This window comes from Siphateles boraxobius, unplaced genomic scaffold (genome assembly GCF_051911475.1).
Source record: "Siphateles boraxobius isolate OS27281-9 unplaced genomic scaffold, OSU_SipBor_1 35, whole genome shotgun sequence".
NCBI lineage: Eukaryota > Metazoa > Chordata > Actinopteri > Cypriniformes > Leuciscidae > Siphateles > Siphateles boraxobius.
In genome coordinates this window covers 11,908,458-12,052,636 of record NW_027508975.1, presented here as the reverse complement: position 1 = coordinate 12,052,636, position 144,179 = coordinate 11,908,458, and the positions used below count along the sequence as shown (strand labels likewise).

General features: G+C 38.9%; 4 protein-coding genes and 1 long non-coding RNA gene across 5 annotated transcripts; 3 read left to right on the top strand and 2 right to left on the bottom strand.

Moving 5' to 3' along the window:
• Positions 1 to 38,708: 38,708 nt before the first annotated feature.
• On the top strand, positions 38,709 to 42,736 carry irx4b (iroquois homeobox 4b). Its single transcript, XM_077196395.1, has 5 exons — positions 38,709 to 39,191; positions 40,457 to 40,696; positions 40,811 to 40,923; positions 41,056 to 41,372; positions 41,717 to 42,736. Exons 1-5 carry the CDS (start codon positions 39,147 to 39,149, stop codon positions 42,310 to 42,312), a joined length of 1,311 nt encoding a protein of 436 aa, XP_077052510.1. The 5' UTR covers positions 38,709 to 39,146; the 3' UTR covers positions 42,313 to 42,736.
• Positions 42,737 to 53,007: 10,271 nt separating this feature from the next.
• Positions 53,008 to 54,526, bottom strand: ndufs6 (NADH:ubiquinone oxidoreductase subunit S6). The gene is made up of 4 exons (XM_077196691.1): positions 54,329 to 54,526; positions 54,051 to 54,104; positions 53,814 to 53,936; positions 53,008 to 53,177 (listed from the first exon to the last, which is right to left on the bottom strand). Exons 1-4 carry the CDS (start codon positions 54,470 to 54,472, stop codon positions 53,109 to 53,111), a joined length of 390 nt encoding a protein of 129 aa, XP_077052806.1. The 5' UTR covers positions 54,473 to 54,526; the 3' UTR covers positions 53,008 to 53,108.
• A 263-nt stretch (positions 54,527 to 54,789) lies between these two features.
• Positions 54,790 to 56,045, top strand: LOC143702639 (uncharacterized). The gene is made up of 2 exons (XR_013190482.1): positions 54,790 to 54,893; positions 55,537 to 56,045. It is a non-coding gene; the product is annotated as an uncharacterized LOC143702639 (long non-coding RNA).
• Positions 56,046 to 56,987: 942 nt separating this feature from the next.
• On the top strand, positions 56,988 to 93,355 carry lpcat1 (lysophosphatidylcholine acyltransferase 1). Its single transcript, XM_077196419.1, has 15 exons — positions 56,988 to 57,148; positions 57,260 to 57,380; positions 73,847 to 73,986; positions 79,452 to 79,666; positions 81,891 to 82,003; positions 82,165 to 82,225; positions 85,178 to 85,236; positions 85,749 to 85,783; positions 86,249 to 86,303; positions 86,732 to 86,814; positions 88,073 to 88,198; positions 91,035 to 91,188; positions 91,327 to 91,419; positions 91,573 to 91,714; positions 92,620 to 93,355. The coding sequence occupies exons 2-15, from the start codon at positions 57,261 to 57,263 to the stop codon at positions 92,814 to 92,816; spliced, it is 1,593 nt and encodes a 530-aa protein (XP_077052534.1). The 5' UTR covers positions 56,988 to 57,148; position 57,260; the 3' UTR covers positions 92,817 to 93,355.
• Positions 93,356 to 101,764: 8,409 nt separating this feature from the next.
• On the bottom strand, positions 101,765 to 108,163 carry nrsn1l (neurensin 1-like). Its single transcript, XM_077196690.1, has 3 exons — positions 108,078 to 108,163; positions 106,200 to 106,386; positions 101,765 to 103,482 (listed from the first exon to the last, which is right to left on the bottom strand). The coding sequence occupies exons 1-3, from the start codon at positions 108,137 to 108,139 to the stop codon at positions 103,081 to 103,083; spliced, it is 651 nt and encodes a 216-aa protein (XP_077052805.1). The 5' UTR covers positions 108,140 to 108,163; the 3' UTR covers positions 101,765 to 103,080.
• Positions 108,164 to 144,179: the final 36,016 nt, after the last annotated feature.

Below are 144,179 nucleotides of genomic sequence, written 5' to 3'. Positions count from 1 at the left end.
AGATTAGAAGGAGAATGTTTCGCCTTTAATTTTGAGAATTGTAACTAGCGTCCTTTACTCCACCCCGTTCACAATGGATGGGATGTAGAATCACAGAAGTAATGATTACACGGCTATAAGCAAACGTTTCAGCCGTTTAGTCTATGCTTGACTCATAGGTTTGCAGAATCAGGGTGGTTATTATAAAGGAAGCCATGGTAATCTGCACACATTCAGTATGGGGTATCGGTTTCAGAAACACACAACCTGTGGGGTTGTGCATCAGTATATGACAGCATATTTTGGTTGTGGTCATTATGCGAGATGGTTGTGGTGCAGTCCATAATACAGAAAAAAAAAATCTAGTTTAAAACACGTGCTGTTTTTAATTTTAAATGTACTCTTTCTCTGTCACATGGTTTTGAAAATATTTATACCATATAAACGTATTTCCCTTACACCTTGAATACATTGTATACATCTTAATCATGATTTTCAAAGGTTTATATGATATACTTAATCAAATATAATGAATTCATACTCATCATTACATTTTTGGAGAGTAAATACCCATGATATTTTACAACCTAAACTAACATCACCTTGTCATAAAAGGTCAAATTATATATAATATAAATCCTGTTTCTGCATGTTGGATGCACCAGTTTTCAAACATTAATGAACATTTTTTTCTAAAAATAATCATTAAAGAGTATGACAAACTACTTAAAAGTTTCCTTTTAATTTGTTATTGATTTTAAAAAACATATATTTTCTTCTCTTTAATATCAGGACAGTTGTATCAACCTGACATTTTTGTACTTAATATAAAAGGAATCATAAGAGGTGTTTTCAAGACACTGAACTGTATGTATTAATTGTATGTTTAATATATTTTGAACAAATCAACACAGGACAAAATAAGCTCTTGTAAAATATTTCTGTGCTCTGAATATTTTTTGTATTTGAGCAAACATTTTGGAATCACTGTATGCCCTCTGTTTCTTGCACACACATACAATATGATTCATAGTTCATGGTATAAGGTTTCTTATTTGATTTTACTTGAGTATCTTGTTCAGAGCCCCAAGGCTACCTCTGCTCCTAATAGTAAATTGGCTCTGCAGAGAGCAAGTAATAATGATCATACAGCTGAAAACAATTGTATTGTTTAACTGGTGGGCATTACTCATTCTGGGCATATCTGTTCATTTATTTTGAGGCTACTTTACTTTTACAATTATTTGTTTTTATTTTTGCATGCTACACACTGCCAGCATGCTTGCAGCATTTCCTGTTTCTTAAACTTCTTTTTAATATCTTTTTACTCTGCAAGCAAAAGAAACATTCCCTAAACAAAAACTGTTATATTTTTATAGACTGTGCATAATATTAACAACACATGCATAAGCATGCATTAAAAATAAGTGTTACTGCACATCACAGTAGTCTAGATAAGCAGCCTTGGCATCATCTGCGGCGTTATGCTTGAACAGAAAGGTAAACGGCTGTGCTATGCGGATAGTCTCCGAGGAAGAATTCCACCTGGAAACAAACAGGTTGCTCGTGGCTCGGATGGGGGGAATGTTTCCCCATCTGTGCCCAATGGAAAAGTGTGTGTGAGAGGAGCACTCGATGGGGCTCTCGGCTTTCTGTCCCGCCGCTAATGATGTGGAAACGCCTCCATCTCTGTCGGAAAGAATGCTCTGAAGGATTTATACTGAGCCTGTGGCTTAGCTAGAGCCTGTAAGCTCGCTAAATTACTAATGTATCATTTGATGAATTGACATTTCTGCCGTTCACTTTAAGAAATTTGATTTCCTGTTTTTTATTCCCCCTCCAGGAGTGCTGCACTTCAGTGGCAATCAGTTTACTAAAACGTCCACCAGTCAAAGCTGCACGCAATCTTTTGTTTTTTTTGTGCTTTGTACTGAAACTAAAAGGCCCCCTGTCAGCAGCAGCTCCGTTGCAAAGTAAGACCTTGACTGAGAGACCCATACAAGTTGCTTATACTGTTTATTTTTAAAGGAGGAAGGCAACAGCATTTTTTTGCCCTGCGGGTAGCGATGCATTCTGAGCTTGGGCTAAAGCTCTGAATGATGGTAAATCCATTCAGTGTGTGTTTGTTCTCCTCAAAGCAGCGCTTTATCAGATATTCCAGAGAACTCAATCTATTGCCTGCCCTTAGGTGATTTGTAATGGCTGATCATTGTCTATAATGCATAATACATTACTGCGGGTCCCCCGCTCCTATCAATTCAGCTCACTTCAAATGCCTCTGTCAGCCTATCTCACCCTTGAGCCAGTCCGGATGTATGAATAATGTGTTTAAAAAATCAATTGAAGGGATTGGGTCTTCCCTGTAGCGTCTGTTTATCAACAGCGTCTTTAGAGGTACCAGATTCCCCCTGCCGTCCTGAGGGAAAAGTGTGTGAAATAAGTTGTGAGTAAACAAAATGCATACAATTTCCCTCGGTCGCTAAAAATTTTAGCAGGCTGATAATGGAGTGAGAAAATGTGATGCATATGATTGAAGGATGAACTGAATGAGAGAGAGAGAGAGAGAGAGAGAGAGAGAGAGAGAGAGAGAGAGAGAGAGAGAGAGAGAGAGAGAGAGAGAGAGAGAGAGATGCTTCTCAGCCTTCAGAGTCGCTCCATCTGGCCCCTCCTCTCTCTCTGTGAGGGGATTTGAGTTTTATTTACATTTCACAGGGGCTATTATCCCCTCATTAGTGTAGCTCTGGAGGGGTCTGAATTACCCCAAGAGCCGGTTAAGAGCTCGGCGCATTTAGCAGCTGGACTAAAACAACCCAATCTTTTTTAATAAAGCAAACCTAGCATGCTGAAGGTACGGTTACATTAGTGAGGTTTCTGGATGTGTGAAGCACGACTCACATGGAAGTCTTTTTCAAAATAAACAGCTATCTGATGCGGATCGCGTGGATTCCTATTTAAATTAATGGACTTCGCCTCGGAAAATTTGCTCATCAATTGTATTAGCGCATCTTAAAGTCATCATAAAATCAAAATTGACAATTCTTTTTTTCATGGAATATTGCAGTATTTATTATATATTATTTATCGGCGCACATCATTATTTTTTAAAAATTCATGTGCCCTCATAATCTTTCTTCAAAATAACTTCCCCTCTATCTTGCAATGATATTTCTTCTCTTCCCGGATGATGTGTTTACTGGTGTGAGGGTGGAACAACCTGTCACTCACATGACATCACAGCAATAGCAAACCACAAAGCCTATCCAATCACCAATGGACAAAATCAAGCCCCGCCTTCATTTTTCTTAGACATTTCACTCGTCACATTAGGGGGAAACAAATCTGAAGTGCCGTTTCATGTTGACTTTAACACCATTAAAAGCGCACCTCATGCAGACTCTGTCCTAATCACCACTGACAAGATTCCAGGTTCACCTGAATTTGCCATTTCGGAAATATTTACCTACTGTAATTAGTCCAAATAAAAAAATGGTTGATACACCATCTGAGTCTATTTGAACGCTTGTGTGTTATTGTTAAATGTGCGACTTCAAAAAAACACATCCAGACGACACAGACAAAGCTAACAGCGAGTCATTCGGTGGCATTCGATTCATTTCCCCATTCCTAACTCTCTCCCGCGCAGACACAGGGCCTCTTATAAACGCACAAGCGCCTTTGTTCTTCCTTTGAAAAAAAAAATGTGGCGAGAAAAAGGGGAAATATTTATAAAGCCCGGAACGATTGTGTGTGTGTACCACCGCTCGTCCCTGAAGATCGCCACGGAGATGAGGGTGATTATAGGAAATAAAAACAGCGGCGGCAGGCTCATTAGCATAATGATTTCCCCTCGCGCTCCAGCGCGCCAGAGAGGGGAGGAGGGGGTGGGAGAGAGCGCGAGAGTATGAGAGAGACTCCCAACGCTCCTTAAGCATTTGAAGCATGTTAATAATCATTAAGTGTTTGGAGTAGAGAGGAGGAGAAAGAGAAATCTGTGAGGGTTGACTGGTTGGTTCACCTGGGCAGGACCAAATTAACCTCTCCCCTCTTTTTCCGCCTTGTTGCCGTCCCGCTGCCGTAAGGGACCTATTAGCGCAGGCTTTTAGCCGGGAGAGTGCTCGCGCTACCCTTCTATTGGCTGTGGCCATCAATAGCGCGCTATTGCGTTTAATATAGCAAGAGTTCTCTCTCTCTCTCTCTCTCTCTCTCTCTCTCTCTCTCTCTCTCTCTCTCTCTCTCTCTCTCTCTCTCTCTCTCTCTCTCTCTCTCTCTCTCTCTCTCTCTCTCTCTCTCTCTCTCTCTCTCTCTCTCTCTCTCTCTCTCTCTCTCTCTCTCTCTCTTTAGAGATGCTAATGGCCTATCCTGGGAGATTAGATAAAACAGTACAGAAATCAGCTCATTAGCGGACACAGATGCTAAAGAGTGTGGTGTGGCATATCAACACTGTGCCTGATGCCTATGGCCCGTTACTAGTCCTGCCAACCTTGCATTTGCCTACCTGTCTTTGTCAGCTTTCACAATGTGACACTCAGACGTTGCACCCAAGATTTAGGTTATTAGCAGGTAAATAGATTTTTATGTAATTGCATTTAACAGTGTTCTGTTTAATTTAGCGTCTGACCCTTTTTATCAAGTTGTGGACTGATATAAAGATGTGTATCATCCAGTTGTGTCAGGCTCAAATCAATTTGACTTTGATAATCGGATAAGATTTTCCATCCCCAGCAATTACGTTGGGTTTCATTTTGCATTATGGAAGAGCAGCTGTTCATAATTTCCATGGCAACGACCCTGCTGGTTACCATTTGACCTTCATGTCTCTGGGCCAATTTTAATTGGCTCTTGTATCAAATTAAAAGACTGTGACAAACTAACCGTGGCCAAACAAATCAACACATGAAATATTTGTGTATACTATAAACCGGAAGCTCAAACCATTCATGAGAGCAATTTTTATCTATCCAGGCTAATGTATTCGCCTTTTGAAGTGTTAAAACACAGTAAGGAAATAGCTTGACTTAAAATAGGTATTTTGTATTTAGGCAAATGTTGTATTTAGAGTAGGCACTGACTTCTCAGACTCAACATTGCCACAGATATGATTATTTTTATGTGTGTATGTGTGTATTAGCTTCCCTCTTTGTCAAAAACTCAAGGTTCAGGCCTCAGGAGTTAAAAAAAATAATAATAAGAGAAAAGCCCCATACCTAATGTGCTTTTTCCCCTCAGTGCATAACCAATCACATTCAAATGATGGAGTCGGACCCACATGAGGTTTTCTGTGACGGTAATGAAAAATCTCACTCTCATTTCCAAGTCAAACTCCTTTCAATCTGTCTACCCTGATATTCATTTCCATATCTGTATAGTAAATATGGATGCAGATATGAACTCCATTTTGCAGTATTTGTCCGTGGAAAGGCAATGATCGGTCTTATTCATCCTAGCAGGCAGGGAAATACTCCGTTTTTAGTGCAAATTCCCGCTGCGACAGTTTTAATTTAGTTCAAATCTAGGGTGTAAAGCACAGACCATACCTTATGTGTTAATTTCATAAAAATATGAGCAGGTAATATTTCATTATATATATATATATATATATATATATATATATATATATATATATATATATATATATATATAATGTTAATTTTAATAGTAACATTATTTTGTCATTTTTAAACAATTAATTTTATTTGTATTATTTTTAATTTCATGCATTACAGTGAAAAGGGGGTGCTTAATCTAAAATTGAAAGAAAAAAAATGCAGCATTAATGGTTCCAAAAATAGCAAAGCATTCTCATCCCAAGGCGTCATTTTATTCACACTTTTGACCATGCTTCCAAATCCGACGCGCATGGCACCCTTTAGCGTCGGGTAGATGACGCTTATCCTCGCGCGTCATCTAACGCCTTTAGCGTCAGTTAGATGACGCTTCCGTTTTTAGCGTCAGTTACATGACGCTTCCGTAATGGGTAGGTTTAGGTCTGGGGTAGGGTTAGCATCTCATATTGACGCTAAAGGGTGCCTTGTGCGTCGGATGTTGAAGCATGGTCAACAGCGTCAAGCAACATGTATTTCCTTCAGTAACACTTTACAATAAGGGTTCAGTAGTTAACATTAGTTTTCAACAATGAAAAATACTTCTAAAGCATTCATTAATCTTAGTTAATGTTATTCTTAAAATGTACTAATACATTGGAATTTAATGTACATTAAGAAAATTGTATCTGTTATCTTTAGTTGATGCAGTGTGAACTAACATGAAGATTTTATTAACACGCTTTAATAAATGCTGTAAAAATGCTGTATTGCTCATTGCTAGTTCATGTTAGTTAAAGGGGTTACATTGTGCTTTTCCACTTTTTCAACTTTAGCTAGTGTGAAATGTTGCTGTTTGAGCAGTTACAAAGATTAAAATCTTTAACAGTTTCCACTTTTCAAGTACTACAACGAATGACTCGTTTGGACTACAACATGCTTTGTCCGGGCTTTTATGAAGTCATAATGTTCCTCATTTAAATAATCTCCACCCACATAATAAAAAAGCTGGCTGAGCTTAGCTGCATTAGAGAAAACAGTGTTGTCGCTATGTCAATGAGACTTTTTTCCACAACGTTTTTAAAACTCATTTGTTTGTCCTTCCTTAGGTGGACGATCTTAAGGTGATGATACATGGGGCCACTTTTTGAGCAACGTTGCTGTCAGGGTACGTGTAGTGGCAGGAAGCACGAGGAGACGAGAAATCACAGGAAACAGGAATATTTAAGGAAAACACTCAGGAACCATATCACATGCAGTGCAAGGACGAGAACGGACACTGAATAAGGGAGAACACAGGGTATAAATGCTATGGATAACAAGGGAACATGATGGGTACACAGGTGAGAGACATAATGAACATTGGGAACAGGTGTTTTAACTGAGGAATGACGAGGAGCGGGAAAACTGAGAACAGGACTGTACCAAACATACTAGGAAGGGGAAAACTGAGGAAAACAGACTCAAGACAAAACATAGTCCTGACAGTACACCCCCTCTCAAAAAAGGCGTGTCCTCACACCGTATCACATCAATGAAATGGGGGGGCGGGTGCCCTGGAGGCTGACGAGGGCATGGCCTACCCGGAGCAGGAAGCCTCCAGGGCGCAGTAGACTGTGCAGGCAACTTATCGGGCCTTTGTCACACAAGGCTCTGGGACACAAGGCTTCTGGCTGGACGGGACCAGCGGCGAATGCTCTGGGCTGGACGGGACCGGCGGCGAAGGCTCTGTGCTGGACGGGACCAGCGGCTCTGGCGGCTCTGGGCTGGACGGGACCAGCGGTTCTGGCGGCTCTGGGCTGGACGGGACCAGCGGTTCTGGCGGCTCTGGGCTGGACGGGACCAGCGCCAGCGGCTCTGGGCTGGACGGGACCAGCGGCTCTGGGCTGGACGGGACCAGCGGCGGCGGCCCTGGGCTGGACGGGACCAGCGGCGGCGGCTCTGGGTTGGACGGGACCAGCGGTGGCGGCTCTGGGCTGGACGGGATCAGCGGCGGCGGCCCTGGGCTGGACGGGACCAGCGGGGAAGGCTCCAGCGGCGAAGGCTCTGGGCTGGACGGCGCCAGCGGTGAAGGCTCTGGGCTGGACGGCGCCAGCGGTGAAGGCTCTGAGCAGAAGGTTGGAGTAAAACCTGGGACTGAGGACCGGAGAAGGGAAGCTGATTTCAGTGCTGATCGGACTGATGGATGCGCCATTTTAGGATCCGCCATTTTAGCCCCTAGGTCCATGCTGTTTGAAACCTTCTTCCGGGCTCAGGGTGACATGGGAGGCTCTGGCTGGATGGTCTCGGCGGGACGAGACTCGAGAATGCGTTGAGGGGTGCTGGCAGGCTCTAGATTCGTTATTTAGCAACACCCACTCAACACATGCAGCGAAATCGTAGCGAGGACCGCTTCCTGGGAGGCGTGCCCGGGACCACTCGCTGAGGCTGGCGGTCTGGATAGTGGGTCAAGTACACCAACTCCAGAAAATCCCTGGTGTGAGATTCCAGGGACCTGTCTTTTTGTTCCAGGCAGAGGAGGGCCATGGCAGGAATGTTCATTCTGTTTTCTGTTGGGTCCGTTCTTCTGTCAGGGTACGTGTAGTGGCAGCAAGCACAAGGAGACGAGAAATCACAGGAAACAGGAATATTTACTGAAAACACTTAGGAACCACATCACACGCAGTACAACGACGAGAACGGACACTGAATAAGAGAGGACACAGGGTATGAATGCTAGGGATAACAAGGGAACATGATGGGGACACAGTTGAGAGACATAATGAACATTGGGAAAAGGTGTTTTAACTGAGGAATGACGAGGAGCGGGAAAACTGAGAACAGGACTGTACCAAATATACTAGGAAGGGGGAAACTAAGGAAAACAGACTCGAGACAAAACATAGTCCTGACAGTTGCTGGGCAGTGTTGCCGAGCGATTTTGTTTGGGCACTTTCCCATTGAGAATGGCCAAAAATTTCTATCTGGATACTTTAGACCGGCCGCTGGCCCTGTGTCTCAACTGGTTGCCCGCTGACGGCAATATTGCACAGCAACATTGCTCAAAAAGTTGCCCCATGTATCATCACCTTTAGAGTGGTTTACATTTATTTGAAACACTGTTCCTGAACATTATAACCCCAACATTTATCTTTGCGCTGGACATTTTATGGAGAACCGCTTGTTTTCTCTTGCTTTTGTAAGCTCTCACTTTTTAAGATGGTTCACCGCTCCTTTGGAAAATTATCCATGGTTTTGTGATCGTTTACTGTTTGTATTACCTTAATTTTTCGACAAATATCAAGATTAATGGTGGATAACATCGTATCTAAAATGTATAAGGAAAGTACAAAACACACACCACTCTGAAACGTCCTGTGAAATCCGTTCTTAAACGTCCGTGATTGAAATCCGTTCTGGACGATCCTCGTGCTTGCTAACATTGTCAGAGTCTGAATCAGGCTCAAATTGTTTTTTGAAATTGACTCCATCCTCAATATTTACTCAAGAGAAGAACTCGCAGTTATGGAGGGGCGGGACATTTCCTGAACACGTGCTAAGCGGTGCCAATCACATCACAGTAGGCCAGTTAACCAGTCACAGCACATTTCGTATTTCGGAAGGAGGGGCATCATAGAAATCGACGTTTTCGAGCCAGACTGGGGAGAGAGGTGCTGTAATAATGTAAAATATGTGAAAAATAATGCGTTTTTGAACAATCAAGCATGAAAACATATTCTAGTACACCCCAAAAAACAAAATCAAGACTTTCATTAAAGGAATAATATGACCCCTTTAATGTATGTTTACAAATGAGACCTTATTTTAAAGTGTTACCATCTTCTTCCTCTTTCTTTATTTTGACTGTCACTTAATATGTTTGTTGAATTCCAAAACAAACGTTCAGGCAGTAAATTAAAGATGTTTACTTCATAAGTCATGTCTTTAATTTTCTTTGTTCTTTTGTTCAGCCGTAAACACATTGCCGCACACATTTGCAGTCAGTCCTTAAGAACGGATCATCCGTGCCGTTGGTTCGGATTCATATTCAACCTGAGGTTCTCTATCTGACATTCCCTTTCTCGAGCGCTCCTAAGCATCTCCCCCAGCTCCCTCCCTCTCTCTCTCTCTCCCTCTCTCTCTCTCTCTCTCTCTCTCTCTCTCTCTCTCTCAGAGCTCAGCAGTGGGGACTGAGATTAGCCTAACCAGATTAGAGTGCTCTAATGCATTATTCCTCAACCCTTCCCTCCACTGCAAATCCACTCATGTGAAAATAATACACATCCCTGTGTCAATCACTCTGGCCTGACCCCACTGGGGCCAAAGCAGCCTCAGCACCACTCTACAGTGATTACCAACTATAACAAATGTGACACCTGAAATCCACCAAGAGGGAATCAGGAAACCTACAAGATGACTCCAGGAATGCTGATGTGTTGTGTACAGTCAGTTGGGGTACATTCAGTGGCTTTGTAAATAACTATGCTATCTTAATAAAATCTCTGGATATGACTTAAAGGGATAGTTCACCCAGAAATTTTGTCATCATTTACTCAGCCTCAAATTGTTCCAAACCTGTATGAGCACAAAAGAAGATATTTTGGAGAATGTTGGTAACAGGGCAGTTGATGAGCCCCATTGACTTCCATAGTAATTTCCCCCATATGCAAGTCAATGGGGTCAATCAACTGTTTGGTTAGCCATATTCTAGAAAATATCTTCTTTTGTGTTCAGCAGAAGAAAGAAACTCATACAGGTTTGGAACAACTTGAGGGTGAGTGAATGATGACACAATTTTCATGTGTGGGTGAACTATTCCTGGTTGCCAGAGTTGTACGTATCAAAATAAATGCCTTGAAAACTTGTTGGGTCTACTCAAATTTATTTGTCATGGTACCAAATGTTGTTATTCAGATCCTCTTACTTTTTTTACTTGCATCAATTCCTAATGTATATTTCATTCATTTCACAGCTTTAAAATGTACTCAATAATGTAAAAATGTTTTACCCAAAACACATTGCTTCAAAGTTTTTAGAGAGTAATGAAATTGGCTCTATGTTTAATGCCAAGGGATGTTAAAATTCTGCCATGCAACTCAGAGATCTACTGACATGAGGTTGCCATGGAAATTAAGTGATGCCATATTTTGACATGATAATGTCCTGCACTGTCTGTCTGACTTGGTGGGGTTCAGCAAGGGGGATAATCTATTCCTTCCCTTTGAGATTCTGGCCTGGGGGGTGGGGGAGAGGAGCGCCAGGAGAGCTCTTCTGTCTTCAATCATATCAGAGGAAAGCTCCTCCATTAGAGGCACAAAGACATCTGAAGTCCGAGAGAGAGCAGAGGTCTCCTCTTATTTCCTGTGTAATGTATTCTGGGAAATTGTCTGGATTTATTCCTCCTGCAGAAGTCAGGAACGTGTGCGGGTCTGCTGGAGTCACCCTGCGAACATCGATATTGACACATTTGGCCACATAACCTGGTGGTTTGTTATACTGAAGCGCACACACACACACACACACACACACACACACACACACACACACACACACACACACACACACACACACACACACGCACACACACACACACACACACACACACACACACACACACACACACACACACACACACACGTATGGACCCCACAACCGACCGCTGTGTAAAGGCATTAATTATAGATAAGAGGCAGATGAAAGATTGATGACTGGTTGATAAAGTGTGTGCCGATCCCGTCGGCTCTGTAAAGACATCAGGAAGGAGTCTTGACTGCTTGACAAGGTGGTCCAGAGGGAGCAACAGCCATAGGTGATGACATTTTGCACACATCTTCTGCTCTCCTGTCCGCACGAATCAACTTAAATGATAAATATAATAGCTTATAAAATACAGGATAATAAAGCTTTTAAAATTTCTGTAGATTCAATTGCTTCATTAAAAAAAATCGATGTGAAGTCAAAATTGACCCTATGCAAAACAAATTAGGACTTGTAGATACAAATACAGAACTGTCTTTTAAAGGGATAGTGTACAATCATTTATTTCCTCTCATGTTGTTCCAAATCTGCTTCATAAAATGGAAGTCAATGGTAATCAAAACTGTTGGATTAACAAAAAATCTTGATTTATATATTCCACAGAAAGTCATACAGGTTTGGAATGACACAGTGAGTAAATTATGATAGAATAAAACGTTTTTGCTGAACTATACCTTTAGGAAAAAAAACATGGATATTGTCATAAACCAAAAGTTAAATATAATCAAGGAGTTAAATGTTTGACTAAACATAAGACAAAAGGTCTAGGCAACACAATCGCATTTTTCCAGTTTAATGTCCAGCTCCGCTCATCTCATGTTGACTTTAAATTCTGTACTTTTGATAGGACACTTTAGAACAAGAAATGTAATTAACTGAATAAAAAATTATTAAATACCTTTTTTGTAGCATAATTAAACCCCATGACGGTTCTCACAGACGGGAGAAACTGTCACCTGTTCACAAAATGTGCTTTTGTTTTAAAGAGACAATCACTTAACTTTAACAGTTTTTTACTCATCCAAAATTTTGTCTTACTCAAGAGATCCTTCTTTTCTCAGCATGACACATGGGAATCATCTAAACTTACTTTGTGTGTGTGTGTGTGTGTGTGTGTGTGTGTGTGTGTGTGTGTGTGTGTGTGTGTGTGTGTGTGTGTGTGTGTGTGTGTGTGTGTGTGTGTGTGTGTGTGTGTATGGGGGCATTTTTTGGTTAAAGAGGAAGAGGAAAACAGCTTATAAATCAGACAAAGCGATGTGTTTAAAATGTAAGTTTTTTTTGTGATGTGCAGATTTGCAGAGTATAGTTTCTTTCCATGTAAACTAGGTATATGTGAAAATACCCCATCCTACTACAGGCGGGGAAAAGCTCTCTGAAGTCTTCACACATTAAATTACAAAACCTGTTAACTCTGAGCCTTCCAAAGTCCCACACCTTTGACGTACCTATTCACACAATATTTCTTCTTCATAATGGGCAGGCATGTCATGAAAATGCTTTAACATATTGAGCCCCCATCCCCCCACCCACCCCGCAGACACATTAATTTGTTGTGGTAATGAAGAGCAGTAAACAGCACTCATTGATTATTCCACAGGATTGAGACTCAACAATGAGGATCATGGGAAGGGAAGTTATTTCACGCAAGCATAGGTGAGCAGCTTTCTTGGACAAACATCTGTATAAGGCTCGTTTGTTCGTGACAAAATCTGAAAATTCAGAGCTTTATTGCAAATCTGATTAAATGAAAACAGGCCCTAATCCTGCGGCGTCTGCTGTATCGGTTTGCCCACACGTCTCTGTTAGACATATGTAACCTAATTCTGTTTTGTTTCAACTGCAAGCTTAGCTGCAGGGTGTCTTGGAAAGGTTAAGCTAACATGACGTAGTGCCAGGAAAAGCTGCAAGGTGTGATATGTTGAAATGGACTCTACTGACATGAAGTTTTAATTAACTTGCGGCAAAAACAAGTCAGGATGTTTGAACACTTTTCAAACTGTTTATTTCACTTTTTACATCATAAACTCAATAATAATAATAAAAAAAGAATTAGGCCTATTATTGGCTACTTTTAATTGATGCGTTTTATTGTTAAAATGATAACATTTCATAGGCTACATCTATTCTCTATTATCTAAATAGCCTAATCTGTCAATAATGTAATAATGTCATTCGCAGTTTTTCATGGTAGTGCATACTCATTTTACTCTCAGGATGTATTTAAAAGGAGTCCATATTGTAAACAGCTTGAAAAGGTGCAGTCATTGACTTCTCCATCGATTAGCTAGTGAGGAGAGCTCAGTGTGTTACGACATCAGACTCCTCCTCTCAAAGGAAAGATCTGATGCTCTTTTATAGACACATCTCATGTGGGGGATGACGGCAAATGCTATTCCTCAATTATTTACACCGCTTAAATGGCAGCCACTGCATGGTGTCAATGACATGTGTGTGTTTGAATTATATATATATAGGCATTATATTTTTATATTTGAGATTTTATTTTTCCTTTTGCTGAAATTCTACTCGCTACAGAGATACTTAAAGATGCATTAGTCGCCAATGTTTCAAAAATATATAGGCTACAGAAGCTTTTGTCATGCTTTGCTGTGGTTGCTAATTGTTGATGTAAGAAAGTGACTGAGATTTGTCAGTGAATATATTCTTATTATATTAAACGTATACAGGTATGCATTTATAAATTTAATGTAGCCTACATTCATTGTATTTAATCAGGCTATCTATTGCATATTTTACGTTGACTATGGGCAGTTTGATAGGTTGCACACTACCTGACTGTTCTTGTCACAAGGCTGCCCTCTATCTTTCAACTGAGAGAATGCATAGTGTTTGACTTTAAATGTGGCTTCGAGAATTGTACCCATACAATTAAAAACTTTTACTCAGTTTAGCTATATTTTGAATGTTAGAAAAATGAAGAGTGAATTGAATTAAATGAAACCATACCACAACACTGTAAAAAGTGGTAAACATGCAATTGTTACTTTATACCAACATCTGAGTCTTGTTGGTATAAATTAATGTATTTTGGTTGATTCAGCGATATTAAATTTTTGACTTGGATAAAACCAGTTATATTAGATGTTACCATTGTTTTTTTCACTGTGGAACTAACTGATTTGACAGTTATTTGAAAGACATTGGACTGTGCTGTTTGAAGGTGTGGGTTTTCTAAGCGTGTATTTACATACAAACATTGTCATTATGAATATGGACTGAAATTCCAAAGCTCTAATGCAATTTAAGGTTTAAGAAATTGTTATGAGCGTAGAGGGTGTTATCTGAGTGAGATATCAACAGAAAAGCTTTCAGGATGTAACCACGCGGTGGAGGTCTGGTGCTTAATTATTGTAATAAAGACAGAATTTAGAAATGAAGTGTAGCTGAAAATGATTGGATTCATTGAAACCCAATGAAAGATGTCCATTGTGTATTAATGTAATCTAAAACAAGAATCAATAATGAATTATATTGAACATAAAACACTGAGTGTTCTTTATATCTTCATGGTTGGCTAAAGAGAATGTAATTAGGCAAGGCAAGGCAAGTTTATTTTTAATTAGTTCAAATATGCAGCATTATGTAATAACAATTTAATGCCTGAATTGTGTTTTACATGTAAAGCTGCCAGTGCCACTGATTGATTACTCCACATCTAATTTCTCTTGCTGGGAGCAACTACATCTGGAGCTGAGTGCACACACTTCGGAGGCCGTCACCTGTCAATCATTCCTATAATTGATGATTCGGCCAATCTTGTGTCTGCTCAACCCCCTGCAAAGAAAACTTGTACTGTATCCACTCAGAACAGCCAGCTGCCAGTCAAAGCTATAGTCACACACAATCGTTTCCCATGCTTGGACAAAATCAGTCAATCCTTGTCTCACACTTCGTCCATATGGAATCAACCCAGCTGTCAATCAGACCGCAGGTCAGTACAGCCCAAAGATCTAAGCAGATGGAACCAGCCAATCCCTGTTGTTTTTCCTTTTCTCTCCAAGATGACTGAATCTATAAGGTTGTCCCCCCCCCCCCCCCCCCCTGCACCTCCAGGCTGTTGAAGCCGTTTGAAGAGGGTCAAATCAAATCACAATAGTGATGATACTCATGTAATGTTACAGAATGAAGGCTGAGGTTGCCAGCGCAGCAAGACGGACGCGTCCCTGAAGATCCCGGACTCTTAATTATGGTGAAATAATCGGTGCATGCAGCATAGCCTCGGGCTGCCAGCCCCAGAGGTGAGCTCTACACAAGCACATAGAGAACACAGAGCAGAGAAGATACTGGTACTGCTTTGAAAACGCTGTGTAGTCCGGCCAAAGTGAACAGGTTTAGATTCATCTGTGACAAAGGTAGCGATGGTCCGGTTTTAAAGTGTCATTATAAAGCAATAGATATAATTGGCTATTTAATACAGATATATTCGCTTTCTTTTTGGTTAGTGGAACACGTTCATGGTTAAAGTGATGAACTACGTCTGTGGTTACTTTGTAGGACAACTGTGAAAACTTAAGGAGAACTGACTTCACCTTGGCACCAGTTGCTTCAAAGTCGTTGAATTTTATATTATGTTTGCCAGTCCCATGTGGGTCAATATTTCACATCTAATGCAATAACATTGAATTGTTTGTAATGTTATTGGATATTAGCAATCAAACATGAATGGCTTACTAATTCTGCATATAAACCTTTTAAAGGGATAGTTCACTCAAAAATGCTGTCATCATTTTCTCACCCTCATGTCATTCCAAACTTTCTTCTGCGAAACACAAAAGAAAACATTTGGAAGAATGTTGCTCAAACAGTTTTGGTTGCCATTGACTTTTATTGAGTGGAAAAACATTGAAACATTTTTCAAAATATCTTCTTTTGTGTTTCATACAAGGCAGAAAATCATACAGGTTTGGAATGACATGAGGGTGAGTAAATGACGACAGGTTTTTCAATTTTGGGTGAACTGTCCCTTTAAAAAAAGCATGTTACATTTAAAACAACTTTCAAGCCATTGTCTTCGTTAACACCCACTTATGACATTCTAAACTAAACTAGGCTTCCTTTATTTCTTCTTTACAAAACAAGATATTTTTAAGAGTGTTTAATAATGAAAATGGATTGCGACCAGGAGCTGTCAAACTCCAAAAATGACCAAAAAAGTTAGCTAATTTGAAGACTTCAGAACTCGTATGACTGTCATTCACTTCAATTGTTTTGAAATGAGCAGCTTAGACATTTTGCTTTATGACGCTCTTCTGTGGAACAGAGAAAAAACAACAACAACGTGAGTGTGTTTGTACAATATTGATATCAATCGCAATTTAGAATGGGAAGTGAATCGAATGCTGTTGTGTAAACCTCTTCATTTTAATCAGCACTGAGATGGTCTTTCCCGTTCACCACCAAGAAGATCACACACACACACACACACACACACAGACACACGCACACACACACACGCACACACACATTATCTTTTGCTTATTGTGTTCCAGCCCGTGTCTTGAGATTAGGATTTTGTGATAACAGATCTCACCCTTTGAAAGTATGTGAAAAGCAGCCTAAACATCCAATCTACATGCATTCATCCCCATGACTAATCTGCAGGCCTCTAATACTGTATGTCTGCCCTGGAAACAGAGGTGCAATGAGGACAAACATCTACTGCTGCTCTCAAAGCCCAAATGAAAGCAGATTAGTGGGGGCTTTATCTGAGATGGGGCTCTCCTGTTGCTCTTTTCTGTCCCAGCTCCCTTCCTTCACATTCTCCAGTAGGCACATAAAGGGGAGATTTCGGGGCTTTCGGCTGCGGGGGTGTCTTTCGATGCATTTAAGGAAGTTTCGTTCGTCGAGGCATCCAGAGCTTTTCAGCGCTTGCGCCGAACAATGGCGACGTCCTCCATCCCCCAACTTAACTGAACCGCAGCGGACGGAGAGTCGCCCCTGCTCGTATGAATGGGTTTGGTAAAGGCCCCTGCTGGATGGGAGAGGGCAAGGCCTGACAGCCTGGTCCTCGTGTTCCACGATAGCCCAATTGGAGGTGCCTGGCGGGGGGCCCACTTCCCCCCGGCCTCCGTCACGCTGAGATAATCAGGTTTGTGTGAGGAGTATGTGCTCTTTTGACAGTCATCATCCCCTCATTGATCCATTACACCCAAGCCTTCATTGTTCCCCAAAGTGTTTGAAATGCCTATTGGAGGAGAGGGGAGGGGCCGGCTTTTCTCAGTCCTGTCAATCAAGACGGACATTTTTCTCACTGTTGCCATAGCCCAAGGTGAGAGGTCAGGAAAACACTGAATGAGAGTTGACGAAGCGATAATAATAGCGTATTTGGGAGGTTCTTTTCAACGGGGAATTCTGCGAACACACTAACACACAGTGAGTAAATGAAGACATGTTTGGATACCACAGCCCCGCTGTGAGACTGAGGGGGAGACAGCGGTGTTTGAAAACTAAATAGGCTTAGGAGATTTTTTACCCATGAGTCTTAAGGAGAAACCCCCTTTGAATTTGTGACCCTGCGGAGGCTCTTTATTTCTGCTCTCCTGAGCTCTGCCGAGGAGCTGAAGTGACCGGGCTGAATTGACTCCGGACGAGAGCTTGTTGTCTTTAGCTGTGATTCAACTCAAGACTGCATTGCTTATTTGAGAAAGGTGAAAAGGATGTTAGTCTAAAGGGCAAAAAAAGAAAAGAAAAGAAAACTCTTGAAATGAGAAAGTCAGTCAGTTACTCTTTGCAGAACTGGTAAAATCCGATCTCACTGATGTTGTCCACGCCATCAGAGGTTTTTTTCTTTCTGTCATGTTGGAACATAATATATTGTAGTATTTCCTTTTGTCAGAGAAACAACTTGAAATAACTAAATTAGTAATATGTATTTATTTATATCATTTTATGTACTTATTTATTAATTATTTTTATAATTGAGGCAACACTTTATTTTACAGTGTCTTTGTTACATATGTTACATGTACTTACTGTATAACAACAGTAAATTATGCATTATTACATGCAACTAACCCTTTACCAAACCCTGTAGTAAGTATATGTTTTTCATTAATACTCACTAATTAAATGTATAATACTGTAACAAGGACACCTTAAAATAAAGGGTTACACTTCATTTTAAGGTGTCATTGTTACAGTGTAATAATACATTTGTGTGCTGAGTAATAATTACCAACATACTGTACTTACTATAGAGTTAGGGTAGGAATAGGATTTGGTTGAGGGTTAGTTGCATGTAATTATGCATAATTTACTGTTATTATTATTATTATTATTATTATTATTATTATTATTATTATTATGGTAAATACATATGTAACAAGGACACTCTAAAATAAAGTGTTACGAAATAAAGTATAACCCTAAATTAGGCCTATAAAATTGCATTGCTGAAATGAATGAACTTTTTGTCCTGTAGGAAACAATATGTCAAAATGAATAATCATCTGTCACCAACCAGGGTTCTTAACACTGGCGCCCCACAAGGGTGTGTCCTGTCTCCTCTTTTATTTTCTCTTTATACCAACAACTGTAAGTCCAATTCAACATCAATCAAACTGCTAAAATTCGCAGATGATGCAACTGTAGTAGGTCTGATCTCTGATGGGGATGAATCTGGTTATCGGGGTGAAGTGGAACAGCTGGTGAGGTGGTTTAAGGACAATAACTTAATCCTTAATACATCTAAAACGAAAGAGATGATAGTGGACTTTAGGAAGAAGGCAGTCCGGCACCTTCCCCTCTCCATCAATGATCAAGTTGTTGAGAGGGTCTCCTCCTTCTGCCTCTTGGGCACCATCATACATCAGTCCCTCTCATGGGACCTGAACATTAGTCGCATGGTAAAAAAAAAGCCCATCAGAGACTCTATTTTCTCTGTCAGTTGAGGAAATTTGGGGTTAGCCAGAAAGGCATGACTCATTTCTACCGAGCCGTCATAGAAAGCGTGCCGACCTTCTCTATCCTGTCCTGGTCAGGATAAGCAACAGCTAGAGAAAGTTGTGCGCAGTGCCTCCAAGATCACTGGCTGCTGTCTGCCTACCATTGCCTCACACTATGACACCAGGATTATCAGGAAGGCGAGATACATCACTACCGACCCTTATCATCCAGCACATTACCTGTTCACTCTGCTGCCATCAGGGAAGAGGTACAGAAGCATTATCAGCAGGACATCACGCATCAGAGACAGCATACCTCCAAGCAATACGGTTTTAAAATCGTACGTTTGAACGTTGAATGTTTAAATTAAGCTTCATGAACTAGTTGGAACTAGTGTTGTCTGTGTATTTGATGTCATTGGGGGGTATTTGTGATGTATATGTGTGGTATATGTGTGGCATGTGTTGTTGTGCCAGTGTATTGTTGTCAATTAAGTGGTATATGTGGGCATGACACATTTCTATCAACTGTATTGTTGAAATGGCTAAATTAAATCTTTGACTTTGACTTGACTTTGTCTTTGAATAAGAATTAAAATACATTTATAATTTATTTACTAATTTATTTATTTATATTTATTAATATACCTATAACATTTTATTACTGAAATTAATGATTATTAAGTATCACAATTTATTTTTTTAATTTATTTATTTACTTACTTACTTACTACTTCTTTGTAGGTCTATAACACTGGATAGCTGAAATGATTGATTATGCATTAATGTGTATTTATTTATAGGCCTATAACATTTTATAGTTGAAATGAATGATTAAGCATTTTTAATATTTTATAGGCCTATAACATTTTATTGCTGAAATGAATGATTAAGCAATAGTATTCGTTTGTTTATAATCTTATATGATTTTATTGCTAAAATAATTAAGCAGTAATATTTGTTAATTTACTTGTAGGCCTATAATATTTTATTTAAAAAAATGGTTAAGCATTATTATTTATTTATTTATCTATAACATTTTATTGCTGGAATGAATGAATATTTATTTATTTGTTTCATTTATTTATAGGCATTATAGGCTGAAATCAATAAAATAAGCATTAATATTCACTTTATCTTTTTGTTTATGTGTAGCCTTATAACATTTTATTGTTGAAATGAATGCTAAAGAATTAATAATCACTTATCAGAATATCTGGAATCATTTAGCAGGAAATAAGGCTGAAAGGCTGAGTGATGCTCTACAGTCCAAACTGGATTGATAAGCCCAACTTTAGCCATTGTTTTACATTTCACCATTGTAAACCAAGACAACACATTGTCCCATTGAAGATAATGACTCCGTTGACTTATTTAGAGTACAGAGGATCCCCTTGATAGCGGTGTCAAAAAGAGGCCGGTAGTTGATTTATGACCCCAAAACATGGCCCTGGATGAAGGATGACAAAGGGATAGAAGGATGATACAATTACCCCAATATGAGCCATGTTACTTTCAGCTAAGTGTCATGCTTGAGATGGAGGCTCTGTGTTTGTCTGGGCTATTTAACCGAGCGTTTATTACTCCTCCCCTTATAAATCAGTGTAGACAGTCCTGCTGAGGCCAGAGAGTCCCACCAAGCACTTTTCATATGGCTTCAGTTGTTGGTTTGCTCGCGTTGTCCATCCATCTTGGCTGCGACACACGGACCAAACAAGTTGCAACTAGGTGGCAAAGAAAGTAAAAAAAAAAAACAACAAACAAAAGATTTACATTCAATGCTAACAAGGCCGGTGAGATCCTAATCCTCGTCCACTGTGTTTGCAACATGTGCTTGAGTTTCTGCATCCTTCTAGGGTTTCTCTTGTAATGTTGAGTCCTTTTACTGGTGCCGAACCGGAAGATCTTTCCCTTAATGCCGTGAGGCTGAGACTGAGCTGCCACCTCGAGACTCAATTTGAAGACACCACTGAAGTGTTTCTTACAGAGTAAAGGAAAAATATTGCTCTGAAAAAGTTTACAGTCTTACTGTAGAAGCATATAGTGGTCCTAACTATTTAGCAGTAATATTGTAATGTAGATTCATTGCAAATTATAAAATGGATAATTCAGTTTCTAAATTCTAACTAGATTAGACATGTTTCAAACTGTTTCAAAAATACAAATAAACACACACCTTTAGTAATACATATAAATGTCAAATTGCTATTGCTTAGCTGTCATAAACAGCATATAGTTAGAGCTGTAGAATTTAAATATATTTATTTAATTAATTTACAAATATTTTTATTCAAAATATATTTGTTTTACTATATTTTGATCCTCTTTCTAAAGTTTAAAAGTAACCATATATTTTCAAGAGGTGGGAACTTTTAAATAAAATTTTACACCAGGCTTTTACATTGTCACAGTTAATATTATCTGGTATTTATTGACTTTAAGTTTGTAATCTGTTTTTGTTTTAACCCACTAGTAATGTGTGATGATATAGATGTACTAACATTTTTAATTGAATTCGAATTTATATGCACAGCTCTTTTAACAATAAATATCATTCCAAAGCACTTTTAACTTTGATTACTGGAGACATTTTGGTGCATATTCATTGTCATGTTTATCATTAGATGGTTAAGTCATTAATGTGTGAATTAAGTGGAAAAAATAAATGTCTGTTGGACATAAAGTGTTAAAGATTAATGTACCTCCAGTTTCATGCATCTGAAATGCAGTATGGATTTTTCCCTGAGGCTGCAACTCCTCACCGTGTGGTAATTGCAATTGCACGAAACAAGGTTGGTAGAGACAAGTCAATGCTAGAGAGGACTTAGTGTGTGTGTGTGTGTGTGTGTGTGTGTGTGTGTGTGTGTGTGTGTGTGTGTGTGTGTGTGTGTGTGTGTGTGTGTGTGTGTGTGTGTGTGTGTGTGTGTGTGTGTGTGTGTGTGTGTGTGTGTGTGTGAGTGTGTGTGTGTGTGTGTGTGTGTGTGTGTGTTTAGGAGTAAGTGTTTGCATATGCATGTTTCATGCTTCAGGAGGCAAAAAGAAAATTAACCACCAATTGACCTTCTGTGTCTTCCACTGTAGAAATGGAGACTTCCCCTTAGCATAATTACTAGGCTTTTACCTAGTGTGTGTGTGTGTGTGAGTGCGTGTGTGTGCGTGTGTGTGTGCGTGTGTGTGTGTGTGTGTGTGTGTGTGTGTGTTTGTTTGTTTGTGAGTGTGTGCGTGTGTGTGTGTGTGTGTGTCTCTGTGTGTGTGTGTGTGTGTGTGTGTGTGTGTGTGTGTGTGTGTGTGTGTGTGTGTGTGTGTGTGTGTGTGTGTGTGTGTGTGTGTGTGTGTGTCTGTGTGTGTGTGTGTGTGTGTGTCTGTGTGTTTGTGCGTGTGCGTGTGTGCGTGTGGTGCAATTCAAGTCTGTGTATATATAAATATATGTTTTGGTGTGATTTTAAAGTGTGGGAGGTGTTTGTGTGTATATGTTATCATGTCGGGCAATATTACACCTCATTACCAGCTTGACTGCAAAATGATTACACTTGATAATGGGATACACACACACACACACATTATATTTTCTCTCTCAGTCTCTCTCACACACACACACACACACACACACACACACACACACACACACACACACACACACACACACACACACACACACACACACACACACACACACACACACACACACACAGAGAGAGAGTCTGGCGGGGGTCTCGGTAATGGAGTCATTATAGGCTTCAGTGGTTTGAGGACTTATCACAGGATACAGGAAGTCTGCTGGGAGAAAAAAAAATCAAATGAGTTCAACCAAGCGCACAAAAGACCATTTCATTAAGCTCTGCCCCTATCAGCAGAAGATGGGCGCACCCGAGCCGCCCTCACCGTACAGGAATAGCTCATTTATTAAGGGAGACTAATGGGATTGTGCTTTAATGTAAACGGCACTCATCTGTTTGGGTTCGGTGTTTAAACCAGCCATTATTCTGCTCATTACAAAGAGAGGGTGGGAATTATCTGACGGCTGTCAATATGACCATCTGCGTGAAGCCGTCACAAAAATCACTGACCACAAAGGCTATGATTATTCTTATGGATGTCAGCATGTGTTGTGTGTATTCGTTATCCTTATAAATCAAATGATCTCCTTTGGGATCATAGGCATTTTTATTATGTGAGATACTTTATGTGGATGTGATGAATATAGAGAAAGGGAGAGAAAGGGAGGTCCAAAAAGCTGTGCTTCTCCTTCTCCTTCTAAGGCAGCATTTTCACCAGCAGAGTTTTATGACAACTCCTAGTAATTTGTATGTGACTGTGAAATTATATGATGTCAAAAGACTTCGCCTGTACAAAAGATATTTTATTATCTCTCACAATTTTGCTATGCATCTTGTACAAATATGACTTCTCATGAGACCAGGGGCCGGTTGCATAAACTACTTAGACTAGTCTTAAAAGTTAGTCATCTCATTTTTTTTTCTTCAAGACTGGTGCTAACTTTTTAAAGTCAGTTACATAAAAGGGTAGATCGGTCTAATTTGAATCAGAAAAGTAAGACTGATTACCTCTTGACTAATTTCTAGTTGGTCAAATTATTTCTTAAGACACAGTCTTAACATAGTGGCTAAGTTTATGCAACTGGCGCCAGGTTGTGCATCATGGTTAATTGAAAGTTCAATTAATTTCAATTGTATTGAAATGTGTACTTGTAGAATATTTCTAATCTTAAAATCATATATATTTAAAAAAAAAACTATACTTGCAAATAATATAGTATTAATGAAATAAAGTTTAAAGAACACTTTAAATTAGGGCTGGGAAAAGATTAATCGCGATTAATCTCATTCCAAAATAAAAGTTTGTGTTTACATAATATATGTGTGTGCACTGTGTACAATCATTTTGTATATATAAATACACACACATGCATGTATACATATAAGAACATTTTTTATTTATATATAAAATATTTATATGTATATATAATATAAATTATAAATAAATATATACAGTATATACACGAAAATATTTCTTAAATATATACATGCATGTGTGTGTATTTATATATATATATATATATATATATATATATATATATATATATATATATATATATATATATATATATACTAAATAATTATACACAATGCACACACATATATTATGTAAACACAAACTTTTATTTTGGATGCGATTATCGCGATTAATCTTTTCCCAGCCCTACTTTAAATAATTGTTTTTTGATATTACATTTAAAGTTAATATATTTTAACTGTCCTAAATTGCAACATCATTACAAATGTAATTAAAATTATATATTTTTATAAATGACACAAGTTTGAATAGAAATGACAAAGTATACTTGCAATGCTTGTAATTAGTACACTTAATTATGACATTATATATAAAGATATATGTTAATTAGGTTAAAAAAACACTCCACATTTCAGCAAATTGCATATAATATAACATTTTTATAAAGTATATTAAGTTTTTCCATAGTTAGTACTGCTGTAAAAGTATGCTTGTCACAGATCGCAGATGCTAAAGTGTACAATGTTTTACAAGGGACTTCATACACTTTAAAATGTCATGTTATGTTATGTGATAAAATGTTATGTCAATATTGTGCTTTCTATGGTAAGTGTTATTTTTACTACATAAATACCAACAACAGTAATTTTAATGTTACCACTTTTTTGGGTTTAAGCGACTTTTTTGGTACACATACAGCATCTCTATATGAGAGACTTGACATACAATGGATTTCAAAATAGTTTGGTTTTCAAAATAGCATGTTACTGAGCTAAATACTAAAATGCTAAGCTAAAAATGACACTGTATTGGATAAAATTGTTGATTTTAAATCAAAATTGATATTTATTCACACTTTTACATCTCAAGTAAATTAATAATTCACTGTTACTCTTTGTCCTCCACTTTTATTTTTATATTTTATATTATTTTTACTGAGCTTACATTGTCACCTTTCCTATGGATAAAATGATGCTGCCTTAGAATTTGACCATAAGCAGTAATGTACCTTCTGGAACACGTTTTGCGCCTTAAAATGCTGCCTAGGAAGCTAGGTTTTGGAGTGAAAGAGTGTCATTTGATCATTCTTTCATCCCTTTCCCCAGTCAGTGCTTTATGTAATTGAGTCAAATGGGCCATATTAACCCCGGCCAGCTTGTGACTGGCCAAGCCACTGGTCATATAAACAGTTGGTGGGTGTCCTGTTTCTCTTTCGCCTGACTCTCTATGTGCTCTAAGGCTGCAATTGATAAAGAATACTATATCAGCTCATTCTCAGAGGAACGCTCGCCTGGAATCATAGTGACCCTCCTGGGAAAAGAGAGAAGTGGATCGGTATTGACTGCTGTCTGTCTCTGAGGGAGGTCAATAGGCAAACACCAGGTAATTTATCCACCCATCAATGACTCAGTACTGCGTTAAAAGAGAAAAGGCAGCAGAACGCTTCAGTTATCAACAACCTGCGCTGCTGCTGCTGAAAGGTTACGGGCCATTTTCTTATCACAAGCTAACAGATGTATAACCGGGCGGTCTAAAAGCGATGCTGGGATCAAATGGTGTGCTGACAAGCTGTCTGCTAGTTGGCCAAATAATTCGAGAATCATTAGTGTCATGGGATACCCCATCAGTGAGGAGAAAGATGACCAAATGGAGGTTGAAACATTGAGAGTGTGTGGGACGGATGTCTAGACTTTGGTGGTCTGTGTCTGGGGGGTCTTATATGTGTCATTGTTCACTAGCATCTGTAGAATCACAGTGCTTAAATGTGCTCAGGAAGTTGATTCAATATTTATGCTGAAGATTATGTGTGATTATGTTGAAATTAAAAACAAGGTCAGAAATTAAGCAGGGCTCAGGTCAAAACATCTAAAGTGATAGTTTCATTTATGCGGGCAGTGTAATGGTTTGTAACATTTAATATATCGGTCTGTTCTAGACCCATCGATAGTTGTTGTACACTGTAAAAAATTACATTGCAAAATGTTTTGTTGTTACATTGCTTTAACTAATCAAAATAAGTTTTTGTAAGTAAAAAAATAAGTAACAAAAATAAATGTTTAGCTTAAAAAAAAGTTGTACTAGATTCATCTCATCTTTTTTTTAAAAAAAAGTCAGTTTAATGTAATTTTAGTTGAAATGACTTAAACATCCAAGTTGATTGTACTTAAACATTTAGACAGCAACTTTTACAAATATCCGTATATCGCTGTTTAAATGTGAAGCTTATATTAAGTGGGTTTTGTTGAAAAAAAATCACATTACTTTTATAAAAAAAACATATCTGGAAAATTTTTTGTCTTATGAAATCTTTTCAACTACGTATCTGATGTTTGATTTTATAGGTAACTGCCATAATTTAAAGAGCATTTTGATTTGATGATGAATGATTTACCAATTCTTTTGAAATAGTAACATGAATGGATAACATATTGTGTGATTATATATGCCTAGTTAAAAAAGAAAAGAAAAGAAGATATGCCACCTTAAAGGTATAATATGACCCTGCAAAATATACCAAAATACGGCCTCTTAATAAAAAAGTTGTTTGCATGGCATTTTATTTGTTTGTTCTAATTTCATCAAATAATAAATACAGTTCACAAGGTGCACATCAATGAATGGTTTCTGACAACACTACATAATTCTGTTTGAGAATTTTGTATGCAATATTGCTTTATGTCATTGTGACAGATATTGAGAGTACCTGAGTGTGTGTGTGTGTGTGTGTGTGTGTGTGTGTGTGTGTGTGTGTGTGTGTGTGTGTGTGTGTGTGTGTGTGTGTGTGTGTGTGTGTGTGTGTGTGTGTGTGTGTGTGTGTGTGTGTGTGTGTGTGTGTGTGTGTGTGTGTGTGTGTGTGTGTTGAGAGAGGGAGAAAGAGTATGTGGTTCAAATCCTGATTACAGTAGAATAGATGTAGTCTATTGATCATACACCATGGTTCTTCAATATGGCTGCTGCTCTTAGACAGAGGTTGTGTGTTACTCACACTGACTGAAGATGTCATTACATTGCATGTTCTCTCCAGTACACATGGTAACACACACAAAGCACTTATTTTTGATTTTGTCTGATCAGATTGCATGTGCACTAGACTAGAGCACATACAGAAAACAATGCAGTAGGCTGTATAACTGAAAGTCCATAACTATATTATTTTGTGTTCTTCGCATTAAGATTGTTCTGTTCTGTATCACATCTTTTCTACTAAGGATGCACATTTGATATGTTTAATTGAATAACCTATTTAACATACACATAATCAGAGTCAGGGGCAGGATAGTCAAAGCGTATGGAGTGTTGACTATCATCTCCAAAATTCTGCACTCATACTCAAACTGTCCAGACGGTGGCGCTTGAATTCAGCGTGTCATATTTGACCCTTTCCACCTCTGCACATCCTCTATTAACGAAACTCCATGGCATGGGTGTTTTGAGTGCATTTTAATTGTTTTTAAGTGCAATCATCTTTTAGACGTTTAGACTGAGGCTGATTGGCACAGTTTTCATTTGTTTGTTTAATATCTCTAGTGGACTGAAATTCAGATTGGGGCCTAAAGATCATTGGTAAAAAACAACAAACAAAAGAAAAAAGGAGAAGTATTTAACATCACAAATTATTTCACAAATTATGTTTATTAATGAGGTTTGTTTTACTGTTGTGCCAGCCAACTCCAACACACTGATGGTTGGCACAACCAACATGGTTCTGGCACAAACAGAAAATTCTATTTTAAACCAAACCAACTCCACTCACATTTGTGTGATATAATTAGTTTTATAATATGGTCAGTTTAATCATCTTTAAAATCTTATACAATAACTTTAACACTATTTAACTACTTGAAAAATGTATGAAGACTATTGGAGTATGTATTACAAGAAAATGCTATTTCTGTTTTCTCCACTTCACAATTTCATGTTTAATTCGCTGTCGTTTCTTTCTAATTATTATAAAAATGTACTGCCAATTTCTGAGTGAAAATTTGTTTAAAAGTAAATAGTAGTTGTATGTAAATCAGAGGTTTAATGTTCTGACAGGTAAAATGTTATATAGTAACACTTCATTTGACGGTGTCTTTCTTACCCATGCTACATGTACTAACTATAGTAACAGTAAATTATGCAGAATTACATGCAACTAAACCAAAACCAAACCCTAATCCTAAAATTATAGTAAGTACATTATGTTAATTAATATTAGTACTTAAATGTATAATTACACTGTAACAAGAACGACTTGAAATGAAGTGTAACCATATCTATCAACATATTAAAATAATGTTATCTTAATAGAGTCAATGAGACCAAGAGTCAGAAGTTAACCCTTTACCAACCAACACCTAATACATTCCAAACCATAAACCACATTTTTTTTGTGGTTTACTTTAGCTTTTATCACATCTATCTTGAACCTAACAAGAAAATGTTATTATACGGTTTTATGACTGGCCAAAAGATAAAGAAATACAGGTAAAAGCAAGCGAGAGAGAGAGAGAGAGAGAGAGAGAGAGAGAGAGAGAGAGAGAGAGAGAGAGAGAGAGAGAGAGAGACAGAGAAGGAGATAGAGAGATAGAGAGAGAGAGAGAGAGAGGGAGAGAGAGAGAGAGAGAGAGAGAGAGAGAGAGAGAGAGAGAGAGAGAGAGAGAGAGAGAGAGAGAGACAGAGAGCAAGATGGAGCAAGGGCAGACTTTAGATAGTAAAGGAGGCTAAAACGTTTTTCAGCTAACATTGGTCCCAGTGGAGGATGGATTGACTGTGGGTGAATAATACATGGCTGGTGAGGGAGTAATGAAGTGGAAGTGATGGGGAGGAATACGCTGCTCTCAGTGGGATGGGGAAATGCGTACTTTAAAGAGCTCTCGCTCTCTCTGTGGCGCTGGCCTGGAAAACAAGCCAAGCAGACGCACATACACTTCCCACAGCCATTCCTCTGGAACTCCACACAGCTGTCGAGATTGCGTTCGTAACTTTGCTCAGACGTTCACTGCTCGTATGGTTTCACCATCGGGTTTGACACTGCTGTGCTAGTCTTCAGCATTTAGTGAGCATTGCCTTGACACTGAACTCTTAATGAAACTAAGCAACAGTGATGTATATTCAGGCATTGACAAATATATAGAGCTAGACATGTAGCAGATTTCTGTTGAGTGCACTTGAGTGCATTACCAATTCACCTGGTCGATTCCGCTTCAGATCACACTATCTGTGAATTTAATGCTCTTTTTAAACAGTAAATGAGTAATGAATATTGGTTGACTTTTTGGAGACCTTTAACTTTATGGTAATACCTATGGAATATGTGAAAACTTATGAGTAGTACTAAACCATAGTACTGAATGATTAACATATTCATATAGTATCTACGCTCTTAAAAATAAAGGTTGTTTATTGGCATCTATATTGACATTCCATGAAAAACCTTTAATGTCCATAGAACCTTCCATTTCACAAAATGTTATTTATTGTGGAAAAAAATTTCTTTAGCTAAAATGTTCTTCACACTAAGAAAAAAAAGGTTCTTCTTGTGGAACCTTATTTTTTAGAGTGTACTCCAAGGTACTTCAAAGAATATCATTGTACTTTTGGAGATATCTGAACTATAAACCTGGCATAGACTAGTGTTAAATACACCGAATATATTCCATAGTCTTCAGTAAAGCACTTATACGACATCCTCACCACTCCCCTTCTAAATAAAATCCACTAGACAATGGTCTACAGTCCCTAGACTACATGTGTGCGAGGATAACCGTCTCCAGACCCCCTCTAGAGAAGACTTAAAGCTTTTTCCATACTTTTGCATGCTCCACATTAAACTTCCTGTAGTGGAAACAACATGATTCCATGATTATTCATAATTTGCTATTAATAGTATAAGCACTTCTTGTGATAAAGGAGTATGCTTAATTAGATTTAATTTGCAATTATAGTGTACTTCAAATCTTAAATTATAAGTATTTTTTAAAAACTGTACATGCAGATAATATATTATTAACTAAATAAAGGACACTTAACTTAAAAAGAGTACACTTTCATAACTGTTCCTTAACACGCTTAAGTACACTTTTAAAATGTTAAAATGCCAATGAATAGTTTTAAAGTACATTTTGAACATGTACATTTTAATTTTCTTTTGATCTTTATAGAAGTACTTATTCTGATGTATAATATATATATATATATATATATATATATATATATATATATATATATATATATATATATATATATATATCATACAATCATGTTGTAACCAGTAAGCAACACGCACGGAAAATTAATACTACAGTCTTTTATTATAATTGCAGTAGATCGTTAGAACAACGCAAGAGTAAACAACACATTATGCATAGACTGCAATAACCAACATAGGACTAAATTGAACAGGGAGTATACGCAGAGAATAACAAGAAACTAAATAAGAAACAGCTGATAATTAACCATAGAAATAGTCAGGGAACCAATGAAACCTATACTAAACAAAGTATGGAAACTAAGGGAAACACAACAGAATATCAAAATAAGAGTCCAACACCGTGACAGTAGTTCCCCCTCCAGGAAGGCATGTCCTCGCGCCGTAACTGTGGCTTTGGAGGAGGTCGCGGAGAATGTGATGACAGGGATGAGGAGGAGTCGGTGGAGAGAGACACCACGGTGGAGCTGATGGCAGGAGGAGCCAGGGTGGAGTTTTGGCTGAATGAGACATCCAGATACTCACAGTGACGTGAGTATCTGGTAGAAAACATCCTTAAAGGCAGAGGTTTAAAGTCCAGGGGTCAGAAAGTAAAAGTCCTGTCATATCGTCACTGTCCGATGAAAACCGCGTATGTCCATTTTGCCGATTTTGAGATTTTTCGACGGATTGAATGTCCAGGTTCATTTCCGTATACATTATACTTCACATTATCTAAATGACCAATGAAAAGTTGTGAAATCATGTCATCTGATTTTCACGTATATCCATTTGGTGTCAAAGCTGTCAATCACGCCGCTTATCTCCCACCCTGTGGAGGCATCTCGCCGGTCTCGTTAAGTTTCATCTTAAGCTTCTCTGGAAGCTCAGCATTGGATAGCCAAATAACACTGTGAGGTAAAGTACCAGCAAATGTTTGTTTTTGACAACTGTTCTCAAGTTTATTATATATTCACAAAATTATGGTAGGACTGTGCAAACAAAGTATCAGTCTAGCATTGCCATGTCAGTGTATTGATTCATTGTCCCTTCATAGTTTGCAAGAGACATTTAATAAACTGAGCGTATTTAATAAACTGAGACGTAGGCTATTTAATAAACTGAGCGTATTTAATAAACTGAGACGTAGGCTATTTAATAAACTGAGCGTAGCCTATTCATCTGTCAATATGAAACGCGACTTGGTCATTCTAATTAATGATCGGAAGAATGCGCATCGACCACCGTTACTGTAAAATGCACGTATGTCCATTTAAACTCGATTTTGGTCAAATGTGTATTATATCATTACACTGGCAAGAATATGGTTACATTTAAAGATGCCGTACCAAGTATGCAACGCTACGTTCAACTGCTTTTGAAATTACGCTGGTTTTTTTTCTTCCTGAAAAGTAACCGTTTTGGACATACGTGAGTTTCATCGGGCAGCGACGATATGTTTATTCCACCCATGAACTCAGCCAGCTGATTTCACTAATTAGTTCTATCTCCTGGCTGAAAAACTGTGCTAATTAGCAAATCCAGGTGATTGGAACAAAATACTGCGGAGGACTTTTACTTTCTGAACCTGGACTTTACACCTCTGCTTATAGGGGATATTGCAGTTTTTATTTTTTAATTTTTTTAATTAATATATAACCGTGTATGAAAATACCATAGGAAAAGTTAAGTCAGGATTTAAAATTGTTTTGCGAGACATAAGGGCACAAATTTATTAGAAAACGTGACAGTTTCCTTGACCGTGTTGAAAAACCGCCTTTTTTTGTCCGACATCACGTCATATTACGTAATTGGAGGGAGTCGTTTGCTGGGCTCTGTGTTTGCTCAGTGCAGACTAGGTTGGTATTCAGTTGGAGCGGTCATGATTCAATGTTGTTTTTGGTGGTTATTGTATTTCAATTAATCATTAATTGAAATTATGTAAATGTAAATTATTGTGAATCCAGGCTATCTTCCGTGCCTTGTGACTTTTTTTGCAGGTGAAGAGACAGGACTTCACTTCCGCATCTTGTTTGAAAAATGTGGTAGTGTGTAGCGTTCACTTTAGGCCAGATGATTATAATCCCGGTGATATGATGTAGTTCAAGACAGTTGTGATTGTGATTATTTTTTTATTCGTTGTCACCAAAATGGGGCCATTCAAAACCTTTATACAGTCCCTCTTCCTCTGGAAACTATCTCCTAATGGCTGACATACACAACACATACAGGTAAGATTCTAAATACTAGCTTTGCTATTCCCTGATACATGATAATAATCTGTGCAATATTGTTATCTGTGCATAGTGTTATACATAGGCTATCGTTGGCTAACGTGGATATAAGCTATAAGCTAACACTGGTATCTCACCAAGACACCTGCCCTGTTCTCCTCACACAACAACTCAATTTGTCTCCTCTGACAATTTTTTTGTCTAATCCTGGCCCGTCTCTGCTCTCTTGGTCGCATAGCAGGCTCATAATTATATGGCTGAGGTCCGTCATACGAGTAAACATTTAGGCTACAATTTCCTCAGCGTCCAAAAAATCTTAGCGATCCATTGCTTTCATATTGTTTACTTTGACAGCACTCCCTCCCGTTACGTCACTTCCGGTTTGGTGGTTTTCAAATGCATAAGTAATACTTTCTCACAAAAAACGACTCCAGAAGGCTAAATAGCATTTTATAGGAATATCTTTATATTTAGATCTAGTTCCTACATTATTTTTCTTTCCATTGGATCACTGGGTACTTTAAGCCCTTTAAGATCCTGGAGCGAAACCTTCATCCCGCCAGCCCAGTGGAGGATTTTTAGTGACACCACCAAAAAAACAATGGATTTGACATGGTAATGCACTGAAGGATTCAAAAAGAAGAAGAGCACAAGCACTTATCTGGTGGTTCAAGATAAAAATAAAAATAAAATATTTATAAAAATATATATAAAAATTGATGCCTAAACTAAGTGTTTTATATAGTTTTTTATAGGCAGAACCTGGGGACAGACTGACTGAGGCGGAACAAGGGTGCATGGAGAAACTGGCGGAGCAGCAACATCCATGGCCCAGAAACCCAAGGTAGAGCTGTTGGCTTGCGGGACCAAGGTGAATATGGGGGTTTGGCAGACCAGGGCAACAAGAGGGAGTGAGGACGACGCGGAAGCCAGAGGGAAGGAGAGGCCAGGTGGATCCAAAGGGCTGGTGGGTTGAGGCGCAGCCAGATACCCTGAAATCCGTGGTGGAGGCAGAACGATGACTAGCAGAGGTTGAGCCAGAGGGACGAGGAAGCCCAGAGGAGTCCCAGGTCTGATGGTCCACGGTGGAGACAAGGGAAGGCAGAGCTAAGGCGGAGTCGACGAACTAACAGGTCAAGGTGGAGACATGGACCTGGAAGCCAGAGGTGAAGCCGGTGACTCAACCTCATGCCAATCTGGTGGTCGGGAAGCCCGAGACGGAGCTGAAGAGGCTCAAGGAGATAGCGGTGACGGCAAAGCCGAGTAGTTGCACGACACCAGTGGAGCCGAGCGGGGGAGATGGGACCAGAAAGTTGGGTAGGAACAAGGGAGGAGGAAGATCTCCGCATGGGAATGGAGCATCCAGATAGACGGACAGGACCGGTGGAGAAGGCGTTGATTCGAGGGTGGGTACTCAGGAGGGAACTAGATATGCGAATCACAGGTCTATAAGGCAGTGGTCTGCTCCTGGCTCTGGGATGGACTAGACGACTGGCTCTCCAACTCTGTTATGACTCAGGTGGGAGGATCTATCGCTAGGCCTGAGGTAGACGCAGGCTAGGCATTCCCTCTCTGACTTGCAGATGGTTATTAAGGATTCGCTGTACAGGAGCATCCACCCCTGGTATTCCACCAAAGTCCTTCGCTCATGGTGGAGAAGATGCAGTGCTGGTAAGTCCAGTTCTCTTTCTCTTTTTAGGTTGGTTATTCTGTAATGAGTAAGCAACATGCACAAACCAGGAATACTACAGTCTTTTACTATAAACGCAGGAGATCGTTAGAACAACACAAGTGTAAACAACACTTTACACATAGACAATAAATGACAAATTCCATATTTTTATATTAATTAACATTGATTAATTAATAATAATTCCGTGTTTCCATATTTGGAATGCAAGGGTAAATAAATAACTGACCATCTATAAAGTCACAATATAAACTTTGACGACGCAGTGTTTAATTATTTAAAAATAATAATGTTTTTTCCCATTTCTTGAAAAGCTGTGTTTTTGGAGATAAAAGATTTCAGCCTGGCAGTGACGATATTAGAGAAAGAGCCATTTAGAATCATTCTAACCAATTCAATGAATCAAACTACTACTGTAACATGAGAGAGAGAAGTTCTGGATGAGCTGATTCAGTAGAATTAATCAAACTTTCCAACTTAACATAATAGAGAGAGAGAATAGTTCAAGACGAGCCCATTCATTAAGATGAATCCGATTTTCCAGCACTAGATATGAAAGAGACTTTTATGATGAAACAATTGACAAATGAATCAGACTTTCGAGTGTTACCAGAGAGCCTTTTAAAAAAAAAAACTGATTCACTAGAATGAATCAAACTTTCAAGCGCTACTTCTAAGAGAGAAGAGCCATTCAAGATGAACTGATTCAGTAGAATGAATTAAAATTTCCAGCCCAACACCATACAGAGAAAAAGATGTTTATGATGAACTGATTCACTAGAACAAATCAGGCTTCCGCGCACTACATAATAGAGAGAGAGAGAGAGAAAGAGAGATGGTTTATAATTTATAATTGGTTTATAATGAACCAGTTCATTAAAATTATTATAATTTTCCATTCCTACATATAATAGAGAGACCGAGATGACAGGTTCACTAAAATCAAACTTTTCAGATTCAACAGAATGAATCTAACCTTCCAGCATTATATACGAGAGAGTCTTTTATGATGAACTGATTCACTAGAATGATTTTCCTATGTGTTGCATATCTAAAAGAGTTGTTTATGGCAAAATGATTGGTTTGTTACTGGAAAAGCTACACTGCAAACTTTTAGTATCTAAACTATACTATACGGCACTGATGTCCATATAATAGCTTGAGAGTCAGACCCTGACATTTAATATATTGACCTTAACTAAGAATTTTAGGAATGCATGTTGATCTCACCAAAGACATTTGACATGTTACAGCACTTGCAGCTCTATCAGGTCTTTTCTTCAAGCACTGTTTCTGTGCTGAACTGTGCTTAGACTCCAGGAATAAGCTGCAGTTGAGTTCTTCCCTGCTTGTGTCTGTCAGAGAGGGTTCTTGTGTAGAGAGGGAATGAAGTGTCAGAGATCACTTGACAGTGGTCCCCAAGGTGCAGCTCTTCAGGGCTAAAGTGTGTGAGAAGAGAGTCAACTCCCATTCCATTTCCTGCCCCCAGCCCCCGCCCCCCATCCCCCCATCCCCCCCATCCCTCCATTTTCTGCCTGGATGAACCAATAGTCTGCCTGAGAGCATGCAGCAGGTCCCACCTGGACCATCCGGACCAAAAAAAAAAACCCACAAGAGCAAGCAGGATAGAGATTGAGAGGGAAAGGTTTTGGAAACTGCTAAGTGTTATAAAAATTGAAAGATGGAGAGTGGAAGGAAGTGGCCGGAGGTTGAAGGTCAATCGTGTGGAGATTCATACCGTTCTTGTTTTGAAGGTAAGTCAGTTTCAGACAGCAAAGCCCCACTGTCACCGTCCCTGGAGACTGAAGAAAGAGTGTTCACTCACATGAATGACATTTAATTTGTTTCATGAAAAGAATGCTCATATATTGAACAAGCACTGTTGTCTGTGTTTGGAGTTTGGAATGGAAATAAAGCTTTTCCTCATGTGCTGCTTCTCCAGTCTAACAAAAAACCTGTCAGTCAAAGGACTGGCAATTTGTATTTGCCTGTAACAGTGAATGATGGTCTCTTCATCTATGTAAACACACCCGTTTCCACACATTCATCTTCCACTGCCTCAGTCATTGAGACAAACATTTCAGTAGATTATGATGTAACTCTATCAAGCAGCTGTCCATCCAGGAGCTCCATTTAAACGGCTGCAGAGCTTGGACGTCCCACAGTCTGCCGGTTTCATTCTGATCTACATCAGATGAGGGGCATCGGAGATATACAAACATGTTTTGTCAATTCAATATACCTAAGCCATGATGGAATAAAAGCTTTTTATAATTTTCCATAGACTCTCTAGTGCCTTGGCTTTATATGCTTTTATGAGTTAAACTATCCCTATACCCAAAGAGGATAGGAGCTTCTCACACTTTTGGTTGTGGAACATGATGATTTTCTTGAAGTTGAGAGTATATACCTGAGGTAAATATCTCAGCTATATTTCAAGATAATTTTTGTATATAGTACGCTCTTAAAAATGAAGTTTAAAAAAAAAAATATTGGCATATAATTCAATGAATAACCAGAAAATTATTATTTTAATAAGCTGCTCACTGGTTCTTCTGTGAAACCCCCCTTTTGGAACCTTTATTCTTAAAAGTGTAATATTTCTTGAATAAATAATCAATTCTAAATAATAATTTCTTAGTAATATTTCTGTAATTTATTTTGTATATGGTTTATAATAATTCATTACCAATTTTTCATTTGCAGATTCTAAAATGGGTATTTGTCATGTTTTTTTAATACATTATACTTTCTAAAGGTGTTTTTAATGATTAGATAAGTATTATAGTGTATTATAACTGTGGTTACAATTATTCATGAGACCATAAAATGCATTATAAGATGCATTACAAGCCATAATTACTGCATTAAAATACTTTTATAATGCATTATACATAAAAGCTTTGTTATACCGATATTTACTATAATGACGAAAGTACTGTAAGTGATGCCATCACTGCAAATTTAAATAAATTTGCCAAATGCTGCTATTGGCTAATGGTTTATTTGTTGTTTGCTTTTTGTTCTCGGGTTAGTGAAATGTTTTATATATTTATTTATTTGTACATACTGATAAATGTATTCTCTCTGTTCATTATATTGTGATTATCTCCCAGGTTTGTCCTTCAAGAGGTCTTCTGCACATCAACTATTCATTAATATACACCGCACAAACAAAAGTATTTTTCTGCAATCCAATTTTAATTACTGTCTTTTGCACTTTTAGTCTCAATAGCAAAAGAGGTTGTGTTGATGATGCTAAAAACCCTAACTGGGTTTAAGCTTTTTTTTTTTTTTTTGGATAAAAGGCTATACATTAATATACAACATTTATTAATTTCTAAATAGAAAAGACAGAAGATAAAAAAAAAAGTTGTGTCAATCATGCATTACATAAATAAACCGTATCACTGCATGCATAAACAAATAAGATCTTCTGGCTTCTTTACACAGGTGCGGCACCTCAACATTGTAATGAATTGTGTTACATGTTGTGACCTACAGGCAAAAGAAAAGAAAAGAAAAAAAGCCTGAACACTGAATTAGGAGGTTACAGTGCTTTCAAATGGGAGATGTCTATCACTGTTTCAATCTCTAATGAAAAGACTTCTGGACCTCAGGAACAAAGTGTTAAGTAAATGCACTGAAGTGCCCTCATGCATTATACATATTAAATGAACTCTGGCAAGCCAAACCTCTTAGCCACAATGAAGAAAGAGTCAGAGGTGGCTGAGAGACACATTTAAGGTACTGTATGTGATAAAGGATTGATTAATGTCCAAAAAAATGTATATATACGGACCGAAATGTGACTGCTGCAGCTGCACAGTGTCACTTTTGGGTTTTAAAAGAGTTATTAAATGAAAAAGATCTTCACGGAAAGAAAATAAATTCATCCCCCAGGACAGACCTTCACAGAACTGTCCAGTTAGAAACCATTTCTATATGATCTGACCCTTAAAATTACTTTTATTGGTGTTTTTTAAAAAACAACAACAATGTTGTTAGGTTGATTTAGTCATATTAAATAATAGTTTTTAAGGTTACAAGACAAAACATGATTTACATAGTTTTAATCCTCAAAGTTCAATAGAAGTCACTTAGTCACAATAGAAGAAATAAACTATTGTTTTAGGTAACAATGCTTCGAAGATGATAAAGGTAATGATAAAGACATTTAATTTTAATGCCACTTCTGTAGATTACTTACGAAATAATCTTTTGTAGATAACTTATAGGCTACTTCTAACATTTCATTTGTGTGTTTTTCTTTCAGGTAGCCTACTTTTGAGAGAACTTAGTGAACGTGAAGTTTTTTTAAAATCATGTTTTCTCGCCTGCAGTTAACATAATTTAAAAAATTACCAGTCTGTTTTTGTTGATGTAAGACATGTTTTTCTCAGCACTGTAGCTAGCCTACTAAGGCCCTGTATTTTGATAGTATATCGATCTTAGACTGTTATTTTTTGTATGTTTTTGTAATTCAGAGATAATTTTTTCAACAAATCCAATGTTATTTAATGGTACAAAGGTGTTTGATAACTACATAGAAAGGCAATTATGGTAATCGTTCCTGGGCGGTCATCAATCATGTGCGATCGAGCTGTCTGTGCACTGAGTCAGATGTGTGATTGGCTGCTGGCGGGCAGGGAAACTGAACACGTCCTCATTAATGTGAGCGAGACCCCGCGGGCTCCTCAGGATGACACAAGCGCATCGTTTGACTCTCAAGTTATACAGTGGCTGTAAAGTGTTCCGCTGTGTGAACAACAACTTTTTCCGTGATTCGCGTTTGTTATCTGGACCTTTAAATCTGATCCTGTGACGTCAGCGTCACCGGTGTTTAAAACAACGTGCAACTGAGCCAACATTTATTATGATTTTTTCAACTACAGCCACACCGCTGCACCACATTGAATCCGTGACATACTGCACTTTCTGATATTTTTATTGTTGTTTGTATGAAAGATAAGCAGTAACCAGAAAGGGACGTTTACCTGCAGTTAATGGACGATTTTCGTGATGAACTGATGACCCGCAGCGGGACTACAGCTTTCTCTGTGCTGGACACTCATCATGTCATTTACACAGTTCGGGTATTCATATTCTGCAGCACCACAGGTAACTTTTTTTTAGCAGTTCCACTACTCACTTTAGTGTGCAAAAAATGTGTCACACGTGTTGGATGTTAATATTATGATTAATTGTGAATGGTCTCAATTAATTAAATGTATTTGTGTGATCCTTCAGTTAGGGGAAATTGATGAACATACTTAAGTAGGTATACTATGTATTATTAAACCTTTAAACTTTTTATTGTGTACATTAATTACTTAAAAAAACGTTCTACTTATTTTTAAGAGTGTTGAAAGGTTACACCTGTCATAATGTCTCTATTTTGGGCTTGTCCCTCACGAGGATACTTTGCCTTTCTAATGCATTTATAAAAACCGCAAATAAAAATATCAGGGCAATTCAGATATCCTTTTCCTTTGAACTATTTATTTAATTTAATGTTTTTGTTGAATTTATATTTCATGATGTTTCAAATGTGAAAATAAGAAGTAGCAGGAAGGCATAGTTGCCAAAAACAGCACAATGATAGATTTGAAGATCATAAATGTAATTAATTTTAAGATTGAAGATCTGAAAGTAGTTTTAGTAGACATCATTGCTAATCACTCTTAAAAATAAAGGTTCCAAAAGAGGGTTTCGAAGTGATGCCATAAAATAACTGTTTTTGGTTCTCCAAAGTACCTTACAGTAAACCCTTTTTAAAATTACCACTTTTTTTAGTATGAAGAACATAATGTTATAATCTAAACAACCTTTTTCATTATGTTCAATGGAAAAGTTCCATGGATATTTAAGGTTCTTCATGGAACCATGCCAATAAAGAACCTTTATTTTTTTTAATCTTCATTATATTTATTTTTTTAAATATACATTTATTAAGTAATTTACTGCTGGCTAACATGTTGTATTAACAAGTCTAATATTTGTTTTTTGTCCATAAAGAGAAATAATTCATTATTATTCAACATCATTGCCCTAAATATCAAAATGATTGGAAAAAAAATGACACAATCTAACATTATTCAAAATCCATAAGGCCATGATCATATGTATACCAGCACTTGTGTTAAATGTTTGAAGATAAATAAACGTATATTGCAGAAGTGTTCTTTTCCAAGATATCATGTAGTCATAAGTGAAGAATCTCTTGATTGCAATGTAACAGTAACAGTATTGTTTTCTAACACCGATGTATGTAGATGGCACTAGTTATTTTAACTAATTTAAAGTCATTAATAATCTAAAAGCTGTGTAACGTGTTTCATAGTTTTCAAGGACATGCTTTAGCCTGTTCACCCTTTCGTTGACAGCTTTTAATGTCTTCTAACGCTCTGAGCGCCTGCTATGAGTCTAATGGTTCTCTGCTGGACACTGGAGTGGCAACTTCTCCTCAAAACTCACTTTACTGCCCGGTATATGAAAGTAGGCTTATGGCCTCCAGCCGGCATGACCTGATCCCTACTGCTGTCTATGGAAACTCCTGTTCAAAGAGTCACAGTTATGATAGCTACAGCACTTACGGTCCAGATTCAACCTCATGCTATCCTCTGGTACGCATTTCATTTTTTCATTTCAATAACAATAGATGTGCATGTTACCTGCACTGTCCAGAATGGTTTTAGAATCATCACTGACCTCTTTTGTGATTATTTGCATTATATTAGGGTAAACTCAGTGAGAAAGATGGAGTGGCAACGGGACATCCAAGAGTTACCCAAAGCGCTGCATATTACCACTACGACTACCCAATTGGACAGTACCCGCATGACAGATATGGGTAAGAATTATCACCTCCTTTTTGTTATTCAAGAGAAATTTAGTTGCATCAATTACCTTTTTGCAGAATTTTCAAATACAGCTATTGTGCGTACAACTTTAAAACAAATGGACTAATTGTTATCTTATTTAGATATGGGTCTGTAGATGTGAGCACGAGAAGAAAAAATGCTACCAGAGAGACCACCAGCACGCTGAAAGCATGGCTGCAGGAACATAAAAAGAACCCGTACCCCACCAAGGGTGAGAAGATCATGCTGGCCATCATCACTAAGATGACCCTTACACAGGTTTCCACCTGGTTCGCCAACGCGCGCCGGAGACTCAAGAAGGAAAATAAAATGACGTGGTCGCCGCGCAACAAGACCTCAGATGAGAAGGAGTGTGACGACCAAGAAGATATGGACGAATCACTGGGCGAACCACTAAAAACCAAAAGAGATTTCAATGGTTTGTTGAAAGCTTTTTTGATGTCATTCTTGGTTTGTAAAGCAAATATTGTTCATATAGCCTATTCAGCGTAGCAATACAGTTAGGTAATGTTCGGTAGCTGTTTAAAAAAAAAAAAAAAAAACGTATTTGTAATTCTATCAGTGATATGTAGTGATCTAGATCAATGAATTGGTTACCACCTTCAGTGAGTGTCTTTTCAGCAACAACCTTTGCTACTAATATGTCAAAATAATAGACCTAGACATACACCTACCACCCAGAATTTACATGCTCCAGTTACAGTTTAACATTTAACGTTATATTCAGTGATTTTATAACCTGCTTAAATATTTGTTATATAGCTCCAGACAACCAAGGAAAGGATGATACAGATCAACTTCACAGCGATCTGGATGATTTTGATCTAGTGGAATCAGATGGCTCTGAGTGCGAATCGAAACCATCCTTTGTCATGCGGGTTTGCTCAGAATCCAGCGAATGTCCAGATAACCGCTTTAAAGAATCCGTTACCGAGCTTCCCAGAGATGTCCATGAATTTAGTGAAGACCGCCTAAGACCAACTGCTGAAGACAACCAAACAGCAAAGTTCTACCTTCAACAAGGCCAAAAGACTATTGAGACCAAGCCAAAAATCTGGTCTCTTGCACAGACTGCTACGTCATTAAACCAAGCCGATTACTCCTCATGCATGCATAAAGGAACGTCGTGCTCTTCTTCAAACTGTGACTCCGACTCCGACATAATAAAGAGGAAACAAGAGTCTCCAGTGGCCACACTGAGAAACTGGGTTGATGGTGTGTTTCATGATCCTTTATTCAGGCACTCAAACTTCAACCAAACTTTCAGCAACTCCACAGAGTTATGGACTGAAGCTATTTCCTCACAGAATTCCTACCATGAACACTCAGAACCTATTACTTCCTCTCAGCAACTGTGACACGTTTTTTTTGTTTTGTTTTCATGCATTTTTTTGCACCATCACTTAGATTCTAATTGTGCTAATGTCTTTTTTATTAGTTTCATTCTGTGAGCTGGTATAATATGAGACCTCCTGAAAGTCTGAACTTTATACATTAGAACTTGCCAACACAGCAATGTAGATTTAGGAGGACCGGCACCTTTTCACTTATAAAAGAAGAAAATCTGATTCTGTCTCTGTAAAAGAAAGTGATCACTGCTGTATAATAGCACAGTACACAATGTCCCCCAATCTGAAGTCTCAGTTGGTCATCTGACTTCCCTCAGTAATAAAGAGTCATTTTGTGAAGAAAAAGAATAAGAAAAAAAAGATGGTCACTGTCCATGGTGCTGAAATGCTCCCAAGCGCATGTTGGTCACTAAAGTTGTTTTATTCGGTTGCATTTATTGTTTGACTGAGTTTTTTTTTCCCTGTGGAAACACAAGATGAGTTTACATGCATTAATAATTTGAACCCCTTCCACACAATAACCTTTAGACCGGGACTTAAGTTAGAACCACTCAGTCATGATAAACATAAATACTCAAGGGTTTAAACTGTTAACTCAATGGTATTTCTAAAATTCATAGTCAGTGAAGCATTGTTTTTTCATTAAGTGACTGATATGGCAAGATGTTTTAACATGTATTAATTATTATACTTAATACTATGATTAGTATTATTTTCAATTGCCACACTGTAAAAAAATCATTGTTGGTTTAACATTTTAAGTTAATTGAAATAAAATACAAAGTATTGACACAGAGTTAATACAAAGAAGGAGATTGGTTTAATCAACAGAAACCCGAAATATTATTTTATCTGAAATCTAAGTTCATTTAAAAATTATGAAATTTCTGTTTTTACAGTGAGTAGTGACTATCATATTTTGTCATATCTGTAGCTATTTATGAGATATCTATAAGCATTAGTAACTATTTGCATACCAGTATGCCTAACTAAAGAATTAGTGTTGTTCTTAAAGAATAATTTGAATGAATGAATGAATGAAGCATTTATATGACACTTTATGTACTATTGTATACCCTTTACAATCATATCAGGGGTCTCTTCTCACCCACCACCAGTTTGCAGCATCCACTTGGATGATGAAGTCACATTGCGCTCACCACACATCAGTTATACGTTGAGGAGATGATAAAGAGTGGTAAACCCAATTCAATGGATGAGGATTATTAGAATGCCATGATTGATAATGAGCCAATGGCGGGTATTTAGCTAGGACACCAGGCTTACAGCCCTACTCTTTTATGCAATGGGATTTTTAATAACCACAGTGAGTTTACAGTATAGTGTACCCATCATTATACTGGGGCTTTAGAACCCACAAAGACCACAGGGTGAGCACCCCCTGCTGGCCTCATTAACACCTCTTCCAGCTGCGACCTAGGGCCAGATTTACTAAACAGGGCAAATTGGCATCAGAGCGCAATTCCATAAAAGCGATGTGATCTACTGACGACACGCACATTAAAGAACACAGATGCAGCCGAATCATTAATGACCAACTTAATCTACCAAGAGCAGCGTAAAGTAGCATCTAGTTTAAGACATGCTCTTTTTTGGCCTTTAAATAATGGCGCAAATACCAGTAAATTGACTAGCGCAAACCTTAGTAAATCTCCTTGCATGATTCATTTAAATGTTCTCCTCCCGTAAATTTTGCGTCCGAAAGGGAAACTACAAAAAATGCATATGCTGTAAGGTCAGCCACAAAAATAACCCTGTCCACGCCTTTTCAGCGCTGCTATTTCACTGTGTGTATTTCGCCTTTTCAGCGATATTATTTCACTGGGTGTCTTTAGTAAATCCTGACAGTAGATTTTTTAACACCAAAAGAGGATTTGCCCTGGGTCAAGCTGTTAGAAAACCTGGCTCCTAGTTTCCCAGGAGGTCTCCCATGCAGGTACTGACCATGATTAACCCTGCTTAGCTTTAGTGGGCAACTTGGGAATAGGTACCAGAAACAACTGGAATATACACCAGAAAGTGAATAGTTGATGTCTGACGCACATATGCCCACACAATTCAAATTTGCAATGTAATAACTACTTGTCACTGCTTGGAAAATGACTATAAAAAGGGAAAAGTAGTATTTAATGAATATCTACAAGTGAGAGTGGAAAGATATGGTCAATACAGGATTACTTGTTAATGATCTACTAGTAGCAGATCAAAATATTTAATAGTTAAAATGGCTTGCTATAATGTTAACCTGTGAATCTAGATGCTAACTTTTTAAAACCAAGAAAGACAAATGGTGTTTGACAGTCTAATCCTAACCCCTCGTGAGAGGAGTGAAGTAACACATGGATATCACTCCACCCACTCCAAGATTTTTCAAATAAAATCAACTTATATATGGACAGTTTCACACAAATATTTATGTGTATATATATATATGTATATATATATATATATATATATATATATATATATATATATATATATATATATATATATATATATATATATATTGTTAAGAAAAATAAACCATCTATCCATATTTCGTAGAAATCCCTGTTTAAAAATACATAAAATTGCATAAAACTTTTGCTGATTGGTCATTGTGTGTTGTTAATTGCAAGCTTGAAGCTTGCCCTTGATTAAAAAAATTTCAATCTTTCCAGTTTAAAGCTTGGGATGATGACAATAAAGTATTCATTAGAACAGAGGAGAAACCTGCCACAACCTTGTATGGGATTAACGATTTTAGACTGAATTATTCAGAATGAATTCATCCGAGAATTCTTTTCTTTTTCGGCTTTATAAATAACTTACATATATGGTAATAAATAATTACATCCAGGCGTTCAGTAAAGAAACTTGGAGCACTAAAGAAATAGGAAATCCCACTTTCGTTTTTAAAGTTAAAACAGAACTCAATTAGTCTGTTGGAAAGATATTAAGATTTTTTTGGTTTATATTCGACATTAAACTCTTCATCCCATACGAATTGTTGTACTTTGTAGTTGTTTTATGATCTCAATCCAATCAAAGTATATATTTTTTCTATAAAAGATATTATTACACTTTTTGAAGGGGGAAAAAATCAAAACCTTAACATTTCTCAGTCCAAGTTAAACTAATAATTTCAGATGCAAATGTTCAAATTTGCTGCATTAATATATATAAATCTTAATATGGTTTAATCTGCCTATACTTCTGATGCATTAGCCTGTCCCAACATGGTCTAACTTCCAGCATATGGGAATCACAACCGAGGTATTTAGTGTGCTAACTCAACAAAGTTTCTCCAATGTAACGTCATTGTGTCCCCTTTGTTCATGATTTGGATTACAAGGTTGGGATGTGTTGAGATTTTGTTCTAAACACATGAGGTCAAATAAAACACAGGCATTGCAGTGTTAAATGCAAGCTGTAAACATCATGGTGTCACAGGTCTGCAGAAGCACTAGATCAACTGAATTGTTAGTGATTTGTCTCATTCAGAGCCATTATGTTGCAACAGCAGAACAATAAAATAACAACATATGCATCACTAAATCTTAACAAAACATTAATTTTTCTTTCATTCCTGGTGGCACTTATAAGTAGCCTACATGCACACACACACACGCACGCACGCACGCACGCACGCACTCACACACACACACACACACATACACACACACACACACACACACACACACACACACACACACACACACACACACACACACACACACACACACACACACACACACACACACATAAACTTTCTTGAAGCAATAGTTGGAGGAGTCTGCGATAGCTTTGAGAAACATGACACAGTCTCATGAGTAAAGGTCATGACTCTAGTACATGTGGCAGAAGGGAATTAGTGCAGACAATTAGGTGAAGTTAGGAGTCATATCACAGAGCACTACAGTTTCTTTGTGACGGTTTGGAAGACTAGACTAATTATAAGAAGCAGCCAATCCATTCATTTGGTGAAAGACTGCCCTATGAAATACATAAAATAATCCAGCAATATTTTAAAGGCCTGTTGTGCCAAGCAGGGTGGGGCTGAGAGCCGTGGGAACAGAGCAAGGCCTGTGGTGCGAGTGTTAATGAAGGTCTCGAGGGTCACCATGATTTTTCCAATTAAGACATGTTCCTGGATCAATATATTTTGTTTATCCCGGAATCAATATTCCTGACCAAAAATGTAGTCATAACCCTACCCCACCCTAGAACCTAGTTATCCCAAAAATCAGAGGGAAGTGATAGTTGAATTACACTGATGTAGAAGCAATTAAGCCTAAAATCTACTGGTTGTAAGCCTAAAATTGACATAAACTCTAAACTTGTCCCTCAAATCTGATTGGTTGATTGGAATATTGATCCAGAAACATGCTCTACTTGTTGAAATCATGTCTCCGGGGTTTATTCCAGAAAGCAGGTTATATGACATACGAATGTTTAAGGGTCAGTAAGCGGATAACCTCAACAGAGGTAATTTTCAGGGTATGCAATAACCATAGCAACCTACTCTCTCTGGCTCCGGAGCAGGTTCTGTTTCAGGGTTAGTTTAATTCAGAGGTGTTTAGCGCATACATGCAACTATTGACGAGGCTCTAGTGGCCGTAACAGATTGCGCACAATATTATATATAGTTATATCGATATATAAAGGGTCGTCCGTGAGGGGCTTTTATTGTTTGATGTTTATTTTTGTGATTAAAGTTACGTTTACTGATTGCCGGTTCCGGCCTCCTTCTTCCCTGAGTCACTCTTTAACATTATTACACTAGTGAGGGGGATTGCAGTGCTGAGGAGGACAGGCAGTACGAAGTAACATTAACCGCCAGTGTCTGCTGAGAGGGGCGGCTGCCGTCCATGTGGGGGAGAGGTCGACGACGTTTGCCAGAGGAGCCTTCGCCATCCACCAGGAACAGAGTCAGAGGCAGTCCACCACGGGGCATCAGCATGGCACTGCGATTGAGGGCCTCTCAGCTGGTTGAGGACTGAGTGGCAGTGTGTACTTAGCCTGGTCCCACCAGACTCTCGTACATTTCATTTTATTTGTACATAGAGTCTGGCTCCACTCCATTGACAAGCGTTAACATCCTTGTAGACGGGCACTCTATTGAAGTTTAAAACTCATTCACCACTAACGGAGCGAGCTGGAAAATCAAACTTTTCCCAAACCCCGTGGGGAGGAGGGCCACAACATCATGGCCACCAACAAAACTAAGCAAAGATTGTTCTTGCTCCGGCTTTAACTTCTTGATATTCGGCAGCGTTGCCACAACGGACCGAATGGCTTCGCTCGCATCTTTATCCGCTGCCATTACTGAACTACAACTCAAAATAACGCACAACATCAACGTAATAGTTCTAAGCCACTCCCTCTGTTCACTGATTGGCCCAGTAAAAAATTGATCGGAGAAAACCAGACTACAGCACAATCCCAGACGTAGTACTGAAGGAAAATGAAAATTGAGCGAAGTACTTAGGAGGGCAGAGCCAGGCTAGTGTGTACTGGGAACCGGAACACAATTTCCTTTTCATTTTCCTCTGTCCCCTCTGTCTCTCCTCATCCATCTGTCGCCTTTTCTCTCGACTTGTCTGTCCTTACCCCCAGGTGCTGCGGCTGTTGTGACGCTCGTGGGTGTCCCACAACCTGTGAAGGATGATGAGGGTAGGCATGCAGGGAGGGGCCGAGAGCCGTGGGAACAGCGCGAGGCCATGGCGCGAGTGTTGATGAGCCGGAAAGAGAAAAGGAGAAGTGACGACAGGTGAAGACGAGTGGCAGTCATCCGTGAGGGGCTGGTGCTTTACTTTCATTTAGTTGTTTGTTTATTTTGTGATTAAAGTCACATTTACTGTTCGCCGGTTCCCACCTCCTTTTTCCCTGAACCTTTAACATTGTTACTCCCATTCACACCAAATATGATAACTATAATGATAACTATATGAGCATCCACACCAATGGACGATAATGTTTTGTTGCCCACTGCAGTTTTGTATTCTTGCGTGCTTAGGTGGATTCTGTTTGACAGCCGTCAATTTATTATTTTATCAGCTGGAAAAAAATGATTCTGAAAGTGATTCCCATTATAGGCCTATCATTCCTCCGTGCCGTTGTCAATATAGAGTTGCTGGGGCGTGGATTTTCCCATTCTCAGGATTAGAACGATTATTAAAACTTTATATAGTTAACTCTGTGAACTGGCCTTAAAGTCACAATGAAATCAAAATTGGCAGTTCTTATTTTCTTTAAAGGGACATTAAGTAAGAATTACTCCCATCTAGCGGTGAAATTGTATTTTGCATTCAAACGAATTGTGCTCTCCAGCGCCTCGCGTTTTCAAATGCGTATTGCATCTACGGTAGCCGTTATGTATCAAAAAGCTATGACAGGATGTCTTCTAATAGCACTTCGTCGAGTTTTCCTTCGGGTGAACAGGTTTGTTATTTCAAACAAACTTCAAATTGACACAACGAACAAACGAATGTTACAGTATGAAGTAATGAGTGTCAAAAACATGAACTATTGTAATTAGTAGTTATGCCTTGTTTACTCGTTATATTTTTTTGAAATATGTGCATTGTTAGATATCATCATCAGATGATTCAAACATAGGGAGAGGAAGAAGTATAGGTAGAGGAAGAGGACAGAGAGGCAGTGGATCAGTGGGATCTAGGCGAGGAGGTGGACGACGAGGAAGAGGAGGAGAGTGAGAGTCAATACAACGATGACAAAGATGCCCAGCAGCTACAAGAGCTACATACAGAATTTATGAGTCTGTATTATTCAATGCGTCTGTTTAACTTTTAACTGTTAATGTTCTTCTGTCTATATAATAAAGTAAACAACCAAGCAATTAAAAAAAACAACTTGTAATTAAGACTGTAACATTGATTTACCTGTCGAGGAGAAAGCAGGACTTCAGCGTCTCTTTTGAATTCTTTCTCCTGCATTAGCTCTTTCCACCGGGAAAAATCAATCAATTACCTAAAAAGTTACTTATAGTCCCTTTAATGGAATATTGAAGTATTTATCATAAATTATTTTTCTGACATTGTTTTTTTTCTTCTCTCCTCTGATTATGTGTTTACTGGCGTGAGGGCGGGACAACCTTTCACTCACATGAGATCACAGCAATAGCAAACCCACAATGATCCAACAATATCAACCCCTGGTGGACAAAATAAAGTCCTGCCCTACATTTTTTCTTGTTTGAGAAGCCGTTTCACTTGGATATGCATATAGGGAACTTTCGTTTCATGCCTGAATTACAATTGAGATCAAATGAAAAGATCTGATCAAAGAATGCAAGATTTGTATCAAGGGTGGAATTTGGATTTAAATGGAATAAAAGAACAGTTCCGTTACTGTGGAAAGAAATGGTGATCATATTGAAATGTCATATACATACACCTACCGCCCACAGGGCAGAACAATTTAAATCTTGAAAGATGGCATTTTCTGCGATCCTGCAACATCCTGCTGTATCTCTGCTGGCTCCATTTTAGCTTCATGAATAATAAAGAGCACTTTCATTTGCAGCACAATTCATATGCTCAGTTTCACCCCAAGATTTTGCTCAAAGCAATGTTTAAACTAGCCAACCACCTGCAATTTAGATGCCTCCTGATAAAGAAAAAAAAAACATAGCCCTTAACAATGAAGCCTTCCCCTTACCTATCACACATATTGGACAGGACAGAGCGCAGATGAGGGTTAATTGGCATCACGCTGTCTCCTGCCTTCTGTCGCTAGCCCCAATTATAGCAGCATGGCTGCCTTTCTCTCAACCTGAGGGGTCTCCAGCCGGAAAACTCAGTTCCAGTGCATGCACCACTAGAGACCGGGCTTCCTCCACACTGCCACAAGGCCAATTTGGCATGGCCGTGCCGGCAGAGAATACTCTTGATGAAATATATATATGATCTTCCTCAAACATGTATTGTTCCGCACTAGTGTTTCTTATCAGACTATACCCCCCTTGACATTCTCCAAATTTAGCAGGAACGAGAGAGGAACGCAGCTCACCAATGCTTAAAGATGCAGGTTGCTCCGTTATTTCACCCTTTGCTTCTTTTCATGTCGTCCTGCCAGGCCCGCATTAAGAACACACAGGGCCCTGGGGCTGTAGCAAACCCATAGGGGGCCCTTTCATAGTAGCCTGTCTTTGGTGCCACAATGTTTTCATACTGCATGAATAATTAAGATTTTTAAAAAAAATCATATCTTTAACACAAAGAGGTACAATGTATTGTATCTCTATCTAAAATATGAAAGATTTTTATATTTTAGATAGATACAATACATTATATCTCTTTGTGTTAAAGATATGATTTTTTAAAATATTAATTATTCATGCGTTTAATGAATTATTCCCACAGGTTTCCCCATTTATGTTTTGCTTTTGCTGTATGAATTGGAATAAATAAAGGACAGAAACAAATAATAATAGATTTTCTTAGTATACTGCAAATGTGTTTAAAAATAATTAAAATTGCAAGGCTCTTCATTTTTTTTTTTATTCATATTTTGCATTTAAAGTTAATTAGAACTGAACTAGAAAGAATGGAAAAAGCATTGTCCTGAAAAGTAAAAAAAAAAAAAAAAATTCTGCACTGTTTAACTAAAATCATGACAGGAAAAAATAGCTCCTATTGGTTTCTATAAAAACAACAATAATACTACTAATACTGATAATAAACATTATTGTACATTAATGAAGAACTTAAGCACTATAAAACAACCTCTATAAAAGTAATTTGTTTACTTTTATATTACCCAATATTTAATGTAAGGCTAATAGGGGTTATGGCAAATTAACTTCCGCATTCTGTCCAACAGATCGCTTCCGGTCCAGGTCTTTTGTGTGCTTCCTGAACAAATAAGCTGTTTTACTCAAGATAGTTTAAAAGGAGCGAGTAAATATGAGGATATGTCCCTCGCATATGCAGATTGATAGGCCTATGCCTATCTAAAAAATATTTATTTTTCACACTAACGTTTAGATATTTAAATAGAATAAAACGCCAATAACAAAGTGATCTAGGTAGGTTAGCTGATTACCTTAAAAGTCCATAGTAGATATTGTGTCAGTTCATTGTGAGCTGTTAACACTTTCTCTGACAAGCGGATGCAATGAGACCAGGGTTCCAATTTGGTCATGCGACGTTGGACATATACCCTATAATAGCAACATTATCAATAAACACCACAATGTCATATTTTTACAGCTTTAGTAACTACAAGGTCATTTCGATTGTAGTGGCGGCGTGTGTATTAAAAAGAGTGTAATTTCCGTTGTGAACAGTTTACCTCAACAATTCAGTTTGCATGGGAGCTATTCAATCTGATTTCAGCTAGGTTCACCAGAGTCTTTAATGTTCACTCCACATAAACACAAATCACGAGACTTCCTCTGCTTGTAAACACAGCCCTGCGTTTCCGGGTCATATGTCAGAACGCCAGCTCCTGCGTCATCACCACACACACACGCGTCACCACGGAGACTGATACGGAAGAGAAGAAGTTGTTGAATAAAGTCGTTATTTTGGGGTTTTTTGGCACACAAAAAGTACTCTCGTCGTTTCATAAAATTTAGGTTAACCACTATAGTCACATGGACTATTTTAACGATGTGTTTCCTGCCTTTCTGGGCCTTCAAAGAGTTAATTAAATAGCTGTCTATGGAGACCCCCCTGAGCCATCGAATTTCATCAAAAATATCTTAATTTGAGTTCCTTCAGGTTTGAAACGACATGAGGGTAATTAATGACAGAATTTTCATTTTTGGGTGAACTATCCCTTTAATCCACGTCTAGCCCTATTGTTAATGCAGCCCTATGTGCTTCAGAAATAACGCTGAGAGTAAAATAAACACCATCTACCCTACAGAGTCTGTCGGAGCAGGAAAATGTCAATTTTTGTTTGTGAACTGGAAGCTGACGGGTCTTATTTCAGTGCTAAAAGACAGAAGGCTATTTGATTATGCACGAGACCTGTCAGATCATTTAGGGCACATTTGTATTACATTCGTATTACATTCATGGTATTGCACATATGCTGTCTGAACTCAGTGAACCAAACCGCAAAGGAACTTTTAATAGAATTACTCACTCAAACGGAAAACATAACTTACAGATATGAATAAATATGATTGAATTTAAATTATCACTGAGGTAAGCTGAACCCGGTAGTGACATCAAAACTAGATATAATAGAAAGATAAGACCCAAAATACACTGAAAACATTTGACTAGAAAGTGCTGAGATTACATTTACATTCTAATTCTTTTAAAGGGATAGTTCAACCAAAAATCAACACAAAATAATGTATTTTGAAGAATGTTGGTAACCAGATGGTTGATGGAAGCCAATGACTTCCATAGTAAGAAAAAAATATATATAGCTACCGTCAACTCTCTGGTTACCAACATTCTTCAAAATATCTTCTTTTGTGTTCAACAGAAGAAAGAAACTCATTCAGGTTTGGAACAACACAAGGGTGAGTAAATGATGACAGCATTTTTTGGGTGAACTACCCCTTTAAGTGATGATAGCATTTTGCAAAGACCATGTGCGCCCTCTGTCCGTGAATGCTGGAATAAATCATGTGCATGATTTGGCGACCTTGAGACGCAAGCTTGGAAAGGAGAAAAAGACACCAAAAAATGTAAATAAGAGGCAATGAAATGCTGCAGCTTCTGTAGTTATATTATACTAATATTTTATTTTACAGAGAAGGGAATATGATATCTTTAAATGTGAATAATGTTTAGCCCACACAAACAAAAGACTGTTCTTCAGTGATGATGCTTCTGCTTAAACTGCAGTCCACAGTATCCACAAGTGCCGACTTTAGTCTCCTTGTCCTGTGAAACGGTTGAATTAATTAATGCATGATACAATAATAAATGTTACATGCAGCATGAAGACAGACTTAGTTTTAATCTCTAAGCATTCAATTAGTTCAACTGAATATGTGACCCTGGATAACAAAACCAGTCATAAGTCGCACAGGTATATTTGTGGCAATAGCCAGCAGTACATTGTATGGGTCAAAATTATCGATTTTTCTTTTATGCCAAAAATAAATAGGATATTAAGTAAATATCACGTCCATGAAGATATTTTGTATGTCCAACCGTAAATATATACAAATGTATTTTTGTATTTAGTGAACGCAGCACAATCACAAAAATAAGTGAACAACCTTAAAGGCGATTTTCTCAATGTTTAGATTTATTTGCATCCTCAGATTCCAGATATTCAAATAGTTGTATCTCTGCGAAGAAAAAAGCCCTATCCTAACGAACCATACATCAATGGAAAGCTTATTTAATCAGTTTTCATATGTTTGATGTATAAATCTCAAAATGACCCATGTGACTGGTTTTGTGTGAGATGTTTCCTGGGAGTACAATTCAAAGGGAAAAATTCAATTTTTTTTTTATTTATTTGCTGCTTTTTTTTATAAGGTAACCTTCTCATTCAAAATACATATTTACCAAGTTGATGTAAACTCTGGGGTGGCCGAGAGCCCCTCCGCCTCCATCACAGGACACCACTCTTGACTCTATGTTTGACACTGGTTCTTCTGCAACCAAGTTGATTGCAAAGTTCTCATTCACCTGCACCAGAGATTAAAAAATGCATGAATGAACAAACTAAGGCAATATTTTACTTTAGAGTAGATTAGTACAGAATGGAAATTGTTAAGAGGGTCTGTAAATAGTTATATTTACCTCTTTTAGTCTACCGATGAATCTAGCTCTTCTCACGTCATTTTCGTCATAGAGCTGCAGCAAAAACAAGCAGCAAAAGGAGTCACTCCAGTACCATCAATACACTGACAAGAGGCAGCAGTATCCTTCATCATTCAATTGCCATTAAATGCACAAACTAACTTACTGCACAACCAATTATTAACAGCAAGATCTGAGAGTTAATTCTCACAACAAATACTAATACTATAAACAAGACGTACATTGAATCCTTTAAAGACTGTGAAACTGTGCCTCACCTGTCCCGTGTGAGTTACTTTTTCTCCATAATTAGAAACCGGTACACTGTATTGCTGGACTGGAACTACAGATAACCTCATGCAATTGAGCAGAGGCTTCGTGTTTTTACCGAAGGACAAAAACCGTGGAAGGGTGGCTGCCATGTTTGCCGCCTGTGATTATTACCCAGCAGCCTTTGCTTTGCTGTGTGTATGAAAACTCTTCATGATTCACTGCTGGCCCCTGCTGGTCGAAAACAACTGAATTAATTTATATTTCTTTGATTTGAGCATTTAAACAATTTACAACCCTTTACAATAAATAATAGAAATTTATTTAGAAAATCCACTCGTTATTTTTAAATAACAAAACAACATTATAACAAAACCTTTATTTCACAATTTTTAGTCCAGGTTCCAATAAGGGTACTGTGCGCATGCGTGCGTTATGACTTTCCTGAAAGTCATTACGTCACAGGAACATGTACACTATACAGTTTCCGCACGCCTGAAGCATGCTACCTTCACATCGATGCATTAAGGAATAAATAGATTAATACACGTTTCAATTGGTATATTCAGACAGGTACGCAATGCTTATGTTTTTGTTTGTATGTCTGACTGTAATCATTGTATTGAAATCAACACATTTTTATATGCCGTTGAAGAGAGAGAGAGAGAGAGTTCAGCCTAACAAGCTAGTTAGCGGTCCATTAAGTGCTCAGTCTATTTTTTATTGCAACTTTGTTGTAATGACGCCCTCTACACAATACTCTCAGTAAATTCATATGTGTGGAATTTAATCAAAAAGTCCGTATTAAATTGTAGCATGCAGCTCTGAATACGAACTAAAAGGACAGAATGAAAATAAATGCCAGTTGTAAGTTAATCTAGCTATTTGTTTTCAAAATACCAAATTAATCAGAGACGACAACTTACTTGAATGTTCTTTACATTTCAATTTCTTTTTCTTCTGTCAAATATATGACAGTCACTCATTTCCTGTCTTTGTTCTCAGACCATAATTCAATACTGTGTATGGGTTCAAATAAGAAAAGAAACGCTACCACTATGTTCAGGCAGTACTTAAAAATATGTAGGCCTACTGTTTGTAATATATGATGCAAAATATGGTAATTTTGGCAGAATTTCTGGACAGAAATTGAGTTTAAAATCTGGAAATCAAGTCAGGGTCACACACCTAAATGTTGTATTTTCTGTTTCACTAGGTGTTGACACCATGGCACCTCTGTTGCTCTCTTGTCTTGTTGGTTCCTTGACTCGGCAGATGTCCCAAGTTGCCAGATGTGCTGCTTCCTGCTCCTTACCTGCAGTAGGTGCACAGAGATGTATCTCCACCATCACAGTTGCAACAATGCGATTTAGGAGATTCTTCAACCCAGTGTGCAAGCCACACACAGCTTTTCTCTCACCCCTGCTTGGACAATGCCAGCAGCTCCTGTGTGTTCAACCATCTGCTGGCATGAAGACAAAAACAGCTCTTAAAAGACGCTGTAAAGACTGCTTTTTCGTTCGCCGCCGTGGAAGGTTGTTTGTTTTTTGCAGATCCCACCCCAGACACAAGCAGCGGCAGGGGTGAATTAAGACCTCAATGTGTGTTTTCATGCCACTGGTTGTTTCTCAAATGAAGACTTGAGAATCACTTGTGTTGAATGATGTATTTGAGCATGTAAAGATCATAGAGTTTCTAATAAATATTGGCATCCACATCTGGAAAGATTCAAAGGTTTTGAGAATTATTCACTTTTTTTTCTCCTTATATTTTCATATATGTTCAGGAGAGTAGCAGTTGCCTAAAGCAGATCCAGACCGTAAATATGCATGCAAACCCACTGAATATTATACAGGTTGCTAATTAAAAATAATTCAAATTCAGACTTGAATCATGCACAGCTATTTGTAAACTGGTTTGGTCTGGCAAGCAAGTTTTAAGGAATATTTGGCTGTTGAAATGTCAAAGTGTATAACTAGAAAAACATGCTTGACTTTTCCAGGTCCAGAATATTAATAATAATAAAAATGAAAGATCTTTTGATATTTCCTGGTTTTTCATAACTGCAAACTGAGGATGAAATATATTATCCCAGTTAGCAGGAATTTATTTGTACAGCAGGGGGCGATGCTACATTTCTGAGGCTGCACGCGATTTGATTCAAATGTTTCTCCCTAACCTAAAGACTTTTATTATTATGTCTTTACTTATTGCAGCCTATATAATAAGTTATAACATGCGCACGTTTATTCTCAGAATTTTATATAAAACGCCTTCAATGGAGAAGCATGAATGGAAACTAGTTTGAAAACATGACACATAAGAAAGGACAACTGTTAAGCTTCAAATTATATGTAGACTGAGTTAAAAAATATGATTCTTGTTTGAGCTCTGAATGCAGTAATGATCCCCATTCTCAACACCCCTCAGCTGTGGCCGATTATGGAAAATTGTTATGTTTACAAGATCCCAACGGGTTAAACACGTGCATGTAAATTATTCTCTAGGCAATAGAGCTGGAACTAAACTGTTATGAAAAGCACCGAAAGTTCCTTGTTGTTTTTATTTGTTTGCTTGTTTTAAGCGGTAGCCCTACTGTAAAGTAAAAAAAGACAAATTAATACCAAAAACAAGGGTGAGTAGACCGGTAACAACCTCCAGTCCATTTCGTTCGAAAAATCCAGTGTTTGGATGATGTCAGAACTTGCGTCTATCACGCATGCGCACCATTAAAACGAGCATGATGCTGCTCGCTCAGTAAATTACAGGAGTTGACAGCGTCTAAGAGAAGCCGAACGCTGGTTGTTTAAAATCGACTTGAAGCGCACGTAAGACCAGGAAAATCAAAAAAGTTATTTAGTATATAAGAGCAGCACCGCGCGGACGCATTTGCTTTTCCTTTTATTATTATTTTTATAGATACATGTTTACTCTTTCAGCATGAGGATCCCTCACAGAAAACTACACACGGCGGTGGACGGAGGAGACTCGGGCGTTTCTGCACACTTCAAAAATCCTTTCGTACACGAGTTGAGGTTTACTCCTCTGCAGAAACTCAAGGTAAAGTAACTGTAAACTATAAACCACGATTTAAAATTGTCCTCCTCACTGAATACATCCGCTGGAGAGAGAGTGAAACGTTTAACGTTAGCAGAAGTTATGGTTGCTATTTTCACGTTACGGCACGCTGGATATGATCTGTTTAGGCTCGTCGTGCGTCATCTGCCAAACATGAAGAAAATCTTCCTGAGTGTCCCCAAATCGACAGACTGTTTAACATCTTTAAGCAGGTGTAGATACTCTGCAGGTTAAATGTCAGAATTCGTTGTTGTTTTACTTGCGTCATTTCTTAGGATACAGTTGAATGTCTGTTTGTTCTTTATAGTTGTGAAATCTATAGCTATTATTGTTTGATTCAAAAGTGCTGATCTACATGGGGTCTACATTGAAGTGAACCGAAAATAATCCGGGTGTACCTTGTTTGAAATACAGATTTACAGATAGCTAAAGGTTTTTCTGTTACTAAGCTTGTCGTTATTTCAAGACTTTCTTTTTTAACTTGACTTAACAAGCCAAATATGCCCGTAGTGCAGAATATCTTTTTCCATTGTATTCCGATATCACTTTCATGAAAAGCGTTATTTATTTCCTGTCACCATTGTCCTAGAGAACCTGGAAATATCAGGCAATTTCAAAAGTGTGATTTTTAGGCTGGGATGATTCATGGAAAAGTCAAGGACATTTCCATAGTAAATACCACCTTTGCATTCCTTCAGCTAGAAATGACTCTTTGTTCATTGAACTTATTTCACAAAATTTATGGAAACTTAGATGGATAAAATCAATTCGTATTAGATGCACAGTGGCACTGAAAAATTATTTCTCCTTAAAGGGTAACTAAACCCTAAACCAACTTTTTTTAGTTAATGATCTGTAAGAATGGGGCTTTATTAGTGCTGTTCATTGATTTGAGTAACTTTTTTGACATTTGGGTATAAAGTGTTTTAATTCTACCATATATGGTGTAAAAACGTCTGAGTGCTGCCCTTTTCAGGTTGAACGGTGGCTACTGCAGTTGAATTTTCCTATTGGTGGTTGCGGTGGTTTGTGACGTAAGGGGTGGTGACGTAAGCAGGTTCCAGCTCACGAGCTACCATGCCCTTGGCAGTATAAAAAACATCTAGTTTCGTCAAAACCACAGTAGCGAGCGAGTCAGGAGTTGGAATTGCGAGTATTGAAAACGATCAGGATGAATTAATGAATTAACTGGACTTAACACTCTGGTCTTGTCATATTTCATAGCTATGGGTATCTCCCTACAACAACGTTTGTGTGCATCTTACGTCATTGCAAACGTGCAGGGCGCATGACAGAAAACACTATGCGGGTCAATAGCCTATATTGTGTTTTTTATTAATTTAGTGCTATTATGCATAGCTGAGTAAACAACACAGGTTTACTGTGTGTGTGTGTGTGTGTCGCATAAGCTGTCTTTCCGCTGCTTGCAAAAGGAGATTTCCATTTCCATTTATTTGTTGCCCTGTGATTGCACTCACTATGCGCGAATACACTGCAGACTCACTCTTGCACGTATCCAAGGTAAATCATCAACACTATCATCACTTACATGTTTTTTATTTAACTAAATACATCATAATCGGCTAGAATGCACGTGCAGGATACTTTTATTCCTGAACGAGTGCTTACCCGAGTCCGTGTTGCTTTCACATACACGCGAACCGCAGCACGGTTCGGGAGCAACCGAACTCAGACAACCTCCTCCAGGCAGTCTCTGGTTCGGTTGCCCAGTGCGCACCTGGGTCCACATGACAGCGTTCACATTAGCGAATTTTCATGCGAACCGTCCCCCGTTCCGAACTAAACTGCCAGTGTGAAAGCCCCCTCAGAGTCTGACAGCAGCTGTCAATTAATCCGTCTCTGCGGGTCTCAGGTGCACGCCCCCCCCGCTCAGCCCCGCCCTCGGTTGGTCCCCTCTATCTCCGCTGGCCCACTTTTCCAGCATTTTTCAAATATTGCCAGTGGGTGGAGTCAGGCTTTGACCAGGGGTTTAGTTACCCTTTAAGCATTTTTTTTTTTGTAGTTGCTTAGTGTTTTGTTGTGGATCTGGACATGCCATGAGACAGGGTGAATGCTTTGGATAAAAGCGTCTGCTAAATGAATAAATGTAAATGCTAAAATTAATTATTCCTCTGCACCTTGATAATATTAATAATATTAATATTCTCATATTTTATTGATATGTTCAAACTTCAAAGGCTTTTGCCCTTTGCTGGGCTTGAAAAGGGAATAAGTTTGTTTTAATTTGTTGTAGCTAAATGTATGAATATCCTGAAGCATGATTATGGGATTTGTATCCATCCAATTCTGAGTGATTATAGGGTTTGTGATGTTTTGTGTTTTTAGTAAGTTTTTTTTTTTTTTTTTTTACTTTTGGGTAGTTTAAAGGGTTAGTTCACCCAAAAATGAAAATTCTGTCAGTAATTACTCACCCTCATGTTGTTCCAAGTTCCAACCCCGTAATACTTTCGTTCATCTTCGGAACACAAATTATGATATTTTGGATAAAATCTGAGAGCTGGCTCACTCCTTCATAGGCTGCTAGGTAATTGCATCTGTCGGTCCAGAAAAGGTAGAAAAGACATCGTTAAAATAGTCCAAGTGACTACAGTGGCTCAACCTTAAGTTTATCAAGCGACGAGAATACTTTTGTGTGCAAAAAAAAGGAAACACAAAAATAACAACTTTATTCATCTATTCATTTTCTTCTGTGTGGGCCTCTGACGTGAGTTCACGAGAGCGTCACGACGCATGCGCAAGGGAAAATTGACGTGTTTCCATTAGGGCATATTTTTAATTCGCAAGCTTAATGTTTTAAAATTTAACGTGTAAATTGCAGGTTAACTACCACAACCAATTAATGTGTAAATTAAATTGCTCAATATATATAAACATTTTTGTCTTAAAATGCGTTAAAATAACATTTATTGGGGTTTCTTCAAAGGTAGCATGTTTTTTACAGTAACTGGGTGATGACGTCATAAGAGGGAGCGCGGGCAGTAATGCACTCACTCTGTGTGTGCGGGTTGAGGCAGAATAAAACAATTCGCGGGACTCCCGCAAACTAGAAATATCTATGAATAAAACATAAAAACTAATACATTTTTATTCATCTGTTGCAGAAAAGCAATAAGAACAACTAAAACAAAATAGAAACGATTTACAGGCCAGAGTTTCTATTTATAACATGTTTGCAGCGTTGAGCGATGTAGCCAATCACAGACATATGTGTTGATTTCTTGAACGCAATGGCCAATCAGAAGCATTTAAGATAGACTCCCCTCACTGCTCAAAACTGACTTTTTGTTCAGTGCTGCTGAATTCTGTATGCTGGCAAATCCTAACAAACAAAGTGTATATATTTACACGCGCTACGCGGTCTAGATTTGATACAGACACCCTATTAGGAAAAAGGGGTGGGCTAATGCTGACCGATTTATTACACATCCAGAAGAATACATTTGAGTCGTTATAGGCTATGGTAATTATGGAGCATAATAGGAATAAAGTTGTGAAAAAAAATTATCAGTGAGGAAAAATCTGAGGGGGCATGTGCACTTTGAATAGGCATGACACCACTGCTTTGTACAGTGCTTGAAGTGGAAAAGAAAGGTGCCGGTACTCTCTTGCATTGGCAAATCATGACATTTGAGATTTCTACAGTGAAAAATCCCCTCTCGACCTGCGAACCGGCTTGATTATGCAGAATAAGCAGGCTCACCCTTCTCATTAATATATATACACAAAACACGCACTCGTTAACTCCATCAGCAATCAGGGCTGGACTGGCCATCGGGCATACCGGGCATTTGCCCGGTGGGCCGACGTGCTTTTTGGGCCGATACAGATCATTCTTTAAAACAAATATAATTTTTTTTTTTTTGTCTAAACGGCCCATAATACTCGTACATCGTCGGCCCATTCGTTTAGTTTTGCTTAATTGGCGGCGCTGGGATCTTTGTGCCGGTGTAATGCATTGGACAAAAAAAGTCTTCGTAGTTTTTTTTTTTTTACAGACCGGCCCATGAAACACATAGATCAGCGGCCCATTGGTTCTTTTCTTGATTGGCACTGGGCTGGTCCAATCACATCTTTAAACTCCTCTCCCTTCGGGCTCTGAGTGCGCGTGCAGTGTGTATCTGTCAAAATAGTCAGAGATGGAGAAGAAACGCAAGGAATGTGCAGAGAAATAGCGTGAAAAAAAAGAAACGGGCCCTTCAAGTGTCTGATGAGGATATTGAGGAGGATCAGGAGAGAATGAGTGAGTGTAGAGAACTGTGGTAAGCAGAACTAGGCAACTTTCAGAAGAACACTGAGGCGATGAGTATGGTATGGAAGCTTGTTTCCGCCACAGAATGAAAAATAAAAAAAGGTAATTGCGACTTTTTATGTCACAATTCTGACTTTATTTCTCAGAATTGCGAGATATAAAGTCAGAATTGCGTGATATAAAGTCGCAATTGCGTGTTATAAAATCAGAATTGTGAGATATAAAGTTAGAATTGCGTGATATAAAGACGCAATTGCGTAGTCTGGCTAACGCCAGACCCAATCTTGTTGAGAATTGGGTCTGGGAACCACATGCGCAATTTCTCGTATTTGAGGCGTGGTTTCAGAATGCCCGTCGCAGTTTATTGGGTGCTAAGAATGTCTATCAAATATGCCTGTACGTAGCTCATAACCAGTCGTTTCGATTATACCAGATGACGTATGTAGAGCGACAGAAATTAGACAAGGAAGAAGTCTACAGACATAATGACAATAAGATATTAATAAATACCACTTACCATTTATATGTTAAATGGACTTCATCTACAACGATGCCTATCAGGTTGGTTCTATAGAACTCCGTGGCTAACATGTCTTGCCACTTTGCGCTCATCCAGGCCTCGGGACTGCCGAACAGAAGTTGGTATCGACCATTTTTAATCGCATTTTCTTTATCAGGACTCAGGTGAGTGGCAGAAATTCCAAGCTTAACAGCCTCCTGTACCTGGTCATCCATTAAGGCGATTAATGGCGAAACAACTATGACGACTGGGGTCTCGCGAAGCCCCATTGCCTTAGCCACTAACGGGGCTAGTTGATATATCAGACTTTTTCCAAAGCCTGTTGGTAGCAGGGCAAAAACATCATTCTTGTTTAAGAAATGGTTTAACGCCGAAAGCTGTTCTTTTTTCAAAATGAACTTGCATTCTAAACTACTTAGACATTGTTCTAAGGCTGCATCAAAGAGTAGCTTCGCGTCTTCAGCCATGTTAAATCGATATAAACAAACTGTTTCCGTGTGTCGCATAGATGTCGTCATCGTCTAGCTGCTCCCTCCCCGTTCTGTGATTGGTTCCCTAAATGAGGCGAAAAATCTGGCCATGGTATCCAGACTGCCTTTCAACGTGAATTGAATCGCGCTGCGGTAAGGCAGTATGGGGAAACCCAGGCTAGCAATTGCGTGTTATAAAGTCAGAATTGTGAGTTATAAAGTCGCAATTGCGTGTTATAAAGTCAGAATTGTGAGGAACAACATGAGGGTGAGTAAATACTGACAGAATTTTCATTTTTGGGTGAACTATCCCTTTAATAGAAAATGCAACTACAAGTAATAAGACATACTTAAAAGATGTGATCCACAAACAACAGATTGTGCCGACAAAATTTTAACTGCCCATTTTACGAGAAGCTTTTGTGCATAGCCTGCATTACTCTCTTAGGTTCTGGAAGCTGTCCTCCAAAAAATGTGCAGCACAGATAAACGTTAGGGTTATAAAGTTCAGGAACAGTGTTTAAAATAAATTGTAACCACTCTAAGTTCGTCAGCCTTAGGAAGGTCAAACAAATACATTTTGGAAAAGGGGTTGAAAAAAGTGTCTCTTTGACACAGCAGTAGCTCAACCAGGCCTTTTTTTGAACTTTTTTTGCCTAGGGGTCAAATTGACCTGGCATGCTGTGATTTAAAAAAAAAAAAATTTGATCAATGATCATGAATTCTTTAAAACAACTTGTTTCCCACCCTCATCAATATATTTTGTATATTTCTTGAAGTTATTTTTTTATCACTACCCCAAGAATGCATAAAGGGGGTCAAATTGACCCTTATTTATTTCCTATGGAATTTTGACTCAATAAAATCCTTCACAACTGACTGCAAACTGGCGAGACCCTTTGAAAGGGGACAAGTACGGTCACATTTCATAAATCTGATGAGGCCAGATAATTGGTTACTAGGAAATAGTCCAGTGTATGATCTATCTCTCTTTTTTTTGGTTCCATTAGTCCACCGTTATTTTCTAATATAACATTCTTAAAAAAAACAGCAGTTTGAAGGATCCAAAATAAGCAGTGATGATTCACCTGATTTCCATATGCATCACTCAAAGATAAATGGAGCTTTGTGGTATTATGAAAGATCTTTTTAATACGCCTTAGGGTTAGAAACTCTATGAAAAAGCACAACATGTATTTATAGCTTTAATTGAATCTACGTGCCATATTGGAAATCGGTGAAAGTAGGTGATACCTTTTTCTTTGGCGGCTTTTGTAAATGAGAGGAAATTTCTTCAGACATCTGTTCTAGAGAGCTATTGGCATTAAAATGTTATGGGCCTTGCTGACAGTCAAGTGGCAAGCTGGTAAAATCAATGAAGACCAATTGAAAGATCACGAGCAGGCTTGGAAAAACATTTGCATGAATACTCCATCACGGAAACCCACTCTTGCTCACTCGGTTTCTTTTTTATTTTTTTTTATGGCATTGCTTCATGCACGTGTCACAACAAGTGTTCCTTTAGTGCTTTTTTACAGTTACGTAATGTGTCTTTGAGCAACTACGGTCAAGACAAGCAGAATTCCTCAGATTCTCTGTAACTCGTCATTTTACGGTGTCTGTAGGCATTGTAAGTCTTAGTGTGTTTCCTGCACTGAGCGTAGAGCTTATGTTGTGGTACAGTGGGATCCAGGCAGACAAGCAATGATTATATCAAAGATCAAATTTGAATAAGGAATAACAAATGTATTAAGTAAATAGTTTATAATAAAATCCAAAGTATTGTACCTAACATATGAAGATTGTGGAGATAAGAGTATAGAGAAAGGACAAATTAAGTAAGATCTTTGCAGAATGAAAGGAGAGGTAGAAGAGATGAAGAAGCAGAAGATATCTGTAAGTGTCGGAAAAACTTACATCTCACTTAACAATCTGTTGTTGGTCTGATAAGAAAGGTCAAACTGAATTATCCATTGTGTCAGTAATATATGTCTTCATGCTAAAGGGTCATGATAGGTCGTTGTGACCATTGCGACTTGCAAGAGAGACCGAAATAGATGCAGGAGGTGTGGTTTTAACACCTTCTGAAACAAAAGAAAGCGAAGCTTGCAAATTTCAAATATCAAATCTTACGTTGTGCACAAATTCCGAGAATATAGTCACTTATGCAGTACTTGTAAGGCGTCCAATATCTAACAACATGAGTGTCAAAATAGGCCTATATCTTTTCAAATAGGAAGATTTGCAGGACATTTGAATAAGAGTCATATCCTCAAACAATATTATTACATTGATAAAATGAAATAGAATAATCATAAACGGTTAACAATAAATCATTAATGAATGTATGATCAAAATAAAAGATATAAATCAAGACATTATCATAAACATTGACCATTTTGGATACACCAGTTGTTAGATAGGAATGCATGGTATGTCGGCCACCATATCGGTATTGGCCGATATATGTTAATTTTTAATGTTATCGGTCCGATAAGAAGATTTGTCTGATATCTTAAAGCCGAGAAAATAATGGATTATTTCTTTCAGCTGAAACACTTTGGATGCGCACTGTTCTGCTGATGGTTTTGAATTGTTTGAAATATGATTAGAATTTTATTTGGTAAGGGAAGTTGGCCATAGTAGTGCACTTAAACTGGTTCAAACTAGGCTACTGTGCTTTTTGTTTGATTCATATTGAAGTGCTTGGGACATGGCTTTTAATGGTGAGACTTTTGTTTTTGTAATCAGGGCTCTCAAAAATTATATAACAATTTGGATCTAGATTTATCGGCCAATATATCGGTTATCGGCTTTCAAATATAAAGAATTGTCGGTTAGCGATTTATCGGCCAAAATGTTCATATCGGTCTATCCCTGTTGTTAGAGATAACAATTGATGGTGATCTGAAAGGAATGTGGAGTAAGCCAGAGTTGTAGGATCTCCTCAACCGTAGGTGGCTGTGAAGTGCTCACAGCAAGAACTGATCTTAGTTGATGATCTATGATTTACAAGAGTCATTTTCCTTGTTAACATGCATGATTGAGATGAGATTGCATGGCAAACAGTGGAATTGACCAAGACAGACCCAACAGCTTCCTGCTGTCTTGTCTCCACACACTCTTTTAATGTGATAGTTTACAAAGCAGATTTGGGTTCTGGCTTAGTTAAATGATCATCTGGAAGTCAATTGAGTTTTGAAAGGGCCACAAGCTCATACAGTGCTTAGTCCCTACCTATATTACATAATAGTCTGACAAGTGAAGTCTGACATGAATGTGGTTGATCAGGTTTGAGCATACCTTGAAAAAAAGTCTCAATTAATATGGCCATGCTTCTCTCAAAATTAATTTGTTCTCTGCATTCATTCCACCAGAATAATAATGACAAATATGGAGCAAATAAAGTTAAAATAAACATTATGTATTATGTCCGAAAGATCAGTAAATGTTTTTAGGAAATTAAGACTTTTATTCAGCAAGGATGCACTAAATTATTCAAGAGGCAATAAAGACATTGCAATGTTGCAAAAGATTTTTATTTCAAATAAATGCTGCTGTTTTGAACTTTCTATTAATCAAAGAATCATTAAGCAGAAACATTAAGATGCACAACTGTTTTCAACATTGATGATGATAAAAATAATAAGAAATGTTTCTTGAGCACCAAATCAGCATTCAGCAAAATTAGAATTTTTTTCTGAAAGATCATGTGACACTGGAATTTTATTTTACCATTACAGGAATAAATTACATTTTAAAATATATTCAAATAGAAAAGTTATTTTAAATTGTAACAATATTTCACAATATTACTATTTTACTGTATTTCTGATCAAATGAATGCAGACAAAACATGTAAAATTCTTACTGACCCGAACTGATTGTTAGTAAACGTTTTTTTAACATTTACAAAAAAATGTAGTCCTATCTATTTATTATATATTTTAGCATGTGGCTTCATGTGATTGCAATGTGACTTGACGGGAGAGCTGAATTGTTGAGCTCGTGCAAACATATCCACGTCGTGTGTTTATTTTGTCGTGTTTAATTTGTATATTAATATATTCATCTAAACGCCGCTCTCAGCAGCTTGGGTGGCGTCGGAATGTTGGCTAGCAGTATACCGCTGCTCAGGTATTTTCAACTTCTTTTTACCCCCAAGCGAAGAACAAAAAAGAACTTTGCCGTGAGTATACCAGGGCCTTAAGGGTGTTTTTTTTTACCCGGACCAGTAAGCAACCACCTTGAATACCCTGAGAAAGCCATAGCAACTACTCATAACACCTTAACAACCTTGAGGTTAGGCTCTTGCATGGGCTAGGTTGTGACTCTAAGTAGCTCTTAACCCTTCTCAAAGAGATAAGCATCGTCCGCCTGCTCTTTTACAGCGCTGCTAAAAGCATCAGATGCAGGTTAGGATGGAAATGGGCTTCTTAACCAGCACATCCCCCTCGTCCTCCCTTAGGCTGAAGCAGATGGAGAGTAGACATGAGGGGGAGGCTGTTAACAGGACCCTATAGGCTGGGATCACGGCTGCGCCTCTCACTCCTGGGACATTATACAGTGGGTTGGGGAAGGTCGAGACCGGGTTATAATTCTTGTTCTCAGCAAATTAGTTTAGCTCTTTCTTCTGTTCGAAAAGTAAATGTGTTTTTTAATTTTTTTAATTTATTTTTAAATCCCATTGGGAATAAGTGCTTTTGTATGTAGTCTTTCACTTATACTAAGTTTTAAGCTAGCTCCTTCTAGCTCTCTGCCGCTCCCTCCGTTTCCCAAGAGAGCCATTGCCCCAGCCTCTAGCTCAGTTTAATCTTTCTGTCAGGGCAGACTGCAAATGTTGACAGCAGCTCTAGATAAATAAATAAACACTAAACCAGCCACACAGTTCATCTCCTCCTAATGGAGGCGTCGCGTGAGCCCATCCACTTTTAATCACCGCTCTCAGAGAGATGCTCTGATCTCACAATGACAACCTTAGCCCTTTGTGTCATAACTAACTGCTAGTAAATTCAAAAACATTGGTGTCATTTTACAAATTAGTTGTTTTTTAATGAGAGACACACAGAAATAAACTTATTCTAGGCTCAAAAAATGGAGCAGTGGTCAAGAAACTCACGCTTTTCGTGTCGCAGTCGATTTTTCTTGGAAATTGGAAGCACATACTCTCAGGCAGATTAAATATTCATTAACCATTCCGGGTCTTAATGTGAGCTCGTTCCTGTCTTCTGCTTTGTCAATAGTTCTTGCGACAGTCTGACAAAAAAAAAAAAAAAAAAGAGAAATTCGTAGCTTTCAGCTGCAATCAACATGGTTTTTGTCCATATATATTTTATAAGCTTCAACAAGATTGGTTCTTAACATGCTGATTTAGCCCTCTAAATTGTATTATGTGTTCTCAGATCTAATAGTTGGTTGAAGCATTTTTTAATTTTGGAATTAAGTATCTTTTTTATTTTGCATGTTTATTTTTAAATTAAAGCAAACAACATGATAAATATACTCCAGAATGAACCCAGATTTTTTTTAAGCTTAGCAAGACCTTGCTCCTGGGGTCTTTTATTGTGTAAATATTGTGTCTATAGTGAATATATATATATATATATTAGTATCAGGTTGAGACTTATGAATTTCCCTTATGTGTATGTGTTTATACAAAATGTAGTTTCTCACACTTTTTCCAGTTGTTTATTTTGATTTGTCTTATTGCATGCTTTTACAATATATTTCTGCTTGAGTCAAATATACCATGAATATAAAGTGCACAGCTACTTTTTGGTTAATCAGTGTTAACGCTTCAATAATATCTGTCTATTGGATTTGTTTCGGTTAGAGAAACAAAATAAATGTATGTGAAAATAATTCATTTTATTTTTATTACTATTATTAATTTTATATGTACAGCATTAGAGTCTCTGTCCCAAATGTTACATGAACGTCAAAAGAAAAAGAGTGTTTAAGCACAAAAACCTTCTGCTGATCATTGTGAGCTGAGGTCTTTAGATGTAAACCATTGATAGGAACATGAGATATCTGTGGTCAAGAGGTCATCAGAAATGTTGATGCAAACCTAATCTTGCTCCTCCGATGATGCATTGTATCAGTAGCCAGTGTATTGTTGAGAAAAGCCAGGTAAACTTGAAGTTGTGTGTGACAGACACAGGATATTCAGAAACATTGAATAGAGTTTGCAGGATAAAACTGTTACAGTAGCTTTCATGTACAATCCATATCAGATACTATGATCTCTCTTTCTTCTGCTTTTAAAAAACCCTTTCTCATGGGAGAAACATCTAACATCAGTTTACAATTATCTCTTCATCAAATCCTGTTCCCTCTTATGTCCTTCTAATGTGATCTTGTTTTCCTGATTTGCCTATATAAGCGTGGCATGTGATGTCCTTGTGCTCTGAGCTAATGTTTATGTTAGTGCAGTCATGAATGGCTCACCATACGCATTTAATTCTGGCATTGCAAAAGCATAATTGGATTTTGTGTTATTTTGAACTTTGTAGAAATCAGTGGTCTCGAATATATAAAATGTTAGTACACACATTTTTTTTTTCTACAGTGGATAGCTTAATTGAATACACCCATGCCAAAGTTGACTAAAAAGAGGAATAAAAAATCATCTTTTGGAAATTGATCTTAATGCCTTAAATGTTGGATTTTTCCTCATTTTTTTAAATTAAGGACACCAGTTTTCTTTGTGAATGAATAATGTATCGTAAATAAATAAATGTTCTTTTAATGTTCATAAATGGGTGTGTTCACTTATGCTAGGCACTGTAAATCCACATTTTGAAATACTAGACTATATTTGAGTCCTATGAAATACCTTTTCCTCAGTTTTAGTGTTCAATTTGTACTGTAATTAAATTTGAATTAAATACAAAAGCATGTATAATCAATTGGGCTGAGTATTGGCAAAAATCTGGCGATATGATGCGTATCATGATACATGGGTCACGATTCAATATATATTTCGATACTGTGCATAAGGTGATATATTGGGATTTTTTTTAAAGTAGGACTATAAGACTATAATTTTAGAAAAAGTATTATTTAAAAAAAGACATGATGTGCATAAAAGTCAAACAAGTTTATTTTAGGTAAACAATTAGGTACACAGAAAATCAAACTGCCAGTTTTGGATTGTGGTTCACAGGTTCTTAGTGAGCAAATTTTTATATGCTCAAGTAGGCCATAATAAAAGAAAATACATAGCCCCTGTCACAATACATAACATACACATTATCTGCAATCTGTAAAAAGAAAAGACATCTGTCTATGTCAATAAAAAAAAAATGCTTGCACTATTCCTAGTACACAGGGTACATCTAACACGTTTTGTTGCAAAAACACGAACACGATTCCTAAAGGAAACATTGAGGAACAAATGTAAATTGTCAGTTAAAGAAAATACATAGCCCCTGACTGTGACATCTAGGCTAATGCATAACACATAAGGTGCAATCTGAGGTGCAATCTGTCTTTAAAAAAAGGCTCCATTGTTTGCACCATATAACGGAAACTTTCGTTTTCAACCACACTGAGCGGGCGCATGCAGGGTTTCCCATACGTTCATTTATTTGTGGCGGCCCGCCACAATATGGGGTTAGATTTCGGTCACAATTCTGTGCGCGCAATACACTGTATTTTCTTATGTACTATTTAGGATGGATAGTGTGCACATTGGGATGCAGGCTTTTTCCCCTCACTGGAAAAGAAAGAAGAAAAAAAAGAAAGACGTTGGTAACAATGCAAACATATATGCAGATATAACTGTAAGTGAAAATCTTGGGTGTGTGACTCACAAGACTTCTACTATATAATTACTCGCATAATTAGATTTTTTTTTTTGCAGTGATGGGAACAAGCCTGCATCCCAATGTGCACACTATCCATCCTAAATAGTACATAAGAAAATACAGTATATTTTTTAGTACGATCGATAATAAATTACATAACTTGCAGTTCAGAAACAAGTCAGAACTACCACTCGAGGTGTAGGAAACACTGGGACATGCCATTATGTACAGTAATAGTATGATTTGATTAAACAGTTGAACTTAAATTGAAGTGTTCAAGCCATTAAATAAATTCAACATAAACATAAACATCTTCCACAATGTATTTTTCCTCTTCCACAGTTGGTGATGCAGGGAGTCTTGCAGACCTGCCAACCTGTACGCATTTTGCGTAGCGGATATGCATTTTGACCTCAAAGTACGGTTGTACGATTTGTCATTCTAAACTACGCAAAAACCTGGTGACGCTTCTGTGCACGCGCAGTCCTCAAATCAAGCAACAACAAAAGAAGCGTAGTTCGACCAATCATAACGCTGGGTTCATTCCCCAAATAGCAAGCGGGGATGATTGACAAATGCGTAAGGCCTATCATTAAAAAGAGACTGAAAATCGGCAGCAATAAAGAATCCCGTTCGATCCTCTTCCACTCCAGCGGCCCGCAGTCTGACTGAGTTCATAAGCGAGGATAGTACAGTAGTCACAGCACTTCTGACTCCTGAAGGTAAACGGGCTGGGGTGGATGTGGAAAGTTGAAATATTGGTTTTAGTTAACTTAATCTGGATTCGATGATCATACGGGAGTGATCGCATGGATTAAAATACTCCTTCATTCATGGTCACTCAGATAAGAGGAAAACATCATTCGGCCATGCAAATTCTAAAATGCTTAAGTATGCATTTTAAATCTAAATGAACAATAAATATAAATAAAATTAAAATTGCTATGGCTTAGTGATTATGAAACTTTTGTAATTTGTGGATTACTGATAAGCACGAGTCTGGAGAAACAAGCGTTTATTTATTCATTCTCAGTGTTGAGAAACGTAGTCTGGATGTGTTATGTTATTGTGTTAATAATAACTAAAGTACCTAATTATGTTACATAATTATTCTGTATGAATACTAGCGTATTAGTTACTTATGGATTAAAAAGTACCGTTGTATCAGTGCTGCGTGAGCTCTCTCTCACAAACACAGACCGCGCGCAGAGAGAGAGAAGATAATTGTAAATTGACGGGCTAAGTTTAAATTTTGTTTTAGGTTGTGTTTTTTTCTGTCAAAATGTCAGAAAGCAGACTCCTGTCTATTCATTGTCAACTATTTTCTATAAATATGTTTGTATTGGCTAACGTTTATTCAGCTAATGCATGTCCTGTTTAAAACGTGCAGTGTTCAAATGCAAAGACAGCACGTCACAAATAAAAGTCCTTTTTTTTGTGTGATTTAGTGTCATATTTGGATATCGGAATAATAAATTAAGTAGCCTATCTTAAATGTACACATCTATTTGTTGTTGTTTTTTACTGTTTTCTAGGGGTTTCTTAATTTTAGAGTAGTTATTAATCATGAATAAAAAAATCTGCGTCTGCTTAGAGAGCACTCAGGGCTGTTATGAGAGGAGCAAGAAAGTGAAACTTTACACTTCCAAATACTTATTTTAAATGCAAAATTGATTTTGGTTCGCTCTAATTATCTCCGAGAAGAACATTTCTCCGCAAAGCTCAGTTCACGCGCGTGAGAAATGCGCTTTTGCTTAATCAAATTGTGATCTTGCGCGTGCAGAATTGTGACCGAAATCTAACCCCATACAACAATATCAATGCATTTAAAGTCGTATTTGATTGCAGAGGGCCATAGCGCATTCGTGCAGCACTAGTCAAGTCAAGTCACCTTTATTTATATAGCGCTTTTTACAATACAGATTGTAGCAAAGCAGCTTCACAGTGATAACATGAAAATAATATAACAAAGTTTGTTTCTAAAAGAAAATTGCGTCAACGTCCACCTTAAGTAAGGCAGATCAATAATATTATTGAATATTAAATGTCCGCAACTAAGCAAGCTAAAAGCCAAGGCAACAGTGGCAAGGAACCAAAACTCCATCAGGTGACAGAATGGAGAATAAAAAAACTTGGGAGAAACCAGACTCAGTTCTCCTCTGGCCAACGAAGGAACAGTGCATGATTCATGATTCGGGCAGCATTACAAGTCAGATTGGATCACTACCACGCGCACTCTCTCTCCCTCACGCGCACTCTCTCACTCCCGTACCTCTCGTGCTCTCTCTCTCTCGTGCGCTCTCTACTATCCTATTTTTGCACGTAAATCGATACAGTATTGCAAAATAAAATATCGTTTTTTTCTTACACCCCTAATAATCAATAAAATCTATACAATTTTAAGAATTTTAACAGTAATATGTTTTTTTTCTTCTAAATTCTATATAGCCTAATATTACTGGATTCTGTGTGTTGTGATTGAACAGAAAAAATATTAAAAACTAATCAAATGAATTCATAAAACGGTTTAATCAATGTTTTTATGATTTATTTTAATATTGTAGAATGTTTTTTCTTTTCTCCAGAGATGTGTGTTTAATGTCTCATAAATGCCATCTCCTAGCTCCTAAAATTACTCACAGATATAATAGAATATTCTAGATATTCTGAATTACATGACATGGCACATAATTTGAATATGACCAAATTCAGAATCATATTGTTCTTGTGCAATGTGTTTGGTGACTTATTTGCAATTGCATCACAAAGTCATCAGAATTGATTTGATACTTTTAATTTTGGATCAAATCCATGGAATTTATCATCAAATCTATCATACATGCATTTCTAAATTAAGCCCCAGGGTTTTTCATTCTTTATAGTCAGGTTTGTTTGAAGTAAACTTTAGATCATTAACTGCAGGGAATCTAGGCTTATCTCTTAAAGTCATGAAACAAAAATCTTGATACTTTTGTTCTTAAGCATTTCAAACACTTGGCCTAGGTCTCTTAATGTAGCCATTACATCAACTATCTTTCTTTGAAATCTCGATGGTTCTGCTTAGAGTCGAATGTGAGCTTGGAACTATTGTCCTTTCTGTCAGTTAACTAGGGCTGAGTAATCTAAATGTTAATGTTCTCCCGGCCAGTCTCTCTATGTCTAAGTTTTGCACAGCATAGCAAAATGCACTATGGTCTCACTGCATATTTTTGTTTCCCATCTCTTTCCATAAATGACCCTCCCTCATACACAATTTCGGTGTTCTACAGCTCCAAGGCAATGTTTTAAAGTTATACTGGCAAATTCTGGATCAACATGAAAATATTTGGGATTTTAACCTCTGGTTACCTCTAACACGCTCTTTCTCTCTCTCACAGATAGCTGTGATGTCTGTGACACTGTTCCCTGTCCGTTTGCTCTTTGCTGCGTTCATGATGTTGCTGGCCTGGCCCTTTGCGTTCGTGGCTACCGTTGGCCGTTCTGAGGATGCAGTTGAACCACTATCCTGGTGGAGGGGGTGAGTAACAGATCAGAAATGTTAATCAGATGTGAGAGTTCGGGAACATTACACAGCCTCTACATTTCTGCCCTCTGCATGAGACTACACTGCTATAACAGGCCAACAGAGCCATTCAAACTGCAATTCGCAGAAAATAGTAAACGAAAGTCATTAATTTTCAATGAGAGGATTTGAGGTGACATGAGCTACAGCAACCGTTGGCATATTCAAATGATTAGCCAATGCGAATGTAGACGCTTGCATGATTTACTTCCTGATAAACTGCAGTCAGGTAACTACCAGGGCTGTGTATCACCAGGAATCTGGCGATACGATATGTATCATGATACAGGGGTTACAATATGATGTATTGTGATATTGCAATTCTGTAAGAAAGATGATATATTGCAATATTTTTTTTTTTTTTGGAAGATCTAATTTTAGAAACGGTCATAAAGAACATACCCCTATATGAATAAAATCTGAGCAAAAAAACAATTATTTAATCAAAACAGTGGAATCTTCATTCACATTTATATGGCAATTTTTTGTGCAATCTAAGTAAAGGAAAAATAGTTAATTGCTTGCAGGATTCTTAGGTATATTCGTTTATATTATTGGATCTTACTTTAAAGCTGGGGTATGTGATTCTCTTTTTTGTCAATTTTTTCAAAATAACTTGAAATCCTATTCCTAACCCACTTACAGCCACTGAGTTAGAAGCACTGAAATGAAAATTAAGCAATTTAATCATTTGTGGAACGGGCAGGACTCGAAAAACTCCAGCCTATAATTTCCAAGACCACCTGGAATCATTGGACAGTAAGTTCGTCAATCAAACGGTTGTACCATACCCCCCTCCCCCCAGTGTGCGTGACTCCCTTCGTGCGCATACTCAAAGCTTGTGACGCATGCGCATCTCGTCAGTAAAGCCGGTTCCATGATTAGTAGTAAATAGTCATTACAATCTCTCGCGCATCTGAGTTTCCGCTCGTGCATGATTGCGCGTCCATGTTCTTCGAATGGGTGGAGTCAGAGCCATCGTTGGAGGAAAGAAGGTAGGACCATTTGATTTGTGTATTTTCAAAATCTGCCAGTCGTTTTCCGAATCACATACCCCACCTTTAAATGTTCACAGTTTTATATTACAGAAAGGGCAAAGGTCGCTTAATATTTAATACTGTAAAGCTACTTGCTTTAGAGCAATCTATTGTATAAAACGCTATATGAATAAACTCACTGTGACTGGAGTGCTGAATTGCAGAGCTCGTGCAAATATATCCACATCGCTTAGATCAGATGCTTTCTTAATTGTTTTCTCACTGCAGTCCTTTTTGATGTTCTTGAGAGGAACATATTTAATATGTACATATTTAATAATAACGCCCAGTAGCGCGGATGGTGTTGGGATATTAAGTAAGCTCTTAGATACAATGTGTATCCCGAATACGCCTATTTTAGCATGGCTTATTTTGCAAACAACATCACTCTTGTCAATCTCCTTAGTGGTTTCTTTATAGTGGAAGCAAAATGTGTCCACACTTCAGCTCTGAACCCAGCCGGGAACTGGTATAGTTCTATCTTCTTGCGAGATGGGTTTACTAATTCTAGCGATGCACCCTTGCTCTCCCTGTCACAGTTTATGTTCTGATATAACTGCCATATAGTGGTCTGGTTTAAATGGAATGGAAAGCCACTAACACGAACCTTGGATGTAAACAAATAAATATCGATAAAGTATTTTTGAGAATCGATAGAGTATCGCCAAACATAGTATCGTGATATTCACGTGTATCAATATTTTCTTAAACCCGTACTTCTAGCAAGCAAGTAACGTGAAAAGACCTTTAAGATCTGTTTCAAGTCCTAGTGATCTTCCAAAGAGTGTGTTTTCGGATGCAAATTTGGAATGAATAGTGCCATAGTCAAATCTATCATGTGCTTTACATCAGGGTTTTTATTGTTTACATTTTTTATTAGTTTCCACACTATCATTGTTAGTTTTTTTTAGTTTGCATGTTGGTGTTTAGAGGAGGCCGGTTGTAAAGGTTTCACGTTGTGTAATGTATCAACATCTAAAATTAATTTGTGGCCTTTATTTTAGCTTTAGAGTCATGCATATGTATTTTAGTTTTGTTTGAGGTTGTCCCAGTTACACGTACAGTATGTTAGTTTTTTTCTTTTTACATTTACATTTATTCATTTAGCTGACGCTTTTATCCAATGTGACTTACAATTGCTATATATGTCAGAGGTCGCACGCCTCTGGAGCAACTAGGGGTTAAGTGTCTTGCTCAGGGACACATTGGTGTCTCACAGTGGATTCGAACCCGGGTCTCTCACACCAAAGGCATGTGTCTTATCCACTGCGCCATCACCACCCAACCAACCTAGCTTTTAGTTAAAGTCCCTGTAAAGTCAAAATGAATTGTGTTCTGAGTTTGTCACACCACAGAAAAATGTGTTATTAGCCACCCAACCAAATTTGAATGATAAAAAAAGCCGGCAAGTACATAAAATAAGCTATCAAAATCTTGAAAAAATGAGCAGTAGTCTCTGCTCTCAAACGCTGGGGGCGTGTCCGCTGGCTGCGCTGAAACCACGCCCACTGGCGGGGAGCACTCACCAGTTGTCGGCGCGACGGGAGGATGAAGGCTGAGGCGGGAGATAGTCGGTTCGGCCCCATTCACCAGTAACAGCGGATTATCAGTGAATCCCACTTGTCTCCGACGAAAGTTTATAAAACTATCCCGTTTAAAATGATCACTACTGAGGCGGGTGTTTGCGGTGATCCTCAGCTCTCCATCAAAGTGGCTCTTACCAAAATTAATCCACCTCTTCTTGATGTGATCGTTTTTCGGAAATGTAAATAAGGACACCGATCTGTTTTGTACGTGACCGCATCCAGGTAATACGTATTTCCGTGACGAAGACATAGCTAGCTAGCAAACTGTAGGCTTTAGTAACTAATAATACTGACAGTAACTCGCGATTGAGCGGCAAACTGATGTGAATGTGCTCTAATTCTAAATATTATTAGGGGAGCGGCCAGGCTCTGTGGCTCGATCCAGTGCGTCATCAAGTAGGGGCGTGTCCAGGAGCTCAGGGGCTGCAGTGCGTTATCGAGCCCCGTTTTAGACCCGCCCAAAAAATCCGGAAAATAGTTATGGTGAAAAACTGTTTAACGCTCTAACTCCACAATTCAGAACTTCACAGTTCAGTCTTTGTAATGTGTTTTAGCAATTCCTTTCTAACATTTATAATGTGTTTAGAATATATTTTTAAAATTGCCTTTACAGGGACTTTAATGAAAATGTTTTCGGTTTTAATTTTGTTAACTGTATTAATAATAACTTTGCTTCACATTGGGTGTGTCGTATGAGTTTTAATGCATTCGCTGCGCATCTACAGTGTTTTAATCATTGCTTGATTCAGTATCATTGGGTTCCATTGTGGTTGAGACACTTAAAAGCTAGCTGCTAGCATCAAACTCTTGGAATTAACTGAGTGAGTCTGTTCAGTTCATGTGGTGAGCATTATGTGGCATGTGAGAATGAGCATTACTGCAGTTGCTCACCATGTACAATGTTTCAATTTAGTCACTTGTGAGGATCCACTGGTTAGAAGCTTGCTGCCAACATAGACCGATTACTAGGGTACTACTTTGGAACAAAGCAGTAGTCTAAATATCCTCAGATATTTAAAAGCTCGCTCTTTCTCACAATTTTAAACTGCTAAAAATAAGAGAGGTGTATTGTGTGTATGACGTATGTGTGTCACACCTACTCACACATACGGAGTCACATCACACTGCTCCATTCACACAGTCTCCATTCCACTATCAACTGATAGCTTCCAACAGGGCTTTTTATATTCTCTCTCTGTCTGTTTGTATGTCCGTGTGTGTCTTTCTGTATCGCATTGTGCGCAAGTTTGTTCTTGTGAGGTGTGGAGAGGAAAGGTTTTTGTCTTTGTCAACAGTGTAAGTTTGAACAGGCATGCTCAAAATACTGGAAAGCAGGGTTCTCAAGTTTTATCAGAAGCTTGGAGTGAGATTACATGCGGTTAGGGGAGGAGCCCTAATGGAGCCCCACCCCCCAATTTTACCCATTGTTCATAATTAACCAGCACAAATTGAAATTATAACAATTGGTAAATCTGATAAATGACAGAGCAATTAATCACATCAAATATACTCTTTAATGTTATATTTCAAAATTACAAATACAAAAATATAACAAATTGCTCCAAACAGTTTGGAAAAACAAATCTTTTTGCATTTTGAATGTGTCTAGTCGAAATGATATAATGATTTATTGTGTGGTGGGACATTGTGAACAAATAAACATATTACAGTATTAATGTGTGTGTGTACACAAGAGTGCACACTCTCGCTTATGAAATGTGTTTTGTCTTGTAAGTGTTTGTTGCACATTTTGATGCCTTGTAACCTTTTTAGGGGGCTTACCCTTTGGTGCCCAGAATGATAAAATATATTTTTGCTTTTTCCCTGACATCTTTGAAAAATAAAAAATGCAATGGCAATGATTAATTTACGTTCTGACAGGATATAAAATATTACCCAGAGCACTCTGCTTTAATACATGTAGCCTTAATGTAACTAGAAAGACTATTAATACAGTATAATATTAAAATAAAATGAAGAAATACATCTTCATTCCTTCCCATACCCACTAACATTTCCCTTAGTTTCAGATAACGTAAGCTAGCCAAACTGAGCCGAAGCTTCTGGCCTGGTTCCAAAGTAGTTGTAGAGTTTTGACTACATCAATAATAATGTATACGTTGGGCTATATATGTTCAAGCCTAAAAATGTTAGACAAGCTTTCTTCCAAATTACCTTCTCCATCACGACGTTTGTTCGCGTGATGTTGTTGGTTACCTAGTAACGAACATACGGTGGCCGAGAATGTTCCGTCAACTTCCATGTGTTTCGCTACTGTGCAAGTTTAAGAGGGTTTGCATGTGTGCGTGAGAGTGTTTCAGTGTTGATGAGCCAGCAGTGTTTAAAACATATTTTCTAGAGCTGGTAATATTTAGCTTGAAGAAGTCCATGTAGAAAGCTAAGGCTTAACTAGTCAAAACTAAATTTTCAGCCTCCTCTAAAGACATCCCAACTGTGAAAACAAAAACCACAGTAAAACATGAATCTTAAATGAATCCTAAATAGGCTTTTCTTTATACATTTTCCTGTGCATTATTACAATATAATGTAATGCGCTCTTTTACAGTTTTTATTTTTTGTGATTGAATATCCAATAATTCAACTAAGAAACGCATCACATTATTGAAGTACAATAGTTTGCAATGCAGTTTCATGTTGACTGCTACAGTAAATGAGGTGTACTACAGTCAGTTGGATGTGAAGGCAATTGAATTGCCCACAATGTCAGGAAGCAGATGATATTCTCCTACTAACCCTGTCTCTGTCTTCCCTTTTGTTTGTTTCTCTCTCTCTCCAGGCTGGTAGATCTGGCCTTAAAAGCCATCATGAGAGCCATGTGGTTTTCCGGAGGGTTTCACTGGGTCCGTGTAAAGGGACGGCCGGCGCTGCCCAGTGAAGCACCCATCCTCACGATGGCCCCTCACTCATCCTATTTTGACGCCATCCCTGTAACCATGACGATGGCATCAATAGTGATGAAGGCAGAGAGTAAAGACATTCCAGTCTGGGGCAGTAAGTTTTTAAAAATATTAAGAGACAAATTTTTTAACTTAAATTGTTTGGTTTGTTTAGTTCAACTTAAAGCTTTTGCATCTGATAAATTGAGATGTGTACTGTGCTTGACTAACTTGGACTTGTCACAGCACTTAGATATTGTTGCTGTTTTGTTCAGTTGGGTTCAACTGTAGTTTGGTTCAACTGCTTCTACTGTTCTCCTCATTTGCAAGTTGCTTTAGACAAAAGGGTCTGATAAATTAAAATGTAAATGAGATGAGATGTGATAAAATAATGTTTTCCCTTTTTATGTTAAGCGCTACTCTACTGTTTAAAAGTTTGGTCAGAAAGATTTTTTAAAATGTTTTTGGAAGGAAAGATAGTTAAGAAAATTATCTGAAATGTTTTTGTGCATTGGGCTGGAGGTCTGCACGGGCTTTAAACTGAAGCCCGCACCCGGCCCGTACCCGCGACCATTTAACCCGACCCGACCCGACAATTACATTTACATATTAAGCCCGAACCCGAGGTCCATTCTGTTTCTCACAGCAAATACCATTTTTGCAATATGCTATGTTGTATTTAATGATTGCTTGACATATTAAACAAATACATGTAGGCGAAGCGGCCCTATCAGCAGGCAGCACAGCAGTAAGAGAAAAAACTTACCAATTACGTAACTTTGCTGTGGTCGAACAGGTGTAACAGTCACAAATTTCTCTGGAACTCAAACTTTAAACTTTAAAAAGTTCACGCACTGTTGCAAAACTATTTACACAAACATCCTTCTCAGTATGAGTTATGAAGGAAGAGAACGGCATCGACAGTTGATGGTTTCAGCGTCGTCCTCCTCTGATTGAAAGTTAGTCCAGATGCACTGAAGTTCCTCTCAGTGCTGCTGCTACAGGAGGGAACATCGCTGTTGTAGGGACTCTGCTTCGAAGCAAAAAATCAGGTGTGATGTAGTGGCAAGTGATAGTTAAGAAACTGATCTTGCGATAGTCGTCAGTCCACATGTCAGTGGTCATCCCAACACTAATATCAGACATGATCTCCGATATTTCTTTGACCAGCGCCTGTCTTTTGGAGGTCGCGGTTTCCTTGCATCTCCGAGAGATGGTTGTGGGATCAGGTAACACACTGTCCACTGAGACACGGCCATATGTAGCCCCCGCATTTATTAGGTCTTGCGCTAGGTTAATAAAACCTCGTCCAGCAACCGTATGAAACGATCTAATATCCCGACAGCAAAACTCCACACATTTTTCTGTTACATTAGATTTTACAGAAGCTGGTACTGACTTGGCTGTTGGAGATAGATAGTCCGAAAGAGATGACTGTCTGTTGTTACTAGCGGCTAGGCCTGCTGTTGGACGAGTGCATCCACGGTCAGTGTGTCGCTGTAAAGAAGATGTACCTGTCGTTTTGCTGTCATACGACAAGACAGCTTTGCAAGCTCTACACTGCACGTAACCACTGGGCTCTTTACTGGTTGAAACGACAAGATCATAATGCTTCCAGATTGCAGCTTTTCCCTCATCATTTGGAACTGTCATAAGTTTTCCCTCAGTAATTTTTTGCTTTATCAGACTCATGGTTTGCTTGTTGTCGTCGTCTGTCTGTCTGTATTGTGACTGAAATAGCGCGCGAGAGCGGTAGCGCATGCGCAAAACAGTTTTGTGATATAAATGATATGATAAAATAAAACAAATAATTTAAAAAAATTATATATATATATATATATATATATATATATATATATATATCATTATCATTATATTTGAGAGAGAGAGACTGTGTGTATGCACATCTTCGCACATATGTATTTTCTCTCTCTCGCCACAACACAGCAAGCAGGCAAAGCACACGGCACGCAAACTATATATAGCCTATTTAGTTTTTCTTAGTTAAACCAGAACCCGACCCGAACCCGAGGCTGTTAATTAAACATTAACCCGAACCCGTTCATTAAACATTAACCCGAACCTGACCCGAAACCCGCACATTTTTCGGGACCCATCGGGCTCGGGTCGGGTAGCAGACCTCTACATTGGGCCTATTTAGTATAGTTTATTATAGGAAATCTCAGTTTATACTCTTAGCATTTTGCCAGATTTGACTAGCCTACTTTTTAGGTCTCCCTTTTGTCACTTCAAAAAAATATATAAGCTTTTATTGCTCTCTCTCTGTGACCCTCATTTCTCTCATTTGCCCCCACCCTCCATCCTTTCTTAATTTTTAGCTCTTATCAAGTTCATTCGGCCTGTGTTTGTGTCACGCTCTGATCAGGACTCTCGGAGGAAGACCGTTGAGGAGATCAAACGCAGAGCGTGTTCTGATGGCAAATGGCCTCAGGTACCGCACAAACACACATAGACATCTGATATTTTGCATCTAATGTAATGACATTCGTACAGTACAAGTGTCCAAACACATTTTTGGGCCACTTTGTATCATGATTTTGTGGGTTAGAGCAGTACTGAGGTATTTCTCCTCTGACTGTGGCCTGTTTCCAGATCATGATATTCCCGGAGGGCACATGCACCAATAGATCCTGTCTCATCGCATTTAAGCCTGGTATGTGTAGTACGCTGTCTGTGCCCACTGCCAACTAAACGCAATTTTAATGCCTGGAATGCGTGATTGTGTTTTTTGCTTTTGAGTCTTTGCGATAGAAATGTTAAGAGTGTTTGTTGAAGATAATTTGCTTATATATAGCTATCTATAGTGGGTATATGTGTGCTTTGGTGTTTGCTCTCTCTTTGTACCCTCTCTAATCTGCAGCCCATCATGGTTCACAGCGCTGAGAGATCTGGTGCTTGGCCTCAACTTCCTGTGTGTCTGATGGTCTTTTCTCCTGAAATCCCCCCCTCCTCTGTCAGTCATTGTATTGGTTCTATTCCTCTAATCCCCACTCCTCCTCTCTCTATGCCTTGCTTATTTTCTCTTGTCGGACTATCTCACTTTTCTTTCTACAACCTTTAATACTGGAGCTCTCAGTGTACCAGACGACATCAGCTCTGATGGTGTGCAGCCAGATAGCTCTCCAAAACAAAAACAAGGCCAGAATCTGAGTTTGAATGTGTGCAGTGAGTTCTGGTGCTTTTTGATGATGTACAGAAATGTGAATGAAATGCAGAAGTGCATTTTTTGAATTCCATTTTCATATAGTATGGCTTCCATTGTTATGTTGATGACTCGAAAGGCATCATAGTCCACATGAATACTTTTAATTCTTCTTCTTCAGGAAAAAAAACGAAAACAACTTTTTACACATACTGTACATTGCAGCACCTCTATTCCGAGTCTGACTGATTGATTTCCGTTTTTTACAAAACCATCCTTCATAGTAAAATGAATGGCATATTAGTTCCGCTGTGGCGACCCCTAGAGGAATAAGCCGAGAGAGAGAGAGTAATAGTAGTAATATGAATAGTACTAATATTATAATTAAGCTACATTTGTCAACATTCATTAGGTAACCTGACCTAACAGTATTATAGCATTTATTAATCTATATCAATCACTAATTAAATGACCTAGCAAATTAAATATACTAATACATGTTTAGCATGTTAACATTACTTTATGCAATGCATTAAACTAATACGAACCCAAACAGTAACCAAACCAAGATGAATAAATGCAATAAATGTTGATAATTCTCTGTTGATGCATGACAGCTAATGGTTTACATGTCATTATTCTATTATTATTATTATTATTATATGTTAATCTATTATTATAGATATTAACCTATTTTAATTGTATAATTTCAGGGGGGTTTTTTTCTTCAAAATTTAACCTACTGTATGTTCCCTGACTGAATTATTATTATTTTTTTTACATTTTGATACCTTTTCTTTGCACATTGTGGTAGTGGAGAGTTTCAAGCAGTGTTTTTTTAGTATCGATACCGAGGTATTAGGTTCTGGTATCGTACCGAAGCCAAAATTGTGCTATCGAGCCATCCCTACTGGACATTGATCGATTGTTTTTTAGGCAGGTCTAGAGCAGTGTTCTCTGTTAGATATAATACATCTTTTGTGGGAATGAATGAATTTTTGCTCTGTATAAAACTACCAAACTGTTCAAATACCTGGATTTTTGAATATAAAGTCATTACATTTAATTGTATTGAAAAACAGAGAAGCTGCAACTGTGTATGCAACAAAAAATAAATGGTGCTTTTGACAGTAGTTCTGCTCTGCCTAAAAATTACAGGCAGACTTGTGCACATGTGAATGCTTCAAGTATAAACCAAGCTTTAGTCAAATACCAGCACAGAACATCTCTGATGAAAGATGCAAATGAATGATTAGTGTGCTGTATATTTGCATTGACCTGCTCTGTATAACGCCGCCTTCACACTGGCAGTTGAAATCAGCTCCGTAGTACGCAATACGCACCCAACGGACGTCGTACTACACAGTGAAAAGCGTCGGAAGCGGGTAGAACAAAAATGGCGGAGAGATTAGAATGGTTGATTTTGTCAGTTCTGTATGATCTCTCTGATGAGGGTTATAGAGATATTAATAGGAAGGCTGCTGCGTGAGGAAAGTTTTTTTTTTTTTGCTGCGTGAGGAAAGTTGCTCAGGACGTTGACATGTCAGGTCGGCTGAAAAATGTGATATAGTGGTATAATTTATACCACTATATCACATTTAGTTCGATGTCGGCCTTCAATTTAATTGTATTAACTGCCCTAATAACGTTAGCAAATCATGAAAATAAAAAAATGACATGACAACTTAACTTTTAATAAAATAAATAATGATTTTATAACGATAAGAATTCAGGTTTGTTTATCAGTATCATAGCAACGCTAACTTCCGCTGGAATTGTCGGATAGGAACCGTCCGTAGATTTTCGCAAGAGTTCAATTTTTTGAACGCATCCGGATGACCAACGGACACGATTTTCTTCGCACCGCACTCGGTCGGACCCGTTTCGGACCCATTCGCATGCGGTCTGCGAATCTCCATAGGAAATGAATGACTTCCGGTCGTTTCGGAGCCGTATCGGAGCTGATTTCAACTGCCAGTGTGAAGGCGGCGTAAGAGCTGCGTTGAGTGAGTTCAGTCTCTGTGGAGGGTTGAATATGAGAAGTGCTAGAAAAAAAAAAGACTTAAAAAAAATTCAGATTTGACAAAATAAGCAACCGGCCTCACTGAAGGACACTTTTAAGTGTACATATCTCTTGAGTGAATGTTCAGCTCATAAAATTATGATCATGATCCTCTAAATGATTTATTATTATTCATTATAGAGGTACCATCTTCCAAAGCTTGAATGTTAGCAAGTGATTGGTTTGCAGGGATATCTGTATATTAAAAACACTAAAGCTGGATGAGGTCAGTGGATTTGGATTCTTAAGTTCACACTCAGTCACACAGAAGGGTCATGTTTCAAATGGGACAGGCTATAGTTTTAATGGCACACCCATCCCTTGGAGTAAAACAAGGTCAAAGCAAAGGATCTCTCTGATTCCCACTTGTTTACCGTCCTTTTGTCCCTCCTTTCCTGCAGGTGCGTTCATCCCTGGCGTTCCTGTGCAGCCTGTGCTGTTGCGGTATCCTAATGAGATGGTAAGAATAACCTCAACGCCCAAACAGGGTGTGTCATTATTGTCACTGATCCACATACATGCGGTCTGGAGCTGTGGATTATGTGTTTTCAGTCACAAACACTTTACATTTCATTTTTACTGCCCAATCAGATAACTTTTTTTTTTGTTCCACTGTTGAAACCTTTATTTTTTTGTCTGTCCATCTGTAATGTCTTTGTCTCCTTCTCTCATAAATAATACAAGCCCAGCAATCAGGTTTCATTTAGACTCCCTGGAAAACATAGGGAGTTTTCTCTTAGCAGTTATTGCTACTGGAATTTAAGTACGGGGCGTCGGGGCCCCTAGAGTCAAGGTTGTGCTGTCAGAGGAGCAAGGTCAAGTTCAAGTGTTTAGGTCACGTGTATGTGTGTGTGTGTGTGTGTGTGTGTGTGTGTGCGCAGGCTAGTTACTTGTTCAGGTGGATACTACCAGTTTTTGTTTGAGATGCTAATCCCATTCATTTACATCTTTCTCTTCTCACTTCCTTGACAGGATACAATCTCATGGACGTGGCAAGGGCCTGGAGCGTGAGTCTCTTGAGTTACTTTAAAGAGACAGTTCACCCAAAAGTTAAAATTCTGTCATCATTTACTCACCCTCATGTCGCTCCAAACCTGAGTTTCTTTCTTCTGCTGGATATAAAAGAAGATAATTGAATGTATTTTTTTTTTTTCTATACAATGGAAATCAATGGGTTCTCTCAAAAGGTCTCTTTTTATGTCCCACAGAATAAAGAAATGCAAACCGGTTTGGAATTACATGAGGGTGAATAAACAACATGCATAATTATAAAAAAACACAGTTTTTGTTTTTGGGTAAGCTATACCCTTATCTTTCCTCTTAGTATATTATAATGACAGTATTGCTTTATGGAAAATACATTACAAAGGGAAAACCACCTTTAGAGAGTCCTCTGGGTGTAGAGTAATGGTCAAGTTTTATGTGCTTGTATATATTGGTGAGTTAAAATGAAATACCATTATCTTTTTCAGGTTTAAGATTTTATGGCTCACATTATGTCAGCTACATAACTTCGTAGAAATAGAGGTGAGAACTCACATTTTGGTTTAAATGTCAGTGTTATGTTAGTATTATTTATTTACTAAAATAATGTTTTGAGTTTTCGGTTTTACATTTTCAGTTTAAGTTTTAGTAATTTTATGTTTTTATTTATATATTTGTTTATTTATTTATTTATTTATTTATTTTTAAAGTTTTAGTCAGTAATTTTAGTACTTCAACAACTTATTTTTTTAGTATTTTTCAAATGTATTTATTTCAGTTGGTTGCCAATTCAACATTTCTAATTTCCATTTCATATAATTTTTTTTGTTTGATGGTATACTCTTATGAGAGTTTTTTGACATGTAGGTGCAACATTATGTATAGTCAATAGAATATCTAAATGTGACCATCCAAAAAAAATAAAAAATAAAAAATATATATGATAATAAAAAATTGTTCTTTCTGTCCAGTATCTTCCTACATATACCCCATCAGAAGAAGAGAAGGAGGATCCAGCCCTGTTTGCCAGCAATGTGAGACGCATCATGGCCAAGTGAGTGGATTTTAAAAAGGCCTAACAAACTTATCATGACAAAGATGTTATTCTCACTTTATAAAGGGTATGCACATGATGTCACTGTTACGCACAGTTACGCCTACTGAGTGGCAAAAAGACTAAGTTGCAGCATTGGTTTTCAGCATGAATGTATGAAAAACACATCTAAAATGGGAAAGAGCTTTGAGATTTACTGTACAAATAGATTTGACAAGAAATCTGAGGTATATTTTTACAGACTTCCGAAAGCTACAGAAAAGAGAAGCAAATGGATCGCTACAGTTCACAGAAACAACTGGACTCCAGGCAGCGAAACATTGATTTGCTGTTATCATTTTGCTGTTATCATTTTGTGTCATTATGTTGAATTTTGAGGTAAAATCATACCCTACATATTGTATTGACAACTCCTCAATTAATTATTATCTTATATTCTGCAAAATTGGGATTTTTTAAATAAACACTGACTATACAAGTTTTTGGCCTGGACGAGGTGTGTATATATATATATATATATATATATATATAACATTGATATAAGTGATCACATGGATTTAGACCTACCTATATTGTATATTTATATAAAGTGTTTACAGGCAAATATGCCGTATGTATTTCCCCGGCGTTGAAATCAGGCTTTATAAATGTCAGGAAACACGATTCCTGGCTGCATGTCAATATCTATGGATCACTGGATCTTTGGTAAGTTGTTAGGAACACTATATCGAGTCCAACCTTTAGTTTAAACTGATAATCGTTTGTTTTACTCACGTTTTCGCCGTTTCCCCTATTAAATCCTGTCATTAAAGTCATTCAGGCTCTTTTGCCACTCAGTCCGGCTGTTGTTTCTGCAGGAATGTTACGTCAATGCATACTCTCTATTTCATTCTGATCAAAAGAACTTTGAGGTCTGTTTGTTTGGCTTTACATTTCTTCCTACAACCCCTGGTTTCACAGACAGGGTTTAAGGCTAGTCCCAGATTAAAGCGCATGTTTGAGCCGTTTTAACTGAAAGCAACTTATACTGACATATCCTAAAATACCATTGTTTTGTCTCAAGATGCACACAGTAATGTTTTTTCTATGGCATGTTTATAAAAGCTACTTAAATGTCCTAATTGAACTAATGTCTAATCCTGGCTTAATCTAAGCCCTATTTGTGAAACCAGGCCTTTATATATAAAATCATTCTAAAAGGCCCAAGTGTCCTGTAATCAGTAATAAAACATAGTTTGTTGTTGTGTTTTCTCCATAGGGCACTTGGGTTGCCCATTATCGATTACTCCTTTGAGGACTGCCAGCTTGCTATGGCCAAAGGCCCTTTGCGTTTGCCCAGACACACCTGCTTGCTGGAGTTAGCCAGACTGGTACGAAGTTTGGGGTGAGTAGATCAGTAGTTTTAAGTTTTAACACCACCACATGATGTCTATGACAATGCAAGGTTTTTTGATTGTTTTTTAGTTTTTTTTTTAAAGAAATTAATACTTTTATTCAGCAAGAATGCTTTAAGTTGATCAAAAATGTATCTTTCAAATAAAGTATGCTCTTTTTTTATGTTCTATTCATCAAATAATCCTGAAAAAAATTATCATGGTTTCCACAAAAATCTTAAGCACCACAACTGTTTTTAACATTAATATTATAATAAGAAGAGGAAGAAGAAGATTCTGCAGGATCATGTGACACTGAAGACTGGAGTAATGATGCTGAAAATTCAGCTTTGTCATCAATATATTAAAATGTATTACAATAGAAAACAGTTATTTTAAATTGCAATAATATTTCACAATAATTCAGTTTTTACTGTACAGTTTAATTTATTGATCAAAAATAGTGTAATTCCGTATTTCCACATTGGTTGATGAGTTTTTCATCTATTACTGTACATTAATGTTAAGGAATTTATATTAAGAATGGTTGTCCATGCAAAAGATATGAATCTAAAAGCAAAGAATATTATGAAATGCTAGCAACCCAGTATCTTGTAAACATAACTTTGATACCATACTTTTCCTCTGTTATTATCATGAGGATGTCCTGAGTTGGTGAGTGACTAAGCAGTGACCAGTCAGACAAGGCTTCAATGAGAATTACCGGAAGAGAGTCTGTCAAAAGTGTTCCCCTGGTTCCTGGAAGTTGCTTAAAGATGGTCTGTCAGATTAAAGCCCTAGCCTTTTTCCTGTGCAGTGTGCACCAGATGATCTCTGAACGAACATGGACTTTGGCTGGTCTGTAGGTGTGTTTAGCAGACCAGCGAACCTATTATTATTTTTTATTTATTTAATGTACTTGATCCCTCAATTTGTAGGTTGAAAGAATCAGTGCTTATGTTTTAGTAAAGTAGGTTATAACAGTGAAGGACAGTCTCGGGGACATGAGGTGCTGGGTTTGGTCATTGGTTGAATCAACCATCCAGCCAATCAATCCATTAGCACGTTCATCCACCGCTCGGCTCTACATATCCTAGTATTGATCTATGGTTCTTCAGTAGAGCCACACCCTAAATGATCATTACGTTCAATAGTATGAGCAGCGCTGTGCTGATTGATGAAAAAATCAAACACAGCTCTTTGCCTGCCAGCACTGCACTCATAATGAGAAGTTAACATGGGCGTTGTTTGCTTTGAATTTGAGGCTGAATATGGATTTTACACTGGTGGTACAGCGATGGGCTGGTTTTTACTGATGCTCATCATCTGGCAGTGAACATGCTGACCTCTAGTGAATATGATGAGGAAATGCAATCAACAAACATGGCTTGCTGTAGTAATAAGGGTCAAACTATAACATTCTTTAAGCTTTTAAGCCCCAGTGCCTAAAGCACTTGACAAGTTCTAATTTGAATAGATGGGTGAAATCCAGAGCGGCAAGTTTTGGGCTATCAAAATGGTTAGATTTTGGTAAGATTCTATATTACTTTTTTGAAGGAAGTCTCTTATGCTCACCAAGGCTGCATTTATTTGATCGTAAATACAGTAATATTGTGGATATTATTACATTTTAAAATAACTGTTTCTATTATAATATATTTTAAATTAAAATTTTTTAATTTATTATTTTTTTAGCAGCCATTACTTCAGTCTTCAGTGTCACGTGATCCTTCAGAAATCACTGTAATATCCTTATTTGGTGCAAAAACAAATCACTATCAATATTTGAAAACAGTTGTGCTACTTAATATTTTTTGGATTTAAAACCATGATACATTTTTTTCTGAATTCTTTGAGTGGAAAGTTAAAACAATATATAATTTATTTGAAAAGGAAATCATTTGTAACATTATAAATGTCTTTTGTGTCCATTTTGATAAATTTAATGTGTAATAAGTATTCATTTTTTTTTAATCTTCTATTTCCCAAAAATGTTTTTCTTCAAACTCAGAAGAATCCTCCACATGTAGCAGAGACCATATGCAGTCAGTTTATTAAGAGGTTCAACTGAAGTTTAATGTAATGCATTCTGCTGTGCTTCCCGTAGGTGTTATTGGCCTGTAGGATGCTTCTTCAAACTGTTCCCACTATAACTCAAAGCTTCAAACTTGGATTCATTCATCTACAATACTTTTACCATTCAGTCTTTGTTCTTTTGCCCATCCTGCCCCTTTTCTTCTTTTTTTTCTGTCTTTCTTTCTTTCTTTTTTTTTCTGCCAGTGTCAGATGTGACTGTCTCTTTGAAACTCTTAAAAGCCTAGTATCTTAGTGATGAAAAGCTGTTTATTGTGTACAGTTCAACGTAGCCGCCAGCTGAGCACCAGTAAGGGGTCTGTTTCTCAAACTAGAGACCCTGATGTTCTTGTCCTCTTGTTATTCTGAGTCGTCCACTTCTCTCCCTCTGCTGGTTAGATCCATTTTGCTTTCTTCTTTTAAGACAGTAGTTCATGGAACAACCTTAATCTCTCAAAATAACAATTCACTGAGTTTCTATAGAAATATTTCTTCTTTTTTAAACCAAAAAGTGACTTGTTAGAAATGCAAGTCTACTCAATACTTTTAAAGATATATCATTTTATCGTTCCAGTTCATTAGACAACACAAGGATAAAAACGGACATCATTATTATTATTAGTAGTAGTCGTCTACGATATCTTATCATATATCAGTATATAAGATTCTCTAGGTTGAAACATTTTAAAATTTTAACTAGTCTTAAATTTTCTCAGTTCACCAGACAGTGGCACATTTGGTTTAATAATAATAATTTTTCGTCCTCTCTCTTAGACTGAAGACGAGGGTCACAGATGAAGTCCTGCATGAAGAAGCCTCCAGGGCCCATAAGATGTGTGGAAGCCGGCTGGATCTGGAGGGCTTTGCTCGGTACCTGAATACATCCATGACAGAAGCAGTCCAGGACATCTTCTCTCTTTTTGAGGAGGTTAAACATTTCTCAAATGTTCTTTATTAGAGCGTGACTGTATGGAAAACAAATTGACTTGCGTTTCAAACAGATCAGTTGTAATCAGTTATGCGTTTACATTCAGACTGTGATGACATTTGAACGAATTGTTTCCAGCATGGGAAGATGGATGTGAGAGAGTATGTCATCGCCCTGTCTGTGGTTTGCAGACCTTTCAGATACCTGGAGACCATTAAACTGGCCTTTACGGTGGGTTGAGTTTCTAAAATCTCTCGTTGTTTCAAATAGACAAGATCTCACACATTAAATGTGCAGTATAATATATTCTGCTTAATAGATTATAGCTATTAATATGTATTTGTAATCGAGACATTTAACATTTGAACTTTTCTTTGTGTCCAGATGTTTGAAGCAAAGGAGGATGGAGCAGTTGTAGAAGATGAGCTGGCCATCATTTTGAAAACGGCTCTAGGCATTGGGAATTTTGCTGTTTGCGATCTCTTCAGGGCCATAGATTGCCAAGACAAAGGGAAGATCACATTTGGTAGGACCCTTTACTTTAATGTACATGTTGCATGTGACCGCCTGCTTGCTTAGGTGTTTGTGCTTGCTTTATTATAAACAAAATATCAACAAGGAAATTAAAACTTCTTTGCTACTTCAATCCTTGTGTTACGTTGAGATCGGCTTCACTTCATCTTTGTTTGGGGTCACAGTGAGCAACATGATAAAATGAATGGTACTCTGGTCCTTGATTATAATTGGCTGAGCTGCATTCTAAGAAGAAAAAAAACTGCATCATGCCCAACAACTCCTTAGATATTCTAAAACTACAGTTTTAGAGGGGCTTATAGTTTCATTATAATTACAAAGTTATAATTAATTAGAATTACATTTTCTGTTAAAGACAACGTGATGATGAAAAAAAGGTTACTTATTACAGAAATAATATACTGTTCAGTTCACAGTAATTATTTTTAAAGTTTTGGACACTTAAATGCATGTCCAATATAATTAATTACAATATAATGAAAATATATTATAGTTTAAATATATATTATTAAATGCAATTTATGTTGAACTTTAGAGGGGATCACTAAAAAGGACCCAAGAACATCTGTACATGTAATTTCATAATTGCATCTAATTACACAATGATAAAGTTGCAATTTAGTAAATGTATATAAAATATATTACCTTTCAATGTAATATTAAATAAGTTATTTTTTAAGTTTTGATGTTACTACAAAGTGCACATTCAAGAAAAAATGGCCAAAGTGGACACTGCATGCTAAAGACATGTGTAGAAAATGTGCCCTTTTTTCTTGAAAAAAATAATGTATGAAATGGAGACCTGATTATTATGTTTTTGCATCTAATTGAATTGATTAAAATTGTCTCATATATTTGGTATGTATTACCTTGTAAACATGCTATGTTTTGTGGCAGATGATTTTTGCCGGTTTATGGAGAATTGTCCTGATTTTGTGGAGCAGTACCACTGTCTCCTTGAGCCAATCCCTCAACACTCCAGAGAGTCCACTTCACCCTCAGAGTCTCGGCCTTCAACTAACGGCCTCTGTGCTGACTTCAGCCCTCGAGATCCAAACACTCACAGTGCTGCACACAGCAAGAAACAGGACTAAAAGCAGCTTTTACTATCACAGCTTGTCACCCTCAGTGTGGAAGGGTATTATTGTGTGCATGTGTGTACTTCTGTGTACAGGAGAGGTGATGACAGACGTTATCTTGAAGTTGAATCGGAATTTGCATCTGGGTTCATTACCCCAGGGATTTTTTTTTTTTTTTACAGAGATTTGTTCAAAATCTTCGAGACGGTTCGTTGTCTGACATCTTACGAATGGAAACCAAACTGACTACATTTGAATGCCTTACATTTTTTTCTTTTTTGAGAGATTATTACAGATTTTCTATATAAAGTATTGTTTCCTTTATAAAATAAGCGTGTGGTTTTAATATTTGCACACAAAAAAAAACTCATCTTGGCTGATGTCTTTCAGGGTGTTGAGGTGCGATATTACGAAACATACCACCATGTGCTTCACAAAGATATTGGTAAAAAGGAAAATTTGAGTGAACCTGTAAATGTCTCTGTTTTTTTATTTTTACAAGAACGGAATTCCTTCATTAATAAATCCTATTACACTAGATTAAGTAACTCAAATATGTCTGATGTTATTACTAAAAACAAATTCACACTATTACATTAAATGGTCATGAAACCCTAAAACACATGTTTTGAGATGTAAAGAGATGTGTACATTAAAAACAACAATAGCACTTATATGTATTGTTAGAGGGAAAAGTGGTTATGATATTTTTTTTCTGAGCTATTTTTTTCTTTCGGTCTAAAAAGCAAAGTTGAACCAAAAATGACGAAAGTGAGGTATGCGTTAATTCAGAGGTGATTGGCTGACACTGCTGGACAGTACGAAATTACTTAAGCAGTTTCTGAGCATTTCTCTGCATTATTATTAATATTATGATAATAAAGTGTTGTTTCATTTTCCTTACGATGCTGGCATAGCTGGAGTTTGACTACCAACACATGGAAAATATGACTATATTTAGTAGGCCCATACAACAACATCCATGAGAGCGATTTCTGCGCGCAACGCCGTGATGAGTTTAACAACGCGGATCAAGACTGAAGTAAGTGCGTTTCAAGTTTTATTGACATATTTAATCTAGTGAACATGAACCATATTCGTATAAACCGTATTCGTCGTTACAATGAAATATTCAAATGAAATATATGTGCAAATAAGGACATTGCTCAGCCGTATGTTACAACTGATTTTTTTTTTTTTTTTTTTTATGCACAGAAGACTGTAGACCGACCATTCAAAGTAGCCTACAATGGACAAAGTAGCCTAACAATGCATGCCTTTATTCTTGCTGTTAAACTGGCGTGTGTCGTTTGTTCAGAGACACTTTAAGACGAATTCGTGTTTAAGAACACAATATTACTGGTAGCCTGACCTGTTTAAAATCACAAAATGATTTTCTGGTTTTTAAAGTCATCTACATTTTTCTTTTCTTTTATATGAATTGCTTTTTTTCTTCAATGACACCTTTTCACTGCTTTATGGGTAAAATAAATGTGTTTTTTTTTTTTTATTACGGATCTTTTAAAATGAAAGAATCATAACAGACGACCCAACTACTCAGGCATTGACGGCTCCAAAAGAGAACGAAATTCCAGTGGAGTTTATTTATTAGCAGTGTAGGACATCACCACAAAGGGGCGCAATATTCAAGAGAGTGAATTCGAATCATTTTAGGACACTGCGTTGGTTTTCTTTGTGATAGTAGTTTAGAGAATGTTTCAGCTTTTGACTTTGAAGGATGAGACAATATTGCTTTTGGAAGCTCCTCATGGGATATGACCCCATAGAGTCACTGAGCCCGAGCAATTTGACATATCAAAAAAAAAGAAAATTGACATGGTATCATTCAGGGTAAAACAACGTTTAATTATTTATTTAAATTATTTTCTTTGTGAAAGGTAATACAGTGTATATATTATTATTATTTTATGCGTATAAGCTTTTTGTGGCATTTTGGCGCCAAATGACGCTTACTGAAATAAATTAATAATTAAAAAAAAAAGTTCGGTGTTCGGTTTTGTTGAAGCGGGTCTTACATGCTTCTGTCTTACGCTTCATGAGGCACACTTGCACACACACACGGTCTCTCGCTCTCTGCTGTGCGCGCGAGCTCTACATTCCGGGAGATTTGAACTAATTTGCGGGCATCAGGGAGCCGCTATCAATATGCGGGAGACTTGGGATGTCTGAGTCTTACACATTTTCTCCCATTTTGTTTCTCTGTTCTTCTTCTCGCTCTATTTTTCTTCCCTCACCCATCTTTTTCTTCCACTCCTCTCTAGTCACCTAAGCCTACGATGTAAACACATGATGTCATTTGTTAGAGAAACTTACATAAAGGAATGTTTCGCTGCACCACAGGGAGGCGCTATAACATTAACAAAACGCCACAAATCATCTGGAAAGACCGCAAGAAAAAGCATTACATCATCCCTGTTGTAAAAATAGACTAAGAATTGCTCCTTGAGTTCTTGAAAGTGGAGCATTTTGCCACCTGTTTCCAAGCTGTTAATAGATAATGACATCATCTGAAACGGCTCATGGAAAGCAGGATTTGACACTCAGGTGGGAATGAATGGATGAAGTTGCTATGCAACCTGGTCATCTGAATTAGCCAAAGTGCCCTTGAAATTCTCCCTCAGTGTAATTTTTTGTTCGTCGCTTTCCTTTTACATGAATGGACGGACGGAGCAGAGTCACATTAGTGTGGTCTGACAGAAGGTGTGAGGTAGTCAAATGTGAATTCTGAAAGGTCATTTGCTAATTCAGCTCACTGTAGTTTTAATATCTGTGGATTTACATAGGACTATTCAGAGCATTGGCAATAAATTCATGGAAAATATTTCAGTCTTGTAAAGATCTGAATGAATGATCATTCGGTAAAACGGATACGTTATTTATCATTGATATGAATGCACAATGCGATCAGCAACAAGACCACGCCGTAATCGCTGATATAAATGATACAAATTTACATTTAAAATGTACAAAATGTCAAGTCACCTTAATTTATATAGTGCTTACAACTCAAGTTGTTTCAAAGCAGCTTCGCTGTAAAAAACACAAGCTGCTTCAAATATTAGACAAATATGAATTCTGCTGTAAAGCAGCTCTACACACAATAGTGTTATTTTATAGCTCAAGTCAGTTCAGTGTTGATTTGCTTCAGTTAAATAAGTGATTATTGTTCATCGATTATGAAATTAGTTCAATGTGAACTTGTTTGTTCCATTTTCTGGAAATGTAGATTTCCAAACTCTTGAATATCCAGACTCTGGGAAAAAGTCACTCAATGCTGAATCTAATCTAATTAACATACATTAATCTTACAAGTCTACAATATGATGGCATCACAGACAGTTTGTAGAAATGACTGCGTCTACATCTGAATCCACAATCGTGTGTATAGTATCAGTCCGACCCCGCGACATGTCCATCCTTATGGCGGGCATTAATATGATAATGAAATGGAATATGGAGAGTGATATTTGGAAAGCATACGTTTCCTCTCGTCTGTCTGTCCCTCTCGATGTATAATCACTCTCTGCCCGTGTTTGATGAGCAGGGAGAATTTCATTAAACCGACGATATGGACTAGTCTCATTCACCGTGCCTCGGGCTTCCTCCAAGAATCTGCCAACATATATATCTGTGTGCCGCCGCTATTCATATATGCAAACATTTCTGTCAAATCTCTTCTCACCTGACAACAGTGTGAACCCAATAAACCAGAGGCAGATAAGAGCTGGCGTCAGTAGGCAGAACTAATATTATTTGTGCAGTGGAAAGCGTTTATCTGTCACGGACTGAGAATTGATGGTTTTGTGTCACTTTTGTTTAATAATGATGTGGTAATCTCAATATGCCCACTGGCTCGAGCTCTATTAAAGTTCAAAAGATTATCCAAATTAAAATCTCATTTGAAATATTGCTTTTTCCCAATATTTTGACTGGAGGTGGATTCTATTGGATGCGATATTTCTCACTTAGCAATCCAATTAACATTTTATGTTTGACAAACTGCAACGATGGCAAATAGGACCGGGGCTGCGCGACTGTGAAATCTTATAATGGGTCTTTCAAATACTGAACTAGCTGCAATAAAACTTTTTTAATTTCGCGACAGACGAGATTTAAATATGGCCCTGAATGTGATGACTCAAATGTGGCTGTCACTAAACAAAAGCAGAAAAATAGTTTTCGTATCTTTGCGGTGACAGTGGATGTCAGAGCCCTTATCATGAAGTCAGATTTCCATTCACTATTGCATTACATTGAATTAGCTTTAGTGATTGCTTGCCAGAACGTGTCTAGTTGGTGTGTGTCTTTATGTCACATCACGGGTGATCACAGCACTCTGTGGCCTGAAGAAGACACTGACTCTGAACAAATGAAATTAGGGACTTGATCACCTGTCAGCTGCTCCCTTATCCAACTGCATATTTTGTAACTATATAGTTATTTACATATACATTCACTGTCCACCTTATTAGGGACACCTGTTCAACTGTTCGTTAGATATGGCAGCAAATCAATGCATTTAGGCATGTAGACATACATAGTCAAGACAATCTGCTGGCGTTCAAACTGAGCATCAGAATATGGAAAAAAGGTGATTTAAGTGACTTTGAACGTGATTGAACATGGTTGTTGCTGCCAGACAGTTCTGAGTATTTCAGAAACTGTTGATCTACTGAGATTTTCAAATACAACCATCTCTAGGTTTTACTGAAAATATCCAGTGAGTGGCAGTTCTGTGGTTGAAAATGTCTTGTTGAATGCCAGAGGTCAGAGGAGAATGACCAGACTGGTTCAAGCTGATAGAAAAGCAGCAGTAACTAAAATAACCACTCGCTATAACCAAGGAATCCAGAAGAGCTTCTCTGAACGCACAACACGTTGAACCTTGAAGCAGACGAGCTATAGCAGCAGAAGAACACACCGGTGCCTCTCCTGTCAGCTAAGAACAGGAAACTGAGGCTACTATTCACACAGGCTTACCAAAATTGAATGATTGTAAAAAGCGTTGCCTGGTCTGATGTGTCTTGATTTCTGCTGCAACATTCAGACTGTGTGTAGGGTCAGAATTTGGCATAAACAAAATGAAAGCATGGATCCATCCTGCCTTGCATCAACTGTTCAGGCTGCTGGTGGTTTAATGGTGTGTTAGATATTTTCTTTGTCACACTTTGGGCCTCTTAGTACCAACTGAGCATAATTTAAATGCCACATCAGCTTACCTGAGTATTGTTGCTGACCATGTCCATCCCTTTATGACCACAGTGTAAATCTGATGGTTACTTCCAGCAGGATAACACGCCATGTCACAAAGCTTAAATCATCTAAAAACTGATCTCAAAGTTCACTATTCTCAAATGGCCTCCACAGTCACCAGATCTCAATCCAATAGAGCACTTTTGAGATGTGATGGAACGGGAGATTCACATCATGGATGTGCAGCTGACAAATCTGCAGCAACTGTGTGATGCTATCATGTAAATATGGACCAAAATCTCTGAGGAATGTTTACAGAACCTTGTTGAATCTATACCACGAAGAATTGAGGCAGTTCTGAAGGCAAAAGTTAGTCTAAACGTTTGGAGTTTATTTATTATTACTTTTTTCCACATCAAATTATGAAATTTAACAAATAGAAGTTTTTTTTTTTTTTTAAAGAACTATGTTGACCATTTGTTGGATGTTTTCCTTCATTGTCTGGTAACCAGCCACTTTGAATGAATGAATTAATGACATGCAGTTTCTACAAAAATCATCTAGAATATTTTTAGCATCATGAATGAAAATAATTTAATAGAATTCAATAATAATAATAAATAATAAAATTATCAAGGGTTTTCAAAATTGGTAGTATGTGCAAAATACTGTTTGAATTGCTAGATATACAGACATAATTCACTATCTAAAGAAAATAGAAAACAGCACTTGTCAGATATTCCATATTAAAAAATAAAAATGTAAACATTTTCTAAGTGGTTTTTAACACATCTGATAATGTTACATGCTATTGCATCAGTTTATCGTTCAACTTATTGGATAATAAGTGTCATAGACCTCAATTATCTCACATTCTTAAATAAAGTATTAGAGATGTTGCATTTTAGAGTCTATAGCAATAGGCTCTTTATTGTGGTTTGACACCTTGGGTGTATCAGCATCACTCAACAGTGCCAAGAGTTCATAGGTTCAATGAATTTCTGCTGTGTGCAGTTTCTCAGAGCAGTGAGTCATTTTCCACAGCTCAGTCAATGGAGCATGTCAGTTTCGTCTCATTTCCCCACCTCCACCTCACACTGAACAGACTGCTCTGGTGTCACAGACCCTCCATGTATCCGTCTGTCTCTCTACTCCATGCAGCCTGAGCTTAGATACTCCAACTCACATACCGGCGTGAGTTGTCGGTTAATGACGCAGTAAGGCACCTGAGTGACGTATGTACTGAAAAACTGACCTGCCTGCTGACCTAAAGGGGTAATTCAAACAAAAATCCTGTGATCATTTAATCGCTCTCATATCTTTTTAAAATTGCATGATTTTCTTTGTTCTGCAGGACACACAAAAAATATATTTTGAAGAATGTTTCAGCTGTCTGTATTATGAAAGTCAATGGGACCCAAATTTTATTTTGGGACCCAAAATTAACTCAACTGGGACCCAGAAAGCAATTCACGTACCAGATGTCGGCCGGATCTGGGCCGACACCATGTTCCTGGTTGGGTATATTCCAATTCATTGCATACAGATATCAAATATGGTGCCACATACCTCAAACATCAGCCAAAGTTCAAAGAATATAGGGCCTGTCCCAATACACGCACTTACAGTCTTGGCCACTTGAGCGCATGTACGTGACATGAAGTGAAACTGCCCCAGATCTGATAAATGCCGTAGCTCAGTGCCATTAATGCACACTAAATTCACACTATCTCTAATAATGCTACAGACTGATATTGTAGGCTGTGTATCCCATCATTCGTCATGTTCAGAAACTCACAGGAAATCGCATGAATTCGAGAAAAGATGTGAACTTACCAAACATCCAAAACAATGTGTCCTAAATGCACTTTTTGTATGTGTGTAGTACTGTGTGTGTCCATATGATGATACTGTATTTTACCAGCTGAGAACTCACAAAGAGTTAATAAATGTGTAAAGGAATCAAAACAGTGGTAGGAATTCCTCTGTTGCACACATAAAAGTTCTGCTTCAATGAGACGCAGTTCCAATGCCTGTACCGAACTGTAATGGTCAACGTTGCGACTAGCAGTGTGTTCTTTTTAGGGTGGCATCTTGTGACATCACATACTGTTTTGGTTTGTTTAGAGTCTGAACACACCCTTAAAGTGCAAGTGTATATTAGAAGTATGTAAATAAAGCTCTGTAAAAAAAATGCTACTTGATTTTTACAACACTATAAGTGTGTCCTCTTGGGTAATCTATAGTTCTACACAGTTGCGGGCTTCTCGCCCACTTGAACACGAGTCAAATACAGGAAATTTTGTCAAGTGGCCACAGACAAGTGCAAAGACCACAAGTGTGGGTATAAGGACAGGGTCAACAAAAGGCTGTGAGTTCGGTTGTACACGTTCGAAACATTCATGAAGTATACTTTGGGTTAACATCAAATCTCATTGGTTCTCGAATATCACATGATCAAACGTCAAGCCGTTTGTGGTTTGCCATATTTGATGTAGACTTTGCATGCAATGTTTTGAATTATATGAGAGTGAAGACTTAAAATATCGATGTGTCAACCAGAATAGGATGAGTAAATGATGAGAGCATTTTTGGGTGGTGTTCTTTGAAACAACATGCTCAGAGTGGGATTTAAACCGGCGTCTCCGGCATGGGAAGCTATCAAGGACGCAGTCTCTAGTACACCTCTTGAGGCCAGGTAAGTGAGGTTTATACGCACAGCTCTTACTAACTTACTCACCCCATTAAACCTCACTCCCATGGGTCACGGCAACAGATGTAACTGGTCCTACTTTAACCACTCCAAGCAGGATTCGAACCGGTGTGGGAGGCAGGCCCGCTAACAAGAATGCTAAAAACCACAATCTTTAGTCCAGTCCCTAGAACACCTCCTGAGACCAGGAGAGTGAGGTTTACACCCACAGAAAGAGCATTTTAGTGATAAAAAAACAAAAAACTTTTATGTTAGAGGTTCTTTGTGGAACCATCAGTGCAATTAAATAACGTTTATTTTTAAGTGTTGGTTAAACATTTAATTAGGCAGAAATAAACTTTATTTCTGCAGAATTTAGATGTACCACCATTGGTACCATGACTAACCAACACCTGTACCCCTAAACCCTATTTCCAACATTAAAAAAGATGCAAGTGGGCAGTTTATCCTGAGTGCTAGGGCCTATTTTCAGTACACCTAGGCACATATCAACACACTGTAGCATTCATCTGATTTGGCTGTTCTAAACAAACATGTGTTAACAAGCTGCCAACACATTACAGGCATCAAGCACATGACCTAAAGCGGAAGACAAACAACATTTCTTCCCATCTCACTCTTGTTTTCTGGGTAAGCGTAGCCGCAGAGCAGTGAACGATACTTGATGATGGCTCTACATGTGTGGAGCACTGGTTAATTGATTGTTAACAGCCCACGTACTGCGAGCTATGACTGTTATATGAGAGAAGGTGACTCACGGCGAGCCCCTCGCGAGACAAAGAAAGAGAAAGAGCGCAGTTTTGTGGAAGCAGGGAACAGAGCTGGGATGAGTCATCGCTGTTTCCTGCATCTATTTACAGTCACTCAAACGACCTACAGATAGACAACGCTTTACAATATGAAAAGAGATGTCTGTTTTTCATAGAAGATCACACCTTTTTGAGTGTGGCTTTCATTTCATTCACACCATCAATGAATGAAAAGGTGTAGATGAGGATGATCTTTCAGAAAAAAAATACACCAAAAGAGAAGTGGATTAAGTATGCTGACATTGATTTATTGGGCTTGTTTAGAGAAGAGCATTTAAATACATTAACATAATGAGACAATAAGACTGTAGACAATTAAGGTGTTGTGTACAGTAAATCCCATTTAGGCTCTCACATTCTATTTAACTGCAGCTGATGAAAGAGTAAGATAGAAAGAGAAAAATATTACCTAATATCTTATACATAGCAGAATATCTGATAGAAAAGATGTCAGGGATCCAGAAATAGAGACATTAAGAGTAGGTTTGTGCCGTATTGTGCATATTACTATGACAGACCAGCATTTTCTACAGTGTTTGCAAGGCAGCACTGTATTGCTATTCCTCAAACATTGCGGTTATGGCTTTTTCTAAACTCTAAACCTCTTCCTAAATTAACATAACATCTGACTCCATTCCAACTTGTGCTCAAAAACGTTAGCATTCCAAATGACATAACATTTGTATTTGCATATTGAATTGATATTACTGTTTTCTTAAACCATCTTTACACTTTAAAAGGTGCACACTAGGCACAGAAGATGCTTAAAATATTTATCTTTGTATATTTAATATATAGAGACTACCATTCAAAAATGTGGGGTCGTGAGATTATTTTTATGTTTTTGAAAGAAGGCTCACCAAGCCTGCTTTTATTTGATCAAAAATACAATAAAAGCAGTAACATTGTAAATTATTACAATTTAAGAACCGTTTCCTGTTTGAATTATTTTAAAATGTAATTTATTGCTGAGATAGCAAAGCTGAATTTTCAGAATCATAACTCTAGTCTTCAGTGTCTCATGATCCTTCAGTAATCATTCAAAATGCTGTTTTGCTGCTCATGAAACATTTTATATTATTATCAATGTTGAAAAAAGTTGTGCTGAAACAATGATTTTAAGGATTTTTGATGAATAGTAAGGTCAAAAGAACCACATTTTTTTAAAGAATCTTTTGTAACATTATAAATGTCTTCACTATACTACTACAACTTTTGATCAACTTAATGCATAATCGCTGAATAAAAGTATCCAAAAACATATTTTTACTCAAAAGCTTTCTTTTGCTGCCTTGCAACCACTTAGTGGCTGTTCATTTGATCAATACTGTAATAAATAGAAAAATACAAAACATATTTCGACAACAATTATACAAGGACAACAGATGGCACAGGTTTGCTCTACTAATTAATAATTTAAGGCTCTAATCACACATTTATCAAACACAAATAAGACACTCCCAAATTTCTCATTGAAATAAACAAGGAGCTTTTGCTGATTGTTTTGACAGCACTCTTGAACGGGCATTGTCAAACAGCTCTTTTATGAGCACTTCTGAACTTTATCGTCCCTAGCAAGAGGAGATACTACTCCTTCACCAGAGGCCGGACTGGGAGGCTTCATTACAGGGTCTGCTGGGCTTCTCATTGCACTCAGGACTCTGCCCCCCCCCTTCCGTTCTCCACTTGAGTCTTCGTTTTTTGTGGGAGTTGTGGAGAAGTTAGACGTCAGGATTCCACCTGCCATCAGAACCCCCCCCAGAGTGAGAAGCCCCGTCCCGACCAGAACACATATGTGTAGTGAATGATTGTGGCGCATGGCCTGGCGGTCCACGAACAGCAGTTCACCTTCACCAAAAGCCTCAATGCGAGTGGGGATGGCATAGCCCACTGTCATGATCACCAGCCCCACTGTCAGTAGTACCACACCAACCGCAAGTGTGACCTAAGAGTGAACAAAAGAGTGTTCTTCATTCTCTTGCACTATATGTTGGTTCTATTGACCCTACGACAGCGGTTACTTAACCACAGCCACAGCTTTTCAAGGGCGAGTAATCTATCTATGTCCGTCAAACAAAACAACCACGTGGAATGAATTACTTAAAAGGCAGTTTATCATAGTTTATCACCACACAAAAATCAGAAAGCATCAGCTTATGTTGAAACACTAAATATAATGGTAGAAGACAAGTAAACAATGAAATGCAAGGGGAAATCCAAACATAGAAGTGTCTGACAGTTGACATGCCAGAAACATTGACATATAATTGACATTGACACGTGCAATGGACAATTTGCAGATGCAAATGGTGTAAATGTTGTATTTTTTGTGTTTTCCTTAAAATAGAATAAACTTTGGCTACATGTCACATTACTTATCAGAGCTGTTAAAAATCCATTAGGCATGTTTGTTTTTCAAATAAAACCAAATAATCCACACATTTGATGAAGTATCTTGGATGAAGCCTATGTGCATTTACTCTAACAGCAGGTAGAAGTATACAGAGGAAATAAACCAATTATCCTGCTTGATTGATCTAACTTTGAAGCACGATGCCATATAAAAATCTTTGTAATCGCCTAAATCTAGCGTCTAAGCAGCTTTATTTGTAAAGTCTTTTTATTTTCACAGATTCACAGATATGTAAAATAAATGAAGGTCAATGTCATAAAAAAATATTATCCAATGTTTACATTTTGAATGATTAATAATGGCTGATTTCAGGAAACGGAATAAACAAAACTCTATTAAAGGGTTGGTTGATTATGATTTAACTTTTTTTATCTTTAGTTAGTGTGTAATGTTGCTGTTTTAGCATAAACAACATCTGCAAAGTTACGAAGCTCAGAGTTCAAATCAAAGAGAGATATTTTCTTTTACAGAAATCGCTTTTTAAAGGGGTCATTGCATGCCCATTTTCCACAAGTTGGTATGATTCTATAGGGTCTTCATGTAAAGTGTGTAACATACTTTGTTTAAAATTCAATGGTTGTGTAAAACAACACCCTTTTTACCTCCTCAAAAACAGCTCTGTTCACAGCGACCCATTTCGGTGCATGTCTCTTTAAATGATAATGAGCAAAATACGGGTCAGCGGTCGTGCGCGGAGCATGAGCAATATGACATCATATTGCTCAGAAAACCTAAACGGCTTGATTATTGAGAGTGATTAGGCTTTTTGAGGATTAAAAAAAAAAGGAGTAATTGGATTTTTTTCATTGTATGGTGGTTGTGTCCATACACTGCAAAGACATTTATATGCAAACACCATATAAAAGGGAATTTTACATCCGATGACCCCCTTTAAGGACTACAACAAACTAATGGTATAGGGACTGCTACAATGAGCTTATTCACGGGTTAGTGATATCTCTAACCCTAAAGATTATATAAACCCCACCCCCAGGTATGCGATTATCATGACAGAATATGCTAATCAATGACTAGAAGATAGTTAACTCCACATTAGCTACATAAATCCATCAACCAACCATTCAGAAATGTCCTGTTGCATTCTACATGTCACTTCTTCTTGACTCTCTCATCTCCGGTTCGAACATAAAAGGCTTAACAGTTTCTGAAATTTTCAGTGCATGTCTGTGTGAGGTAATCGAAGATGCTAACACACAAGCTCTTGAAGCTCCGCCCTCTGTGCCGGGAGCAGCAGCTGATTTGCATTTAAAGGGACATACACAGAAATGGCGCGTTTTTGCTCACCCTCAAAAAGTGACAATTTTAACATGCTATAAAAAAATATCTGTGGAGTATTTTGAGCTAAAACTTCACATACACACTCTTGGGATATCAGAGACTTACTTTACATCTTGTGAAAAGGGCATTATAGGACCCTTTTAAATACCTAATCCAAATTACATGTTACATAACACCTTTTTAGCTTAGACAAAGGCATTTGCCAAAAATAGTAGCTAGTTTGTATGTGTATGACAGTTCAGTAAAGCTTGACAGACTTCAAAACTTGACGGACAAAATAGCGGATGGCAACAAGTCTTCTCAGTGCACCGATTTGATTGAATATTTGGCTATAATCACTCATTTATCTATTGTAAAGTCAATTGACAATTGACAAGGTTTTTTGATCAATCAAAAATTAAATGATCGATCAGTTATGACAACATATGTTTTTGCATTTCTTTAACTCATCAAAATAAGTTAAGCAATTTTCAACTTTTTTTAATAAGCTATACAAGATTCAACTTATTTTTAAGTCAGTTTAATGTAATTTAAGTTGAAATGACTTAAACATCCAAGTTGTTTGTACTTAAAAATTTAACTTTTGAAAAGATCAGTCAAGACAGAAAAGTGTGTGATGGTTAGTTGATGTGATTGACAGTTTGGGATGCGAATCTGAACGTGACCAGTTTTGATGCACATTTTACGGAAAATAGATATCTTCAGTGCTTTTGAAACTTTTTGATAACAAAAGCTTTTGAATACCATTTTGATAATAAAAGCATTTTAAAAATGTACCAAGTCTCAAAACAGCATAACACATTCTGGAAGACCAGAGGGGGCAAAGTGTAGTCAATCGAATTTGGTTTTGGACTCAAGCAAACATGCCAATAGTGAAAACAACATTAACTGAGAACTTTGGATCTCTTCTACAGAAAAGTGCAAAACACAACTAAACTTCTCTCTGATACCTTCCAGAAGCCTGAGCTCCACCGCAGCGGTGATCTCTGGCCCTGAAAGTCCTCCTGTTGCTCCCTCATTGAGGCTGTGCACTCCTCGTAGAAGTGGTGTAAATAGGAGCGCACTCCGAAAACACGGCAGCCGGAGTCGACCGCGTGACCGGACCCACAAACCTCAGAGCAAGAGGCCATCTCAGACCTGTGATTACAACCACACATCATTACAGACAAAAAAAAACATTGAACATTTTTTTTAACCTTCTTAGATTCGCCTTGTCACTGAGTTTTATTACAGTTTCTAGCATTTCTCAATGTGACCTTAATTCATCTGTCTTTTTTCTTTAGTCAGTCTTTTCTTCAGCCTTTTTGGGTCTTAGATCAAATATAGGCTACAATAGCGCAAATAGCTACAAAAGCTTAAAGTAAACATGCGACATTGACACTTATTGTTTTTTTTATGGAATATGGCAGTATTTATTAAAAATGATTTCTCTTTTCCTGATAAACTAAAGTCTCACTCTATATGTTTACTTGTTGATATAAGTCACAATATGCAATATTCTTTTTCTGAATCTCAGCAGTATCCATGCTTACTACAGTTGATGGTGTAGAAGTGAAAAACCACCCACTGATATTCTCTCACCTGTCATCAACACTCTCAAGAGCATCATTGAATGTAATTCATATTATTTCACATACACTTCTATTTGCATGCTATATCCATAGATTCTAACATGGTATTACCTAATGATACTGTACACTTAACTATTAAATTGTAAATTAAAAATGCAGTTTAAACAAAGAGTTTATTTGCTTTATAATTAAGCTTATTCATATTCAGAATACTGAGGAGGTACTGTAAATGGTCCATTAGCTAAAACTGAATATCAGAATAATGAACACAGAGGCTTAAAAGAGAATTATGCAAATTAGTTAATCATTTACAGCTTAGTCGTTCATAGCAAGGCATGGCGCAATTTTTGGTTGTGGTGGGGCAATTACACCCCAAAGAAAACATACACTGGTATAGTTTTTTTATAGATGTTGTAAGAGTGTTCACACAAGTTTCGGTAATATATAAAAAGATTAGGCTATTTAGCATCGCCATAAATTGAGTTGGACTGAGGAGGTAACCATAGCAACAACAGCAGACCGCAAAGATCATTATCAGACAATTATATCAGAGAACATAAAATCCTTCTTCGATCATACAGAGGATTCACATATATCACAAAAAAGTCTAAGCTGACTAAACTTCGACGAACCGCACGAGAGGCATTGCCTAACATTCCATGAATCGACTCCTTGTTAAAGTCCTTTATTTGTGTAAGTTAGCTGTTATTTGCACACTAGCTAACGATAACCGGTTTGTGCATTCAGTGATTCTAACGTTAGGCATTAGGATAGCTAAAGCATACGACGTAACTCTGCTTCCGTGACATTCAGAACACTCAAGATATTTTCGTATCTATATCATTATCTGCACGAACAAATCCAGTGTCTTATGAGCAAACGTTTAACGTTATGCAAATAGGATTGTACAGAATCGTTACGTTTAGTGCTACTGCGATTAAATCAGGCGGATCCAGAGATGCTGAAATATTGGAGACAGACAGCAATAAACATGTCAATAAACGCCAAGTCAATAAAGAGGATTTAAGGAGTCAGCGTAATTATATAAATCACAATGGCAACAGTACATTAAAATGCCACAGGCAACGGATATTGCTCATACGTCGTTATTAAAACTCATTTAAATTACACACTCATAATATCCTGATCGTGTTCATAATGTATGGCGCTTGCCAAAAAAAACGACAGCCTAACTTATCTGTGCAAATTTATCATTTTTTAAAAATATAAAATAGGTCAAATAAATTTGGCTATTACCGAATGTTCAGTAATCGATCCTTGTTGCTCGTTTTCGTGTCTTCATCAGCCAAAGTTTGCATTTGCTGGAGCGAGCGCAATGCGCATGCGCTGCTGATCTTCACAGCACATCAACACTAACTGTATATTTCCCGTTTTATTTACAATTGCGACATCTACGTAAATAAAATATTAATAATAACAATAAAGAGCACTTGATGAAGTCACATTTTAGATAGATGACTTCAAACCTGCACAACTACAGAAAATACATATTTGTTCATTTCAAAGTGAACATATATTGTCATATGGTGAATACAACAAACAAATCTAGATGCTTCCAAATACATTGTGTAAATGTTTTCCTCAACATATTTAAAAAGAGATAGATTTGGGGATTTTGGCCATCAATCATTATCCTAATCAATGGTTAATCAGTCAATCAATGTTGAGTATATTGTATAATGAGAAATATGTAGGCTAAATAGCTGAAATCACATAGCCTAGGCTACACTGTGTGATTTTAATATCTTGTAGATCTTTTTTTTTTAAACCATAAAATCAGTTTGAACATTGGCTTTTATTTTCATACAAAATGATACCAGTCTTAGTAGAATTTTACTAAATTGTACACGTGTTTGGTGAATTTAACTTTCACTTGGCAAAGTATCAATGTGATAGTCTATCATGTGTGTGTTTGTCAGAATGCAAAACATATAGCGTGGTGACTGTATGTGCCCTTTTCCCCCATGTGATATGTCAATAACACACATTCACATTAAAAGTTATTTAAGCCTAAAGCTATAAATTGCCTTTTGCACCTGCCTTTAACTTTGAGAACCATATAGAGAGAAAGAGATGTGATAAAAATTCCTCAAAGTTTTAAGTGCTCTCAGAGCATTTGTTAGCTACGTTGCAACACCATAAGCCATGTTCAAGGTTGTGCATCTATTATGAGGCTCTGAATGATGGTAATTACATTTTTGTAGAAATTCCACAAACTCACCAAGTTAGTATTATGCCTGCACATTACAGCTAACCTTTGGATATGTTTTGTATGCTTAGAAAAGTGGATGTCCTCACAGGACAGGTTATGTTCATGTTAACACACAATCTTCCTTCTTCAGTCAATAAGTGTTATTTCCAAGGTTACAGAAGCAGATAACAGAGGCATTCAGTATTTTAAAAGGAACTTACATGCAGAGAGACATATTTCGTGTGGATGTAGGACTAAATATTTCCTTACAAGTGTGACAAAAGGTCAGTAAAAATAAAATAAAAAATATGTCTTTGTACCAATCACGTTCAATTCAAGGACTTACCAAGCATTCTTTCTGTTTTGCTTGTTTGTCTTCTTGTACAAAGCAAATGATTGGTTTAAAATAAAACAGCTTGAAGGCTACAACAAGGTGGAGAAAACGAGAATCGAGTCAGAATTCCTGTGGTCGGCTACATTTGAGAGATATTTGGACCTGTCCATGGTGCTGAAGCTCCAGAATGACAGCTGTCTATTTACAATAAACTAGATTTAATTTAAATTCCTTTCACTAGATGCATTGATGAAGAAAAACACGATGCAATCATTTTGCAGTCTTTCCTCACCAACTGCCTCATACCTGGCTTTTTCCATAAACATAGGATGTGAATATTTAAAGTGCGGGGGCGAGCAGCAGTCCTAGAGCGCGCAGATAATGTGCTCATTATGTCGGTGAGGCGGCGAAGCATAAACGCTATCAATGGCAATGCCATCGTTTCCCTCTCACCCGTGATATACGATGCGCTAACACGGCTGGCGTCGTGTGGTGAAGCCAACGGAGTTCAAAAAGTCAAGAGACGCGTCTCCTGATGTAGTGGGACCCAGACGGTTTGCCTGCGTGCCAAAATGGAGATGTTACATCATCTTAATGGTCAAACAATGGGGCGTTGCGATGAATAAAACATGTCATCTCAACCTTGCCTGTTTCATGGGGGCTGAGGTAAACCCCGCGTCCGAGTATGCAATATGCAAAAGCTATATGTCAAATGGATGTCAGAATACGAAGTGGTCATGATACAGTTAGTGAACAGTCCTGTGTGCAACCAGAGGACATTTTGCTATTATATGAGGCAACTGGAGCAGAGAAGCCATCAGCATTTAGAAGTTAAAAAATAAAAAAGATGGAAACAGCTCTTTTTTAAATGTAAGAGGGCTGAAAAAAAAAGGTTTATAAAATGCATTTATCAGAAATGTCAAAGTATTAAACTAAGATATTAATTAAATATGCGTAGTGTGATAATTTTTTTAAAACATTTGCAAACTTGACATTATTAATGCTTCATTCTGCTTTCTGAAGTCAGATCAGAAATCATTGATTGTGATTATTATTACAATTAAGAGTATAATATAGTAGATATATAGTGAATATGAATAGTTTGCATTTGTGTTGTATGTCTTGTATGTGTTGTATGTACTTTACTCCTCATCACTGTGGCCTTTATCTTGCTCCCTGTGGCACCATTCACTGTAAAACTGCTTTGGAACAATTTTTATTATGTAAATTGGTATGCAAATGTATTTAATTCATTCTTTTTTTTCTTTTCAGGGTTACATCTAACACTAATAAAGGATCATTTATTTTGCCTTTTGTATAATGACGATAAAAAACAAACTACTTTATTTTGGAAACATCTTTATAATACCACTATTTTTCTCAGTGTAGAAATAAATATTTGCACAGTATGATAATATACTGTATATCTGCCTTTATATTTTAGAGAGGAGGTCCATCACAAGGGAAACATCTGGCGCTCTTTGGCAGTAAAACAAACAAACAAACAAACAAATAAATAAGAGGTAACAAAAAAACAATGGTTAAATACTAGTTTCAGGGAATTATTTTTGTGGTCACTGTTAGTATGTCATTTGGGCTTCTGCTTTCTGTTATTCAATATGGAAGTTTGGGCTGCACATTTAGTTTTTACCACAAATAAATAAGTAGGAAAAACAGTATGATTCAAGCTTATTGCCAAGAAAATGTTGTTTTATTTCAGTCTTGAGAGTTTATATTCACATATCCTTCACCATTCTTGTCACCTCTGGTTACATAAGGATATTGTTTTCTTTTCTCTCTTTTTCTGTCTCTCTTCCAGACACTGTGGCCTACATTTCATACATGGACATTTGTGTCTGAGAGATACTGCTTGTCCAGCGAAAGTCCCAAATCGCCTAAACGCTAGATGGCGCTATCATCCCAGACAGCTCATGACAGAGAAGCTCTCCTCTTTGTTTTGTCCACGAGACTCACACTTACTCATCTAGAAGTGCCTGCTGGTGCAGCATTACGTTTTGGACAACTTCAGACATGTTTCTTGTGGAATGCAGTATGCAACAAATGCTGTTTGTTGATTATCTTTGTTTGTTACTCTACCACAAACATTCTTTCCACTTTCCCAACACTATTTAACTCCTAAAAACAGACTTCTTAGACTTTACCAGTCAAGCCACATTAACAGTCCAGATGCGCAAAAAATCCCTTCACCAATAAAGGGCACATTTATAGGTTTCAATCCACAGAGGTAAACATGTCATACATGCCTATGAATGCCGTGTTGGCACCGTGGACGGATCACATCCTCTGTACAGCCCTGCCCGTACCCCCTGCCATCTGTCCCAGTGTCCTACACACGCTGCTCTCTCTGCACACAGCCCCAGGGCAGGCGCGGGGGGTGCCACGGCAAAGCAGCCCCGACATCTGCTGCTTCCGTGGGCTGGGTGGATGCGGAGGCCCCCTGGGTCCCGTGGAAAAGCGGCAGAGGCTGAGCAGCCACGCTGTCCTGCAGGGTACTATTGTCTCTCCACCATATCATGGTGCTGTCAGCAATCACCATTCAAGCTCCTCTGGGTGAAGCGTGGAAGGCGTTTTGTGCCATTTGCCTTGGTCGTTATGCTGTAAGGTCAATTTGACCTGAATTAATATTAAAATTTTGTGTGACAGTTGGCATACAGATGCAATGTGCGAGTTTCAGGGTCGGAAATTAATGGGGTAAAAAAAATGCTACCCAAATTCAAGTTAAGGGGCAAAAAATGCCCTCGCACAATTAAACTAAATCTAGTAAGTCACCTTTATTTCTATAGCTCTATATACAATAGATGTAGTTTTAACCCTTAAACGCATTCTCTGAGTCTTTATCGACCTGGGGCATCATCCACTACCCTCCCCTTCATTCTTTTTTTTGTTTTGTTTCATTGAAGTTAGACATCAACCTTCTTAATATTCCTCAATATGTTCATTACCAACAATATAACAAGAAAATGTTTTATAAAATAATGTCTGTTTGTCACCATAGTTACATATTGATTTGAGTTTTAGTTCAGGTGTGTCTTGTTAATTAGTGTCGTTAGTTCCTCTTGTTTGCTGTGTATTTAAGTCCTCTGTGTCAGTCTGTTCCTTGTCTTGCATTATTTAATTGTGATATGTGGCTGTACGTTTTCTTGTTTAAGTATTGGATTAAAGTCTGTTCCAGTGTGCAAAATACCAGAGTCCGTTCCAGTGTGCGAAATCCCAGAGTCCGTTCCAGTGTGCGTTATCTCCGAGTCCGTTCCAGTGTGCGTTATCCCAGAGTCCGTTCCAGTGTGCGTTATCCCAGAGTCCGTTCCAGTGTGCGTTATCTCAGAGTCTGTTCCAGTGTGCAAAATCCCAGAGTCCGTTCCAGTGTGCGAAATCCCAGAGTCCGTTCCAGTGTGCGTTATCTCCAAGTCCGTTCCAGTGTGCAAAATCCCAGAGTCTGTTCCAGTCTGCGTTATCTCCGAGTCCGTTCCCTTGTGCAAAATCCCAGAGTCCGTTGCAGTGTGTGAAATTCAGAGATCTTTACGAAAATCAGAGGTGTTTCGTTTAGTCATCAACACTGAAAACGGATTATGCGATCTGGCGAATTCGCTCATCATATACAACAAACTGCAGATATGATGTGAGTAAGAGACTAATTTTGCCCTATAGACATCTTCAGTGATTATAATGGGAGTTTTTTGCAAGAGTTCATAACGTCCTGGTTGCGTATGCAACCCAACGTTCCCTGAAGGAGGGAACGGAAGACGTAGTCGACGGTCGACTGAATGGGGATCGCGCTAGAGAGCCTATCATCTTCGATTACTATTGAACGAGCCAATGGAATTTGGCGTGCGTGATTTGCATCACACACTCCGCCCCCGCGGTGCGGGTATAAATATGGAAGTGGATGCACGCAATAGTTGCTTTTCGCTGAGGAGCCGAGAGTAACCCGGGGTCAGCGGTGGTCCAGCGGTAGTGGCAAGGGGACTACGTCCTCCGTTCCCTCCTTCAGGGAACGGTGGGTTGCATACGCAACCAGTACGTTCCCTTTCAGTCGATTACGTCAGACGTAGTCGACGGTCGACTGAAAGGGGATAATCTTTGAAAACGCCACTAACGCTGCCACCTTCCAGTGCCTAAACCAAAGCCTCCTGATGCCCCCGCAAATTTAAGGCGGGGAAGGACAGGGCTTAGGCCAGGGAAGTCACTGCTGTTCCTACAGGACCACTGGGAAAGCGGTCCCCGTTCATTGGAAGGAAGGGACACTGCGGAAGCCATATCCAACCCAGAGGGAGGTAACGTGGAAAATACACATATGAACTGGGCGGAAACCGGGCAGTCTAACATATGGAATGTCACTGGGGTGGCTCCAGCCTAAGACGGGGGGAGACACACCGGACAGTGATGGCAGAGAGATTCTGCCGAGGGAAGACACGGGCTCACCGCAGGGAGCCGTATCGTGGAAGAATACACATATGGGGTCGCCGTAGGGACCGCAACAGGGACCCAGACTAACACAGGTTCCACACTGCTTACGAGTGGTAGGCCTAACACCAGACGTTCCGCACGTCCGACGTCGGAGGGGTGTGGAGGAACTCAACAGGGTTCAATTTTAAGGGAACTCAACTGGAGTAGAAAGGCGCACGTATCCAGTCCATAGGAGGGGAATGGCGACAGCAAGCCGACACTTGAACTGGGCTCACGGTGAAACTGGCTTCATAAGAAGGGAGCCCACGGGAAGCAGCGGTTCAACTAGGTGTCGTCCAGCCCCCCAACTCTAGAATCTGTTTTAGCAAAGCATATCGTCAACGCCCAGGCGGAGCACTTTACACTCATCATAGAGGAGCTCAACACCTAAGTGGACATGTTGCATCTCGGATTTTTACCGAAATGAAGGCAAGCACTAGTGCGACTTTGCATGGAAACAGCCTTCCCTCTCTGCTGAATTCCAACAGATATTTGTAGAGCTGGTCTGAGGTCTATGGCTTGCGTTCTGAACACGTCCAAGCGAACGGACAGAGAAGCCAGGGCTGGATCTGCCTCCTCCAGGGCAGCGATTGCAGGCTCACCACCTGCTCCTATTACGGGAGAGGTAGGAACCTTGGGCACAATCCGAGCCGGGGTCTCAGCTTGTGAGAGTTAGCCGGCCCAGACTCCAGGCACAATACGTTGACCGAAAGCGAGCAAGTCCCTACCCTCTAGTAGAGACCACGCGAGCAGGAGAACTGATATAACAGAATTTTTAACTCACTGCCTGCAGTGGCTCGGGGGCGGTCTCTGCAGTGCATCGCACCAGGGACAAGGCCCAAGAGGATAAAGAGGGACAGAAGGATTTACAAGACCTTGCTCCTCAGGAACCTGACGATCAGAAACGTGCTTCTGCACACTTCTGCAACACGATGAGCGTCGTTTAAACACCGAGGCAACATCATTTTGAGGGTGAAGGAAAACAGCCTACTCCAACCCATTTTGCAGGAAAGAGAGTCTGAAGTGATCGAAAGCTTTCAGGATCTCCTCTGGAGAGAAGACTCAATGACAAGGTTCCACTTCTAAAGGCGTAAGCACGCTACCCATTTCTAGAGGATGCTCGCAGAAGTGATGGTAACTATCACATGTCCCTGTGATAGCCACCTGAACCTCCGCGTTCAGATGTAAGACCACCCGGAATCTCCGGGGGAAGAACGCGGGTGCCATCGTGCCCCGTCCCTGAAAGAGTTTTCAGGGGAAGTCAGGAAGGCTGTCGATGGGAACCAGGTCTAGTTGGGCCAATAAGGGGCAACTATGAAGACCTGTTCCTCTCCTGACTTGGCACATAGGTGCAAGCGGCGGGCGCAAAAAGACAGGAGCATTGCTCAACACAACATGTGAAGATCACTGGGCTTCAGGAGCATTTTCTGCTCAGCACTTGAGTGTGATAAGTTCACTGAGCTTCAGGAGCATTCCTGCTCAACACCTGAGTGTGATAAACTCACTGAGCTTCAGGAGCATTTCTGCTCAAAACTTGAGCGCGAAGAACTTCACTGAGCAACAGGAGTATTTCTGCTCAGCACTGCGTGTGATTAATTCACTGAGCTACAGGAGCATTTCTGCTCAACACCTGAGTGTGATGAACTCACTGAGCTACAGGAGCATTGCTGCTCAACACTTGAGTGTGATGAACTTCACTGAGTTTCAGGAGTATTTTTGCTCAACATGAAGTGTGATGATTTCACTGACTTGAGCAGGCGCAAGGCGACCATGAGTCGCAGTCGCTTTTAGAAGGCTCACTGGGGTTAAACGCATTTCTACGGGCCCCTGGGGCAGCTGAGAGCCAGTGTTTGTCCAAGGATAGTCCGCTCGGTTTATACAAACACTGGCAGGAAGACGAAACCGGAGGGGCAACTGAGCGGCCCCGGAATGGTCATGACCCAGCTGGACCCAGGGGATGGAGTCTCCACTTGCCCTGGCTATAACTGTCGTAAGGCTCGATGGCGGCACGATTGAGTAAAGCGGGAAGAGTGGAACAAAGCGTCCTCAGAAGCTTCTGACTCCAAGGAGGAGGTGACGGGTGAGTTGTGACATGCAAGGGAAGCTTGCGCAACGGTCGCAATGTCTAACAACTCGAGGCACGAATGCCCGTGTAGTCGAGGGTCGCCCAGGCCCCCGTTAAAACACGCCCTTTGTACATGGCCCCTCTGTTGAAGAGGGTTTGGCAGCAGACCGGGATGAACTGTAGTCACAAAGGGTGAGCTGCTCTGCCATGGTCACCTCGGGACTCGATCATGAAGCTAGCGCTGAAGCGGTCACATATGGAGGAAGCCAAAGGCTGCAACTACCATATACCCCAGGAGCCTCTGAAAGTTCTTTCAGTGGTACCCTTTCTCACTTCAACACCAGCTGAACACATTCTCATTGGAGAGACGTGTTAGACCGAGTCCATCTCCAAAACTGAAAAAGAGATACTCAGCCCGTGGGCGAGATTACTCTCTTCCAGTTGACCTGAAGACCCAACGGGCTCTGGAGCACTCGAGGGGAAGGACACTGTACTGATACTCCACCCTTACACGCAACACACAGGATGGCTTGTGGTGTGGAAGGTAGAGATCTGAAGCACATGTCTTTCAGGTCGGAGCTGCAGACGAATCTTGGGCCAAGATGGTCACGACCCACCACCTAGTAGCACGAAGAACGAGTTTACAACTGGCCTTCGTACCAGCTGGAGGAGCGGCTATATCAAATCCTTCGCCAGCAGGATAAGATAAGCACGCACAAGTCAGGAGCACTGCTCAACACTCGGTGTGATGAATATCTCTGAATGTTCAGGAGCACGTCTGCTCAACACCTAATGTGATGATTATCACTGACTTGAGCGGGGTAGCCGAGCCTGAGGTGGGGCAGCAAAGTAGAGATAGTGGTGTTAGTGTGCAGTGCAACACTTACCCGTCTCCACTAGTGGCAGGGGGACGTGAGAAGGCGGATGACCGGGTCCTCGAACGCCCCAAGCTACCTGCTGGCGACCAAGGGAAGCTGGGGGATGTAAGGCTATTACAGGGTCACACCCGCCAGACTGGTCCACTTGGGACCCAGGAATAGAAAATTTGCTCTTTTTCTGAATATGTGGGTACCGCTGACCCCGTTATAGGGGCCAGCGGCGGAACAAACACACACATAACAAAAAACTCCAGCCGGCCCTCCAACCAGCCAGAGGGAGTGGATCGGCGACCACTCCACGAGCAACTCCTCCATCCCTGAGAGCCCGTCCAGGTTCAGCGTTTTCTTTTGCGCTGATGCTTACCACCTGGCTTGGCAGCACCTGGAGCAGGCTGGGCGCCCCTTCCGCTTGCCCACAAGCTTTGTAAGCCTTGCCCGTAAGAGCGGACGAGAACTTACAGGCTTTAGAGGGGTGACGAGGACCACCCCTCCAGGAAGCGGCCGCCGTTGGGCATAACTGCATCGCAACAGCCCGCTCCACTGGAGGGATAGCCTCGCAACCCTTCACCGCTCCCCCATCAAGGGTAGTGAGGGGGGAAGAGCCACTCAGGCGGTTTCTGGCAGAGAAAGGTGCCATCCATGCCCTCGTAAGCTCCTCATGCACTTCAGGAAAGAAAGGAACCGGGGCGGCGGACTGAGAACCAGTAAGGCCCGCCCCGATATACCAATCATCCAACCGAGACGGCTCGGGACACGGTGGAGGGTTCCACACGAGCCCTACCGCCTCGGCGGCCTTTTTAGCATAGCTGACATTTCTGGATCTGGCTCGGGCAACACTGGTCTCCCAGAGGGAGGCAGTGCAGCCGAGTCGTCATCTCCAGAGTTCAGCTCCCCCTCCGATGCTGCGATTGACATGGTATCCCCTGGAGGGGCCCCAAATGACACGGCTGGTCTGTCCATTACAGAGGGACCAGCGGGATCAATGGGGAGCTCCACCGGTTGCGGTGCGAAAGAGGAGTGAGGGATCCACGGGGCCTGGCCGGGCGGATTACCCCTCACTGTGATCCTCAGATCACCCAGCTTGGACGGCACCCCAGTCTTTCTCTGGGAAGGTAACCCAGAGGAAGAACAATGGCGGGGCCCAGAGGTGGGGACTGCACCAATGCTTTTGATGAAGGCGAGTCTAGATCTCAACACCGAGATGGCCATGTTCCCGCAGTGAGAAAATGACTCATCCACGAAAGCTGCCTCGGAATGCTGTAAGCCCAAACATGCGACACAACGTTCGTGACCGTCAGAGGGGGATAGCGCCAGACCGCACCCAGAAACGCACGGATGGAATGGCATCTTGGAAAAGACGCACTCACACCCGTGTTGCTCTTTTAGGAAATGGGACCGTCACCAGTGCCGGAGCACACGGGGAATGACCGCAGCAAACACTGAATAGTCTTTCAACCAACAGTGAAGCACTCACTTCTCGCCCTCTAACCAACCGTCAACACACAAACAAACAATAGAAATTTGATGCTGTTAAAACAGCAGTTGAGAGCTGAGAAGCTTGCGATCACCGCTGCACCAGGCTGTAGAACACCAGCACTGGAGAGGTCTTCCCGCAAGAACACCGACACACTCGCTCGTTGAATACAACAGCACTCTTCAGAGACATCAAAGACTAACGGCTCCGAAGCGAAAGGCAACTAGTGCGTGCATCCACTTCCGTATTTACACCCGCGCCGCGGGGGCGGAGTGTGTGATGCAAATCACGCACGCAAAATTCCATTGGCTCGTTCAATAGTAATCGAAGATGATAGGCTCTCTAGCGCGATCCCCATTCAGTCGACCGTCGACTACGTCTGATGTTATCGACTGAAAGGGAACTCACACTAGACTCAGAAGTCATGAACCACTTCAGTGTTATTTGTTCGCTTTCTGTTTATAATGTATTCCCAGTTTGAATAAAGGCCTCTTCACACCAAGGACGGGTGGATGTGTAAAAAGTTTGGCTCTTACTAATAAACTAACAAACAGTTTACACAGATACAATTAATAAGGTGATTATAAAAACTGCCTGTACAAAAGTAAAAAATGCCCCTGAAATCAATAGAAAAGTTCCAAATTCCAGACCCTAGTCGTGTGATTTACTGTTACTGTTTTTTTTTGGTGCACTTTGTTGTTACTTTTCACAACCAAACGTTTGTAATTCTTCATTATCCTAAGAATTCTTGAGAGAATTGCTATTCTTTTGTGGTATGTATGTACAAGAAGCTCTTAAAAAAATGCAGCATTGTGAAATAATACCCATTTGTGATGAGCCTACCTATGAATAATGAATATTAGAAGTACTTTGATACCCTAACAATGTAAAAGGAAAAGAATCAAACTCTCAAGGTCTTGTTTTTCTTCCTCGACACTGTGCTGGGAGCCAGGGCATCACTCTCACTCTCTCTCTCTCCCCTCCCCATGTCTCCCTTTTTCATTTTCCTCCATGAGAAGCAGGGTGCACGGCATAGCATCCTCTTTTATCTCAGGAGCAATCAATAATGTATGGGACTCCCGGGCTCTCTATGGAGAGGAGCTCCAGCGTTGCTGCCGCCCTGCCGTACCACTCGGCACTGACAGCCCCACTCAGCACCCCGTCTGCCAGCCCCGGCCCGGGCCTCCAATTAAACACGGTACTCAGAGAATCCGGCAGCTTGTGTACAAGTGGAGCACGTCTTGGAGAAGACCCCCCCCCCTTCATCCCCCCCCCCCCCCAACCTCTAGAGACCCCCTAACCTACTCGCCCACACCGTATTGATCCTCACGCAGATGTAAAAGACTATTGAGGTCATCATTCATTTTTTATCATTCCCAAGGAAATGTCAAAACGTGTGGCAAAAAAACAACTTTGTGACAGATGTAATGGGCCCGGCTGCAACAGCGTGGAATTCTGGGATGCCGAGGCTTTATGTCAATGTGGCGAAAACTTATGCAACAAAATTTAGCTTGGTTCTTGACCCTGTGAATCCACATTTAGGGTCATTAAGCTCACTAATGCATCTCTGCAAGAGTCTGTCGAAACAATCTGTATTGTATAAAGCTCTGCATTAATAAATCTGATGTGAGTTGACTTGACAACAAAGATGCATTCACAAAGAGGTTAACGTTGGCCATTCTGCAGATGTGGAATTGATGAGTGTGCTCCAGCAGATGTGGTTTTCGGCGGCTCTCTGCTGAGGCCCGGGCCCTGTTGTGGTGACCGCGTGAGCCGCTGAGAGCCTATAATGACAAACACTGACGCTGCTGAATGCATCAGCCTATAATAAAACATTCAGAGAGTCCCACTGCGCTGCAGGCCCACTGACCAGGGCTAATTGGAGGTGCTTATTCAAGGCACTTTTCCACCGATAAATATTTAAATGCACTTAAACTTCTACCTGATGTGGTCTTCATACCCAGTGCACTGATAAAATTATAAACTGCACTGTATGCACTGTAAAAATACGCATAAAGTATGCACTGTAAACACTCATACAACAAGATACATTTACTTGCAATATATATTAAGGAAAACAGTTTTTTAGTTCTAATTTTCAGCATTAACCTTGTGGGGGGAAAAAGGTAAATTGGGTTGATTGGGAGGTGGAAGATAATTCAAGACAAAGTTTTCATTTGTTACCATTTGTTAAAGGGGTGGTTTACTGCTTTTTTTTCTTTGCATGATTGTGTTTATGGGGTGCAATATAACATGTCTAAGTGTGTAATTTCTGCCCTGAAATGTGTTGCTTATATTCATGAGGGTTAAATCTGACTGATTATAACTCACCCAGTACTTTTTACCCATTAAAATACCTGTAAAGGGCCAATACAACCATTATAATGCAGTATTTCACCTGCCAAAAAGTGTGATTGAAGCCTCTACTTTTTGATTGAAAGGTTAAAAAGTACTAGGTGAGTTATACTCAGTCAGAATTAACCATCATGAATATAAGCAACACATTTCAGGGCAGAAATAACCTTTCAATCAATAAGTAGAGGCTTCAATCACTTTTTGGCAGGTGAATCAGCAACTTTGCAGATACTGTTCATGCACCAACAGCAAAATTACACACTATTTAAAATGAAAAAAAGTGAAATCGCAATCAACCACCCATTTAAACACATCAGTTACCATGACCTAACAATAAGCAATTTCTATAGCATTTATCAATCTTAGTTCATGTTTAAAGCACTTACTTAAAGTAGTTTTCCCATTTTCTGTAACAAAGCATTGTTTAACTCTTTACATATGAGCCAATTAAACAATATGACTTTGTTAATTACAGTGGCATGAATGAACTCACTGTTTGTATAGTCTATTATTAAAAACAGTTAATTATTTAATAGTATTAATTAACTATTGTATGTGCTTTCTGTGCTTAAAACATAATTTTGTGGCCAAAACATGGAAATAATTTGTCATTTTTATCCTTTTGTTCAGTATATTTATTTGCTTAATCAGTGTCGTTGTGGATTTGGAATATTTTGCTGTTCTAGGACGCACAGATGTACGTGCACATGCACACGCACACTCACACACGAAAGTTTTAGTGCCATGTTAAAAAAAAAAATCTGGCACGAGAGGTAACATTACGATGATAAAATCATAATGTTTATATTAATTAGATTTATTTTCATAATAGCATTTTATAAGAATAAAGTAACACAGTTTTGAGAATAAAACCATAATATTACAAGGAAATTGGTTTTAGTAACATTAAGCATTTTTCACATTTAGAAGAATTTACTTTTCTTAATATTATGATTTTAATCTCATATAAATTACTTTATTGTCATAATATTGCTACTTAAATTTGGTAATATTTGGATTTTGATCTCATAATGCTACAATTATATATTTTCCACAATTTCCATACGTTATTTGCAAAGGTTCGCTAATCTTAATCTAATATTATGAGTTTTATTCTCTAAACGTTGTGAGCGCTCATTATGAGGTTTTAAAAAATTGTTTTATGTCTTTATTCCCCAAATCATCCTTTTCTATTTTAACATGGCACTAAAACACTGTCATACTTATGCATTTTTGCTTTTCAGTTGAACTCAAGAATGGAAAAAAGACAAAAAATTAATTAATAGTTAAGAAATGTATTTTTTGTAGTGTGCATGCTTAGGCCTGGTGCTCCAAGGGTTAACATGCCACACAAAGACATTTAGTGGAAAGAATATCTTTCACTCTCCCCTACCATTAATCTTCAGGGATGTCTTACCTACATGTCTCTGACACTGACCCTCCCTGTCATGACCGTGATGACCATGTCCTCCTCGTCTGGAGGATACACTACATCTCAGTGTTGGCAGAATGATGACAGCATGTCTAATCTAACCCAGTGGCGAGCAGGACGGGCCTTATCCAACACACAGGCCTTGAGTTTCCAGCCTCTGTGGGAACGATGTGATAAAGTGGCATGATATTCCCTCCAGGAGACGCCACGAGTGGGAAAAAAAAAAGAGCAGTGAGGTCTGCGTCAACATTGGCCATTAGCGTCCCACAAATCAGCTGGGTTAACGGGGGGAAATAGCTTTCAGTCTCTCCCCTCTGGAGGAGCGACAGAGAAAGGGCTCTGATAGTCCTGCACAGCTAGCCATTCATAGACCCCCAATTTATGGGCGACCCTAGAACAGAGCATCTTTGTGCGGAGGCCTTAACTGTACCGAACGCAGCTGCATAAATTATACTTTTATTGGGCAACTTGCCCGTTCCTCTCCATAACCTCAGTTAAACTTTTTCCATTTTTGGGAGAGCATGTAGCGATGGGACTTTCTCTCCCTCTTGGCCTCTCCTCACTGTAAAACCGAACAGTGAAATTAGCTAAATAAACTGAGTTCAATTCAATCAAATACTACTTAATAGAAAAAAAAGTTATGTACACTCAATAGCTATAATTACTTTAAAACTGAATGAGTTGCAACAGATTTCTAGTTCCCGGCATGCTTTGTGTCAGTTTTTTATAAGGAGAATAAATGTTGAAATTAAGTGTGTGTGTGTGTGTGTGTGTGTGTGTGTGTGTGTGTGTGTGTGTGTGTGTGTGTGTGTGTGTGTGTGTGTGTGTGGTTTTGCAGAAGATTAATATGGAAAGATGCATTCATGTTTAATGTTCTGATATGTTGGGATTTATAGTGGTCTATGTCATGTTGCAGTTATATGGAGTAAAGCCTGTAGGAAAACCTTAATCAAAACCTTAAGCCTATATACTACTTAACTACTGTATATACATGCAAGTGTTTAGATTGTCTCTTTGCTAGTTACATTAGCACATAGTGTACTGCAGTTAACCGCAAAATATTTGTTTTGCAATATAATCAAATGAATCTCGTTCAGCAAAATGAACACATCTTTATTTCAAATCATGTCATTAATTTGAGCAGAATTAAATTAAAGATTACATTTCAAATAGCCAGATTCCCCCAAACACGCCTACTTACTCAAATTTTGATCATATAAAAAATAAATGAAGAAATAATAATACATATAAATATTTAATTTTTGCCAATGACAAATTATGAGTCATTCCTTGTTATGGTGAGGCCACATGGGCTGTGCAGGAAACAGAAATGATTAGCTCACCTCCCAAGTCTTCCTGTCCGAGTCATTCTTTCTATTGTCATGTGACAGATTCAATCAGCTCTGTACAGAAAACAGAAATAATTAGTTCACCTCGTGTCCCACCTCGAGTCCGAGTCGCTTTTGTTCATTTGTCATGTGACCTCTAATCTCTGTATGTAATGTTGCATTTATTTAGGAATCAACGTATAAATATCAGAAGACGTAATAAATACAAAGTTCTGTCATGAAACTCGATGGCGCAGTCTGATAGGTCCTTAACTCGTATTTGTTAGGGATCACATCGTTACTTCATAGCGCAGCTGTCTGGTTGCTGTGGCATCAGCAGCCAATCAGCTCGCTGCTCAACATTCAAATATCAGTAGTGTTGCTGTTAGCAGTGCAATGTGCTTTCAGAAACCCTCCAGGTATCACAGGTGGTTGGAGGAAGACAGAAGAATAGGTTTCTTTTCAATACGAAAATGTAATGATGATCAAAATACAGGAGAGCAAAAAACAGGCAGCAACACACATTAATTACAACTGAGATCGGACAAAGACTGACTGAACTTAAATGCAAACACAGATGACAATGATTACCGAAACACAGGTGATACAGATAACGATGATTGACTTAACTCAGGTGATACAGCTGAACTGATGATGACAGTGAAGATGACACGTGACATGTGATGACATGCAGACAAGTCCAAATGAAAACAAACTAAACCAATCACCACTGTGACTGCTATGGGGTTATTTCATGTATCCAATATGTGCAGCAGCAGCATGTCTTACATGCTCACAGCAATGTCTGTGAATGTATTAGCAGTAGCCAGTCTCGGTAAATACCATAGCAGATCTATTCCGCCAAGACCAATACATTAACATTGCCATATCCATTATCATGCCAATCTCTCAAAGAGTTGTCATGACAGAAATATTTTTTTGAAAAGTCGGTTAGGAATTATGTACTCATTTCTTAATCCAATATAGAATATATGCGGCTGTCATGTTTGGACACAAATTAAAAAAATAACATACTTGAACTGTAGGAGAGACTAGGGAGGTGAACTAATAATCTGTTTCCTGTACAGAACAGTTATCTTGTTATAGTTAATATGGACAAAAGTCTGAAACAACTTGTTATTCCTGAATGATATAAAAGATTAATTCAAAATGAACGAATTGTTCTTGATCAACCCATCACTAGTATGAGTTAGCCAGTGCTGGGTAGATTACTTGCATAGTGTAGTCAGTTACTGATTCCAAATTCCAAATGTACAAATGACAACAATTGTAGTTAGTAACGTAATCCACTACATGACACATTTTAGGTAATATAATTTGACTACTTTTTGATTACTTTTGACCTAACTCGTTTATCACAATGAATTGAATGATAATATTGTATATTGAACAATATTCCTATATTGATACAAAAAATACAAAGAGAAATAAAATATATTCATATACACTACCGTTCAAAAGTTTGGGGTCAATACGACTTTTTTTTAAAAATAAATTAATACTTTTCTTCAGAAAGGAAGCATTAAATTGATCAAAAGTGACAGTAAAGACATTTATAATAATGCAAAATATTTAGTTTTTAATGAAATGCTTTTCTCTTGCATCCTGAAAAAAAATGAATCACGGTTTGCACAAAAATATGAAATAGCACAACTGTTTTCAACTGTGATAATGATCATAAATGTTTCTTGAGCATCAAATAATCATATTAGAATGTGACACTGAATACTGGAGAAATGATGCTGAAAATTCAGCTTTGATCACAGGAATAAATTACACTTTACGATATATTCACATAGAAAACAGCTGTTTTACACTGAAATAATATTTCACAATATTACTGGGTTTGTTTTGTATTTTTAATCAAATAAATGCAGCCTTGGTGAGCAGGAGACTTCTTTTAAAAACATTAAAAATCTTACCGACCTCAAACTTTTGAACGGTAGTGTACATTCTTTGTTATCAACAACATGATGTGCATGAAATATTACATTACCGGGGTTTGTGGAGGACAGGGGGTTTGTGAGTTTCATCAAAAGCTAATAATTAAATAAATTATAAATGTTTTTAATTATTATAAATATTTTTTAAATAATAAAACATATAATAAAAAAGAAAGAAAATGACTTCCAAAGACATAGCAATACAAACTTAAATGACTTATTGAGTGATAATTAAACTAATAATTCAAATATTCGTCAGGAGTTGATTAGATATGCAATGTTGAGAAAACACTCCTTAAAAGTGAAATGATTTCTGTAAATCCAGTGGTCAAATGGCCTCTCAAATGTCCATTTAATTATATTATGTCTGGTCTGTGGGTGCAATTTGACAAAACTAGAAGACTTTCTGAATGTAAATACTATTTTGTTTTTAGAAAGAACATTTTTAAAACATGACAAAGAAGAATTAGGGAGAATAAATAAATGATTAATGTTTTATTGCCATTGTGTAATCTGTAATCAATAAAAAAGTAACTAGTCTGATTACTAGTATTTTAAAATGCAATATAATCTAATTGCAAGAACTTCATTTATAGTATCTGATTACGTAATCCAGATTGGAGTCAATATTTCAATTAAATTCCATTCTTTTGTAGTGCAAAATTAAGGTTTACTAACTTAATCTTTGAGTTCTGCAAATTTATTAGGGTTTACAGTGCTCCAATGACTTTCTTGGTAAGTCATCAGTAGAAATCAAACATCATGAACTATATGTTCATGTATATTACTACCATGGTGACTCATTAAATGTCAGAGTTCCACATATTGGCTTCTTTTTATATCAATCCATATTTTCTGCTGAAAGATGGTCTGTTGAGTTAATTATCTTGCTCCGTTTCCATACATAGAGTGTGAAATGTAGCGATAAGACGCAGAGTTCTGTGCTTCTGTAATGAGCTTTACTATGAGTAATGGACATAGGCTACGGCACTGGATAATGTCAATGACAAGACTCCAGCGCTCTCTTAATTACCTGCACATCCATGCCTGGTGTAACATGGGTCCATCTCTCTACTGAGCTGAAGGATCTGTGAACCCAACATAAAGGATCCCTGATAAACCGGGGTTCGCAGCGGCCCCAGTGCGGATAGTTCTGCTGGTCATCATAGCTGTTAGGTTGACCTTTCTGCTTCGCTAACGTCCCTGAGCTGAGAGATTTTCAGAAACTTCATCTCGTATGCAGGGAGAACAAAAATGTGGTGCATCAATGAAACGTTACATGAAATACAGAGGAGGCGTCTCTTATGATGGTGTGAATCCACTGCAGTTCCTGCACCTGTCTGCATGTAATGAGGAGGCTTTGGGTCTTAATGAAATTTAGCATTGCTCTCGCTGGAATTAAAACAGCTGCTGCAATCTGCAGAGATGGAGGTGGGCTGACAACACCTCCATTGGCGCTAATTAGACCAGCCAAGGAGAGGAAACTCACAGAGCATATATTAGAAAGGACCATTTTGCCAAGAAACGTTCAATATTTCCAAACTGGCAGTGCAAAACAATTAGTGATATTCAGCATGAAATGTAACATAATGCGAAAAAAGTTCTGTCAAGATTTCAAAATTTCTTCACATTTAGTTGGAGCTCCTTAAGCTGCTTGTTAATGCAAAGCGAGGATTATGCATCCTTTTATTAATACAAATGATGCTTGGATTTTAAAGTGTCAGATTGTCGAAGCATTTTCCTGCTGTGCGCAAGATGTGGAACATGTCTGGGCAAAGTTCCCGCTCCTTTCTTCACTGTTTTCCCCATTATCACTATTGTTTTCTAACAGACAAAAGAAGAAAAATGGAAGAGGGAGAAAGAAAGAGGAAGGGAGACACAGAGAGTGTTTTGATCTCAATGTGTTTCAGAACAGAAAGATTCAAGCTGAGCGCTGCCACACAGAGACGTTCACCTCACAGGACATATAAAGTGACTGCAGTGCTTAGAAGATTTTACTCTCAGTCCTTTGTGATGTTGGTGCAGCTGTGCCAAGATATTCTAATAAGATATATATGTGTAACGAATGTCCACTAAAGGCAAGTATAAGTGAGAACCCATGTGGAGTTCATGGACTAAACAAACTCACCAACAGCAGGTTACAAAGATAAAGCTACACAAGGAACAATGGTAACACGAGGGCTATTTATACAAAAAGACTAACAAGAAAGACCTGACAACAATGAACCAATAAACCAAAAACAAAACATAGCAGAAAAACACATGACCTGAACAACCAATCAGAACATGACTCATGAACAGGGTAAGCTCATGACAAGATCACATGAGGGCAAGGGAAATGATTGTGGCAATACAGAACGTAAGAAATTAAAACCTAAATGCAATACCAAACCCAAAACCAAACTTGAGTTCAGGAGGGTGGAGGGCCAGGCCCATGAAGAGGAACTGGACCTTGATCATGGCATGGTGGCAGGCCGGGACCGTGGAGCAGCAAGGACTTGGGACGACTGGACTTGGAAGTGTTGGCGCATGGGTCACCGTCGGTGAATCCTTTTGGAGGCTCTGGAGTGGCTGCCATGACGTGAAGAGGCTCTACAGTAAAGGCATGAAAAGCTAAACATAATACCAAACCCAAAAGTAAACGAGACAGTAAGGCATTTTTTATGGCAGTATTGAAGGTTTTTTTTCATTTGAAGGCTACATCAAATGCAACAATTTTGTGATTATTACAAAGACAACATTGAGAGACGCACACAATGATTACATACAGTTTGTTGTTGTCAGAATGTTTTTTTTTTTGTATGAAAGAAGTCTTGTATGCTCACCAAGGCTGCATATATTAAAATAGAAAGATGAATAGAAAGTTTATTTTCATTTTAGAAATCATTTGAATTTTCCTATTCCTTTTAAACCTGCACTTCTATAGAGGCAAACACTGTATTCTGGCTATCTATCAACATCTGTGATTGAAACTTTAAACTGCAAATTACATGCGGAGGAATATTTTTACATTTTTAATTTTACGCATCTGATGGTTTATGCTGTACCCAAGGACACTCTGTGATCACCATATCGTAGGAGGTCTTACTTACAACACCAAGATCACTGTTGGTAAAAAGTAAGTCCTACAAGACTTACATCTGAAGAAATAAGTTGTCTGTGTATATATGGAGCATACTGTAGTTGCTGGAATTTTTTTTCTCTATCTTACAGAAAGCGCATACACATAAATAAGAATGATGGAAACCTGATTTTTTTATATGAACCTGTCAGGGATACATTATAATCATTATTGTAAGTTTCACAGGGTAGGGCACGTTATTTTTTCTTCTAAAATTAAATTTAATGGAACTAGCTTTTCCTATGTGTACAATGTGTCCCACTGTAGCTATTTGTCTACCAAGTTTGCCATGACTTCATTGACACCCAACACCATTGGTTCTTTATTGTCATGACATGATTTGCTTAAAAAGAGTTTTGTTTTTGTTTTTGTGTAGATTTGATCACCATTCAGAGTCCTTATATGTCAAGCAGAAGCATGGACATCATCCCTTATATCTGTTTTTGGAAGAAAACGTTCATATGGGGTTTGAAGCGACATGAGGACTTGTAAACAACGACAGATCCTCTTTCGGCTTGAAGTAACCCTGTGTTATGTTATGTTGGAATTCATAAAACATGATGTGCATTTCCACCTAACATCATCTAAGTGTTAAACTAATAAAAACTAACAGTGATCCACACTTTACCTGCAAATGTGAGCCATTCCCGTGTCTGATTGCTTAATATATACAAGATTAATATTAATGCTTGACTGCTCCATCACAACAATGTCTGAGTCAAAAATTCACTTAGAATAATAAAATCCAGGGGTAACTGGTTACAAACTTGGCAGCATGTGCTGGCTTATGTCGACTCTCTGTGCTGAGGTGGCAGTGATTCAGATGTAATGGGTCCTGTGTTTATTTAAATGGTTTTTCCATCACGGGCTGTAAAGTGAAGGAGCAGGACACTGCAGCAGTAAACAGGCTTGCGACTGCACTGATTTATAGCCCATTAGGAGCAGAGAGGCACTTTACTGCTCTAAGCTAATCTGAGCTCCACTGGCACTTCTGCTCAGCACGTTTGTGTGGGTCTGTGTGTATACATGTGTGAGTGCTCAAACGGTTAACATTACACCAGACTGAGGTAATGGCCTACCTTTTGCCATGTTCGCTTGTTGCATGTAAACGCTCGCACAGAGGCCGAGAGGTTATTGCATTAAACCTCCTTGAGCAAACAAAGAAGCCAACCCAGACACTGAAACGCTGTCCAGCAGAAAGGATATCACATCCCATTATCTTTTTAAAGGTAATTTTATTAGTGCAAACAATGTCATTCTATTCTAGCTTATTACTTTTCCCAGCAGAAATAAAACTCAGGGTCATCTGAGGCAGCTTCAGAAAAAAAAAAAAATCCTTGGGAATGGCTTCCCTCCTAACTGTGAGGTGCCCACAACACTTAACATTAGTGATCAGTTCCTCAGTGACTGCTTGACATCGCTCTAATTACATCCACACACATGCTATGCAAACAAAAGTCACCCATCAACCCCTCCCATCGCGCATCTGACCTGCTGCTGTCATTTCAAAGGTTTTTAAACCAGCGATGGTCTATTTCTTCATACGTAAGCTCCGCTCTTAAGCTGTTTAAATGGGTGGTTGTAAGCCTTGGGGAGAGTGGTCAATCCTCCCACATTGGCCCCTCTACCACCTCCTCTCCCTTGGGGGGGGGGGGGGGTGATTAACATTTCCATCTAGAAAGCACATCCATCCAGATAACCTTTTCATACAGGATCAACATGATTGTAAAGTGGCCATAAGTCATGCCACTTATCATAGGTTTAAAAGAGCAGCGTTGTCATCAGAGAGGGCCTATCATAATCGCCTTGGACTAAATAATTCATTATGGGTCACACTGGGGTTAAGTGGAAATCACCCGAAGGGTAAGAGGTTCAACGTCTCACGTAATGTGTGCATTGTGTACATGACAAAAACATCTATTTGTACATTAAAGTGCTTCGCCAGTGGTTATATTCTTTACCTGGGCCTGTGATATGACTATATGTTTTGGTACCCAAGCTGTGGTCAGTGCCCTTGAAAAGACCAATCAAAAGACCCATGTAAGTTGTATATAGTCTACATGAAAAATATTATGTAATTGGTCTTAACGGTATACTAATATTTCACTAATGAAAACTCTCTGAATAGTTTTAGCATGTTTAGCAGAGACTGGATTTACAACCTTCCAATGATACGCAGCTCATATCTGTGGCTCTGTAAGTTACCGAAGCAACATATATAAAAACCCACAACACACTTTGAGCGCAGCGTGGCTCTCTCACACTGTATTTCATGAGAAAGATCTAGTTGTCTAGTCCGGTTACAATCACATATCAGCTTGAAAATTAGGTTGTGAGTCCTGAAAATGTATATCTGTGGGTTTGGTTACAGAATGTTCTTGTGAACCAAACTCTGTGTGAACATAATAGTATTAACCCATTTAATCCCAAATTTTTCCCAGAGATGACATATATAAGTTTGTGTGGTATTTGTAAATATATTAAACAATCAATGTCAATAATGTAAAAGAATATTTGAAAAGTCCATGAAAAAAATATACATTGCTAAAAACACATCCAATGGATTTGGATTGGTTGCTTTTAGACATTGTGCTGCTGTTGGTTCATACACAATGTAGTCAGGCAAATTGCTTTTTGCTGTTTTTTTAGACTTTCTGAAAATCCTACTTTTGTTGTTCCTTTTAATCAGCTGAGCAGGGGTGCTTTCTGCCAAGGGCACTGGCATGATGGTAGTAGTAGCATCATCTGAAGATGGCAATACAGATGATAAAGCAGCTTCAGGTTGTTTTGTACGATTTCTTGTTCGGATTGTGAGTGTAGGAGCCGCATTTGAGTTTTATTTTTGGTTTCATAATTTACTTATAATTGTCTTTTTTATTGCATTTGAGTAGTACACCTTCAACAGCCAGAGAGGGCGCTATCCTATAAGTTGGAGCGTGTAGCGCATGAGAGAAGGAGAAGGCATGCCAGCAGATACAGTCTTTGACCTCGGCCTGGATCTGCGTAACTGAAGCTTGGCCTGTATGAGAAAGCTGAACTCCAAGCGCTACAAAGGAATGCTTAAAGACATTTAAACCAGTTCTCATTTTTTGTTTTGTACTTTATATTTATTTGCAATAAATATCGACAACATTCAACAACAACACTCTTGGATTTTCTTGGATTCGGGCTGTGAGTCTGACCCGGTACTCGCATTCTCCAGGTGGTTGGAAACAATAACAGGGGGTTACAGGAAAAACCCAACAATGTTTTTTGCCACTACAGTGAGTTTTGGTTGGTTGCCGCAGGCAGGTTCAGGGATGTTTCTGTCAAGGGCACTGGCATGGTGGCAGTAGTAGCATCTGAAGATGGCAATAAAGATGATTAAGCAGCTTCAAGTTTATTTGAGAGATTTCTTGTTTGAATTGTGAGTTTTGGTTGGCCTTCGCATTCAGGTTCAATTTCCTCAAAATGATCAGATCCAAACAGTTCTGCAGTAGAATACAAAATTCTTTATGGTATGTGAGTTGAGTCACCATTAAAATCCAGAGATGGGGGACTCGAGTCACATGACTTGACTCGAGTCAGACTGGAGTCGCAAATTTAAGGACTTGAGACTTGCTTGACTAAATTAAGAAAATGACTTGACTTGACTTTGACTTGAGATCCAATGACTTGAGACTTGACTTGACTTGAACTGTATGACTCGAGAATGACTTGATATACATTTATCATCGCAACATCAATTGATGAACAAAATGAAAGCAACGGAACCATTGACGCCAGTCATCAGATTCTGCGCGATTGCGTGACACTGTACAAGCCCAGAAAAAACATACATCGCAGTGAGCGCGCTAAATACAAAAACATCTCCCAGCATCGTTTCTTTTTGGATATAAACACTAGAAATTGACTATATTCATACAAGAAGATTTGCTGTACGCATAATAACTGGCAAGGGATATCGGACGACCTTCACAACCTCGAACAGTCGAACTTCATTCACCACGTCTAAAAGTAAGCTATGGCTTGTTTAACCTGTTTGTTATAGTCAATTTGACTATCTTTAAATCGAGAATATTAGTCAAAACAGCATGCCTCTTTATACACAATTATGTTTTCAAATGTAGCTTAATGTTGTCAATATTCAAATGATAATTAATGATGTCACATGTTTTGTATAACATTTGCCACATTTCTTTTTAAATCATGATTTAAAGCCAAATATGTCGTTCTTTCCAATGACAAAAACAACATAGAAAACTGTTAATGTTTTGTCGTGTTTTATGTTTCTCTTAAAGCAGGGTTAGATGTTATCAGGGGTTAAATCTATTAGATGTTATCAAAATGCCAGCAGAATTAATATTGCACCCAAAATTCAAAATGTGGTAGAAAAAATGCCCTAGTATGAGTTATTTTCATAATAACATATGATATTAAAAAAATATTTCCAGAATATTGACGCGATTGCAAATATGATAATGATTTTATAAAACAGTTCAGTAAACAAAGAGTGAATATTGTGATGTGACATTTAGACATAGCCTAATAAGCCTAATATTTTCTGTTTTTGCTCGATTTCTCCAATGACAATAGTTCCAAACAAGCCACAGAAAGAGTTATGCTTATTTGTGATTCAGTGACCTAGTTGCTTAGTTCCAGAACGAATCTGCCGTTTTGAACATAAGTTAAATGAATGCTTCTATGACTCGTACATTAATACGGTAATTTGGCGCCACCTATTGGCGGTTTTAACTTCATAATTAAAAATATATAACTTGTATTAAGGGGATGCCAGTTTGAAGAATGCCTTTGGTCGCATTGGAATTATACTTGAATTGTGAATTGTTTAATACCTTTTAATGGTCTTCTGCAATGTTTGAGGCATATTTATTTTTTCATGCTTTAATGTTGGCCTAATTTCAGTTACATTTAGATTTTTATTGTAGTAACCACTCAGCTATATGTGGAAATGCATATATATAAAAAAATAAATAAAGTTGCAAATAAAACGATACTCGGTTACTAACGTAACCTCGGTTCTCTCACGAGAGGGAACGAGTATTGCGTAAGTTTAGCTTACGCTACGGGAAAGATTCATCTTCTCGAGATACTGAAGCCAAAAAATTATCCTTAATTTTGTATTCCTTGTCAACGCAGTGCAGCAGCTAGCAGACCTAGAGCAGGCCATCTCGCGTGCTCATTGGCGTGCTCAACTGCTGCAGCCTACCAGTGAGCCCGGCGTGACGTCACGCCCAATGAAGGGCGCCCGCGCCTTCATAGCGTCACAGCCCGCCAGAATGGGCGTGGCTTAGCGTATAACACTAGGGGCTGTAGGCTGACTTCCCTGGTTTTCGTCGACTGAAGCGAAGTCGCTCGTGGTGCGAGCACGGCCGGTTACGCAATACTCGTTCCCTCTCTAGAGAGAACCGAGGTTACGTTAGTAACCGAGTATCGTTCTCTTACGAGAGGTTATCTCGTATTGCGTAAGTTTAGCTTACGCTACGGGAACACTTTGTCAACGCCGTGCGCGCCAAGCATCCACATGAGACCCCGAGCTTTCAGGGGAACCCCATAAGTGGAAAAAATAAGGTGGCCAGCCACGCGGGCCATCACTTGTACATAAGCACACATAGGGAATACAGAGCAGCGCGCCGGTCTGTATAGGCACATGGCACATACCCTACTTAGTGCAGCTCAACCAGGAGAGCTGAGTCATGTGAGAGTGATCTGAGCAGGAGATCTGGGCAGAATACACCTCTCCTTCAGACTGACAACAGTTTAGCCTGCAAGGCAGGAACTTCTAGGTTATAAAACCTGACAAAGGTAGACGGGGAGCTCCAGCCCGCCGCTACACATATGTCATGGATAGAAATTCCACTGGACCATGCCCACGAAGAGGCCACGCCTCTCGTGGAATGAGCCCTGATGCCCAGAAGGCATTGCAGACCTTTTGACGCGTAAGCGGCCGCTATAGCGTCTACTATCCATCTGGACAGGCTCTGTTTCGAGGAGGCGAGACCCTTGGTGCGCCCACCAAACGAAACAAAAAGCTGTTCCGAACGCCTGAAGGAGGCGGAGCGCGTAATGTAAAACCTCAGCGCTCTGACAGGGCAGAGGAGATTCACATCACCTTCGCTGTCAGATGCTGGGAGAGCTGACAGCGAAATAACTTGCGCTCTGAATGGAGTGCCCATCACTTTAGGGACATAGCCATGTCTAGGTCTGAGGATGACTTTAGAGTCATTCGGTCCGAACTCAAGACACGACGCGCTGACAGACAGCACATGCAGGTCCCCTACACGTTTTACTGACGACAGTGCAGTCAGAAAGACGGTTTTCAGTGATAGATATTTCAACCCCACGGTGTCTAGTGGTTCAAATGGAAAAGCTTTCAGGGCCTCGAGGACCAATGAAAGATCCCACATGGGAACCGACGGGGGGCGCGGCGGATTCATCCTTCTAGCTCCTCTAAGGAAGCGGATGGCCAACTCGTGTCTTCCCAATGACTGGCCGTGCGTCGATACTGCGAACGCTGCCACGGCCGCCACGTATACATTGAGCGTGGATGGGGACCTTCCCTTATCCAACAGCTCTTGTAGGAAGGTGAGCAGATGCGCCACCCCGCATGTCCGCGGTTCCAGACCTCTGTCGGTGCACCATCCAGAGAACACCGACCATTTAGACGCGTAGAGCCTTCTCGTGGAAGGGGCTCTAGACTGCGTGATCGTGTTCATCACTCCTTCTGGCAGGGCAACGAGTACCCGTTGATCAACCATAAATGCAGAGACCAGCGCTCTGGATTGGGATGCCAGATCGTGCCGCGAGCCTGAGAGAGGAGATCTGCCCTCACCGGATTCGGCCACGGAGCTGTATGTGACAGCCCTGCTAGTTCCGGGAACCAAATCTGATTCTCCCAACGCGGGGCTATGAGGAGCACCGAGTGGCGCGTTTCCCTGATTCTCTTGATCACCTGTGGCAACAGAGAGACCGGAGGGAAAGCATATAGTGGGAGGCTGGGCCAAACCTGGGCCAGCGCGTCCTCGTCCTTCGAACAGACCGTCGGGCATTGAGCGTTGTCTTTTGACGCAAATAGGTCGACTTCCGCTCTGCCGAATAGGCGCCACAGTTTCTGGACCGTTTGGGGTGCAGGGACCATTCCCCTGGGGGAACATTGTCCCTGGACAGTTTGTCTGGGCCGTCGTTCAAATGGCCAGGCACAGGCGCCGCCCTCAGCGAGCGCAGGTGCATCGGAGACCAAATAAGGAGGCGTTCCGTCAGATTGCAGAGATTTCTGGATCTGACACCGCCCTGACGGTTTACATAGGATACCACAGACATGTTGTCCGGGCGGACAAGAACATGCTGGTCCTGTATGAACGGGAGGAAGCACTTCAGCGCGTTCTCGACCGCTATCATTTCCAGACAGTTTATGTGAAAACCCTTCTCCTGGTCTGACCACTGGCCAAAGGCCGGTCTGCCCTCGAACAGTGCGCCCCAACCCGAATTGGACGCGTCTGTCGAGATGACTTTACGATAAGAGATGGTTCCCATCATTACTCCCTGCTGGTACCAGTCGGCCACTAACTAGGGCTGCAGAGCTGCTATGCAGGCCTGAGTCACTCTGATTTTCTGGCCGCCAGACACCCGGCGGGACACGCGAGCATTCAACCAGCGTTGGAGCGGGCGCATGCGCAGTAGGCCCAGCTGGAGCACCGCTGCAGCTGATGCCATACAGCCCAACATCCTTTGAAATGTTTTCAAAGGGAGAAAGCTGCCCTTCTGGAAAGATGCGGCTAGGTGGCGAACACGGCGCGCGCGCTGTGTCGATAAACGAGCCATCATGGTCACCGAGTCCAGTGCTATTCCTAAAAAGGAAATTGACTGGCTGGGCAGTAATGAGCTCTTGGTCCAGTTGACCGTGAGACCCAAGCTTTCCAGATGACTGAGAAGCACTGTTCTGTGAGATAGCAGTTCTGTCTCTGACAGTGCCAATATCAGCCAATCGTCCAGATAGTTCATTATTCGCAGCTCCTGACTTCTCAGGGGGGCGAGCGCCGCGTCCATGCACTTTGTAAATGTACAGGGTGCCAGGGACAGGCCGAACGGCAGGACGGTGTAATGATATACCTGACCGTCGAAGGCGAATCTCAAAAATTGCCTGTGAAGGGGTACTATCTGAATCTGAAAATAGGCATCCTTCAGATCTAGAGAAATAAACCAGTAGAAATAAACCTGGGCAATAGCTGCTCGCTGAAAAGCCGAAACCGGCTGATTTATGTGAGATGTCCCAATCATAAGGGATGGGGAACAGTCTTTTGTCATTTTTTGACGCGCAAGCAGCGCTCCGGGCGGGAAAGCTTCCTGTAAGCGTGAGCGCGTGTGCGCGGGCACGAGACTTACAAGTGTATTTGATGCCCCGATCATAATGGATGGGGAGTGTTTTATTAATGCCCTATGTTTTGTGATAACACTTAAACGCGCAGGCGGAGCACGGGGGGAGGTTAGTGTTAGCAAGCGTGAACGCACTCAGGCGGGCACGAGACTTACATTCATAACCTGCTTTCTTTTGTGAAACTGACCCGGAGCCGAAAGCGCGGCGCGCGCGCTCTCGGTTCTGGGCAATGGCTGCTCGCTGAAAGCCGAGACCGGCTGATTTATATGAGATGTCCCAATCATAAGGGATGGGGAACATTCTTTTATTCTTTTTTTTTTCTTTTTTTTCACTTTTTGACGCGCGAGCAGCGCTCCGGGCTGAAAAGCTTCCTGTAAGCGTGAGCGCGTGTGCGCGGGCACGAGACTTACAAGTGTATATGACGCCCCGATCATAATGGAAGGGGAAGATTTTATTAATGCCATGCGTTTTGTGATAACACTTAAAACGCGCGGGCGGAGCCCGGGGGGAGGTTTGTGTTAGCAAGCGTGAACGCACTCTGGCGGGCACGAGACTTACATCCATAACCTGCTTTCTTTTGTGAAATTGACCCGGAGCCGAAAGCGCGGCGCGCGCGCTCTCGGTTCTGGGCAATGGCTGCTCGCTGAAAGCCGAGACCGGCTGATTTATGTGAGATGTCCCAATCATAAGGGATGGGGAACATTCTTTTTTCACTCTTTGACGCGCGAGCAGCGCTCCGGGTGGAAAAGCTTCCTGTAAGCGTGAGAGCGGGCACTAGACTTACAAGTGTATTTGACGCCCCGATCATAATGGATGTTGAGCGTTTTATTAATGCCTTGCGTTTTGTGATAACGCTTAAACGCGCGGGCGGAGCCCGGGGGGAGGTTTGTGTTAGCAAGCGTGAACGCACTCTGGCGGGCACGAGACTTACATTCATAACCTGCTTTCTTGATCGTGTAACAGAGCGGGCAGATAGTGGGCACAGACTTGTGGACACATTTCTTACATTCAACACTCGAGCGGCTTTTCTGCGCTTCATGAGGGTGTGCTCTGCGAGGTTCGGAGTGCTTATGTGTAGTGGTGAACACTGGGGCGTGGGCACTTTCATTACACTTACAACACCGACGGCATGAGCCGGACCAGACATTTTACTCATTTTGAGATTTTTCTGAGTCGCCGTGAAAACGGCGTTTGTGTGCAGGCGAGAGGGTCAACAAACCGGCTCGTTGGCTGCTAATTGAACCACTGCAGTAGCCTGTTTGAAGGGGACTGACAGGGAATAAACTTAAACACGCACGTCTTTTCGGAGGCGATGTGTCTGTTAGTAAGCGTGAGCGCTCGTGAGCAGGCACGTAACTTACATTCTTAATCTGACATTATACTCACTTGAGATTTCTCTGGGTCGCCGCGAGAACGGCGGATGTGTGCAGGCGAGCGGGTTGCATTACCGGCTCGTTGGCTGCCAAATACACCACTGCAGTAGCCTTATCTAAGGGGACTGACATGGCGAGACATTTCGACGGCGGCGCGCAAGCCCGTCCGGGTCATGCAGAGAGCTCGAGAGGGCTCTGCATGACGCGCGAACGGGGACGCGAGGGCGGGGTAGCTCTCTTGTAACGTAAAGAGAGCTAGCCGCGTGCTCGGGAGCAGACTGGAACAGTGTTTGTACGAGGGCGCGCGCACGAGTAGTGGGCACGGGAAATCGTCAGTGAAATCGTCAAACGTTTGTATGACTTGCCAGTGACTTGTGACCCAAGCTACGACTTGACTTGACTTGCTTGACATAAGGCAGTGACTTGACTTGACTTGACTTGCCTTTATAAAAAATTTACTTGGACTTGCTTGAGACTCGAAGGTTAAGACTTGAGACTTGCTTGTGACTTGCACATGTGTGACTTACTCCCACCTCTGTTAAAATCCATGTCAGATGCATCACTATCACAGTCGCTTTCTATTGCATCCTTCTCTATCTTAGGGACCACTGCTATAATACAAATTGCAGGCTCTGGATCGTCAGTGTCAAGTCTGAAATTGAGTTCATAAAAATAACACAGAATTACATACGTATGGGGAACATAGACTCCCTGTGTTATACACCGGTCACAATTGTAACCGTCTTCATTTATCTGCAGTTTGACAACAGAATAAAGCATGTATTCATTTAATTTAAATGTGTATGTATAGATAACCCTTTCATTATGATATGTGCAAAAAATGTATGAGCTATTCAAAAAGGAACTTAGAATTCTTACCTGTCCTTTCTGAGCATTGATGTCATCCTTCCATTAAGATGGAAGCACCAGGAAATAAATGTGTGTGGTCACATGACCAAACAAACCAATCATGTCAGACCTGCCATAAACTCATATAGATATCTTACATTACATCATCCTTATATATGCACATGTGCTTCATAATATGACTTCCTTTTCAATTTCACACTAAAATATGCAACAAAAAATTGTGGTCACAATTGTGACCAGTGAGATTAAATGGGTTAAGGACTTAAAACAGGACTGATAACCGTAGTCTGTGTGAACTGAGTTAAAGCCGAATAAGTGTTGAGACTTCCAGCAGCACACAGGCTGTGTTCGAAATCGCATACTCTCTGAGTAGGTAGGTACTCCTTTTAAAAAAGCAAATACTTTAAAAAGTATTTAAAAAGTATTTTCAAAATTGTACGAATGTAATCTGGGCGGATTACATCCACGTTGTTTTCATTGTCATGTGATTTACAACATCAGTTGCGTTTGCTTCACAGCCATTCACAGCTCCTCCCCCATGGCCTCATGGGATAGTAAAGTGTCCAGTGGATGAGCCCTTCAGAATCTCGCCAGTAGTGGTAGGTTATTCAGGTATTTTTTTGAATACTGTGAATTCTGACAAACACTTGTCTTTACACATATTGTTTCTGTAATATTGTTATGGTTCAGTATAAGTCTAGTATGATAGTGCTGTTTCCGAATTTAGACAGTCACTTGTTTGGTTCCTGATTGAATCAGTGTTCTGAACAAATCAGTTGAGTGAATGAATGAATGAATAAATCAATGACTCAATCATAGAGTCCCTCATCGCCATCTACTTGCATAACCATTTTACCTGTAGAAAGAGTCACTGAAAAATCCCCATAAATAATGCACAGACTGACAGTCTGTCTGAAAATAAACACAGACAAGTGGAGGGATACAAACAGTGAAAAGTCCCAGTGCTGCTTGTCTGTGTTCACTATGTTCCAGACCAGTTTGTGAGCGGTGTGGATTGTAAGCAGTGCAAAGTTTCCCAGCACCGTATTAATAAAGTCATTGTGTTTGTGTTTTCTTTCACTCCCTGATCGCTTGGAGTGAAGTTACTAGTAAACAGGGAGCGGAACATGTCTTTCCAGTCTTTCTCTCTCATTATAGTCAATTCAGACAGCAAGCTCACAGCTCTGCTAAAATATTTCTATAGGGCTGTAGATTCAGTAGCAGTTCAGGAATCACTGTCAGAGTATTTTAGTACGTAGCTCATGGACATCTGAATGAACATCTAATCATCCACCACAGCAAAAGGTTCTAGTGAAGATTATGGAACGTGAAATCAATTTATGTACAAGTGGGCTAAAATGTGCTTGATTGTCCGCATGCTACAAATCCAAAGCGTTGTAATTAAATCCATTTATGCTCCTTTGTGATCTAGCTGTCACCAGATTGGTCCGATTTCACATGCTTCCAATTTTCATGATAATGTATAAGTACCAGTGCAGTACAGTAGGTTAAGCGTGACCTTCGAGGAATCAATAAAACAAGTTATCGGTATGAAACCAGTGAACTTGAGTTCTGAAGATCAAACCATTGAGAGTAATGCAATCCTGTCATATGAATCTGCATGATGGGCGCAGTAGCGGCATGCAAAAAAAATAAAAAAAATAAATGGTAAGTTGCTCTGGCTGGTTTAACGCTCAATACCCTTCCTCTCGGCTCAGTCTGTCACTCCTGCTCCCAAGACAAAGCTCCACAAACTCTCCCCACACCATTTTACAAGCCACTGGACCACTACAGATAAGGCTAGGTGGAATATGAGACAGAGCGGCCTACCATAAAGACAAACACACAGGGAGATGGACTGTAGCAGAGTCGTGGGGACAATAACACGCTGAGAGGAGCATTCAGAGGTCACAATAAAATATTGAGTGATTCAAGCATGTAACGGATTCTGATTCCATAAGACTGAAAGTTAGATTGCATTATTGCTGCGTGAAAACATATTGGTGGTGAACTAGGTCTAGATGTCAGAGGATACACTGCATTTAAGGAAAAAAAAAATGTTTGCGCATGGGGTATCATTAGACAGCTTCAAGTGAATGTTCAACAAACAACCCCCTAGCACAGGCACAGCGGTGGTTGAAAAGACAGAGAAGATTCATTTGCGCTGAATAAATAAACACTTTCCATGTAAATGAACTTTAGCAGCTTTAGATAAAAAAACCCAACATCATTCCTCGTTAGACCATCATGCATCCATTCTGAGGAACCCAATGCGGACAACCCTGTTATTTTACAGAGGTCTTGATCAGGCATGTACATTCACAGTTTGGGATGGGAATCACAGGGAATTTAACGATTTTGGTTCCTTAACGATTCCATTAGCGATTCTTTTAGTACTTCTAAAGAAACTACAACCCCCACCGCCACCCAAAGAATTGGTATTAACAATACCATTGATTTGTTTAGTATTTTGAATGTTGTTATACTATTGGTAACATATTTTATTAAAACAAACAAACAAACAAAAAAATACTGAAGTACCATTTATTACAACAAAACTGTCCTAAGCTATAAATTCAATAATTCCATTGATGTACAGTGCTTAGCATAAGTGAACACAATACTAGATTGGCATGGTTTGTACTTCAGTTAGCCTAGCAGCTGGTTTGATTTGCATTCAGAGATGATCTTATGGAAAGTGCCCCATGCCAATCTCTAGGTATGGTGAAGGGAATGTGATGATGTGGGGCTATTTCATTTCCAAAGGCCTAGGGAACTTTATCAGGATGCATAGTATCCTGGATCCATGAAATAATTGGCCTTTAAAAATAAGAATCTGCCTGCCTCTATGGGAATTTAATAGGGGTGTCCTGACTAATGCCCCCTGAATTTTAAGGAAGAACGTTTATTTATTTACGATAGAAAGAAAATTGGTGTCCTTAAAGGTTGGATTTTTTCTCATTTTTTTAATTAGGGCATTAAGATCAATTTCCAAAAGATGATTTTTTATTCCTCTTTTTAGTCAACTTTAGCATGGGTGTGTTCACTTATGCTAAGCACTGCATATGGGTTAAGTACACACAATATACTGTTCTGAGATAATTTGTCAGAATTTTGGGTTTGATGAAAGGAAGTGAATAATATATTGATTGCTTTGCATCAGGGTGGTAAATTAACTTTTATCGGCAAGACTGATCCACATTTATGTATTTTCCGCATTTATGTCCTCTTCATACTGTCCTTTGCCTTGTAAGTGGTTTCTTTTTTTCAGCAAGGACACATTAAATGGATCAAAAGTAATTTATAATGTTGCAAAAGAATTCTGTTTAAAATAAATGCTGTTCTTTTGAATTTTCTATTTATCAAAAAAATTAATCAACATAGATAATAAAAATAAATGTTTATTTGAGCTTCAAATCTGCAGCATATTAGAATGATTGAAATAATCATCTTTTGAAGGATCATGTGACACTGAAGTCTGGAGTAATGGCTGCTGAAAATTCATTTTAGCCATTAGATTAACAAATTGCATTTTAAAATATACTAAAATAGAAAACAATTATTTTAAATTGGACAATTTTAAAAATATTACTGTTGCTGTCGCATTATTATACAGTTTATTCTATTTTTGGATCAAATAAATGGTGCCTTGAAGACCATAAAAGGCTTCTTTCAAAAACGCAAAAAAATATTACTGACCCCAAACTTTTGAACAGTACCATTCACGCTATTATTTTTTTGGATCCTGTTATAGTCTACTCTATATGTGTGCCAGATTTCCTGTCCTGACTATTTTTGGAAATGCTTTAAAGAAACAAAGTATCAAAAGAAAATCTGAAAACAAAAAGCTTTTCTATCCTCTACTCTTCATAATACAGAATGAAATGTGCAACTTAGTCATTCTTACAAAACAGCATTTCTAGTCAAAGGCTAGTCTGGGTCAACAACCACAATGCTGGTAAACAAAGCAAAAAATACCCATAATTGACTGCTGGTGGGTTATAAGTTCCCAAACCAATAACTCTTAAAGTTCAAGACTCATTCGTGACTCACTGGTCCATTAAAATAACTGGCTCATTCATTTGTTAATCAGACTACACTGGCCATACTGCAGTGAGGATGCAACTGAATGCAGTAGAAAGATGTTTTGATGTGAAATGTTTTGTATTATTTTAATAATGGCCAGTTTTATCTCCCCATACATTCAATTCACACTGCATGATTTCTTGAGCCTTGCTGTTGTAGATTCAGTGCCATCATAACACTGTCTCAGAACGTGGTGCAGGTAACATTGTTTGAGTGTATTATGGTTTTCCCGCCTTTATTGTACACAGATGTCTAATTGTGAATTCTGTTTGTGTAAGAAAACGGCTGTGAATGTGGAATAACTCGCTAGGAGACGTTCAGAGAGAGTGTGTGTGCGAGGTGTGTATTGGGTGTCTGGTTGGCCTGCAGATGAGGACATAAAGCCTGGTGCAGTAAGGGGCCAGCTGAAGGCAGATGGGGGGGGGGGGGGGGGGGGCACCTCAACTATTCAGCCCTACACTTAACAAGCTCTCACCAGGCACAAGGCCAGTCCACGAGAGGAGGGCCTTCAGTGTGTGTGTGTGTATTTGTGTGTACATACATGTGTCTGAGGCTCAAACGTAGACGCCTGCAATAGACCGAATCCTTTTGGCAAAAATGTTGGCAAGAGCCCTGCGGCGTGGGAATGATACACAATTGTCTGCACAGTCCTATTCTTGATATTTTCCACCCTGATTGCTTTTACCTCGCCCCAATCACAATCACACACTACCCAGGAAACGCCGCGGGACGCACGTTGATTTATTACGTACATACATCTTGAAAAAATGTCTTAAACGCTAATGATGCATTCAGTGGTGGAGAGTAATAGTGAATGCCCTTGAGTGTCGGCTACTAATACGTCACCGCGGAGTGACTTATTGTGCTTGCAGATGTGCACGGACAGGCAAGAGCACACGCTAAATTGAGTCAACGGCCTGATTGAATTTGAAAGCTTGTTAGAGCGTATTAAGTGGAAGATAAAGTACAATAAAAACAAGCACAATTCAATTAAGGATTGTTTCAGTATAACAGACATTTATGCCAATT

Bases quoted from the DNA above. Each gene is read 5' to 3' on its own strand.
- ndufs6 (XM_077196691.1), bottom strand. From the start codon at position 54,472: ATGGCAGCCACCCTTCCACGGTTTTTGTCCTTCGGTAAAAACACGAAG. The intron at 53,937-54,050 runs GTAAATATAACT...TCTCTGGTGCAG, and splicing joins TCATCGGTAGACTAAAAGAG to GTGAATGAGAACTTTGCAAT. The intron at 53,178-53,813 runs GTAAATATGTAT...ACCGTTTCACAG, and splicing joins CCAGAGTTTACATCAACTTG to GACAAGGAGACTAAAGTCGG.
- irx4b (XM_077196395.1), top strand. From the start codon at position 39,147: ATGTCATTTACACAGTTCGGGTATTCATATTCTGCAGCACCACAG. The intron at 39,192-40,456 runs GTAACTTTTTTT...TTTCGTTGACAG, and splicing joins CATATTCTGCAGCACCACAG to CTTTTAATGTCTTCTAACGC. The intron at 40,697-40,810 runs GTACGCATTTCA...GCATTATATTAG, and splicing joins CAACCTCATGCTATCCTCTG to GGTAAACTCAGTGAGAAAGA.
- nrsn1l (XM_077196690.1), bottom strand. From the start codon at position 108,139: ATGCAAACTTTGGCTGATGAAGACACGAAAACGAGCAACAAGGATCGA. The intron at 106,387-108,077 runs GTAATAGCCAAA...TTGTAATCACAG, and splicing joins GATCGATTACTGAACATTCG to GTCTGAGATGGCCTCTTGCT. The intron at 103,483-106,199 runs GTATCAGAGAGA...GTTCACTCTTAG, and splicing joins GGAGCTCAGGCTTCTGGAAG to GTCACACTTGCGGTTGGTGT.
- lpcat1 (XM_077196419.1), top strand. From the start codon at position 57,261: ATGAGGATCCCTCACAGAAAACTACACACGGCGGTGGACGGAGGAGAC. The intron at 73,987-79,451 runs GTGAGTAACAGA...CTCTCTCTCCAG, and splicing joins CCACTATCCTGGTGGAGGGG to GCTGGTAGATCTGGCCTTAA. The intron at 91,420-91,572 runs GTGGGTTGAGTT...CTTTGTGTCCAG, and splicing joins CCATTAAACTGGCCTTTACG to ATGTTTGAAGCAAAGGAGGA.